At 39.2% G+C, this 144,179-nt stretch overlaps 2 long non-coding RNA genes across 8 annotated transcripts in view; both read left to right on the top strand.

Annotated features, from left to right (window-relative positions):
* The first annotated feature begins 14,859 nt into the window (after positions 1–14,859).
* Positions 14,860–69,013, top strand: LOC133273048 (uncharacterized). 6 transcript variants are annotated; one of them, XR_009744636.1, is made up of 4 exons: positions 14,860–15,022; positions 31,962–32,118; positions 66,003–66,219; positions 68,795–69,013. It is a non-coding gene; the product is annotated as an uncharacterized LOC133273048 (long non-coding RNA). The 6 variants fall into 6 exon arrangements; XR_009744640.1 differs by lacking the exons at positions 66,003–66,219; positions 68,795–69,013 and adding exons at positions 33,334–33,401; positions 39,562–39,743; XR_009744639.1 differs by lacking the exons at positions 66,003–66,219; positions 68,795–69,013 and adding exons at positions 33,334–33,401; positions 39,608–39,743.
* A 26,822-nt stretch (positions 69,014–95,835) lies between these two features.
* LOC133273467 (uncharacterized) overlaps positions 95,836–144,179 on the top strand; it is a 66,766-nt gene continuing 18,422 nt past the window's right edge. The window contains exons 1-3 of one of the 2 annotated variants that reach the window (XR_009744825.1): positions 95,836–96,025; positions 96,735–96,845; positions 97,785–98,001. This is a non-coding gene — a long non-coding RNA (uncharacterized LOC133273467). Of the gene's footprint in view, positions 96,026–96,734; positions 96,846–97,784; positions 98,002–144,179 lie in introns of those variants that run through there. The other variant, XR_009744824.1, reaches the window with a different exon arrangement.

The raw sequence follows: 144,179 nt of genomic DNA on the forward strand, positions 1-144,179 counted from the left end.
GAGAACTTGTGGGTCCATCCATTCTTCCACATCTGCACAGTGATGGCAACTTAAAACCCCCTACTAAAACATTTCTGCTTTCCTCTTCTACTGGGTTTACATGGTAAGGTGTTTATGTCTTGCATTTATATTTGGGGTGGATTTTCTCATACAAGACCCAATCCCATAGGAACTTTGGCTGCTCTGTAGGAACACAGAGAGCAAAATCTTCAGCAGTGATCCAGAATTTCCACCACACACCAGTATCCATGGGATCTCTAGTATTTTGTTCCTCTAAAAGCCTGTAAACTGAAAGACCTAGATTACTACACAGAACAGTATCAGTCACTTACAGGGTAGGTTGAAAACAAAACTCCTAATCTACCAAACAACAGTTATGTTAGCCTTCACTGAAAACTCAGAACACAGGGAACATCTTGAAAATTTTATCTCTTTTCCTATTTCCCTACAGTAGAAAAATAAGGAGTTTCTAAAACAAGCCAATATTGTTAAAATGAAAGCAAAAATGATGGATATGAATATGGATATGTGCTTTATTTTAAACCCTTTATTGTTGAAGAAAGGAACACAGTAAACCATAATGGTTCAGCATTGATTATTTGTTTTCCTATTTTGTTAATGGATGGATAATTTAATCATTATTAAAATAATTTGACAATGTGTTACCAAGAATGAAAAATTAAATAATGTATTTGGGGACTGCAACCTGTTGTTGTAGAAGTAGAAATGAAACATTTTCTTCACTAAAAATTCCTAAGGAGTTTGAGTCCTTCTATAGATTACTGACAAGAGATAAAAATAAATGGTCCATGATTTATCATTTGCCAGAGGAGGTTTGCAACTATCTCTTCAGAGGCATGGTACCAGACCCTGTGTGTATGACCTAACCCTGCAGGCAGCATCTGTACCCATTTCCCAGGGTCTTGATTAACCTCGTTAGTGAAATCTAGGCCTGTGACGTGCTCTATCATAACAATCTCAGAAGGCAGGGAATGTGACAGTAACTGTAGCACTGACTCTCCTTTAGTAGCTCTGATATAACTTCAAATAAACCTTGCTCTAGCCTGATCCAGTCATCATCTTGGATGATACCTTGTAGAACAGATGCTTCCTGACTCAGACAAGGTTCCTGCTGGAGTCATCTCTGAGCTTCACTGCCCCCTGTACTCAGATTGCCCTGACTGTGAAAGGAGGAACAGTAAGGACAAACTGTGACCAGTTCCTTCCTCCAAATCCTCATTTTCCTCAGGTGCTGCTGTGCTCCTGCATGGAGCTGTTGTGGTGCAACTTGTTCATAAATATTTAGAGTAAATGAGAAATAGCTGTGATACACAAAACCTCACATTACAAAAGTATCCATCATAGTCAATCTGGAGCTGATAAGAGTTGTGGAGGAAGTTGGTAACACTAGGTGACTGGATGAAAAAAAACTACTAAAATTCAGTATTAGTAAGTACTACAAGACTGGGACTGGTCTTGTTCAATATCTTTGTTGATGACATGGACAGTGGGATTGAGTGTGCCCTCTTCAAGTTTGCCAATGACACCAAGCTGTGTGGTTCGGTTGATACGCTGGAGGCAAGGAATGCCATTCAGAGGGACCTTGACATGCTTGTGAGGTGGGCAGATGCCAACCTTATGAAGTTTAACGATGCCAAGTGCAAGGTCCTACACGTGGGTAGGAGCAATCCCAGGCACAACTACAGGTTGGGCAGAGAAGAGATTCAGAGCAGCCCTGCGGAGAAGGACTTGGGGGTGTTGGTCAATGAGAAACTTAACATGAGCCAACAGTATGCACTCACAGCCCAGAAAGCCAACCGTATCCTGGGTTGCATCAAAGGGAGTGTGACCAGCAGGTCGAAGGAGGTGATCCTGCCCCTCTACTCTGCTCTTGTGAGACCTCACCTGGAGTATTGTGTGCAGTTCTGGTGTCCTCAACATAAAAAGGACATGGAACTGTTGGAACAAGTCCAGAGGAAGTCCACGAGGATGATTAGGGGCTGGAGCACCTCCTGTGTGAAGATAGGCTGAGAAAGTTGGGGCTGTTCAGCCTGGAGAAGAGAAGGCTGCATGGAGACCTCATAGCAACCTTTAAGTATCTGAAGGGGGGCCTATAGGGATGCTGGGGAGGGACTCTTCATTAGGGACTGTAGTGATAGGACAGGGGGTAACGGGTTCAAACTTAAACAGGGGAAGTTTAGATTGGATCTAAGGAAGAAGTTCTTTACTGTAAGGGTGATGAGGCACTGGAATAGGTTGCCCAGGGAAGCTGTGAATACTCCATCCCTGGCAGTGTTCAAGGCCAGGTTGGATGGAGTCTTGGGTGACATGGTTTAGTGTGAGGTGTCCCTGCCCATGGCAGGAGGGTTGGAACTTGATGATCTTAAGGTCTTTTCCAACCCTAACTATTCTATGATTCTATAACAAAGACTCATTGTACAAACATCATCCAAAATAAAGGCCAAGCAGAGTACCACGGATAGTCGATAATGAAACAGCAAACAAAAAAAAAAGTTATGCTAATATATAAACTCAAAGTGCCTTCAAATTTTGACTAGTATCCTCAGTTTCAGAGACCTGAAAAAGGTTTTGCTTCTGTCACTAACCCAGTTTTTTGTTTCCCGCTACCCCACAGCTCACCAGCTACCCCAGCAGCAAAATGCTGCCGTTTTTCTTAGCAAGAGGCAAGTGGCAACATGATGCAGACTAAGTGTGAGCTCACTACAGATGAGGCAACCTCATCATATAACACACCACAGGAAGGAGACTTCATCCCTCTTTCCTCCATCATACCATGGCTGTGTACAGATTATAGTTTTGACCCTCCTTTCAAAGGAGGATCTGACAGTCTTTACCATTCCCAGTCAGGAATATTCTTTAGTGTGCCCTAAAATGGCTGATTAAAACATTATTTCTGCCTACTATTTCTTAGGTGGACTAAATAAACAGACTGAAGTATAAGATGCGAAGTGGGAGGACAAAGATCCTAGTCTGGGGTTTTGATGTCAAAAGTGATAAGTATTAATTATTTCTAATTAAGTTAAAAGGCAAAAAAAAGTTTTGGCTTGTATGACCACTGGGAAATAGGCAATTATTATCTATCCATTTACACAACACCAGACTGTTTTTTATCTCTGGCCTTTGGGCACAATTATAACATTTAAATACAGTTTATACAATTTTACTATTAGTTATGAAAGCCTGATATCTGACACACACTGATGTTCCATACTTCACGCTAAAGAATTGCTTTATGGGGCAATTATAACAAAAGAAAACAATAGGTTTAAAACTAGTCAATAGACAGCAAAAATGAACTAGCTCCACTCCATAAACTTCAAAAGTGAATTAGCCCCAAGGAAGAGTAGGAGATGGATATGATAGGCATTTGAGTAAATTAAGTCAGAGGAAATTCAGATACACAAATGAGGGGAAGCAAAATAGTATCCACTAGTCTGTGGAAAGTTTCCCCAAAAGGAGGTCTTGAAACATATGAAAACTCAGTGTAACAGTAGAATGGGGAATTCTCTTAGGGGAAATATGCTTATAATAGAAAATGAATGGCTAGATGGCATAAAGTAAGATGGAAAAGCAGAAGCTCCCTGCTTTTAGAGAAGCTAAAAAGGGACCTATTAGAGTACATTCAAAAGGTATCTCTTGGAGCACTTGCTGTTACTTGAAAAAAAGCCAGCAGCTGTGAAGAAATCTTCAGTAGGGCTGAAAAACAATGCTGAAGTGAGGAAGAATAGGCCCTACTCAGTTTTGGACTTTGAAGAAAGAAATATGCTTTTTACTCATGCAATTACTCCAAAATTATTCTAGTTCTGCAAACCACCATGGGTCAGCATTTACTTTGAAATGCCTTGAAGTTTTTCAGATGGAAAAAATGGAAATTTCCAGATCTGCTGAGTAAGAGTAGACCACTGTATTTTTCCAGCAGAAAAGTACATGAAGTTGCTCAGGAGTACCTGTTTCACTTTAAATTCACAGCCCACCTTTGCTTGAATTAACTTGCAACTGCAGACAAGTCTTAAGAGAAACATTTATAAAATGTCAAAGTAATAGAAATATCCTGTAGTCAATTGGCTCATTCAGGTCTTTAGATGCAGATTATTATTTTTTTTTCTTTATTGCTTTGTGGCACATGTGCAGTAGTGTCAAATAAGATCAGATATTACAATATATCCTGATTTAATTCACTGACACGATGCATAAACACTATTTTGTTCTTTGACAGTGATGGCATGTCAGTTTACAAGAAGCTTCTGAAAGGGTTCAGGTGCTAGAGGTAAGACTTTGGCTAAAGATGGAAGGATGGACTGAAGTGGAGCCAAGATACTCTGATGCACACTAAAAACCAGCATGTACTTTAGGGAAAGGGAAGAATATGCTAGTCAAGGATGGTTTTGGTGAAAATCAAGGTTCAAAGATTTGGGGGAGTGTGTTAAAACAGAAGGGAAAAACCCTATTACCAGTATTATGTGTAACATTACCTCTTGGGAAAGGATGGAAAACCACAGTCTGAGATACTGCAGCTTCAGGCAGGCTGAAATGGGATTGTAAGTAAACGTCCAGTAAGAAAAGAAATACAGAGGTATCCCAAGAGAGTTCCTGTGTAGTGTCTCAGGGTTATATTTTAGAAAATCATCTAGTCCTACTAAGAAATTGCCATCCCAGCTCCAGTTAGATTTTTCAACCAAAAAATATTCCTGCATTTTGTTCTTCCTAAATTTGCAACATATTTTTAAGAGCAATAATAATTAACTGCTGGAATAGCAACACAAGAGTTTCTTGCTTATGTACTTGAGAATCAGATTAATTTACTTAACCAGTCTGCAGTGGATTGATTAACCACAGATTAGCTACTGATTAACCTTGTAGCCTTTTCAAAGATGGTGTGTTCCAAGGTAATCTTCAAACTCATATGACCAACATTCTTTTCAAGGAAAGGTTTATAGTAAAAGATTTTTTTTTTCTTAAACTGGATGATATAGATGGAGAAGTGAAGACACACTCAACCAAGAAGACAGTCCACATTTTCAACTGCGTTCTTTGGCCTACTAACAGATATTACTTCTTCCTTCTTATTTCTCTACAGCTTTCAACCATTAAACATACAAAAATAGTATTACTGTATACTCTTTCTTCTTAGTGGTAGGACTTCACAGTTGGTCTTAGATATGATTTGTGTTCAGCTCATCAAACACTCACAGTCTAACTGGTAAAGTGAACTATGCTCCTCACTAGTAAATTTTACTTTGATCATCAATGATAACCTTATACTTTTTCCCACATGCTAAAAAAGTGTTAAAATACATGTGTCCGAGAAAAAAAATTTTGAAAAATTCTGCCATAGAATGACAGTGCATTTACAATTTTATCATCCATCAGTAAGAAAAGGTTACAACCCATTTAATGTGCCATGTGCATTTTATGTCTTTCTAGTATCCTAATGAAAGTGTTATGCACTACCAAGTCAAATAACTTGCAGAATGTAGTACATCAATACTATTACTTTAAAAACTAGCTTGTAATCTGAAAAAAAAAGATATCACGTTAGTTTGACAGGATCTATTTTCCATAAACTTGTGTTGATTGGCATTAATTCCATCCTTCAGCTCTTTAGTACCTGAGCCCTGTATCAGATGTTCCCTTGTTTCACCAAAGATCAATATCAGCCTGACAGGCCTATAATTACTTGGGTTGTCCCATATACCATTTTTAAATATTGCCACAATATTAGTTTTCTACTGGTCTTAATTAAATGTCTTTACTTCTGCATATGTGCATCTATCTAGCTCAGTATCTGGCTTCCATCACAATGATCTGACATTCTAGCAGATAATGCAAAAGCAGAAATTCACATTGAAAATGACAGCACAAGATCAAAAGAAAGAGATGTCTTAAATAAAAGTGACTCATCTCTTCCTAACCAACTTCATCCTCTCTCCCAATGCTCTTTCCTTCCTACAAATAGAAAAGGCTAAGAGAAGCGATGCTTCTTGTAAGGTGGCCTTACAAGGTAGCCTCTGAGGAGAAGCTGGCTAAACCAACAAAAATGCCAGAGACAGCTCTGAGTCATATTGATTAATGCACTACTGGAAGGCACCCAGTGAGAAAGAAGGCACACAAACCCAGCTAGAATAGAAAAATCTGGCTCTGGCTGATTTATATGACAGGAGACAAAGTGCTTGGTATTTAGAAGAAAGGTAGAAAATTGCAGCTGTGCATGACAGAGTCAAAAGCTTAGTTTCAGGTGGCCTACATTTCAACCAAGCCCTGGCCCCTGCTGTTTTCTATTGACTGTGTGCCTCTGAAGGTCTACAGCCAGACAATAGGAAGTACTGTGAATGGGGACAGAGATAGAATTTAGGCCACATCAATTTTCATCTAACAACTGTGATGTGTGTGTGTGTGTGAGAGAGGGATAGGCCAAAGAGTGAATATTATCAATTTTATATTTTTTAATTCCAAAGAGAGAGTGGTCAGTCACTGACATAAGTGCCCAGGTGTCTGTGGGATCTGCATCCTTGGATGTGTTCAGACTTTGGCTGGATTCAGACCTGAGAAACTGGATATAACTTTGAAGTGAGCTATGTTTTGAGCAGAAGGTTGGTTTAGATGACTTCCTGAAGACATTTTCAACCTAAATTACTCTACAGCTATAATTTTAGAGACTGTATTAGATATGTAGCAGAGTGCAGAAGTGTGAACAACACTCAGTAAGATAAAGCAAGGTTATTAACACTGAGCTACAAAATTATGAGTAGACATAACTACTATTTTACTGTCTGATTATTATTCTTTTCTAAAGAAATCTGTGGAAAGAGCCAGCAACAACAGCATTGACTTTGAAGCAACAAATCCATCAGATCTGTGCCAAGTAGTTATAGATGCAACACAACAGGAAATGTCCAGACAGGCAGAAGAAAATGATCTTCAGTTGCACTTTATATAGCTTTGATAGTTAAGCAGTTGAAGACATTTATAAGGATTTCTTGCTTTTGAAATATTTACAAGATTTCCAAAATCTTAATGCTTTAGTGCAAAAGTTAAATTCTAACTAGGTAGGCTAAATACAATTAAAAAAATCATAGAAAATATCTATAATTTTGTAGCAGAAAATTCCTTTAGCACCTCTTTTAAGAAGCTGATATAGTCCACAGAAACAGTATACTAAACAGCTTTAATCACATATGCCAGTCTTTGTAATCCTAAATACCCAGTCTCAGAGAATTGCTGGTTACTAAACAGCATTTAAATAGTGCTTAGAAAATAAAAATAGCTATATAAGACATATTATAACATTATTTTAGGGTCCTCATAATTTTTTTTCATTTGCTATCACAAACTGCAAGTCCAACATGCAATGCAAATCCTCCTCAGTTGTAGTCAACACTCTTTTAAGGAACTACCTGTCTTAAAGATTGTATTGCAAGATTCCAAAGATGGAATTTACATCTGATGCAAAAACATTTATGAGCACAAGACTTAAATTTTTAAAAGTCTTTTTCATTAATTCTACCATTTTCCACCTTTTAATTGAAATGGAGATACTTAGCTTGCTTAAGAACTTGATCATAGAATCATAGAACCGTTTAGGTTGGGAGAGAACTTTAAGATCATCAAGTTTAGCAGGTAACCTAGCACTGCCAAGTCCACCACTAAACCACATCTAAGCACCACATCTTCAAAACTATACTTCAGAAAATATTTACCAGGCTCTGGCCAGTTCAGGTTTGAATTCTCTAAGGATTTTTCAAGATTTACATTACTTGATGCAAAATGGACTGAATCAATTCATGGTGAATATCTAAGGTTTAAAAGGAAAAAAAAAAGAAATCACACAGAAGGCTGCAATCAAGCAGAATGTGTGTATGAAAGTTTGAACATTTGTTCTGAAATAACAGGTTGCTCAAAGAAGAAACGCAAGGAGTGATTTCTTTTTTATTCACTCATGGTTTTGGATTCTGAAGTTAATTGCAATCAGAAGGCAAATCAGAAGGTATTGAATACCCCACAGCATACAATAATTTAACAGAAACAACATGCAACCTTACAGAATCCACCATGAGCCCAAGGAAAACGTCATCTAAGTCTAGCACTTTCTGAATGCAAATACTGCTTACCATGCAAAGAATGAGAAGCAGAATCACCACTGCCATCATTTTAAAAGAAAAAAAGTATTATCATGCACAAGAGTACCAATGTCATCCAAGCACACAGATGCTGGAAAACTTTTCAGGTTCTGGAAAGGTTTCATACCCTTGTAAATGGAGGAAGAAATGAAGAATTTAAATTCGACTCTTCTCTGTTCCAGTTCCCGTGGCTGCAAACAAGATGCCTCACTTTTTTATTCACTCTATGAACCTAACTGAGCAATGTAATTTCCATTCACACAACTGAAAATCTAAATTTTAGATATCTTAGTATTCTGTGTCACAATGCTTAAGTGTCTTCCTATATTCTGCCCTCACAGGATACTTAGTAGTTTGTTTACAGATTGTTAATTAATAGTGTTTTAAAAGCGATGATAACGATGCCAATCTAGCTTAATAACATCCAAGCTACAGATATATAATAACGTCCTGATAAATGAAACAACAGAAGCATTCATTTTGTCCCAATTGTGAAGTTTCCTAGCTACTTATTGCTCATTTGTTTTCCTGTTTTGTTTAAGAGTTTAACTAAAAACTACCTATTGGTTCTACCTTCTGTTAGTACATTATTTTTCCTTAGCTACATCTGAATAGGCAAAATAATGGAAAAGAGATGTCTTCCAGAGCAATCCTGAATGAAAAAGTCCATGCTGTGAACTGACTCAGGAAAAGTCTTCTAAGAAATCTTGAAATCTTGAAAGCATGTTTTCTGCAGACAGGCAGACAGAGAGAAAGAGAGAAGGAAAAGAAAGATGTGTCAGTGTGAGTGAACTTAGGAACCCAAAAACCATTAACAGCTTACTGCATAGGGATATCAGGCTCATGGAGCAGCAGTCAAAAGAAATGAAAATGTTGTCAGACAAGAGATCAGAATCCATCCATTTAGTGTTCTCATTTTCCATCTGGAGTTCCTTCTTGTTTCTTTATTTTTTTTCTTTTCTCCTTTTCCATTTTTTTTCTTTTGTTTTCCCCTTGTTAAGCAAATCATATGTAGGTTAAACCAGAATGGATCCAAGTCTCTAAAGGAAAGGCTGAAGAACTTCATCTGGTTTTGTGCTTCAGTGAGAACTTTCAGAACACCTTCACAGATGATATTCAAGACTTGCTAAGCAAAGAATAACAGCATGTGAGTGGAAAGTGGAATTGAAAGTCTTAAACTCAGAAAATTAAGAATACATAAAACCCACACCAGCATTAAATTGCCCCAAATTCCACATTAATATTCTCAGTTTTCATAACTGTATAAATATCAGCTATCATGTTGACATCATCTATGATAATCTACATGCATTTTAATTTTCAGTCAAATTTAAATTTATTGTGAGAATGAGACTAGCATAAATACATATACTTTTTATCCACATACAAATACTCATGACAACCCTTCTTTGAAATGCTTATCATCCTTTGGAGTGGAGAAAAAAATTTAAACGAGACAGGACTGTCTGTCATGTCTGACAGTCTTCTTGCCATTTCTGTGAAAACCTGCGAGAATTTGTCCAAAGTAGATGTCAAAACCAAATAAATATATATCTTTTTAAATAACTCAGTCTTTACATCATCATAAAGGACTTCTGCAATTAGAACAGCAACAGGCTGTATTCCCTCTTTCATGACCACTTCCACCCTTTTCCAATTTTCCACACCATCCTGTTGTCATTAAATGGCTAAGTAAGCTCAAATCTCCAGGAAATTCTGAATGTTTTCTCTCTGAAGTTTGCATAAAGCTGAATAAGAGTGAAAACTGGAACATAAAACATGACTACCTAAGCCCCTTTCTACTGGCACCCAAGCAAGTGCTCTGTGAATGCTCAAGGATCTATTTTCAAACCAGGAAGGAGAAGCTGGAAGGTAGAGGGAAAGAGATGACTGTGATTTGGGGACAGGAGTCATGGAAGGAGGCTTAAATAAAGAGGACAGAAGACAACTGCTAGACAAGAGTGAACATGCAAGGAGACCAGCAGTGAACATCAGTGTGGAAAAAAGACAAGCCAATACTTGGTGAAGGAAAAGTGGGCTTCGATCAACTTGGTTAGATGAATTAGAGTCCATTGGACTAGGAGCTGGTGTGAGAAGCAGAGAGGTTGAAGACTAAGACTTCTAAGAGAAGAGTCCTTGCTTAGGGAGCAATGTTGAAAGCTACATAAGGGCAGTAAGAAAAAGAATAAATGCAAACCAGAAAGAAGAACAAGACTTCCCAGCAAAGTGTTGGGAAGTCAGCCAGGTACACTAACCTACACTTAGTATGTACTTACTGTTGTGCACCGGGTAGTCACGATCCCAGTTGTTCACATCAGGAGCCTGGCTTGAATGTGCTACATCCCTGTTGCCTGGTATTTCCTTCCTATGAAACATATAATTTACACACACATATGCTGTTCATGTTCAGGCCCCTTGGGGTAGTAGGTCATACTTTTTCTTCACATTCAGAGAGCTGGAACCACCCCATAATACCTCCTCCTACTAAAATCCAGGACTTTGTGGAAAACCTCTGTTCTCTCCCCACCTAGGCTGCATGAGTTTTTTAGTACCCTTAACCAGAGCAAGCTGAGGACTTCACACTGGATCTCAGGAGTATCCCACTGCCCACTGACAGCTTCCATTGCCAAAGGGTAAAAAAAAATAATCCCCCAATGCAATTCAGAGCTTGTCTTTCAGCTAACCAATAGGTACTGTACACAACTGAGGGTCCAGGACTGGGGGGATTAGCTTGGGAGGAAAAATGATAAAAAGCTGGTTATAGGTTCCACTTACAAAGCAGAGAAAAAATGCAGGGTAAAGCTACAGGGTTCAGCCCTACTGTAGAATAGAAGTGTCCCAGCATGATGCCTGACTGCTTCATTTCTGCTTGCACACAGGTCCACATACAGACCTTCTAACATGGAACCTTGACTTTGCTTGAGGCAGAGAATGGATGGTGCCCAAATCATACCAGTTTTACCTCTGGTTCTTGCCCAGTGCATAGCCCATAGCAATTACTTTTGGATGCTTGACTTCACAAACAAAGCAGCTGTCTTTCAAAATAGTTCAGGGTATTCGCTTGTAATATTAAAAAAGATACCAAGATACACCATTAAAGCTCAAATTTATCATTTTTACCCTTCTACAAAAACAGTGTTGAAAAAATAAATAAGGGCAAGAAAGATTCACTGAAAACTACATAAAATACTCATTGCAGATACAGTAAGATCAGTCTAAAAGGTTTTAATCTGCCTTGCAGATCAATATAATTTGTCCAATACAAAATCCAACAACAGCAATTTGTGACTGAGATGGGTCGGGTACTAGGGATTTTGCATCTTTAGCTCACCAAAAGGTAAAAACTAAAAGTAAGCACATATAAATGTTTGCAGTATGCAACCATTATGCACCTTTTGCACTTGAAAGTGAGTTTCATGAAACACGGGAGTCGTTATTTTTGAGTCTCGTGGTGATTTGGGTGGTAGTTTAGATGCCAAGGAAACCTGATGAACTGCAGTGAATTGGGACCTTACTGCTTATGTGTGCGTCATTCAACATTGATCTTGATACCCCTCAACTAGAACCTAGAGGGAAGGGAAGAAATGTAGTATGTGCTGGAGAAGGTCCAGAGAAGGGCCACAGAAATGATCACATGGATGGAGCACCTCTCCTGTAAGGAAAAGCTGAGAAAAGTTAGGGTTGTTCAGCTCAGAAAAAAGATTAGAAGGAGACCTTATTGCTGCCTTTCAGTTCTTAAAAGGTGTCTATAAGATGGGGAGAGACATTTTAGCAGGGCCTGTTGCGATAGAATGAGGGGCGATGTTTTTTAACTAAAAAAGAGGAGATTCAGGCTGGATGTGAGGAAGAAATTTTTTTACAAGAGTGGCAAAATCCTGGCACAGGTTGCCCAGACAGGTGGTGCATGCACCACCATCCCTGGAGATGTTTAAGACCAGCTTGGATGTCGTTCTGGGCAACCTGATCTAGATGAAGATGTCCCTACTCATTGCAGGGGAGTTGGACTAGATGACCTTTGAAGTCCTTTCCAACCCAAATTATTCTATGAGGGTGGTGAGGCACTGGAACAGGTTGCCCAGAGAAGTGGTAAATGCTCCATTCCTGGCAGTGTTCAAGGCCAGGTTGGACAGAGCCTTGGGCAACATGGTCTAGGGTGTGTGGTCCCTGTCGTTGGCAGGGGGGTTGGAACTAGATGATCTTAAGCTCCTTTCCAACCCTAACTAGTCTATGATTCTATTATCATAGACACAAATTACCCTTATCTATCTGCTGTTCATACAAGTTCTGTGAACTTCTCAGGAAAGACATAGAAGTAATAAGTAGAACTGCTTTAGATAGACTTTTTAACTTATAGAAACATCTGAGTCTTTTGATACTGTGAAGAATCTCTTACATGGTGTTGAATGTACATTATGCATTCCTAATAATTTAGTAAGTAGAACTGTAATAAACAGCAAACAATTAAAAAAACAAAGTTCTTCTCAGAGCCTTCTCTTTTCCAGGCTGAACAACTTCAGCTCTCTCAGCCTGTCTTCAAAGGAGACATGCTCCAGCTCTCTGATCATCTTTGTGACCTCCTTTGCACTCACTCTGCTTGCAGGTGACGTCTGACAAGAGTAGAATAGAGGATCAAAATTACCTCCCTGGACCTCCTGGGCACACTTCTTTTGATGCAGCCAAGCATATGGTTGGCTTTCCACACTGCAAGTGCACATTGCTGGGTCATGTTGAGCTTTTCATCAACCAGCACCCTCAAGCCCTTGTCGTCAGGGCTGCTCTCAATCTGTCCTCCTCCCAGCCTGTATTTGTGCTTGGAATTTTCCTGACCCAGGTATAGGACCCTAAACTTGGCCTTGTTGAACTTCATGGGGCTTATACAGGCCCACTTCTCCAGCCTGTCAAGGACCCTCTGGATGTTATCCCTTCACTCCAGTGTATCAACCACACCACACAGCTTGGTGGTGTTGGCAAACTTGCTGAGGGTGCACTCAATCCCACTGTCTATGCCACCAACAAATATGTGAAAATCACTGGTCCCCAGACCAACCCCTGAGGAAAGTCACACTTTAACACATTCATATTTGTATTTATAATAAATCAGTTTATATACCCCTAGTTAATATTTGCTTAGGGCTTATGTTGATTTCACAATACATGCAATTTTCTGACTCCATCTTTATCTTCAGGGATTAGATGAAATTGAGCAGCCATGTAGTAATTTAGTTTTATCTCGTGCCTTACAGTTTTATGTTCTTGTAATAGCACTTTCTTTCTCTATTTTATTTAATTAAATATATCTTATTCCACAACGGCAACAATTTTTTAATTTATTTCCTAAACAGCTGCCATTGTGGTAAGTTTTTTGTGGGGAGAGAATACCTATTTTAAAGACATTTAGAACAGAAACTATCAAGTGCAGAGGGGAGGAAAGGATTAGGATTTGAATTTGGCATAAGTATGCTTTCAGATTGAATCTGAAATGCTTCTCTGGCTGGAATCTGGCTGAAATGCTTCTCTGGCTGGAATCTGGAGCTAAATAGCTATATCTTCAGATGACCTTTCTTCTGTGATTTGCTTGTTCTTTTGTCTTGGGGGGGGGGAAGTTGTTTCTTTCTTTTTATAAAGGAAGTGCTTTTTTTGGAAAAAAAAAAAGAGTAGCTTAATCTTTGCCAAGTTATGTTGCAAGATTTGTGATGATGATTTTTGCCTTTGGCTTGACTTACAGTAAAATAGCAGGTAAATACTAATTTTTTTTTTTTTTTAATTTCCATCATTTTAGCACGATGTAGTTAATTTTGATGCTGATGAGGGCAAGGCTAATTGACAGCATATCCATAATAAAAAGCAATGAGTCTGAACACAAGGACTTAGAGTTTCCTCACCTTCTTCAGTTTAAATGGACAAACTGTTTTGAAAAAAACAGCAGGTACATTGAGTCCTGGTGCAGATGATGTTAAACTGGTTTAATCCCAGGTTGACTAGAATGTGCAAAGTGAATGTATTTACTGACAGCACTGGCAGCTTCTTTGGTAAATAGTCTGACACAGAACAGAGTAAGCATGTCTAGCTTCAAGTCTTTTTTTTGATCTGCAGCTGTGTGTGCTTATCTTCATTCTGAAAAGAAACCGCCAAATAAAATGGATATTATATTTCTAAAAGAGTAGTTTAGGATTGTCTCATCACTTTTTCTTTATGAAGTGCCTTTACTTCTTGGGTAGATTCTTCTGAAATAATGATAAACAGGGAGCCTCTGTTAAAAAAAAAAAAAAAGCTTTCTATAGCTGGGAAACCCCTTTTGCTAACTAACTGCACCTGTTTGACCTCTTGACCACATATTTTACTCTTGCTTTCCTCATGGGCCAGGCACCCTCTATCCATCCTCAAATTGCTGCCGATGGCTTTCATGGATAATACCTTTTCCTTCTGATCTCATCACCGAGCATCCATACCTGTGTAATCTTATCAATTCCCTCAGATATGCCACCAGTGTAAATTAAACTCACAGATCCTAGGATTGACCTGACTTTCCCAGGTTTTGCAAATTGCCTGTGATTGTGGTCAGAAGTAGGTTAACTCAGCTTTTTTGTGTTATTTGATTGGTGCAAAGTAGCTGTAATCCCTGACTTCACAGCACCATCTCCACTCAGACACCACTACCCAGGTAGTATAAAAGCCTACAGCAGCTCAGCACAGCTTTCATGCAGTTAAGGAGCCTGACCGCTCAATACATACCTCTGTTCTAATAGAGATCAGTTATACTTAAACCCATCCCTGCCTGAAAGACCTCTGATTTAATAAAAAATTCTTTTTACCCAGAAATATTACCGCAAGATTGTGGAGATGTATTTGCAGAGGTGTAAAAATACTTGAATAACATGGAAAAGGTAAGAACAAACCAGCATTTTACTATGTATTAGTATTTTTACTTGGCATAAACCAAGGAAAGTTAACTGAGACTCAGAGGCTTCAGGTTTAAAATAAATACACAAATAAATAAATATCATTTTTCTTCATTAAATATCTAGTTAAATTGTAAAACTTTCTGCCATAGCAGGACAATGCTTTCCCACAGAGTTTTCACGAAAAAACCTTTTCTACTAGGTCTGACTATAAGAAATAGATAAGTAATTTTGAAAGTTACAAGCAAATGGGTGCTGGGTAATAATACCTTATTCCGATCTCCCTCCTACCATATGAGGAAGGAATAATGGTGCAAATCAGAATGCATGATGCAGGCGGAACTCTTTTTTCATACAGGAGGCAATGCAGATACTGTGAGGATGTGTATAATGTGTTTCCTTACATATTGTGTATCCTGAAGAGAATGATTAAAGTGCTGGGATAGGAATAGTGGAAAAGATACAAGACAGAATGCAGAATATGTGCTTTTCATAGTTTCCTACTTAGAAGTATACTAGGTTGACTCTATAATGCTGTCAAAGATTTATAATGCTGGCTGCCTGTTTTTTAAACACTCAGTATTTTTTCACTGTAGCTGAATGGGAAGCTTACTTGGCTCATGATTTGGCCTTGTTTTTAGGAATAAAATATTTGTGAGCAGAATATGTTTTCTTTTGAGTTCCCATTCTTTCAAAGCAATGTCCAGCAGCAGTACAATCACAATATTAAGTCTAACAATAATCATATGCAGTCATTTCCAATCACAGCGGCTACACGTAGAAGCAGCTACAGACAGTTGGAAATGTGGGGAAATGTCAAACCATATTAAGCTGTCTAGAAAGAAAAAGGAAGAGGTTCACAGCTTGATGAGGAAAATTAAAACCCTGCTGAACCATGCTGAACACCTGAAAATATCAAAGAACAAAACATAAATGGAAGAAAGCCTGAAAAAATTATGAAATGTAAAAAGAAATAAGGTTCAGTAGAGTAATAAATTATATGAAATAGCAAAGAAAGATAAACAATCTGTAACTACTAAAAAGCTCATGGATTACACCAAGCTGCCAATATGACTCTGATAATTGGGAATCTACAATATTGTATTCACTTCTGATACTTGAAGCTGAGCTAGACAAAGGCCAAATGAATTTGGAGGTACAGTCCAGTTCCTACAATAGATTTCTGGACCAGTTGCAGCATATAAATTCAAGACTTAGACAGCAGATTATTCAGCAGCGGTTTGCTGTGAAATCAGTGAAGAGCTGATACGTAGGTCACAAACTATGTGGTAGTTATGGCAGTTATTACACTTGGTGAACTCTATGCAAGCAGCCTGTGCCTTAGCTACTGAGAAGTGTGAGCCAGTCACCCCGTTCTGTGCCCTCTCTCCAAGATTTTTTAAATCATTTACACTGGACATTTAAGATTTGGCTGGGCTAGATCTGGACCATCTAGTCTACGTCATGCTTTGCCTAGACAAATTGGACCATATGATCCTTGAAGTCCCTTCCAACTTGGTATTCTGATTCAATTTTTATATCATTATCAGTATGAGAAATTCAGTCTCCAGAAAGCTAGTGTGAAAATAGGGCCAAAATGTCTTCCCAAAAGAGAATGGTCATCTGTACCTATCTGAAAAGCTTAAAAACATGAAACAAAAGATGAACAGAGAAAAAATAAAAATACAAATAAAGTGATGCAAGACCATTTAATTTAGACAAGATTCTTAATGTTAAGAAAGGGAAAACAGCTAACTATCAGGAGGAAACTTACTGCTTGTGAGAAACTTTAAAGTGACTCTAAAGGAAACATTTGGGACCTTAAAAACTGATTGAACAAGGAAGAAATACACTGCATAGAACAATCCTCCATTTGTACTGCAATGAACTGGATTACCTAATGGCTCTTTTCCATTCCTTACATCTATGATTCTATGCTTCTAAATATATATTTGGAATTCAACATGAGGCAGTGAAAGAGTAGAGGCATTAAAGAACATAAATGGAAAGTTAATGACAGATGAGGTTGATTTTGCTCTAAATGAATTCCTCACCTCATTATTCATTGTGGGGCAGGAGGGAAGTGGAGGGGAAAGAAAAAAAAAAGAAGGTAGCATCTCCAGGACTGAGAGACATTTTCCTGGAGGGAAAGTTAAATGTTAAAAAGCTTTGCTATTGCACTGGAGAAGATAATAAGGCAATTAGGACTGTTATATTTGACAAAGTACCAGGCTCAGATGAATTGTACCCCAGAATCCTGAAGGAAGTAACAAAGGAAATAAGAAAGCCTTCAGCAAAGGTTTTTGACAAGCCACTAAGGCGTGTAATCATACCCAAGGACTTAAGGGGTCCTAAAGCTATTCCCAGATTCAAGAAAAGGGAAGATTCAGGGGACAACCCTGCTAAGTCTCATTTCAGTTGAGAGAAATATATTGGAAATATTGCTAAGGGACCATGTCGAAGTAATTTTAGTGTATAATTTAATGCAGGTAAAAGAGAAAATCATCAAAAATCTGCACAACACTTTAACGTGTTATGGGAGTAGTAGACCATAGGGCAAAAATTTATCTCATTTATATAGTTGTCAAGGTGGAATAAAAAGGAAGAGAAACCCCTTGTATAAACTGTATATGTATAAATTCATACCCCTGGTACAAATTGGTGGGAGAAATATTTTCAATTCAGCTGGACATTGCCTTAAAGGTTGCCAAAACAGAGTTATTTTTGAAGTGCAACATTACAGAAAAAATATGAAAACTAAAAGGGAGAGAGGCAGTAATACAGCCTAGTGGTTAAAAGCAGTTAAAAGCAGTGGTTAAAAGAGTTTGGCTACTGTAGCTACATTTACATTACAATCTTATATAGATATATCAAACCATAATAGCTCTAAACTAGTTAAACTAAGTACTATTACCAAGGCAGTCAGACAGCACCAAGCTCAACCCAAGCTGCAAAGCCTGAGTGACATCTGGGTAAATACTTCAGCATGATCCTGCCCACAGTCAACTGTTATCACAACTGCATTATCCCAACCAGGATTAACTAGTGTAAAGCTAGCTGAGGTGAGCCTGTAGACATGTTCTTAGACTACTGGTCCTCAGTCTTCTCAATTTGGTGAATCCTTCTTTGAAGCTTAAAACAAAACAAACTCCAGAAAAAAACCAAACAACCAAACAACCCTATTTAAATCCTTTTATGTCTGCAGATGTAAATTCTTAAATCATGAGAACTGTATTCCCAAAAACATAAATAAGGCATTAAGGCATTCTGAATCCTGAGTCTACCAACTCTAGTCTTTCATAATCTGTAGTTTGTGACTGTATTCACACTTCTTCAGGAAACTGTCTTCTCTTTGTCTTCATCCTTTAACACCATTATTTGTCTCTCACCCCTTTCCTTCTCCTTACCCACTTCCAGTTTTCCCTTCAGTAATCGCTTGAAAAACCTAGACTTAATCCCTGATTGCATCTGTAACCAGCTCTGTAAAGAGCTCTGTAACTATTGATGAATTATAAAAATTCAGACCCCTGGGCATCCAAATCTCTTATTCCTTTGTTACAGGGTGTTATAACCCTCTGTACATATAACATATTATTTCTTGTCTTGCTAGGGTTTTGTGCCATCAAGTAACATGTCGTCTTTTAACAACTGTCAAGAATGGTAAAGAGAATAGTCTCTAACTTAGCCTAAAAAGCTCGGGGGGGGGTGGAAGAGAAAAAGAGGAGAGTGTCAAGCTTGACCTATTGCAGGAAAAATTAGCAGATAATGGTAAGATGTTAGGTCAGGTGAAAGTGGACAAAGATGATTTCTTCTGATGTCACTCTTTATTCTAACCAACTTTGACCACGCAACAAATTTTTATCTGCCCAAAATAGTGATATCCCACTTCTGTGGCTTTAAAAGAATAAGATTTTTTCTGTGGGATGATTTCACATTGTCAATTGTAAGTCTTGCCATGAGGTGAAAACTTGTGGGAAAATTATAAATGACGTTGTTATTAACAAGAATTTTCTCATTAGCCTGAGCAATATTTTTCCCCCCTTTGCATCTTTGAAGGGCTTTTTAGTTCATCTCTCAGCCCTGCTCCCTTCCCTCACCCCTCTGCTCCCCCCCAGTTTTTCTGTTGGTTGTCAGGTCTTTGTTTGCTTGCTTTTCAAATAGATGCCAGACATTTTAGTAGCAGGCTGACTCTAGGTCTGCAAAAAGCAATTTTATTTTGTTTATATGACTGTAAACACCTGTTCCAGATGGACAATTTAGGGGATTTTTGGGGATTTGGCTTTTGTGGCACTTTGCACTGAACAGAGCAGAATATTTTTAAGAACTGTCTGAGCTGTGCCTTTTCACCTAGCACACACAAAAGGCTACCTCCTGAAGGTAAAACTGAAGTCAACAGAGTCCCACTGGTGTGACTAAAAACATCATTTGGCCCACAGCTTTCTTCATATTCACAGGGACAGATTCTGCCTGTGGATGCATATTTGCTACTTTCCGCAAGGCCTGCTGAAGTTGTGCAGAAAAGAAGAAAAGGGGCGGGGGGGGGGGAAGAGACAGAGACATTCCCTAGTGCTCTTGTGAGCTTTCAGCTTTATAGTACAACCTGTGCCTTAGGATTTAATGGAAGTAATACATAGCGTGCAGAGGGATGACTAGGGGGCATGAAACAATCTGCAAATGTTTGAAAGATGTTTGTGCTCCCCTTAGGTGTGAAAGAAATTACTTCCTATGTTACCAGAGAATTTTCCTAGAAATAGTGGGTCAAAGCTAAAAAAGGGAAACAAAATAAATTTCAGGGAAATGCTTCTGACTGTGAGATTGGATGTCTAATTTTTAAAGAAAGAGAAAAATCATGGGCAGTAGGCAATGCAATACTTAAAACTTTTGTTGCTTAATCTCACTAGGGTAACCCAGACTTCTTATATTATTTGGAGAGTTAGAATCTCAGAAGAAGGGGTCTGAGGTTTAATTTTCATGGGAGTGATCCAATATGAAGTGAGCATTCTAGAAACACTGAACAGAGCTTGAAGTTTTTCCTTTAGTTGATGTCCTTCTAGCTCATGACTCTTGCATTCTTGACTGCTCAAAGTTTCAGGCAGTCATCAAAATTAGGAAAGTTCAGACACACTGGGAGTTCAATACTCAGGAGAGGTCAACTAAAGAAACTGTTTGACTGCATATTAATCACAAAAGTACAAGAAATGAATAGACAAGTAGCAAACAAGAGAAAGAAGAAAAGCCTACATCATGTAAAACTAAAACCTGCCACAAAACACTGGTATTTCCTCAAGTGGTCACACTGAAGGTTGTTTGTGTGGGTATCAGGCAAGCAATGAGTTGTGTGTGTTGATGGTAAAGACAGCTCACGGCTTGCAGGACGGTACTGAGAAATGTGCAGGTAGTAGAGGGAAGAAGGGTACAATACAAAAACTGAGATAAATTAACAAGATCAAAAGCAAAATAAGTTCACAAGACAAAATCATACTCCAGAGTCCATAGGACTCATTTTCCTGCTCAAATAAGAGGATTGCGAGAGCTGTAGCACTGACTGAAGACTGTTAGTTTGATAGCAGTGACCAATAGATTCCAAAAGAATTTGCAAAGATTTAAAAACAAACAAAAACGACAAGCCCACAAAACAACAAAAAAAGGCATGTAATTGGAAGTCTACATTTGCAGTAATCATAAATAGCTTTCTGAAGCCAGAAACCCAGGTGACAGTAACCATTCCCATGTGTTTTCGCGTATGTGTGCTTCAAAACAAGACTATACTAAAAATATTCAGTAATAAAAAAAAAAAAACAACAAAACCCACAAAAATATCTGTAACAGTCATATTTACTATTAGAGAGGACCTACAAAAAAAAGTGAAAAAGTTGAAAAACATCAGGGATACGTAACATCATAAACTGTTTGCAATTGGCACTCTAGGGTGTTTTAAAACAATGTACTAGAAGCTCAAGATAAATAACAAACAAAAATCCACCTCCAAAGAGATGGAATTAAAAAAAAACCCTAGCCTGGTTAAAAGATGAAGGAGCTTATTAGATGCAAAAATCCTTCAGAAAAATTGAATTTGTATCTACTTAAGAAAAACAGAAAAGTATAGAAGCTGAGGAAGCTGAATATAGAATTGTAAAAAGACAGGTAGAAAACATTTTGAAGAACAACTAGTTAATGGCATAAAAGCTAATTGTGAAACACATCAGAAGCCGGAAGTTTGCTAGTGTTCATCAGTGGGTGATCAATGTGCATAAACTACCATTCAGAAAGCACAATGTCAGATAGAAAATAACCCTGAAGAACCATCTCAAACTGACTGGACAAAGAAAGGGGTTTCAGAAAAAAAGAGTAAATTGAATATTAACAGTTTGCTAGGGTCTTCAATGTGAGATTGCTCAATTAATAAGAGAGTTGTATAATATCTCCTAACCATTTCCATAGCAGAGAAATAGGAGGTGCCAAACCTACTAGCAAGGGGCTTGGAGAGATCAAGTGAACAACTGGCCAGTAACTTGTATCATTTTTGCATGAATTAAGAAAAACAAAAATCATGATAGTCTTTCCATCAATTCTCCAGGATACAGGGGAGGACCTAAAAAAAGCTGGGAGGATTAGCACTGTTAATAAATGGGTAAAAGGGTGGTGTCATAGTCAGGGGTTTGGGTGCCTTGAACACGGGACCCAAGTTTGTAGGCCAGGTCTAGTGGGGGCTGGTGGAGCCGGTCTGATAAAGAAGGGAAAGAGCAGTTTTGGTAGGAGGCTTGCCAGACTGGTCAAGGATGCTTTAAACTAGATGTGTTGGGGGAGGGGGGCATCATTCCATCCCAACACACCCAGTCAGTTGCCAGAACCTATAATAAATGCTTGGAGCAATGTAGAGGTATCCCAGCTGCTCCAGCCAATGAGCCGGCTTCAGCTGGAGCTGGGCTCAGATGCCTCTATACAAACACCCGTAGCATGGGGAACAAACAAGAGGAATTAGAGATGTATGCACATCTACGGGGGTAGGATATAATAGGCATCACAGAAACGTGGTGGGATGGCTCCTATGACTGGAGTGTTGGAATGGAAGGTGAACAAGTCCAGAGGAGGGGCACGAGGATGATCAGGGGACTGGAGCACCTCCCATATGAAGACAGGCTGAGGAAGTTGGGGCTGTTCAGCCTGGAGAAGAGAAGGCTGCGTGGAGACCTCATAGCAGCCTTCCAGTATCTGAAGGGGGCCTACAGGGATGCTGGGGAGGGACTCTTCATTAGGGACTGTAGTGATAGGACAAGGGGTAACGGGTTCAAACTTAAACAGGGGAAGTTTAGATTGGCTATAAGGAAGAAGTTCTTTACTGTAAGGGTGATGAGGCACTGGAATAGGTTGCCCAGGGAAGTTGTGAATGCTCCATCCCTGGCAGTGTTCAAGACCAGGCTGGACGAGGCCTTGGGTGATACAGTTTAGTGAGAGGTGTCTCTGCCCATGGCAGGAGGGCTGGAACTAGATGATCTTAAGGTCCTTTCCAACCCTAACTATTCTATGATTCTATGATTCTATGACAGCAGTAAATATGTCATGGTTGGGAAATAGCAGTATAATTTCTGTGTATAGAAGCTGTTTCAGAAGGCGTTCTTTGTGGATGCCTAAAAGAATGTGGAAAACAGTGATCCAATCTGTGCAGCACTTTTCGATTTCCAAAAGCCACTAGCATGATCCTTCACAAAAGCCTCTTGGAGAAGCTGAGCTGTCTGGGTAAGAGGGAAGGTCCTCTTATGAATTAATACCCACCATAACTTAGGAAACAAAAGGTAGGAATAAATGGTTAGTCTTCACAGCAGAGAAAGATTACTAGAGAACCTTTGCTATGAAGCATATTCAAAAATGGTCTGGAAAAAGAGGTAAATAAAGAGGTAAAAAAGGCTGTGGATGATACAAAATTATGCAGGTTACTTAAATCTAAAGCTGATTGTGAGAAGTTGCATAAGGAGCTCATGGCATTGAGCGAATAGGAAATAAAATGGAAGATGATATTCAATGTTGATAAGTGCACATAGGAAAAAAATAACCCTAACTATACAAACACAGTGATGAGCTGTAAATAAGCTATTACCACTCAGGAAAGAGATCTTAAGAGTTACTGTGGATAGTTCTCTGAAAACATCAACTCAGTGCTCAGCAGCAGTCAAAAAGGCAATAGAATTGTAGGCATGGGGGGGGGGGAAGGGAGAGAGGAAGAGAACAAAGGACAAATCATTTTTATGCTACTATGTAAATGTAGGCTGTACTTGCATCACGAATGCTGTCCACAGTTTCAGCCACCCCAATTCAAAAAGATTATAGCAGGACTTGAAAAGATATAAAAAAAAGACAAAGAAGGCAATTAAAAATATGGCTTGTCTCTTCAATGAAAGCAGACTGAGCTGACTTCAGCATGGATAAGAAATGGGACAGTTATTGAGTGTGTGAACAAAATTACATACAAATGACAGAGGTATCAGTGAAATGATGAAACAAGTTTAAGTGAAAAGAGTTGTTTTCTCATACGTGGCATGTTAATAAACTTTGGCCTCTTTGCCACAAGATGAGGTTGAGAAACAATTAATATAATTTGGGTTTTAATAAATCTGTAAAATTAACAAGTTGGTGGTCTGAAAGCAAACTCCACTTCAGAAACCCCCTCACACATTTGCTGTATAGCCAGGTGATACATTAGAGAATGGACTGATTCATACAGGTGCTGAATTCCTGTGGTTATCCCTATAGCACTCATTACATAGTAATGTCAAAAAAATAAGAAAAATTACCTAAAGGACCATCGGTCTATGTCTGAAACACTCTTATATTAGAGGAGACAGAAAGCACCTTCCCCAAAGATGGTCTGCAATGTGGCAGTTAAGACAATGCTAGAAATTAGAAATTTTGGGTTGAAAATCCATCAAGGAGAGAAAGGCCCAGACTGCAGCTCCCCAGGTATAGGGCCAAACACATTCACCTCTGCCAACCAGGACATCAAAAGCACTGTTTGGCCTCCCTTGTGGAGAAGTGGAGATTAATGACCCTCTTAAATCTGGTCCACAACTAAACATAGATAGGAAAGTGATGCTTTTCCTCCACTGTCCATAAAGGATGTTTACAAGGAACCCACTGAGTCTTACACATGTAGAAATGCTGGAGAAAAGGCAGCCCTCATTGTTACCTGGAGTTTGAGTACTATCTATATCAGCGGGCTATCTGCATCTTCCCCTTCATTTTTGAGGACAGCACTGCAATCCATGGATAAATGAAACTCACAAGAACATACACCTCCTTTTATATATGTTGTTCTTCTGCTTAATACAGGCAGCAGAAATGGGCTGCTATCCTACTTGTAGCTCAGCTAATAGAACAACATGCATCTCCCTGCTGCATTTAATAACAGTGCAGAGGAGTGCTGGGATGCAGATTCTTCTGCTTTTCCAGGATCTGGATATAATTATGTTGCTCTCCCAGACCCCTCCTTACAACCTTTCTCTGCCCTTCCACTTCTTTCTCAGCCTCATCTGACCCCAGGCTTCCAACCTAAGCTTCTTCAAAGTACAGAAAATTGTCCCCTCCTACACAAGCTGAACCAACTCCAGATCCAAGAGGCTAAAAAAAACAATGAACTTGAAGAAAATGAAACAAAGAAAAAAAAAGAAAGCAAGCTAAACAGGCTACACCTTTTTCACAATGTTTGAGCATAAGGAAAATCAGCATTGAAATCACAGGAGGCCACATTAATAAGAACATCACATCTCTGACTCTTCTTTACATTTCAACAGATCAGAATTTTTCTTTGCACAAAACCCTGCCTCCTTCCCCAGCAGCAGTATGTTCAGAAAGATGTAGGTGTGAATTGCCTGAATCTTCCCTTTTAAGATTTTGTCTATTCTTAACCTGTTGGACCTGCTGCCAAAACTGTACATGAAGCTGCACCAAAGACAAAATACACATGCAGTTTCCCTGCAACACTGGCAGTCTCAGGATACAAATAGGTAGTGGTAAAACAAAAAAAAAAACAAACACCAACCAAACAAAAAATCACACAATAAACCCACAGAAAAACACAAGAAAATGGAGTGTGGGTTTGCCTTTGCATGCTCCTCCAAGACTGCATGCAGGCTCAGCTACTGTTTTGCAAGAATAGCTTTCATATATAATATAAGATCAGGGATCTCCGGGGATAAGTTACGCCTCATTACATTTTCAATACTATGATCCCTCTGAGACACTACCTTATAGTGTCTTGAATAGCCCTAGTGTTTAAGTTCAACAGTGTTGCCTGGTAAGCCACTTCACACATTTATGCTCTTTTGAATAGAAGAGGGTTTCCTCACATCTCCTCCAAATGCCTTATTTCCTTTATTATCTGTACATGGCTGGAAGTAATAACTTGGCTTGACATACTCTGTACCATTTAGATTTTAAACTTCCCCCTCACTCTCCCTAATTCTAGGCTACTGTAGATTTATGGTTTTTTTTAAGCCTACATTCATATCATAGTTCATTTCTCAGTAATAATAGAATTGGTTTCCTTATCCCTGTTTTGAAGTATTACAAAGTTTTTATGCTGCAGTGGCCAAAATCACAAAACAATAGTTCAGCAGCAAGCACACTAGAATCATAGTATTTCACCCAAGTTTTTTATTTCCTATACTGTTCGTCACCCTTCATGAAGCTGGAAATAAGCCTCTTTCCTATCGATGTAATTTAAAAACAAAACTTTTATGTTTGGAAATATAATTTTGCACAGATACAAAAAAAAAAAAATCCAACATCTGGGAATGTGCATTTACATTGTGATTTTATAATCACATCCTACACCTGTGTGGTGCCGTAAGAAAGAAATTATTTACACTGAAGCTGGCAAAGCACTGGATAGGTTGTCCAGGGAGGTTGTGGAGTCCCCCTGTATAGAGACATTCAAAACCTGCCTGGACATATTCCTGTGTAACTTGCTTTAGGTGACCCTGCCTTGGCAGGGGGGTTGGACTAGACAGTCTCCAGAGGTCCCATCTAACACTGATGATTCTTATGCAATTAAAAGTGCATAAGAGTTTATTTTCGATTCTGTTAAAGACCCTGGAGAAATGCATGGAGCTCCCCATCCTCTCAGCAGCCCTGTGAACTGCCTGGGAGCACCCTGGGCAGCCCCAATGCCTGTAGCACCCACAGCCGGTGGGACTCATAGCCCTGGAAAGCGGTCTCTTCTCTCTTCATCCCTGCAGTGGGAGAGATGACAAACCTGGCTTAGTCAGACCCAGAGAACGTGGACGTTTTAGTCCTAGCCCTGTCTTTGAGCAGAACTATGGGACATCTATAGGGTAGTTGTGCTGAGGTCTTTAAATATCTTCTCTGCTGGGATATGTTCTGACATGTGAAAAAAACTTCCTGTGCTTTAATCACTGTTTATTACACTAATATTAATCACATTTTGTTTCCTTCTTCTCCCTTATCTGTCTGTTCTATCAACTATTCCTCAACTCCCAGATAAAATCATAATGTCTTCTGATGAAGATGTCACCTTTCACATGCACATTGCCTAGAATTAGAGCACAAAATCCTTGATTTGGATTATTGGTGAGTAAGGTTATGTGAATGGGGCAAGTAATCAATAGAACTGGATAGATTTAAGCTTGAAAGAATGGGCAGTAGTTTGGATGGCTTAATCACAAAAGAAAAAAAAGCAGGTTTGGACTAGGATGAAACTAAACATTAATTTAGCAAATAGTCCCAACTCAGCTATAAACAGACACTGCTTTTCTGAAAATGTCAATATGATTTATTTTAATATTCCCTAAATGTTTTGCTTTTTCAGGCCAGATTAGCCATAGGCTTTACATGGCTTTCACAAGGCCAGTAAGGGCTGAATAAAAAGTCTTTATATGCTCTATTATACAATTAAGACACTCATTTAAACTGTCTGCCAGCCTGAATCAATGGTCTTTCCTGTTTACCACCTTCATGATTAAATGCAAGTCAAAACTGAGATTGGGATTTTCCCAATTTCTTTGATTCTTTTTACTGTAAAGTATTTATTCAATGAAGCAAGGTATGTCGTGACTCTTCCTTTTTCCCACAGCTTCAATTAATTGAAAATTTATTTTTACCTTCACATCAATGCAAACATTAAAATGTTATTGTTTTGGTTTATTTTAAGAACTTAACAAAAATACAGCTCTCACTTCTCTGCAGAATACTAGCTGTGCTTTAAAGGAGTAATTTATCGCCCTCAAAATTAGAGCCATATCCTGAAAGGGACTGAGTCTCTGTTGAGATCATAGAAAATTAAGTTCCAGCAAGTTCCAAACTTGCTAAATCCTTTTGCTTCACTATCAATCAGCTTGAAGACATTCCCTTAGAAAACAAGGAAAAAAAATTAAAACATATCTCAAGGCCATGCCTGTAATGCGCTTCATTATTTGCTGCATAACATGACAGTTGCATGTTTCAATGAAATGGCAGTTACACAATATGTCTCAACCCTTCTCCAAAATCCCTGTAAACGCAATACATATCAGAAATGGTTTGCTTCTATAGGGTCAGAGTCAGAAAGATGACTCTGTCAATGGAGTAAGTGTGAGGCTGCTTTTGACCTTACTCTGAGGGCAGTAAAATGCATTTTCATTCTTCTTTTTAAAGTGGTACATGTGAAAAAAAAAAATTGGGAAAAAAAGGGGAAAAAGTTAGGTATGGTTTGCAAGGAGGGGATTGTTGTGATTTAAACCCAGTCAGCTGCACAGTTTCTACTCCCCCCCCCGCTCCCGGAGGTATGGGGAGGAGAATCAAAAGAATGTAACTCCCACTGGTTGAGATAAGAACAGTCCAGTAACTAAGGTATAACACAAACCTGCTGCTGCTGCCACCAATAATAATAATGATAAGGAAAATAACAAGGGAAGAGAATACGATACCACCCTCCGAAGTGAGCCTGACCGAGCAGAGAATGCCCTTCCAGTTACCTCCCCAGGCATGACGTGCTGTGGTATGGAATACCTCTTTGGCTAGTTTGAGTCAGGTGTCCTGTCTCTGCTTCCTCTCAGCTTCCCCTCCTCCCTGGAAGAGCATGAGACTCACAACGTTCTTGGACAGAGTAAACATCAGTGTTATCAGCTCTGTTCCCACGCTGAAAGTCAAAACACAGCACTGCGCCAGCTACCAAGGAGAAAAAAGGATTGCTACTGCTACACCCAGGACAGGGGTTTTTGTTTGCATTTTAAATTTATCAACTAACTGCAGAAGTTTGAGGGGAAAAAAAAGCCAAGTTTTGAAGCATGTTTAGCTTTCCCAGTTTTGAACCACCTTTCCAGGTAAACACAGGTAGAGAACAACTGCTTTGAATTCAATTTGATTTTATTAATTGGTTAAAACAATTGAGAGAAAAAACAGTTGGTACCTGTGGAGCCAGAAAAGGAGGCATAATATCTACTGAACATTTTATTTAACAGAAAGTTAAATTCAGAACAGCGGCTCCTGGACCTGTACTTATCTTGAAGGTTCCTGCTAATAAACAGTATTATCTTTCTTACAAAACTTTACTTGGTTATCATGCCTATAATGACACTTATTTTTTAACTCAGTAAAAAAAGTAAGGTCCATATATCTGCATGAGAGGAAGCTTCCCCAAGCATCTGTCTGTGCAATGAAGGAGGCATTTCACAAGTAAGGTGATTTAACATTTCCAGACTCCAGCCAAGCCCTTATGGAAAACCCTAGAAATTTAAGGAAGAACTTTAGGTATATTGTAAAACATATATTTTCAGTTATATCCTTCCTATAGAATTCTTGACAGAGCTGTAATAATATATATTTGTGTCCTGGGTTCAGCAGTAGCAGTCATGTTTCTCCTCCTTGGTAGCTGGTGCAGTGCAGTGTTTTGACTTTCGGCTCGGGAACAGAGCTGATAGAGATGTTTTGGTTTGGCCAAGGACTTTGTGAGCCTCATGCTCTGCCAGGGAGGAGGGGAAGCTGGGAGGAAGCAGAGACAGGACACCTGACCCAAACTGACCAAAGAGCTATTCCATACCACAGCACGTCATGCCCAGGATGTAACTGGGAGTTAGCCGGAAGGGCTGGGAGACTGCAGGGTTGGAGGAGGTATCGGTCGGAGCTTGGTCGGGCTTGGGGGGCGAGTTATCGGTCAGCGGGTGGTGAGGTGTTGTATTCTCTTCCCTTGTTATTTCCTTTATCATTATTATCATTGGTGGTAGCAGTAGTGATCTGTGTTATACCTTAGTTACTAAACTGCTCTTATCTCAACCCGTGGGAGTTGCATTCTTTTGATTCTCCTCTCCGTCCCTCCGAGAGCAGGGGGAGGGCAAGAAAGGGGGGGGGAGGTGAGTGAACGAATTACCTGACTGGGTTTAAACCACGACAGTTCTTTTTGGCGCCCAACGTGGGGCACGAAGGGTTGAGATAACGACAGATCTGACTGGATTAATAGTCATTCGTCACAATGCTGATTTATTGGGTATCAGAGTTGTTCTTCTTGATCTCACAGCTTCAGAATGTTGTAACTTACTTAGAGCCGGTATTTGTTTATCAAGTGTGGGGCCTGGGCTAAGGTTCTTGTCTCACTGTGCTTTATGGCAATGGCTTGTAATACGGGTGGGCTCCAGCAGCAGGGCGGGACGGACGTGGCCGTGGACTTGTACCTGGCCGTCCGGCTGCTCTTCACCGTCCTGGCCCTCGCCCTACTCTCCATCTTCGTGAGGCTGCGGGGAACTGAGGGGGAGCGGTCCCGGGAGCCGGCGGCTGCTGAAGCGGCCCGGGAGAGCGGCCCCGGGGACCAAGCGGCGGCGGGAGCGGGGCCGGAGGCCGCCAGGGGACGGCTGCCGGTGGAGGAGGCCGGGGCGGTCGAGGAGAGGAAGGACGTGGCTGCCGAGCAGCGGGAGAAGGCGGCGGAGGAGCCGAGCCCCGCGGAGGAGCCCAGCCCTGCGACGGCCGAGAGCATTCCCCGGAAGCCGCCCGCCGAGCCCCAGGAGGATGCCGGAGACCACGCAGCATTTACCGGCAAGGCAGAGGAGGAAGAGCTGGACTCAGGAAAAGAGAAGCTGGCGGTGGGAGAGCCGGCAAGCACAGCAGCTACACCAGCCCCAGTGACAAGCACAGCAGCATCGTTTGAGAGTTCTGAAGGCTCTGAATGGCCTTTGGGTATCCTTGGGACCTGCCTGCTGATTGTGATGGGGATCAGCATGTTGGCACACATACAGAGTGTGTTCTACCCACAACTATTTTGTCTGATCTCAAAAGTTAAGCAGAGTCAGGTTTGGGTCTTGTCTGGGGTTAGACAACAATATAGGGGGACCAAGAGATTTTCCCCAAGGCTGGAGAGTCATGAGTGGCAGGGTGTGTGGGACAGTATGGGCAAGTATCTAGTCCACTGGGCCCCTCCAGTGCTTTGGAAGCATCGGAGATGGAAGGCAGCTGTATGGAGTTCCCAGCAACAAGCTGCAGAAACTGCTTAAGGGGACAGTGAATTATTTTAAGCCTGGTGGGCCCATGGCACTTCAGGCCATCAGAGCAGAGATGCAACACAGAGATGGACTCATGATCAAGGGGTGGACTTAGCAATGGACACTATTGCCCTAGTTATTCATGAGTGTGAACACTGCACACAGTCTCTCCTGCTCTGGAAGACTGTTACAAGAGATGGAGCCTGACATGGACCAGATGGACGCAGCAGCTTTATAGGGACTGGTCCATGCACTTAGATAAGAGTGATGGTATATTGAAAATGTGGGATCTGAGCATGACGTGAATGGTATGGAATAAGGGGTGGATAATGTCCTGGGTTCAGCAGTAGCAGTCATGTTTCTCCTCCTTGGTAGCTGGTGCCGTGCAGTGTTTTGACTTTCGGCTCGGGAACAGAGCTGATAGAGATGTTTTGGTTTGGCCAAGGACTTTGTGAGCCTCATGCTCTGCCAGGGAGGAGGGGAAGCTGGGAGGAAGCAGAGACAGGACACCTGACCCAAACTGACCAAAGAGCTATTCCATACCACAGCACGTCATGCCCAGGATGTAACTGGGAGTTAGCCGGAAGGGCTGGGAGACTGCAGGGTTGGAGGAGGTATCGGTCGGAGCTTGGTCGGGCTTGGGGGGCGAGTTATCGGTCAGCGGGTGGTGAGGTGTTGTATTCTCTTCCCTTGTTATTTCCTTTATCATTATTATCATTGGTGGTAGCAGTAGTGATTTGTGTTATACCTTAGTTACTAAACTGCTCTTATCTCAACCCGTGGGAGTTGCATTCTTTTGATTCTCCTCTCCGTCCCTCCGAGAGCAGGGGGAGGGCAAGAAAGGGGGGGGGGAGTGAGTGAACGAATTACCTGACTGGGTTTAAACCACGACAATTTGTCATTGCAACCCATAAAAGCCTCCTGATTTTCCCTCTTAAGATATTGGAGTTTGACCTTTTCAATAAGATTGCACTTGGGATTGAAAGCACCTATGATGGTGCTTGTGATTCTAGTTCTCAGGGGCTTCTGTATTCATGTTGTATACCATAATGGCCAGGATGCAGAGTAGTCTCTCAGACCCATCTCTTGAAACTGTTTTACCTGGTATGGGAGAATTTGGGGTACCCTGGACCAACATCAAGTCTCTGTGTCCCAATGTGGGAATCAATTTCTGTGAGAGATGCATAGTTTCCCATCTCTTCTTTAATAACATATAAAAATATACAACCAGAGCACATCCTAGAAAAATAAGGTCCACTCTGCAGACAGAATTAGAAAACTGGAGTCTGGCAATCCTTGATAGTAGGTGGTCTCTCTGCATTGTGAATTGTTTTCCTGGCACAAAAAACCTAAATCTCCAGTATTAGCATGTAGATGGAGATACCTGTGTACTGAACTGTTGGATTTATGCCACCATCTCATTTTACATAAGCCACTGAACTGTTCTCTCATTTTAATGTGTTCAGTTGCAGCTGACAACCTCTAGGGAAAACTCTTCAAACCCGTTAGCTATCCAGATCCCAGTGGAAGCCACTATCTTTGAAGAAAACACTTCATCATACCTCAGCTGTGCAACTCCAACAACATCTGCAGATCCCGCTAGTAGCTTGTGACAAAAACCTAGTGAATAGCATTAAGGGCTAGTTTTAATACTATGACTGATATCAATGATTTTCCAAACAAAAAAATGCTTAGTCTCCTGCCGAAGATAACTCACTTGTTCTTCCTCTGTTCCTCATTTTCCCCATCCCAATTAAAAAGCCAACCTGGTGCAAAAACCAATTTTGATTATTATTTTTTTCCACTGAGTAAATGAAAATGGGCTTAATTAGAGCATCCAGTACATGCCATACACAGGACAGGCACATCTGAGACAGCTGCAGCAATAGCTCCATATATTAACATTTCAGAAATGTCTAAAAGTGGGCAAATACACTGCCTTTCACTACAACAATTATATAATAGCTTACTTCATCAAGTGTCCTGTAATGGTCAAATGGAAAAATCATATTGTAATGTGAGGGATTAGTGTTTGTCAGTCACAAAAATAGACTTAAATCTCACAATTCAGCTGAAGAAACAATTCACATGGCCCTGTTTCAGAGTTTGAAAGGAAGCCATTAAAGGAATTGCAATATTACCTTGAATCTACATCTCAGCACAAATCTCAGCACGTTTTGCAAGTAACATTACCTCTACTTTTAATAGGGGAAAACAGTGCTTATAACAAATCACAGAAAGCAGTGCAGAGCTTCTCAAACTGCTGCCAACTCAAGCCAGAAAATATTCATGACCAGGTCAACTTATTGAGAAAAACACCATGCAATGAAGTTATGCAGATTGCAGATGCAAGCAGGCTCTAGCACAGACAGCCTGAGCTTTTCTGTACCATTTTTAGCACTAGCAGTCTATGGTTAGCTCATGCAGAACCAGTTCATGTAGATGAGGCCACACCTACCAGGTAACCATGCCAGCCACACCAGACCGTAACCTCCAGGGAGACATCAGACTTGAACTCAAAACTTCTGAATCCCAAGAAATTGCTGAATACTTCTGAATCCTGAACAAAAATCTTGGTGGCTTCTAGATTTAGATTAAATTCTGCAGGTTCTGAAAGTTCAATATCTTTCCATGACATAGCTATGAAAATGTGGTGCTGTTTGGCTCCAGCTGCCTCCAAGGATGAATGGGGATGATTAACATGAAGGAGAGGGCATTCGTGAAACAGGCAACAGCTGCAGAGAGAGAGACAGGAGCCCAGTGTGGAGCAGGCATGGGAGAGGAAATGTATTTAAACCAAACTGCTGAATCTTTGGAGAGCTGTTTCTTCTTTTCTAGAAACTGCCACCACTGCTGAGCAAATTCATCAGCTGAGTGACTAATGGGAGACACCCTGAGAGGCAGAGGTACAACTGAGCCAAAACTGCTTTCCATAAAGCCCTGTTCAGTGCCTGTTTGTCTCACTTATTACTACATATAAAATCTGCCATGTGAAAGTGACTGACAATTGCACTTTCTCCATATATCTTTACATTTTGCATTCTCATGACAAAAGTAGGTAACCTCTGCCTTCAACCCACTTCCTTCAAAACCACCTCCTTTCTGTTTTCAAATACTTAATGAAAGAAAACTCCGTTCTCCTGAATTTTTGATATCCCTGTTTCTAAAGGATCCTCTTAATTTTCCATGGCTCCATACTAGCTACTCTGCAAGAAATTAACTCTATCCCATCCAAAACCAGCACACATCAGAAGTAATGTCAGCCTCAACTGGAGTGTAAATTCACAGCCAGAAAATTCAGTTTCCCAGAAAAATGGGAGAAGCAGGAGGAGCAGATGAGAGGCTGAAGTGCCTTTTATTGCCATAGGAATCAGGTAATGAGTGATCTTAGCCCCTGATTCTGCTCCAGGAGCAGGGAGTCAGTTTCCAAGCCTGTGAAGGGAGGACTTGGCCAGTCTGCCATGATGTGACCAGTGAAATTGGCTTTATGGTGCCTTCTGTTACCTGAGGTTTTAAACCTCTGAGAGCACAGCCAGGAGACAGGTATTTTGTTCTCAGAACAGGAAACGCACACGCTATTTGCTGTCTTACAATAAGTTTCCTTTTTCTTTCTGTTGTTGCTTGTGACCTTCTGTATTTCCACAGTGCTCCCTGTTTTGAACTTAGGTATCTAGTGGCTTTTGCCTGTCTCTGATCTCCTCGTTTTAGCGTCTCTCTTATCTACAGCACTTGATTCTGTACGTTTATTTTGCTTTCTGTTGAGAACATAAGGTAAAATGATGTACTAGACAAGTCACTGCACTGAGGTTTAGAAAAATTGCATTAAATCTGGCTCAGGCCCTGAACAGTGAGTTATTTCAACTCCCTGAGGTCTCCTTGTCTGTTGAACTGGGACTGTAAACTGCCTCAAGCAAGGACATACATCCACTGCCTATGTCCATAACATCATTAAGAAAAAGGTCTCAATTACACTTGCTGTCTGTCAGCACCATGCAATCAAATTTGACATACCATTATATGACATCCAAACAGGGAGGGCTTTTCCCTACATCATAGGCACTGATTTCTTCAGAAATTGCACACTTTTTGAACTGCAAAGTAGTATTACACTTTCTGTAAGACTGCAACATGTCTTCTAAAAAACCTCTCCCCCATTTGCTTTTTGCTTCTGGCCATGACTGCATCTCACCAGAAACCTAAGTTTGTGACCATAAAGAAAGGTAGGCATGAAATTTAATAGATTGTGACTGCGACTGCAAACTTCAAAATATAAGATCAAATATTCGTATTAAGCTTTAGTAAACAACTCCTCATTGCAAATACTTACAAGCAGTGCTAGGTGCTTTTTTTAGGATGTGATATTTTGCAGGTGGCCTCTGACAGGGAGCTGATAGCAACTACTGAAGCCATGATTGTGATTAGCCTGGCACCACACACAAGCTAGCAGCACTTAATGCACCCAGCTACTCAGAAAACTTATTAGCTAGGACCTGACCCAACACTTTATTCACATAAATTCCGGTCAGTTTTGACTGCAAGAGCTGGTTTGTTTCCTCCTGCAAAATACAGTATAAATAAATTTCCAGTCACTTGGTACTACAAAAAGAGTTCATGGGTGAGTTAATATGGGAGTACATTAGTTTCAAACAATAAAATGGTAGAAACCTTGAAATATACCAGAAAAAAAAAAAAAAGAAGAAAAAGGGTAAAAGGAAGTTTCTAATTAAATTATGCAAATGTAAAAGGAAGTTAAATATTTAGATTTTTAAGGTTATCTTCAAAATATCTCCCCTGAGGATAGTAGAATCTGTACTAAAGGGCCTAGCAAATGTATTAATTTTACAGAAAATTCCTTGGATTGAATGCAGTCCACATTTAAATGGGCTGTGACAAGTAATTCAGGAGTTTCAGTGTACCATATGACATTTTATTTTTTTATTACCACTGACTTGTCAACAGATTTGATGGAAACAGTTTTTTACTAAGCACAGCTGCTATCAATTTGGATAATGATAGTCCATCACCATTTTTTGTGTGTACAAACAAAGGGAGTGAATGTTCGTGCAAAACAGGGAGTCTTTATAATTCCCATTCATAAACCTTTTGCAGAATGTACAGGGTCAAGGAAAAAATATTATTTGAGCTGCTGGCCTCAGCAGTACAGATGCAGAAATAGAATACTTTTCTGGTCTTGCTAAATTTAATTTCTATGAACTCTGTCCTCATGATATCGTATACAAATAATAAATAGGCACCCTCAGAGCTCGTATCACAGTAACAGCACATCCTGCCAGCATAGCCATTCACTGAATATTTCTACTGCTCTACTTTTTATATTGGTCTATTTCTGACTTTTCAGTCTGTCTGCCCAAGATCAATGAGGTTCCTGCAACAATTGTTGCTAGTGGCTGCTCACTAAAGATGTACCCGGGTGAGCTAAGTTTCTTTCTTTCCTTCTTGATTGCTCTGCAGTGAAGGTTTAAGTGTAAGATTCTTCATCCATCTCCATACCTGTAGGCAGCAAATTTTAAGGCTAATGCTAAGAAAATGTGAATATTTATGATAGTTCCTCATTAGCACAAAACTTGGATTGGATTTCCCATAGCTCAATTGAATTACTTATGCCTTATTTTAAAAGCCTATTGTTTATTTATGCAATTGCTTTTTGGAACTTCTGGCTAGTTGGAACTCTCATAGATTAAAACATTTGCAAGAAATGCTGATTTTCTCTTTCTCCCTTTCACATGCAGAAAACTTGCAACAGTTAATTTACGTGAGAGTAAAGGCTTGGTTTTCTTAAGCTTCATTGCAAACAATTATTTTTTATCTGTATTTTAAATAACATCTATAAAATTGGATGAAAAATCAAACATTTTTAGCAGAATAAATTCCTAATCTTCCAGCAGCAAGAGTAAGTTTCCTTCACTTTCCTGCCATACATTCCAATAGGAGATTGTAGGTGGAGGAAAATAGCTTCCCTTTCAAACTCTGGGTTCAAAATTTAGCTCAAAATCTATTATACTGAACATGTTAAAAAAAAAAAAAGGAATTGAGTATAAGAGGAGAAATTCAACTTAATCCACTCCACTATGTAACCCACACCTCTGGGTATTTTTGTTATTTTCTAAACCAAAATGTTTCTACCCAATTACTTTTTTCCTTAGAGTACCTGTTTCCACAAAAGTCGCAGGTAACCTATCTGAAAAACACCTATATTTAACCATGCTGAACATAGTGTGTTCGTCAAAAAAAACCCAAAGTCTCTAGTGTATCTTTCCTGCATGGGAGTAGTCTACAACATTTAGAATATTTCCACTTCTTCTAATGAAGCATAACCCACCCTAAAAGCATCTAGGGACAATACACAGAAGTGCAAGGGATCTCTAAAGTCTTGAAGCATCTTCCTGTTCAGGTGACCATGTCATATAACCTCATTAAAAATGTAATAAATTCCATTATGAAATTATTTCACATTTTTATTCTTATTGATCCTATGGGAAGTCTACTTGAGAACTTCATGTCTCTGGTGGTTTAAATATTTCTGCTATTATCTAGATTGAATTTATCTAGGCCCCATGAGAAATTATTTGTCTTCTAAGCAACTTTGGGCATCAGTTTTAGTTTCTTTTGAGTGTGAATCTAACCTTTGTTATGTTCAACTATAGAACTGAATATAATTCCAGATGGAGCTTCATATGGTAGTTTCCAATGTCAATATACTTCTCTGCAATATTTGGAAGTGTTTCTACTGATCCAGAAAAAGAATACATTTAACTTTTTCATGGATTCATCATACATTCATGGTCATTCAGTCATTCTAAAATAGTCTTGTAATCCCAGAATCTTCCTTTCCTTTGCTAATTCTTGCTGATGGGCCTCTGGTTGTCACAAAAAACCTCTTGCTACAGGTAGACTTACAATGTGTATTTCCATTGTACACTTATAGTCAGACCATTTCTGTTACACAAAAGGTCTCAAGGTCAGCTAGTTCTGAGAGATTTTTATCTTCCTATGTATTACAACACCTATTTTTTGTCATCTTCCCATTTTTAGCAACCTCTAAATTTTTTCACAGACATTAGTTAAAATAATAAATAAGGTGAATCTGAAAAACAGTCCACAAGAAACATCAACAGCAGTTTCTCTTGAGACCATTACATTCTCCTTCAGCACAACCAAATGCCCTTTTCTTTGAATACCTCAGAAATTGCTCTAATCTCTCTTTTTCAGTTTAACTAATAATTTTTAAGCAGTGCTTTTATAAAAAAATAAATAAATAAATAAATAAATAAATAAATAACTGCCTGCAGGTTCCTTCTGCTTCCTCTATGGGTACAATGACAACAGATAGAAGCTAGACAATTACCTCTGAATAGATAGCTAATTTCTGTATGGATGAAGTTAAGTGAGATGAAGGCAAACCTATTATCTGAAATTGTGTTATCCCATTCAGACAGAGCATTCAGATTATATCCTTGTTGTATTTATATCATAGAATCATAGAATAGTTTGGGTTAGAAGGGACCTTCAAAGGTCATCTAGTTCAACCCCCCCTGCAATGAGCAGGAACATCTTCAACTAGATCAGGTTGCCCAGAACCACATCCAGCATGGTTTTAAATGTTCTTTTAGGTGTTCTCTTCATCCATACTATAAGACCTCTTTATGAAAGCGATTTTCCTGTGGAATGAGAAATAGAAACTAAATTATTCATTACCATGTAAAATACCAACCATTAGTAGCTCAACAAAGGAAATATTCACAATATTATACTGAGTAACAAAAATTTAGGGAACTAGATTTTTTTTATTAAAATAACTTCAAATTTACTCTTTTTTCCCCATTGAATAGATTACAATAATGTCATTATTTTCCTTTAAAAAAAAGTTAGGGAATATTGACTTTGTTTGAAGCCGCTACCCAAAATCATTTTTATACACAAATACATTATTGTGTATTTTGTTTATTATTTGGGTAACAATCAGAATAGGTCAAAAGTGACAGAAAAATTAATCTAATATACTTTCTTCTAAGCCGAACAACTAAAATCTTTTGTGAGATTTTTGTCATTAAATTCATTGCTTTGTAAACATTTCTGATTTAGCAAGGAGAAGGGGCCTTCATACCTTTCAAAAGAGAACCTAGAGGAAAACATGCAATGTATTGTTCAAAGAAACATAAAAATTGCATGTAAGCAAAAATATTTGACATATTATGGACATTTGAAAGTTTAAACAATCAAATTACTATGACAATCAAGTTATTATGCACTGTCTATGCCACAAGAACTATCAATATGCATGCTCTTAGTCAGTGGTAATTTTTTTTTTTTCACTTTGCATAGCCCGAAAGTGCAAGAAAGCAGCAGGGAGCCTTTTTCCTTCAAAAGACCCATACCATATCTATTCTATATACTTCATATCTAATGAAGCCAGTTATATTGTCTAACTTGGAAATATCAGCTGTGATCCCAGAGCTTTTTTACCCTTTTTTCCCTGTATTCTGGTTTCTGAATAAATGTTTTCTTTAATGTCTGAAAGAAATAATTGAAGAGTAGCTGTCGAATATGAGACAGAAAAAGAAAATTAAGAACTAATCATCACTTCTTAAATTCACTTTATTCAAATAAAGGGATCACCTGTGTTGGTTTGGTTTTTTTTTTCATTTTAAGATAGAGTTCAATTAGTTTACAGTGACCTTAAGATTTGTCTAAACTCAATGGTACAGATTCAAGTTTTGATTAGTTAAGCAGATAAACTTGGATTTTGAGTTTCAAAATGCTGGTCTAAATTCAAGGTCATTATCGAAAAAAGTATCCCAAAGGTATTTATCCCAAAAGAGCAGAATAATTTCCACTGCTATACCTAATATTAAAATGGATTCTATTACTGTTTTTCCTGCTATTAGAAATAATTGAAGGCAAAAAAACAGGGTCTACGCTTAAACACTAGTAATTGATTGTCCAGAGCATTAAACTCTCATCATGCTTTTGTGAGCTAGCATTCTTTCAAGTAGAGCACAGGCATCAATCAGAAGCTAACACATGATAGAGATTTTTTTTTTACAGGCAATAAGAACTAAACTGCACCAAGTTTGGCTCCTTTTTCTTTCAGGGTTTGCTACATGTCTCCTGCAGACTTTGCATCCTCAGATATTTCCACATGACTTCATGCTACAAACCAGGACATGCAGTACTTCTTTTCCTGGTATGAAAACATCACTCTCATGATTTGAAACACAGCTTTTATATTAATTTCAGACACTTTCAAGCAGTAGTGACTTTTATGTTTTCTGTTTGTATCTCAATGGAAAATATTGCAGTGAACTTGGCAGGGAAGGAGGGATAAAAAACACAAGGGGGGGTTAAGAGAAAAAGTAACATGCATAAAAAACAGTATATGTGATTCATTACTTCTTCAACATAATACTAACAAGATAAGACTTTTTAGTTGTTATTGGAAACTGAAAAGTTGTCCATTAGCTTCAAGGTGCTTCATAAGGTTTCACCAGCGTACCTACCACATTTCACCCTCAGCCTGGGTTGTCATGTACTTGTCTCTGCAAGTTCAGGGATAGCCTGCAAAATCTGCAAGAGCTACACAAATGCCCAAGAACTCTGCAGCACATATACTGAACATTTTTTTATTATTATTATTAAATAATAATTAAAATAAAAAAAAATAAATCTGCTTCACCCAATGTCATCATAAAAAGTAGGGCTGAAGTACACACTTGCATAATGAGATCTCACCATTCACATCTTGAACATCTCACAATATGGGCTGTTGGGCTTCCTAACATTCTGCTAAAGAGCTCAAGTTGCCCCATATCCATTTCTTCAAGATGATAGGGAATAACCAAGGAAATGCCTTCTGAAAGCTGCTATATAAGTACTGCGTGTCTGCTGTATGGCGTATACCTCTTATACTCCTTGGTGCTGCTATGCTTACCATCCACACTTAGTAAAAGAGGCAAGTGAGCCTTGGAAAAATGTTACTAAAGACTATATAATTCTGGTAGACATGGACCCCACTGAATCACAGGAGGCGTCTCTGGGCTCCTCTATGACTCCATTAATTTAAACTTTGTTGTATTTTTGTAAATAGATGCCAACATTTCTAAGTGACCCTGAAGAATGTTCTTTTTTTCACAAAGCAGAAGCTCACGTGATGAATTCTTAGGCTGTATCTAAAACACAGAACAAAATATGTCCAGGGACTCTTCTCTGAAGTACATTGGCACTGATTTACTCCAACTACGCTGCTGCAGAATTGGCCCTTGTTGCCTTCTGGCCCCTTTATGGTGCCCCAGTAGCTGTAGGGTGTAAATAGAGGGCAAGATAACTAACTGAGGAGTACATAAAACACCCTCTTAACACTTAGTTCTGCAAGTGATATTAACAGGCTCCCTTCCCCCATTCCCCCTAGAACTGGAGTCACCCTGAATTTGACCTCATTCAAAAAACTAAACGGAATATGCCATTGGCTACCTGGGCAGAAACTGCAAGTAAACTGGAAAATGATTGGTTAAACAAATGGTGAAAAGATCATAAGAAGAGGCCACAAGGGTGCAGTAGGAGATTTTACCTGTATAGATACAGAGCACAATAGAACCTATAAAATGCGAAAAATAAAACTGAGGCATAAGGAGTCTGACTTAGAAAGGCTGATAGATTTGCTCCAGACACAGGTCACTCACAGCTGGTTTTGAGTGGGTTGTGTCCCTTCTCATCTGGTGGAACCAGAAGCAGATCCTTTACCACTCTGCATGGCCCACAGGAGAAACCCCAGGCCCTCCATAGACTGAAAAACAAGACAACAATTAATTTTATCATAAACTTCCCTAAATTCTGTCAGGAGGAACAAAAGTCTTGGCAAATTCTTCTTATTATAAAAGATCCAAAGTAGAAGGAGAAACAAAAGAAAGAAAACAGAAAAATAGGCTCACCACCCCATGGATCCAGTCCACATTTTGGTCAGCGATTGGAAGCCCTTTCATCTGCAGTCCTTGTAATCAGAGAATCCATTTTTGTCCAAGATGCACACGACACAGCTGAAGGACGATTTTACTTTTTTCTAGGGCCAGGCTCTCCCAAAAAGTTCCCCCAGGTGAGGCTCATCCATAGGGGTTCTGATGAGCCCCAGACCCAGCTTATATTGTGCCCTTGCAGGCGCCGCAGTTTCTGAGCCACTGGCTTCGGGCAGTTCGTTGCCGGCCAGTTGATCTTCGGGACCTCAGAGCAGACGACACAGGGAAGCATCACTTCCACGTTGGAGGAGCCAATCCCTGCTCTGCTCCCCGTGCCGTCTGCCCGAGAGATAACGAGCTGTCAGTTCCTTTTGAGTTATTTTGGGACAAACACAAGGGTCTCTTCCCCGCTGCAGGTTGCAAGCCCTCTCTAAGTTGGTTAGGCTGCGCCACTCAGGTTGATGCACACACCCGCACTTGCACATTTTTTATCTGTTGCTTTTTGGTAGCGTAGAGAAGACCAGCAAAACCCAGGTTTTGCTGAAGATCTCCACAGCTTGAAATTCTTTTTCATTAAGTTAACTTTTTTCTTTTTATAAATTTTTTATAGTGGAAGACCTAGGGCAGAGACTCAGGTTGTGCTGATGTGACTATACTGGATACAATGGCTGACCTCAGCACACCTCCTTCTGTGATATTTATTCCTGCGGAGCTCCCAGAAGAAAGCAATGAATCTACTGCAATCAGCAGCAGCAAAGTGTTGTTTCCATGGCACATTTTTAAACAAGGGAGACATGGAGTAGAGACCAGGTAGCCTTTACTGGTTGAAAGCTCAGCTGGCTTCATCATCACCACTAAACATCTCCAGTAAAACATGAGATGTGTCTTTCTGAAACCCTGCATAACCAGTTAGTCTTTAAAATAATATTTTCTGTTTATTGAGAAGGTCTACAACTGAGACTGAGGCTTTCTTTTTAAAATGTAATGAGAACGGAACACAAATGAACACCAGCAACCTAGCCCAGACTCCGTCCTTAGAAGTTACAAGGTGAAACAGTTGAAACTATGACTATGGTTTGGAGGTGTATCCTATGCTTACTTTCCACAGATGTTCATTCTCCTGGAACATCTGTATTAGATGCTTTTTAATGGTCACCACATGTTGATATCTACAAGTTCATTTGAAGGCTGTTTCTAACATGTTGTCATGGTTTAACCCCAGCTGGCAACTAAAGCCCACAGAGCCTCTCGCTCCCCCCCACCAGTGGGACTGGGGAGAGGATTTGAAGAGTAAAAGAGAAAATTCATGGGTTGAGATAAAAACAGTTTAATAGGTAAAACAAAAGCTGCAAACACAAGCAAAGCAAAGCAAGGAATTCATTCACCACTTCCCATCAGCAGGCAGGTGTTCAGTTATCCTCAGGAAAGCAGGGTTCCATCACACACAACTGTTATTTGGGAAAATAAATGCCTTCACTGACACTGTCCCCCTCGTCATTCTTCTTCCTCAGCTTTATATGTCGAGCATGATACCATATGCTATGAGATACCCCTTGAGTCAGTTAGAGTCAGCTCCCTCCCAACTCCTTGTGCACCTTCAGCCTGCCCACTGGTGGGGTGGGGTGAGGAGCAGAAAAGGCTTTGACTCTGTAGGCACTGCTCAGCAGCAACTAAAATGTCCCTGTATTATCAACCTTGTTTCCAGCACAAATCCAAAACATTGCCTCACACTAACTACTATGAAGAAATTTATCCCAGTCAAAGCAGGACACACCTATAGACCATTTTCTCAAACATATGTGTGTCTTTAAAAATGTCTTTAAAAGGACATCTACTGTTAATAGTGACTATTAAATATAGGGAACTAAGACTCAGTTCTGCAGACACTGACATGTACTAGGACAAACAAAAGGAACATAGAAAACAGTAGAATCACTGATTATGTATTTAGCCTTAGGAAGGTCAGCAGCATAAAAGCAAAGCAACTTTCATTTCAGAAAATGTACCCAACTTTATTGGCTTTGGATCACATAGCTATAGGGGGGGTTTCTATTGATTTTTGTCTCAGCTTTGACTGTGGACTAGGAGTCAGATGGCTATCCTGCTAGGAAAAGCTATAACTGCACTATGCATAGTCCCATTCAGGATCTTTTCCTAGACTTAAAGGCTATTGACTATAGATCTTATTCTCTACTCCCCTGTGTTATAGGGCTGCTGCTGACTACCACAGAGCTCTGGGATGGTAGTTTGTCAGCTATTTCTTGGGACGAGTTCCAAATTTCCATTTCTTTTATTAACCATTTCAATATTTCTTCTTTCCATCTGGCTCTAATGCTTATACCCTGATGTGCTCTTTATGGTCTTTGCAGCACCTAGGGCAATGCAGTTTTCATTTTTGGCAGCTACTGAGAGCCATGGACTCTTATGCCTGCCTTTATTTCTGCATGTCATATTAGTATAAGCTAGTGTAATTGACTGTAGCTGGCATATGTTGCCAGTGTTGTTCAGTTGGCACAGTGAAGGGACTTCCTGAAGAAAAGCGAATTTTTCCATAGTGTTTTCAAGTCTGCCCATGTAAACTTACAATTGCCTGGAACCTGAATGTTGGAGCAAGGCTCTGACCAACAGGCAAGCAGATCTCACGCTGTTCTAACAGATGTAGATGAGCAGAGACTGCCAAGTGACTGTATTTGCATCAGTTGTGTTAACTGAAAGCATAATTTTCAGCTGAAAAGGCTACTTACAGTTTAGAAAGCTTTAGGCTTAGAACTGGTTTACTGCCATTTAGCAGATTTTTTCTTTAAAACTCAGGACCTCTGTAAACTTAGAGCTAGGTGACGTCTTGGAGTGGAACAGGGCATTATCATAGAAAAGAGCATGGTCCCATTTAAACATGCCTTCCCTCTCTTCTCTCTTTCAATTCACCGCCTGAAACTAACCAAGACAATCATCTGCATTCCTATCGAGTTTCATCTTACGAGGTCAGCAGTCTTGTTCTCTGCATTTTTTTCTGCACAACAGGGGTACTCACAATATAGTGCAACCCCCTGGTAAGGGTGATACTACATGGATTCTTGAAAAGAAAAGCATGTGTGCCAATTTGGCTTGAATTCTTTGAACACATTGCTGGATTGTTAATGCAGGGGAAAAAGGATGGTCATATAATCTGTCTGCATTTTACAATTGCTCCTGGTGCCACATGACACTACAGAGAGACTTTTTTACTAAGTCAGAGAGCATGTTACAAAGAGTAAATGCACTGAATTGGATTAAAAGCTGGCTTGTAAAGAGGAAATGGTTCGTGCTGGAAAGGAACGGACAATTCAAGATGACGAACAGTAATGACAGGGTTGTTGCAGCAAAGCTCATTATTAATAACATTGGCAATGATGCATATTAATATTTTGCACTTCTATAGCATTTTGGTTTTTGTTGGGTTTTCTTTGAAGTACTTTACAAACATCTAATTAATCATTATCTAATTAAGAATGACTCTGAAATGAGCTGGGGGGGGGCATGTATGACAATATTTAAAATATGCCTTTGTTTGATAATGGCACAAAATAGGAGGAGGGCAGCAGCCACAAAGGCACAGAGCATACACATTCAAAATGTTTTGGATAGCTGAGGTTTATGGTCTGATAATTGGCTTATGCAGTTCAGCATAGAGAAATATAAAGTAATAAGAGTAGGGAGGATCAAAACTATCCGCAGAGACTATAGCCTAAAATGAAGCACAATACAAACCAAGAATAGACTTGGACGTGATAATGGATAATGCAGTAAATCCCTCTCTACAGTGTTTGGCAGAAGCAGAAAAGGCCTTAGGATTTACATTGTATATATAATCGGTGTCTTTTTCTATTAAATAGGGCAGTAATGAGACTACATTAGGAATATTGTGCACTTCTGGTCTCCTTAAGCCAAATTCCCTACTAATTTACCTGTCACACAGCTCTTTTAAAGCCATCAGATTTACAGAGGCCATAATTTGACATCATATTTTTAGTTTTGATCATACTGTTAATGAAATTCAAGAGCAAATCAAGATATAATTTAGTTACAGATCAAGTCCATGGGCAGAGAAATAAGCCAGCATATTCAGAAGCTGACGTCAGTGCCCCATCTGTCTCCTAACATGGTGAACTGGGATCTGTTTGAAGGGGCTGAAGGGGCTCACATTACCGTATCTTAGGCAAATGCAGAATTTTCTCCCCTCTCTAACATTATGTTGAGGAGAAAGTGTTAGAAAGGGGCATGAAGTCAGCACAGTGTACAACCAGGCACAACAGCCAATTCACAACTACCTAAACTGATATTCAAAGTCATTGAAAACCAGATGACACTTAAGTTTGGAAGATTAGATGGCTGCCTCTCTCACTTTCATCTCCCATAGCACATTCACTGAAATTCCTCCGAATATTGCAGGAACATTTGGTATTTGGAGGAGACAGCATATCTAATGAGTATCAGCTGAATCAACTCTACTTATTATAGGAAGGACATTGCTGATAATGAAAAGGCACAGCAAAGGCCACGCAATATGATTAAGGGTCTGAGTGCATGAGTTATGAAGGAAGATTGGCTTATAGTAGAGAAAAAAAAGCTATCTATCTTAGAAGTATATATGAGTCCAAAGGGATCAGATAGACACCAGCAAACTGATTAGAATAGTAATTAATTTCTTTAAAATACTAAAGTTTATGTTAAACTCGTGCAGGAGAAGTAGCTTTCACAAGAAGAAATGCAGGCAATATTTCTTCACAGAAACGTTGATGCAAAAGAAACTGGTAGAAAAAACAGCAATTAAACAAGGACAATTTCTTCAACATACTCAGAAGAGCAGTCACACATGAGTATGGTAGTTTGGTTTGCTGGAGGAAAAGGATCAAGTTTCTGAGAAAAAAAAAATGTAATGTGTGCAATTTTTCCTATTATACTCTCCAACTATCTCACATTTACGTAGGTTAATTCCTACTTCTAGTCATGTACGCAATTGAAGGATATAAACCCTGGAGAAACAGTGGTGTCAGGCAGCTCTACCCAGAGCTGAAGTATTGTGTAGATGTAATTGCAGCTAACAAGGGAAGCTCATATATCTTAAACTCAGTTTTCCCTCACTGGGTTACTATTAGTCTTATCTTAGCTATTTGTACTTCTGCAGGGCATTGGTAAGAATGGAGTCTTAATGTAATCAGGTTACATGCAATGAATGGTTCTAGGCTCACTGATTGCTTTCACTACTTAACAGCCCTCTTCTTAATCACTGACCTGATTCCTATCTCTGCACTTTTTGTTTGACCTCAGCAACTGGTTGTTTTTTTCCCAGAGGAATACAGGGATCACACTGGCTGCATTGGTGGTCCATTCTCTCTACTGTTGCTGTCATGACAGAAAGCAAAATCTGTATCCACAAATGAATATCCATTCATGTCTGCTATAAAACATGTTACAAAGCATCCTAAGTCAGATTCAAAACCTTGAGAACAAAAGACCATAAGCCTGGAGAACTGCCAAACCCACAGGGGGAGAACAGGAGAGATGAAGTGCATTGTCCAAATCCTTAAGGCAAAGTGGTTCCTGAAAGTTCAAGGTCACGAAACACTAGAAAAGAAAGCTAAAAAAAAAATATTATTGTTTTCAGCCTTATGTGGGACAAAATTCTTTCTTAAAAGATGTCTAGTAATCAGCTTGACCCTGAGAATGTGAACCTCCACCAAGAAGACCATGCATCCCAGTTTATGAGTTAAGACAGCTTCATAGGGAAAGCAAAGGGTGTGCTTGCAAGCAAAGCAAAACAAGGAATTCATTCACCACCTCCCATTAGCAGGCAAGTGTCCATCCATCTCCAGGAAAGCAGGGCTTCATCACACAGAATGGTTACCTGGGGAGAAAAATGCCATAACTCTGAACATGTGCTTGCGTGTGTGTGCCCTACCTTCTCCTATTTCCCCATCTTCTATTCCTGAGCATGATGCTGTATGCTATGGAATACCGCTTTGGTCATTTGGGATCAGCTGTCCTGACTGTGTCCCCTCCCAACTTCTTGTGCATCCCTAGCTTATTTAGAGCAGGGCAGCACAAGAAATACAAGAGGCTTTCATGTTGTGTAAGCGCTGTTCAGCAGAAGCTAAAACATCGGTATGTTACTAGCATGGGTTTGGTCACCAATCCAAAATACAGCAACTTAAGAGCTACTGTGAACAAAATTAATATCCCACTCCAAACGCCTACATTCCGTAACTTCTATTACTCACAATTCTTTTAGCTCATCTTCCCCATTTTCTTTGCAAGGATTTGTAAAGGGTTTGTCAACATGATTTCCCCAAAACCAAGGTAAATTTATTCCTTTATTAAAACTTTGATTATTTTATTAAAAAAAAAACAGCAATATCTTACAATATAGCATGATTCTATAAATCTGCTTGAATTTATATATTTAATCTTTAGGAGTATCCAAAACTAAAAAAAAAAATCTCCAAATCCAACTGTTAATACAGACCTAAAAAACTTTTTGCAAAATCTCTAGTAAGAAGTCAGAAATGGGGGAAAAAAAATAAATCAGTTAGTTAGTTCAAATTCTTTACATTCTTCTTTCATAGCAAATGGGTAGATTAAAGGAAAAAATCATGCAAGCTTTTTAGAGAAAAAAGCAACCTCTAATGTCAAGTAAATGAATTTCGGTCTGTCAAAGAAAATTTGATAACATGGTTTCTAGGTGATTCATTTGTTAATGTGCAGAGTATGAATAGAGTCTCTAACCCAAGTGTGTGTCCACAGATTTGACATGCACCTGGCATCAAAGGACATCCTGACAGAACAACTTAAAGGTTCTCATCTAGAAGAATAAAATTAAATTAAATTAAGAAATACATAGCAATTACCACACTGAGAAATTCAGAAGGAGAAAAAAAAAATACATTAACTTTTCCATTAGACAAGATCTTAGAAAAATATGACAACTCATATTGTCTACTATGCAGGCAATGTCATTTATCAAGTCCAGGTAAAATGATAGTGAAGCCAAGAATTCAGACCTGCCTTTAACTCTGAGTTATTTTATTAGACTCCATCCATTTTGCATTGTTATTGGACCATATCAAAACCAAATTTAACAGTAAAATTGCTTTTTGCATAATACAAAAAAGAAAAAAGAAAAAGAAAGGGTTTGAACTGAACAGTTCAGGTGTGGAGTCTAATATCACAAAATCTGAACTTCCAGAGAATGTTATTTTAATGCACTTAATTGTAAAAAATTCTTTCTTGCTATGGCAGCCATACAGTGACACAAGCATTACATACCGTACTAGCATATTATGGCTGCTGTGCTTCAAGGCCAGGATATCGGGAATAGGATTTTAGCTTTTTGAACGCATAATGACCTGAAACAAGCAAACTGTCAGCCTAAAATTAGTTCCCCAAATGCCTTTATTGAGTTACATTTAAATACAAACCAACCTGTGTCTGTGAAAGGTTATAGATACAATGTATCTGTCTGCTTAGCCACACATACATATAAATTACTTTCACCTACCTAGAAAAATACTTTTTTGTGTGTGTCTTTATCCTCCCTTTTCTCCCTAGTTTAAGTAAAATAAGTCAAGTTCCAGACAATAAACAGCTTAGTTAAAAAAAAATATGTAGGCCATTAATCTTAAGATTCAGCTAAACCTCTGTGGGTCTTCTTAAATTTCCCAGGGGATTTTTAAAACCTCATATTTTTAAGACCTCAAGTTCTAACCCTGTTAATTTAAGCCAGTCTGAGAAGAAAAGAGATACATAGTTCACACCTCCATATCCCTTCCCACCTCTCCCACTTAGCTGTCCCAATAAAACCAGGGAAGGAGGATACAGGTAGTGTTAGCAGGAAGAAACAGTGGTATTTTTAAAAGCAATACAGAAGGGAGAACACAATGATGACCTTCATATCCAGAAGAAAAGGAAAAAAGAATGGTCGTCCAGCAAGTGAGGTTAAGGATAAGCCTGCGGACTAGGTAAAAGCCTTAAACAGTGAAGAAATGGACTAAATGCGACAGTTAGGAAAGAGGGAGTTGTGGTCTACTGATATCAGGAGAGATTTTGTGCCTCATCAGTTTCAAGACAGCTTTGTGCATCGTTATTGTAATGCATATGCAGAAACAATTATTCAGATGCCTGACCACTACTTACTGGGTGATAAAAAAAAATGGTCAAACTGCAACATTTGCCATCAATTTTAAACAGTGAGTAGAAAAAAGAAATTAGATGTAGCAGTTCATGATCTATTAAGAGGAGCATGGTTCAAATGTGGGCTAATAAGCTGCTGCTAGTTTTAAGCTGTGTTAAATAAACACAAAAAACAATTTTCTGTCTCTGTCCATTTATATGCTAGCATGTGGTCTCTTCATTTGTCTTCTGTCATTTTCTGTATATCATTCTTCTTTTAAAGTGGAATAAAATCCCTAATTTAAGAACCTAACCTTGTACTGAAGTCTTGCAGCCCAGAATCCAGTTCTTGAAGAAGCTCTAGATTTATGCATCTGGCATATTCTAAGGGGATTTTGTTTTACGTCCATCATGTGATTCTTTTTCACTCTTCACATATACATACTACATCCCTAAGTAGCTGCATAGAGGTGAAGAATAAGATCTTGGCTTGAGGGAGAAAATAAATATTTCCAGTATATATTTGATATCTGTGAAAGTGGCAGATTCTGAGGTTGTCATGGATGCCAGCAGCTTCAAGGAACATTTTCACATTAGCAGTGTCCAGAATTTACAAGAGAAGCTCCCAATTACCTTTTAGATTTTCTAGAATCAACATTTGTTTTCATGATGTCCACTGAAATAGGTGATTGATCTGAAATTAAGAAGCTCTTTCTGCAGTTTGATTCTTCTAACTGTGTTGCATGGTTTTATTAATGTCCCTCTGGCTTCCTACTAAATCCAAACAACTTAGTTCCTTTGTTTATAAAATGCTACATGTGCCAAAAGATGCACTGTTTTGTTCTAATGCAACCAATAGCAAATGATAGTACCCTGGGGAATTCCAAAGAAAAGGAAAACAAGCACAAAATGCTAATGTGCTTCTCCATTGCCTTTCGAGATTAGAGCATCCTCCACCAATATTTTGACTGTTCAATGGAATTATACACTCATAGAATAACTTGAGTTGGAAAGGATGTCTAGGGATCTTCTGATCCAATCCCCAGTATAAAGCAAGACAAAATTAGAGTAGGTAAAAGAGCACTTTGACCTTCTGAGGACTGAAGGACAGAGATTTCACAGCATCTCTGGGCATCCTGCTCCAATATTTGCCTGCCCTTGTGTAAATGTTATTCTCCATAAATCAAAATATCTGTTGTTGCATCTTCCATTCTTTGCTGCTTCTCCTGTAACTGCTCTTCTCTGAAAGGAACCTGACACCATCTTCTCTGTAAGTTGTATAGGACAGCAATTAGATTCCCACCGTCCCCTTTAGTTTACTCTTCTCCAGGTTAAGCAAACCCACTTCTTCAGCCTCATTTCACCTGTCATATTCCGCAGCCTCCTAAACATCTTAATGACCTTTTCACTTAATACTTTCCAGTTTGTCAATATCTCTTTCACTGGGGACCCAAAAGCAATCACAGTCTTCTTTCTCATGTTTCACATGGCAAGACAACAGAAAGGGAAGAAATATCTTCCCAATAATGGTGCTTATACCGGGCACTTTGACATCTGTCTCAAGAAAAGATCTTTACAGAAGTAGTGCTCCTGATTCAAGAAAAAGCTAAAGCTAAAATCACATTCAAATAAGCTCTTGTTATTGAGGTAGGAGAGAGCAGCTCTCCAAACTTGTAGATTTAGCTGTTCATATCGAAGACATGAATGCTGAAAATTTCTGCAATTTTGTGTATACTAGGAGAGTATAACAGCAGAGTAACTTCAGTTTTAACAACTAAATTTAGTATACCAATTACATATTGCCTAAACTGGACCATTTAGATAGCTGACCATAGGTGGCATGGACAGAACAAAAGTTGAAGCAATGCAGGGATATGCAGTTTTGCAGTCCAGCATAGGAGGCACAGAACTGTGCTGCATTGCGAAGTGTTCTACACATCTCCTGTTTTTAATAGATAGTCCTATACTACAGATTTACTGTACTACACAGAGACCTAAATGGGGTAAACAAAATACCAAATGATGCCAGCACTTTATCAGAAGTCACCCTGCTGATGAAACTTTCCAGAAGATGGAGGCTTTGTTTCATTTGAGTGTCAGTAACTTGTTCAGTAAATTCTCATCACAAAAATGTGAGATGTCAGTACCCACCAATGCTAAAGGGAAAATCTTAAAGAAAATACCACTAGTTTTCAACTTATATCAGTAGCCTTCTAGTATACTAGTAAACTACGTTGTGCTTATTTTAGCCCTGCTGACTAGTCTGTAGCTTCCAACCACTAGCAGCCAAGCACACTCTCAAGCTTCTATGCACCGGCTTCTCCCCAGTACTGTATTCCTGTGGCTTACTATGTGTGTGCATGTGTGTGCAGAGGGGAGGGCAGATAGTGAATATTGGAGAGTTTTAGCACACTTTTAGAGCATCCAAGCCTGAAGTCAGGGTGTTTAATGCTTGGAATGGGATGGTCGAGCAAAATGATATCACTTTTATCTGGAATCTGGGAATAAAGCCAACTCAGATAAAACAGAAATAAACAAACCCCAAAACAACTGACTAATCTGACAGCTGTGGCAAAGCAGGCCAAGAACTCAACTACTTTACTGCAAATGGAGTATGCTTATACTGTACGTTGGTAGTGTATAGAGGCAGCTGGATGAGGGTGACATATAAACAAGTGGTAGGTGCACACCTTCAAGAACCTCACATTCTCTCAAGGATGCCTGCAAGTATATTACTTCATTTCCAGTTTTGATTTGCAAATATTTTTTGACATCTACATTTGAAAGAAGTGCTCAGTCTCCTCAATGTGGACAACAAAATTTGAAGGATATGCCTGAAAATCTAGAGGCAGCGTTTCAGATTTCTAGATCAACAGCTCTCCCGCTGCTGTTGTGCAAGACAGAGTGGCATGGTTGGGGTGATATTGCAGAAAAGACTTTGTACTTAGAAGAAGTCCTCTGACATAGAGGCTCCTGTATACACTGAAACAACTTCAAAGCTGATGAAAGATAAACAGATAGTCTTGCTGTATTCTCTTGCAATGTTACGAGATAAAGACACTGCCAAAAAGACAGTCAACACCAGCCCCAGTGGAGAAGAGAGCCTTGTGACACTCACTGAAGCAGTAAAGAAAATCTTCAATGGAGATTTGGGGAAGAAAGCCTGGGATTTAGATGCTCTGGTAATGTATGGAATGAACAAATATGACAGAATAAATGAAATGGGTAAGGCAGCTTCAGAGTTCATCCTGTGGTAACTCTAGTGTTTTGCTTAACACAGCAGTCTGAGGGCTCATAATGAGAGAAAGTCTCTTCAGCAGGAATAAACTGCATATTTGGTTTTCTAAGTGTGAAATCCCAAAAGGGACTCAAATAGGCTTTATATTATTACTTGGATGAAGAACATGATATGGATGTCCTTGGTTTACCTGTAATAGCTTTTAGATATGCTTTTACTCCATTGCACTTAATATATCATTTTATTATTTGATTTATATTCATGTTTCATACGGTAAGTATGCCAGAAAAAGGAAACAGAAAAAATGGGATGAACCTGTGTTTGGAATTTCCCTAGGTTTCTTCTTCATTAAGGGTTTCATAATGCTATTTTTTTTTTTAATTCTAATCCAGCCAGCACCTTGTTGGGACCAAAACCTGGCAACTTGGAGGTTCCTTTAACTGAGAGGGGGTATGTAAGCTTGAACATGAAATCAATTAATCCAACCTTGTCATTTGCCTATTTCAGATTAATTACCACTTTGTTCTACTATCTTGCATAGGAACGCCTATGTCTCCCTGTAGGGAACTCTTCCATCTTTTCATAGTTTTCTTTGTCACGTAGACTTTCCTGCCACCCAGCCTAATTTGTTTTTCCTTGATTTTGAGTTTTACATTGTATCCCCCAAAAGGACTCACAGCTGTGTCTCTGTTTGAATCTACTTTTGTAATTTCTTGCTACATTATGTTCTTTCAATATTTCTTTGTAGCTTGTTCTGCATCCTTCATGACACTGGCACTATCAGCTCTGACTGATCTATCATCCTAAAGCTCAAAATCATCCCTTCTACCTTCCAACTGAATATATGATTCCATTTATAGTTATTTAATGGGCCTTCTGCCAATATTCAGAGAATCATAAAATGGTCTAGGTTGGAAGGGACCTTAAAGATCATCTGGTTCCGATCCCCCTGCCTTGGGCAGGAACACCTTACACTAGACCAGGTTTCTCAAAGCCCCATTCAACTTGGCCTTGAACACTGCTAAGGATGTGGCAGCCACAGCTTCTCTGGGCAACCTGTGCCAGTGTCTTACGTCTCTCATAGTGAGAATTTCTTCCTAATATTTAATTTAAATCTACCTTCTTTCAGCTTAAAGCCATTCCCCCTTGTCCTGTCACTACATGCTTTTGTAAAAAGTCCTTCTCCAGCTTTCTCATAGGCCGCTTTAGATCCTAGAAGGCTTTTCAAAGGTCTTCCCAGGCCTTCTCCAGAATGAACAACCCCCTTGCGCTTGGCCTGTCTTCATAGGAGAGGTGCTTCAGCCCTCTGATCATCTACATGGCCTCCTCTAGAATCATTCCAACAGGTCCACGTTCTTCTTATATTGGAGGCCCCAGAGCTGGACACAGTACTCTGGGTGGGGTTTCATGAGAGTGGAGTAGATGGGGAAAATCACCTCCATCGATCCACTTGTCATGCTTCTTTTGATGCAGCCTAAGATATAGTTGGCTTTCTAGACTGCAGATGGCAGAAAATATATGAATTGCATATGATTGCCCATATTACATGAGCAGGTATTAGGAAGCTCTCCTTTGGCCAGCAGTGGGTCTGTACTGGAGCTGGCTGGAACTGGCTTTGTCCAGCACAGGGCCAGCCGTTAGTCTTTCCTCACAGAGCCCACACCTGCAGCCTCCCCTCTACCAAAACCTTGCTGCAGAAGCCCAACACAAGTTCTCATTACAGTGTTGACAACATTTTGACTGTAAATAAAACACACAGGGAACTAGGAGGATTTAGTAGGGTAATCCTAGTACTCCAGACCTTCAAGAAGTAATCTTCCTAATTCAGGCTGTAAAAAAAAGTCAGAACCCATTTTTTCAAGGAGTTATAAAATATTGTGATTTGTTGGGTTCCCTTTTCTGCACATATGTTTTCCCTGGAAAATCATAATAAATATGACGATGGCATTTGTTTTCATTTGCTTATTTTCAGCAGACAGTATGGGGCATGGCTAAAAGTCTGCGTCTGTGCTGCAGAGAGAGGCTGCCATGTGCCCCAATGTAGTGAGGAATGATGAGGAACACTTCCAAGAGAAAATACGTTGAAACTGGAAATGCCTGAGGGCTAACAGAAAATTCAAGGGAGGACAGGGACAACAAAAGTAACTAAGACCCACAAAGGTGAAGGACTTATTTAATGTTTTGTTGTGCTGCATTTATCCTTCAAGTTTACGATGAGTAGCCTTAGTGAGAAAAGGTTGGGGCTGCCCCATCCTGTATGGTTTAATCCAGCCACCTCAACTACAGACCCACTGCAGAACAAAGCTAAGCCCATTGTGAAGTCTGTGGCACCTCTGTGGAAACACACTTAAGGAAAAATATCAAATGCTGGGGGAGAGAAAGCCTCGATACTTTATAAGCACTGAGGATGGGGAGTAAGTCAGCAGCTGGATAGATGCAGATCTGTAACACCTGAGAATAGGTAGCATACCTTAACAATTTCTTAGTCTTTTCAGGGTGCTTGCTCTTGGCAAATTCATCTTAGTGCCTAAGGTCTTATCATTGCTAAATAATGTGAACCACTCCTGACTGCACTTGCACTTCCTGACAAAGCCAAAGTTTACTCCGTGAAGTAAGAAACCCTTCTTTTGTGGATGGTTTGGACAGATTATATAAAGCAAAATAAAGGACACAGTTTTAAATTACCATGCCTACTTTTTCATTCAAATACTTGCAATTCACCTCACTATTACATGTCTTATTTATTTTTCACCCTTAGAGGTAATGCTTCCTGACAGACTTATGTTCTGAGCCTGACTTTTCTCACTTTGATTGTTGACTTCAATTGCCTGTACATGGACATTTAAGATAATTTGAAATTTTCTAGGGTATCCTGCCCGGCCTCCAGCTGAGAGAACAGTAGTGTTTATCTAGGCCTTGCATCTAATTGATGATATGCAGATACCTTATTCAATCTAAGACATTGCAAATGACACTAGGCACCCATATTTGGGAAAGAAGTTTAGCTTTGAGTCTCTTTTTAGGATAGTTTCTTAACTGATGTGAGTTCACTGATAAAAGTAGAAACAAAATAAATTGCAACAATGCAACAATGCAGTAGTTCCCAAACCCCATTGCATGTCTTGCTATGTGTAATTGCATAATACTCTGGGTTTCGGGTCTTCATCTACAAGTTCAACAACTAGATACAATCCATGTGACCCAAGGTAGATAATTGCAACACAGGGGGTTAGTCTTGAACCAGTGAGCACAGGATGCCTTTATTATCAAAGAAGAAGTACAGATACTCATTATCTTAAAATATTACTTTTAGCCTTCCTAAAATATCATAAAAAATTAATCCCATTGAACCACACATTAAATGAGTCTTACAGCCACTGCTGAAAACAACTGTTGCATAGTCAACAGATTGACTACAAAGGGAGCCTAGGATGGCAATTCACTCTCAGTGTTTAAAGCTAGGTAGGCTGAATGTCTTATCTGAAGTCTTTGCAAAATATTAGCTCACCATCTGAAGAATTTATACAGACCCAAAATCCTAAGGCTGATTCGTTCTTACAGGAAGGGTGATGTTCAGTGACCATGGTATTTTGACATCATTTGCTCTGTAATTTTCCAAAATGAGATGCAAAATGAGAAAACCAGATCTTGTCTAACATGATCAAATTTAAAATGTTCAGGGAAGGAATTTAGATAAATATAGAGAAACCAACAGCTCAGTTGAGTTTCCAAGATAAGATTGAAACAGAAATTTGAATCCTTGATATTAAGCTCTGAAAGATGCCAAACCTACTTCTGACAGCAAACACCAAGGGATAAGAAGTTATTCAAGATTTTATATTGAAGTTTTAAGAGATGTCATTTCACTAACATTGGAGAATTTTTTGTTTAGAAGTTAGTTTGTGAGAAAAGCATTGGCTCCTTTTCTTTTTTTTTTTTTTTGACTCTGTACTGCCTATGAACATGTTACATTGGTCTTTAGGAAGCATAAAATGATATGCTTGGGACGTTCTGTGCAGGATTTTACTCAGACCTACTCTAACAGAGTTCAAAAGTCTACCAATTCCAACCATATTAAATTGGTGCAAAACAATGGGACAAATATGTTAGAAAGTTTTAGCAGAAGACATTTTTTTGTATCTGTAAAATATTAAAGAAAATATCTGAATATTCTGTTTGTCTTCAGGCTGATCAGGCTTCAAGTTCATTAAAGAAATAGAAAAATGCCATATCCAAGGTTAGGAGTTCTGAATGCAGAAAGCATTTTCTTCTGTGCTTAAGAGGTAAACTGTGGAAAACACAGTTTGATTTGATAAAGAAACTTTCCATAGCTCATTCCACCCTTAGGACAATTTCAGTTTTTTAACTGCAGTCATTGGCACCTAAAAGTTTTTATTAAATCATTTACAACTTGCAGATTTTTCATCAGACTTCAACAAAATAAACCTAATTCTTTCTCATATTAGCTTTACTGTCTGTCTACATTTGAATGCAAAGGCTTATATCTGCCCCAGAATTTTTCTACCTAAAAGTGTGTAAGCCTGGGTAAGCACTTGGGAATGAGGGATGCACTGTTTTAAGCAATTTTATATTCAAGAATTTTACTTACCACTCAAGTGACATATGCCAATAGATGTAATTCATTGGATTGCTTAATATAGAAATAATTGTGTTATACAGTATTTTGACTGTAACTGATTATCTATCATGCAGATTGCTGACTTAAATCTTACAACCTGCTTCTTCCCACAATGTGATTCATTTAATCATAAACCTAGTATGATTTTCTGAATCTAGACCAAATTCAGCAAAATGCATAAGAATAGATCTAACTGTAAGTATGCAAATGTTTCCACAGGCTCCAAGTTAAGCATATATTTAAGCAGTCTGATGTCTCAAAGCCTAAGTAAATCTTGATTCTTGATCTAAAATTTGCTTTTCATAAACATCTGTGAGCTTCATTTTATACAATTGTTAAAGAATAAAAAGTTTAGCTACAGAAGTTACCAACAAAAGGAAATTCTGTTTGAAATCCACCAATATGTTTGCTAATCATTTTTTCAGTATTTGCCCATTTGTCTGTTCAAATGTCTGGGTCCTTTATTTCAGGAACATTTTAAGCAAGCTATGCAAAAATCTTCCTTTGTGCTAGTTTGGCATATCGCAGGAAGGTTGAAGTTTTTTCTTCCTTCTTTTTTTTTTTTTTTTTTTATGCCTTCATGTACCCTGTGGAAAGCTTAAAACATTTAAACTTTCTTCTAGGACTGACTGTTTTTCAAGTTCATTCAGATGTAGCTTATATTTCTGGTATGTTGTGAGGAAAGATGCCTGTATTCATATAAATGGTACTACTTAAGACCTGAGAAATCTTAGCTGTTTATATCTCTTTTAACATGAGTAGCTAGAGGCTTTCCATCCCAACATTATTTAATGAGCTGCTCTGTGTCTTTGCCTTACTAAAATACAAGCACCTTAAACATTAACTGGGATAGAAGTGGCATGTGTATAGAAGCTTGCATGAAAATCACAAAGCTTAATTCTTTTGTGCTTTTGAAATAGCTACTCAGCCCTGGCTCAAGATCAAAATACTAGCATTAAATGATCGCGGTCTTCAAAGGTTGTATAATTTAGTCTAAATATTCTACCACACATAATGTAACTACTGCAAAGACTCACTGGTGATTGGCCAACCTTTCCATTTCCAGGGTTATATCTGAGAATAGATAAAATTACCTCTTACCTGAAAAATAAACAAAATGTTGCAGAAAACCAGATCAGCAAATATGAAACATTTGCTACTGAACAGGAAAAGCCTTCCCCTTTAAAATGTACAAATTGGCGTACATGACATCTAATTTTCTTTGTGTTTGATTGGAGAACTAATAGACAACAGAGATCAGCACAAAGCATTTCAAGCTCGTATACAAATAGGTTAATATCAGTACCGCCTACTCCTAACAACTAACCTGAGATGTGATTATTTAACTGCACTGCTTTTTTTTTTCTCTTGATTTACAATGCAGTTTTACAATTCAAGCATACTGTTAATAAAATAAAGACAGAGTACATCAGAAATCTATCACAAGGCTTGTCAGCTACAGAAAAAACAGTGAGCCTTTAGAAAATGACTGTCCTAGTTCTGTTATGCAAAAAGGGCAAGGAAGAGGAACGTCTTTATTTTTCTTAAGCAGTTCATTGATTTATATACTTCTTTCATGACTTTTTTCACTCTTGTTTTCTCCAGATTAAATAAAAAAAACCTTCATCTTTTCAGCTTTTGCCCCACCAAAGTCTTTGTTACCTTCTAATTATATTGTCACAGGCCTTCATTTATATCTGCTGTTTTGTTTTTTGGTTTATTTTCACTTATATGACCAGGAGAACAAAATATCAAGAGTACGTGAGGGCAAACATGATGTACACAACGTCGTAACATTATCTTCAGGATTGGTTTGTATCCTAATCCTTACCGTAGCACAACATGGTATTTTGGTTTGGCTGCTCCTCCACTCAACAGAAGATCTCCCCACACCATCTGCAGAATACTGGAGCTTGCTAGCATAGTTTTCCCTTCCTGCTCTCACTTCAGCAGTTTAAGCCAATTGCAGCTCTTATATCTCCCTTACCTATTTGTCTTCACCAGTGAACAATGAGAGAAGAACAACCAAGGAGTAAAAGACCAGTGTCAGCTGTCCCACCACCTCTTGCCTCCTTGTACTTGGCACTTGCCCAGCCTACTCACCTCTCCCTAGGCTTGCCCCACTGCTCTCTGGAGTAACTTAGCTTTAGTGACCAGAAGAGGTGCAAGGCAACAATGATATGTTGAGCAGGAAAAGAAGGAGTAAAAAAGTATCTGGCTTTGAAGTAGGAGGTGTAGAGAAGTGGAGAGGGAGAAAGTAGAGGTGATGATTAACCCACAATTTCTTCAAATTATTCTTTTGTTTCAATTGGAATTGAAATTTAATTTACATTTGTTATACCTTAACAAACACTTCTGAACATTTAATTCTTCAGTCGTCTCCGCAGAAACAATTGCATCACATTCGTTATCATCTTACACAGTTTATCTCTTCTCCAGCTCATTAATATCTGATAAATCAAATGCAGAACATGGTGCTTTTCATCAGGTACCTCTATGATGAATAGTAAGGATGAAGTTTACCTCATTAAATGTTTTTGCTGTCTAAAAGTAGAATATGTAGTCCAAACTAGTCACCAAAGCTACCTTGAGAAAGCCAGACACCATGAAGCACTTCCACAAGGTGAGCCATCTCATCTAAGATGGGATGATTTGCCCCTTGTTTTCTGTCTCTTTAGCGGTTTCTGGTATGTAAGTGCAATTCACTTCTAATGTATTACAGCTACTTAATTTCCTTGAAAGCCTCCTTCAAGGGTTTCATAAAAGGCTTGTTGAAATTCCAAATTAGTTACAATAACTGCCTTCTTCTACCTACAATTCAGTTCAAATACTCTGAAGTTAGAGAAGTGTGATTTTATTTTATGGCAGCTGTTTTTTTCAGCTTTACCATTTGACACCAATCAAGATGTTCTATAAACAAGAGACCTTCATTTATAATTCAGATCTTTTCTTCATACTGAAGCAAATCTGAAATCTAAAATTTCTAACATTTTTTAAAGGAGATTATACTTTCTGCCATCAAACTCCCCAGGTGGGGTTGATTAATTTAATGAGGTATTACATCTATTTTGACAGCATTTTCCTTAAAATCCTTCAGTGTGTCATCCAGTCTTGTTACCTTGTCACCACCTAGCACCTCTCCCGAACTTTAAAAACTGCTACCGCTTCCTTGTATTGACTCCAAAAGTTATTTTAGGATACATATTTTTCCATCATGCTTACTGAAAAAGACAGTCTGAAAGAAATGTAATTATTTCTTGACACCACTACCATATTTAAACACATTAATTTACAGTAGTGGGTATTATTGCAGGTTGTCGAGGAGGAAAGGAATCAGGAATCCAGTTCCACTACTCTTGAGTATTTGAAGATCATAGAATCATAGAATGACTATATACTGGAACAGTAAAAGCATGTTTACAGTTAGAAGACAACAGAACCAGAAACTTGAAATCAGCAAATACCAACCTCCTCCACATACTTGACTGTGGGACAAAAATGGTACTCAGTGATTCAAAAGTATAACAATTTTGTGGTTGTTTAGGATTTGTTTGTTTTCACTTTAAAATGCTTGTCATTACCACAGGTCATCAATTCAAAACTATGTAAGGAGAATCTTCCATGTTATCATTTATTGTTATTTTTCCCACTGTATTTCTAATTCACATTTCTACTATTCCCTTGTTATTGTTCATATTTTTCTTACTCATTTTATTAGTAGAACAACCTTGGATTTCAAAAAGGGGAGGAGCTCTGTTTTGAAATAGAAATTATCAGTTAAATGTAATGGATCTAATTCAGGATATATGCATTTACTATTTTCATAGAGAAAAGCAAAATACTGCAAAGCAACTTCCATCACATTTTTCTAACACCTGCTCAACTAGCCTCATTTGTTTAGAGTTGAATGCCCAAAGGAAAAATCTCTCATTTTATGCAAGAGTTAAACTGTCAGACTAAAATATAATCTCTGCACAGTCAGACTAAATTAAAAGATACTACAGCAATCCCAGGAAGTTAAGCAGATTTGAAGAGAAAACAGTACAGAATAAGTTAAGTTTTATAAAGCTTCATCAGCTCTCATTTTTTTTTTAATTTCTCCCCCTTCTTTTTTAATCCTTACAATAAAAAAGATCCTATAACTATAGAGATTGATCACAGATGACAAAACTATGAAAGGCAATCATAATTTCTGAGACTTCATTCCAATTCCTTCTTCTTACTCCTAGCTTAAAATTTCCAGACAAGTTTTGTAATGACCTACCAGGTGTTGGTTGTGCAGCTCCAGGTAGTGTCACAGTTCAGAGCCATAATGTACTAATAGATTCCCACCAAGAGTTATAACAGTACTTAGGTGACTTTCTGTGATTTGCAGTCTGCCATTGCTGTGTGTTTTTACGATAATGCTTCATAAATACATTGCTGCCTCAGCATCTGATAACTGAATCATTCCCCATAGATGCCTTATGGAAAATATTTCACATTTAGATTATTGTGAATGTCCTGGGTTCAGCAGTAGCAGTCATGTTTCTCCTTCTTGGTAGCTGGTGCAGTGCTGTGTTTTGCCTTTCAGCTGGGGAACAGAGCTGATAACAAGGATGTTTTGGTTTGGCCAAGGACTTTGTGAGCTTCATGCTCTGCCAGGGAGGAAGGGAAGCCAGGAGGAAGCAGACAGGACACCTGTGGGTTTAAACCACGACAGTGAAATACTGTCCCTTCTTATCTCCCAGATACATTATCCCCACAAATATTGTAAATGCTGTAGCAAAAGGTTTATCTGTTCTAATTAGCACGCATGGAGGAATGAAAACATTCATAATAGCATTTTGTTCCTCCTGAGCATTTAATGCACCATGTGTCCACTGGAAAAAAAAATAAAATAATACCTTTAGCTTGAAAAATATCAGAATGTCATCAATTCACTTTTTAAAATATTAGAGTGAGAAGAGTTGATTAGCCAAGGCGAAGTTTAGTAGGATACAAAACCTTGTATCCGTAGTTTGTGGCTTCAAACCCAGTTTCTTTCAGTGGAATCTGAAAGGTTTATCAGAATCACAGCTTTCAAGGCCAAAATAAATACCTTTTGATCAAATATCCTGACTTTACATTAAAATTACCTAGTTATCCCTGCACTACGAATGCTATTTGTTTAATCAAATTTTATGCTTCAGCAACATATGTGAAAACATTCAATGGATCAGAGCTCCAGAAAACCCAGACTTGCCAAAATTATTTTTTATTTATTTTTCTAGAACCTTTTGGCCTGTAATATCAAGCATTCTCTTTGCATTTCTGGATTTGGACAATACAGGCCACTTCAAAAACTAGACCAGCTGCTTTTTCACCTCATTTTTCTGGTTTTATTCTATATTGTTTTAGCTTTTCAAAATTATCTTAAAACCTGAAACATGTCTGCTGCACATAGTTTTCCAATATAAACCTTTCCAGGTCAAGTTCCCCTCCCTACTCCCAACCATTGTTTCACTATTTATGCTCGAAGTGTTATACTGCTCCTTTTTACAAGAGAATGTTAGGTGCTTGTGTTGATTTGTTTGCTCCCTAGTTTTCTTTTCAGTGTTCTTTTTTTAGGACACAATGGTTAGCTATGGTCAATACTCCAAGAATGAGGCCTAAGTTATCTAAAACTCCTCCAAGAGCATGACACCTACCAAGTATAACTCATTTCCTGAACTTTCTAACCCATAGGTGATGAAATTCACCAGAACAATCCCTTACTGGTTTGGCAGGCCCCTGAGTAATTAATTATTTTGGCCCACACATGTTCAGAAGTGCTTGTTCAGATGAACATGGCACCTGCCTGTCTCACAACTAGTTTAGGTACATGGTGAAAGTGTTACCTCAAGTTTAGAAATAGAGATAGATATGCATTCATTTTTACAATACAGCATTTTCACAGCAGATTGTCACTATTCAATTATTTTTCCTGTAGTGTTTTTCCTAAACAGTCGTTCTCCAGGTCATATTTTTGCATTTAATTGTCCTCCTGCACCTTACAAGCATAGTAAAAATGGAGGTTTACAATAAACCATATTTTTACAGTACTGCTGATTGATATGGCCTATATTTATCACTTGCATTACGTTAATGCATAGCCTTAGGGCTAGGAATAGGAGCCCTTCTGTGCTGGATGCCTGCCACATATTCAATAAATAAAATAATTCCCTGCCCCAGAGAGACTACTTTCTAAACATAGAGTTGGATAGAACAGGTGGAAAAAAACAGAAGTAGACAAGACAATAGTGAAACAATCATTTTTCATCTTGCAAAATTGTAACTGTTATACTACACAGCAACTTAAATCTGTTTTCCCATGTACCAAAGGCAAACTATTTTCTGTTTTCAATAGCTATCTCTTTTCCCATCAGTTAAAAATATTTATATCAATCTTATTTCATTTGACTTAATAATTTTTAAATCACTTTCACTGAAGTATAAAAAGCTGTTGAGCTCCTTTATTTAAATATGAAACATAGCAATAATCACTCTTTGGTATTTAATTGTCTTTGGTATTATTCTAATTAGCTAGATCTCCTCATGGAGGATAACAAATGCATACTAACTCAGGACAATTAGAGAGATGCTAATAAATGTGACACCATGGTTCCTCACAGAATGCAAAAGCAGAGCCAATATGTAACCAAGCAGCTTTCAAAGAAAATTACACATTTCAGGAGCTAGAACTTAAAGCTTTCATTGGGATGATTTCAAGAGACAGGGACTCATTACGCTTATCAGTCAGTATTCACCCTGTTACATTTTGGTCCCTTCAGTTGGTGCTAGACTGCAGAGAAAATTAAAGTTATCAGTATTAAAAAAAATTGACAACGCTGCTGAATCAGTAAATTTCAAAGTGCTGGGACTAACTCATAGATAGCAAAACCAGCAAAACTCCTTGAACTTCCATGGAATTCCATATCCTCTCTTGTCAATATTTTTTATGTATCTGACAGAGTATACTGTGATAAGGTAATAAAAAGTCTGGAAATTAGGAAGAAAAACACAGTTGATGAGAAGGTAGACTGTTTCATTTTGTTAATTTGCTTTTTCCCAAGACCAGATTTGTTTCAAAGTGTAATGCTGAGGATGTCTCAAGGAGAACACTGTAGACATCCTGCCCCTCATAGAAGTTTAGTTGTCTCTTCTTGTGACTACTTTGAGACACTGTACACAACTCAGAGGTAGCTCCTGAAAGGTTTATCTTATCCTCTAAAATCTGGTACATACCCGCTACACAGCTCACAGATTTCAGTAGAAATCATTCTGCAGGCTTCAGCACTCATTGTATCAGACCACAAAAGATAATCCAACTAAAGCTATATTTTAAAGTATGAGAATTTAAATTATTCTATTCATGTGTAATTCCAAAGAAGCCCTATCTCACCAAAAGATACCTGCTAAATTCAGCATGAATCTCTCTTTCAATAGTCATATCCAAAGGGCAAGGACAATTCCACTGGATTTCAAAATTAAGCCTTTGGGACCAAACATTGCTGTCTTTCTCTATGAGAGGTCCCCATGACTTTCAGTCCAACATCATGTCCAATACCCAAGATAAGCAATTAAGAGTTTGAAAAAGTTTGAAACTAAGGCACAAGTTATAAAACTGCAGTATACCTTTGAGAGCCAAAAAATATTTGCTACTGTAACTTTCCAATCTTGCCAAAATATTTGTTATCTCAGAGTCAAAATTTTTCAGATCCACACTCAATGGCATCTATAAGGTAGTCCCACTGGTATCGAGCTGGCACCACAACGACAAGTACAATAATAGTCTGGGAATCCAGAATAGGACTATAATAAACGTAGTCCCAGAACATTACAAAACCAAGAAGAGCTCCAGGTGGTGCTAAGAAATATGTATTTATGTTACAAATATAAGGCTTGATCCCATCGTCTTCATTCAGGTTTAAAAAAAAAAGCAAAACCACTGAGATTTTTCATGTAATACAAAACATTTCCTAACCACAGAGGTATTTTTATTTACAAAAGTGATTTAATCCTTATTTTTCATTACTATCGTATAAATAATAGAATTCTTGATGTAGCAATCCTTTCTTACATAAGGAGTTGCCTGCCAAAATAGTCCCTGTAATTTCAGTAAGTGCTTATGGATATATGGACTAGTTAATTTAAAGCTTTTAGAATTGGGGTCCATTTTAGATAGAATTGATAAAGGAGAAAATTCCTTCCAACTTGATAATGAAACCTGATAATGAAAAGACAAGTCTGAATCATAGAGAGGGTGCTTTAGAACAGGAGGTGAGGCATTCCTGATTCTGCATGCAGCATAGCATATGGGGAATCCAAAGCAATTTCTGCTATTTTGTGTCTAAAAACAAAAGAAAAAACTCTGCTTTTGGAATTGGCACATGCAAATTTAAGGAAGTGACTTACCTGTTTATTTGCATTACTGGCTAAAGAGCAGTTTTCCCCACAGGCTATAAAACCATACATTTGCATCTTGCCTAAGATCCCATCACTTTCTACCCATTGACAGACCAGCACAGAAGAAAGTGTCCTTGAGTGTCAGAGCAAAGTGGTCTCATCTGTGAGGAAGGGAAGAGATACATGCAGAAATTAAAGATACTACGGAAATTTCCAAAGAAAAAGTGTCCTGGAGTGGCCTCTGCTGTGCTTCTTCTCCCTCATTTTGTACCAGCACCGATCAATGGAATCATTGCCTACTGTAATTCCCTGAAGTCATTACTTTACAGGTGAGTAATTTATGGCTTTGTAAAGGGCTCTGGGATGTTTGATTATGTCAAAGGTGTTATTGAAGTGCAGACTGTAGTTGCATCCCAAACAGGATGAAATTACCACTGGGATTTATATCATTATGTTCACTAATTATTTACAGAATGGTGCTAGTCACATTGTAGGTGTACTTGCAGCAAAAGAAGAGATGATTCTGTGTAGGTGAACGCAAACCCTATTAGGTAGTAAGATATCCAAAGGAGTGCATGGCATTGACCTCCAGTGGTAGAAGCAATAATAGGCAGGACAAGGAAATCCAGTGTCAAAGACATTAAGCAGACTTCTCAACCAGAAGGATTAATATTCACTGTGTGTATTTCTTAGTCCTCATCTGACCTAAGTTGCCTATCTTGTGACATTGTGGTGTAAGGAATGGTTCAGACTATACCAGAGCCACAGCATCAAAGCGTGACTAGAGAACAACTTAAGAACTACTGTGTAAACATCTGCCTATGGAGACAAGTACAGCAACCATGGGCAGAAATTTCATTTCCTCCCTGCTAAAATGGCAAGAAAAAGGAAAATGAGACATGATTAGTCCCCACAGAACTCAAATTCTTATCCCTGCAGAGCATTCAGTCAGAGTAGGAAAGCTCATACCACATGGTAATAGTTATCCAATGTGTCTATAAGTGGGCTGGGTCCCTGAGGACTACAGGTGTGACAGCATCCTTAGATGCAGCCCCAATGACAGAGACATGGGAGAGCAGTAAAATTTTGTTTTTAGTGCCAAGTACTACAATGATGTAAGGACTCCTTTCCCTCAGAGGGCTCACATCATTAACATTTTCTCTTAGTCTTAGAGTAAATCATGCCATTTAGTCACAGTCTATAACAAAGCAAAAACATGCTCTTTCTGAGCTCTCACACCCTCACCTGTATGATGGGAGCATCCCAGCTTGAAATAAGCCCCAAAATCCAAGTCACTCTTTTCAGTGGGTCTTCAGTCTTCTACTAGACACACACAACTCCATTTTCAGGAAGCTTCTATTTCTACTTCAATGGAGAGGCATAGTACAAATAAGTATTCAGAGAGACCTTCAACAATAGTGCCATCACTGGGGACAGATTCACAAAGTGAATTAAGCATTATGAAACCAACACTGCGTTATTTAATTAGGGACTGTGCTCCTAGACTCACCAGAGCTTAAGAAATGTCTTAATCTTTCCTTTCATTATTTAGCAAATAATCATTTGATATTTGGTAGCTTGTGATTTGCGGAAAACAAATCCCTCCAGTATGTGTGTGGAGGGGGCAGAGGCGGAATTCTACTGTGTTTATTCTGAATGTTGCCTAGAGTCAACTTTCAATTGTGAGAACACGTTTCGAGGGATTAGTTACTGGATTTGGAAGAATTATGGTTTCAGCTTTCTGACTGAAGAAAAGGAAAATCTTCTAGCCTACTAAAAATTAGAGAGTAATGTTGAATGCATAAGACAGGACTTCTGTGGCAATATGTAACTGCAGACGGCATTGGATATTGCAGTCTCTCTGAAGAATCAGAAGCAAAGAATTGGAATGAAACACATTGGACTTTTGATAATATTTTCCAGTTATAAAATTTCCTTACATTCCTAACAGTATATGTCCTCCTGCACATTGAGCAGAAGACCTTAATTTCTGCCCTGTAATTAAGGAACTATACTTGGGAAGACTGTTTCAGGCAGGAATGGTCTTTGGATGTCTAGTGTTGTAGTTTAAACTCAGCTGCTGAGTACCACACAGGCGCTTGCTCACCCTCCCCTTCCCCTGGATGGGATGAGAAGAGGACAATTGGAATCATGTAAAACCTGAGGGTTGAGATAAGAACAGTTTAATAAACAAACTAAAGTAAAATGCAGTGATAATAGAAAAAAAAACAATAAAAACCATACTGATAATAATAGTAAGGAACAACAAATTTTTCTAATAACTCTGTTTAATAGGTGCTGCTTTCCTACTATTTGGAGCACCTACTGTGGAGCACCTCCAATATGAAGTTAGGCTGAGAAACTTGGGGCTGTTCAGCCTGGAGAAGAGAAGGCTGCATGGAGACCTCATAGCAGCCTTCCAGTATCTGAAGGGGGCCTATAAGAATGCTGGGGAGGGACTCTTCATTAGGGACTGTAGTGATAGGACAAGGGGTAACAGGTTAAAACTTAAACAGAGGAAGTTTAGATTGGATATAAGGAAGAAGTTCTTTACTGTAAGGGTGGTGAGGCACTGGAACAGGTTGCCCAGGGAGGTTGTGAATGCTTCATCCCTGGCAGTGTTCAAGGCTGGACAGAGCCTTGGGTGACAGGGTTTAGTGTGAGGTGCCCCTGCCCATGGCATGGGAGTTGGAAATAGATGATCTTAAGGTCCTTTCCAACCCTAACTATTCTATGATTCTAAAGTCAGAAAACGCAAGTGATGCACAGTACAATTGCTCACCACCCACTGACAGGTAGTCCAGCCAGAGCAGCAATCTCTCCTTTCAAGGTGACTCCCCCTAGTTTATATAGCAGGCATGATGTGCTGTGGTACAGAATACCCCTTTGGTTAGCTTGGGTCAGGTGTACTATTTCTGCTTCCTCACAGCTTCTTGTGCAAAGTTCTTGTGAAAAGTAAGCACTACTGAGAAGGAACTAAAACATCAGCATGTTATCAGCATTATTCTCAGGCTAAAGCCAAGACACAGGACTACACCAGCTACTAGGAAGAAAACTAACCCTGTTCCAGCTGAAACCAGGACAGTTGGGAACCCCCAAATAAAAAAAGAAAACTAAATCTGACATGTGTGATGAATGTGTTTTTAAGACATACTACAGGTCAGCATCAAAGAAATGCAGAGGCAGAGAAAAGCATTCTGTTGTTTTTCAGGAAAGACAACACATTGAACACTTACGTTTGTCTTGGATGTCAGATCTGAATACTGATTATTATCTGACTAATGAAACCCAGCTTATTTGGGAATGAATATGTTCATTGCTAGAAGTTACAGCTGGATTCACTAATGAACCAGAAGCCTGATACTCCTTCCAGAGTTTATCTAAGGGCAAACCATAGGCAAAATAAAGTGAAAAAGAAAAACAGAGATCAGGGAGCCATCATGATGTAGAAAATGGCAAAGGAGCAGAAACGTATTTTCCAAGGGAACAAATCTTCAGGAAAAAGAACTGATAATACATGTAAAAGAACAAAGCCTTGCAGGAGGGCTGGCTGCAGAGACAACACAGGAAAGAAAACCCAGGGAAGTTAGAAGTGCACTGGGAGATAAGCATTGCAGTCTGTGAACTATCACCACTGAAGCTGTGTAGAATCATGGAATCACAGAATTGTTTCAGTTGGAAGGGACCTTCAAAGGTCATCCAGTTCAACCCCCCACCCTGCAATGAGCAGGAACATCTTCAACTAGATCAGGTTGTCTAGTTATGCTAGACGTAACTAGTATAGAGGTGGCAGTATTCTGGGTTAACTTCAAAATTAAACCCTTGTTAGATACATGCGTTCTTCCCCCTTTCCCATAGTCATGTCTATTGCTGCATTTACTGAAACTTACATACTTTTTGTTCTTAAAGTGATTTATCATAGAAAAGCTGAATTAAAAAAAAATGAAAAGAATATGAAAACAAATAATCCAAAAATTCAGTAACTAAATTCTAGACTTGGCCAAAGGTGTATTGCCGTTTCCCAAATATGGGTGGCAGCAATTTGTGCTCCTTTTGAACAGAAAAAACAGCAAATTACCAGGATCTATGAGAGAATCAAATATCAAAAATTCATTGTTTCCTTCATTAGCCAGACGTGGGGTATGTCTACACAGCATTTTCCTTGCAGAAGCCATCTCATTCTACCCACCTCCAGAGCCAGCTTCAATCTGGGAGCCAGTATGCATGTTTGTCACCCAGCCGAGCCTGAGACAATTTACCCTGCTTCCCTGCAGGCCTTTCCAGCTTGAACACATCCCACCTCAACCATGCTGCACTGCTGCATCACTGCATCCAGCTACCTCCAAGCACAAGCAGAGCCCATGCTTGTCCTCCTGCAAAATTTTCATGGATGCATCTACTGAGACCCATGTGCAGAAAGATAGCAAGCAGTAGGTACCTTAGAGCATCATTGCCAAAGGAAAAAGTCTGGCCAGCTGGCATAGCACTAGGATCTATAAATGCTTTCTAGCTGGTCATTGCTTGTACAAATCTGACAGAGAGGCAGGGAGGAATGATAGGGGAACAAAAAAAGCAAGACTGCAATTTTTATACCATTGCATATAAGATAGTTCCATGACTGGAAACTCACAGATCTGAAAATAACAGGTTGGAAGGATCTACAGCTCTACGGGTTCTTCTCAGCATCATTTGCTGCTCTGCTTAAACCAGGAGGACCATACAAAGAGGTTGTAAGAGGGCAAACATGATAAAAATGCTGATGTATTCCAGCTGGTCTCATAGAGCTATGCTTATAAAGGACCAATATTTCATAGTAAAAAATCTGTTTCCGTGCCAGTTTTGGAAGGCTCAGTGACAGCTAAGGAAGAGATGGAGGTCATTGTCAATCATTGTTCTAGTGGAAGGTGTTCCTGCCCATAGCAGGGGGTTTGGAACTGGATGATCTCTAATGTCCCCTCTAACTTAAACCATTCTATGATTCTATGATTATGGATTAACAAAGAAAAATTACTGATGGGCATGCATTTGCACCCAGCCTCCCTAAACTCCTCTCATAAGGATGTAGAAAGAAAGCCTGCTTTGTGATGGGTGACTTTAAGCACTATTTGCTGGACAAGTGGCTCAGTTTGTTACTAAAAACATAAAGGTGGAAATTTAACACCATAACACAGATGTCTAAAACTCCGTAGCAGTACCTCCCCGGGGTGCCTCAGGGGAAAAATAAACAGTACCAGTGGACAGTTCATACCATCCTAAAATAAATGTCTAAGATAAATCAATTGAATCATACCCTAGAAGTTGCTTATTTCTCTCTGCAAAATATGTCAGAGTGGTTAGCTGAAATTTAGTTGTCTAATTCCAAGAAATCTAAAAGAAGTAGAGATGAACCCCACTCATGGTTCTGTAAAATTATTTCTCAGGTCAAAAAAGTTTCTTTCTTACTACAAGAAGGCCTATGTTTTATAATTAGATTTGAATTAATGATAAATCATATGTAACTTGGGTAAATGGAAAACGAATGGTGTACAATTTAAAATATAGGTCACTTCTGATTTAAATTAGTTAAATTAGTTGAATCAATTTATTATTAGGTATAGGTAGGGTTTCGGGAAATTGGAATTAATGTTCATATGTATTAGGAAGAAGGGTCATCTTAGGTCAGCTGTAAGTCTTGCTTCAGGAGATGTAGATGGAATAATTCTAAACAGTGATATAGAAAAGAGAAATATTTTCTATTAATGCATTTGATATCTGAAACAAAGAAGGTTTTTTTATACACCTTTTCCATCTAAACTCCATCTCTATCAAAAGGATTGCATGAGATAATATCTGCTAAAAATAGAAACTTTCAGATTAACTCACATCTTAGAGCCAAACATTATTTTGAAGGGGTTAAAAATGGTTTTAATCACTTTTTAATTTTAAACAGATCTTAGAAATCTGGGATATTGAAATGACTTGGAAAGCTGCCAAAGTAATTCCTATGTTTATTAAGGGTGAAAAATATAACCTAGGAACCATCAGAAAAATTACATCTATTTGTATTCCAGAAAAAAAAATGGAACAGTTAGATCAGGATTCTATCAACAAAGAGTGGCTAAGCATACAATTAATGCCAGTAAACACAGTTTTGTAGAAAATAAATCTTGTCAAACAAACCTTTTTTTTTTTTTTTTTGACAGGGTCACAGGTCATATTGATAAAGGTGTCCATGCTGACACGGCAGTCTTCATTTTTAACAAATCATTTGACTTAATGCCACAAAACACTTTGGTTTAAAAACAAACTTGAATTGAGCAGAATTAACAGAGTGTACATTAGATACAATAACAAATACCAAAGCATTCGGAAACCAGTAATTAGGAAACCAGTGAGCACAGCTGCTTCTACAAGGTTCCCCCAAATAGTCATTGCTCCGTATATGAAAGAGCATATGTACAAAGCATAGCAGGATAGTAAATAGCAAAGATGAGGCTCTGCTGCAGAAATATCTGAAAAGTCTGCGAAAACAGTTAAATTCCAACAAAATAAGTTTAAGGATGACTAAATGCAGAACATAATGTCTGGGGACCAGGAATGCAAATTATAGGTACAGAAAGTGAGACTCTTGGAAAGTAGTAGCTCAGAAAAGGACTTGAGAGTCAGTGTAGATAATCACCTCAAAATAAGCTCTCAAAGTAGTGCTTTGGCTAAATGGCTAATATGATCCTTGGCTACATAAGAAGTGATTATAAAACAGAAGTAAGGAAATGCTACTGCTGTTCCACTTTGCTTTAATAAAACTCCTGCTACAATAAGACACCTAGTCTGGAGTCAGTTCTTCCAGAAGAACATGGAAATCAGAAGAAATTAAAGACAAACAAACAAACAAACAAAACCAACACAGGCTAAAGACTGGAAAACAAATCTAAAGCTGTGGGGCTTAGAGCTCAACTAATTTATCAGAGAAGGTTGAAAGCTGACTGACTCATGCATATAGGTATTCCACACAGAAACCGAATCCAGTAGGATTGCTTTCAAACCTGCTGGCAAAGACATAATTAGACATAATGACTAGAAGCTGGAGTTAGAAAATTTGACCTTGAAATAAGATACAACACAGAAAATGAAATTTCATGAGGTGAGGTGGCAATTTATCATTAGTCTGTTTTGTTAAGGTGGGTTTAGATAGCTGTTTGAAATAGATGGTATAATTCAGCTTTTCAGAGAAATTACACCTCCAGTGTAAGGAAGGCTTTAGATAAGATAGCCATAGGCCACCAGTCTGGCCTTGAAATTGGTCACACCATAAATACCATCTTCTCTAACCTCAATATTTATGTGCCATAAGATAACCAGAATTACCTACGTTACTCAGCATAATCATTACATGGGTAAGATATCACAGTATCACAGTATGCTAGAGATTGGAAGGGACCTCAAAAGATCATCTAGTCCAATCCCCCTGCTGGAGCAGGAACACCTAGATAATATTACACAGGAATGTGTCCAGGCGGGTTTTGAATGTCTCCAGGGAAGGAGACTCCACAACCTCCCTGGGCAGCCTGTTCCAGTGTTCCGTCACCCTCACTGAGAAGAAGTTTCTTCTCAAGTTCAAGTGGAACCTCTTGTGTTCCATATGTGCACATAGACAATGACTGTACTCAAAAGCCATACCTAAGGGTTTCAGCTAGCTGTCCAATGGGATCCAGAAACATTTATTTAAGTAATGCTACACTGTTCAGGTATAATCTGTTTGCCCTGGGTGGAAGGGGAAGTTTGAATTTGCATCTGTGTGTTTAACAGCAAAAGTGTTACCTTTCTTTGTACATCTTGATAGACTGCAGGTCAATCATTTTCTTTACTCTTCAGTGTATGTTCTAAGGCACTCAGTTTCTCCTGAAAGTCATACTGCTCTCCAGTCATTAGGTAAATGTGTATGTGTTTAAGTTTCCTTTGTTTTTTACAAGTATAACTATGCCAAAGTGTCCTTCTCTCACTTGTAGCATAATAATCTGCCTTTCATACCCAAGAACAGGGAAAACATAGATGTTGCATTGTAACACCCATAGTTTAGTCCATCTCCAAGGAGATATAAAAATATAGTTAGTTCATTCTTCTGAAATTGTGGAAATGAATATTGACTGTCAGGTCTCAGAAGAGATTTTATTTTTGTATCCATCACCACCACAGAAGACAACCTGGCTGAACTGGACTCCAGCAGGCATCTCCACTGTTTGCACACTGTGCCTACACAGATGCCTGCACAGAACCATTGTTTTCCATGTGCTAGCACAGGTGCCTTGTGGTTGGAATACCATTTGCAGTAGCAGAAAAGATATTCTGCATGTCATCTCTCAGTTGGCTCTGCAAAACTAATAGGCAATGCAACTTCTTTTTAAACACTCTAGTAAGCAGACATGACTCTAAATACACACAGCAGGCAGAGACATTGGGTAGGAAGGTGCCATTTTCAGCCATTCTTCAGTGAAACACCATCTGTTACAACATATGCAAGTGCAGTTACACATTCAGTTATAGGAGGTGAGAAGGGTGATTTTCTACCTGAGAAGTATGGTTCCTGTCTGATCATTTCCTTTCACCAAACCTGAGCCATTAGCACCAGAGACAGTCTACTGAAAAATGAAGAAATTTCACTATTTTTCTGTCTCCCCCTAATAGAAAAGGAGACTCAAATCCCTTGCTCTGTACTGGAACGATGGCACAGGTGGTTTCTATATGTAGACGAGAAAGGTTCATTTCAAAGGTCCCTAATAACGGAAAGAATTTGAGAGTAGGAGAAATTAAAAATGAGACTAGAAACAGCAAAAGGAAAGTTAATATATAGAATTTAAACATAAAAAAATTAATAATCCTGAGCTTCCGGCTTCATTTATTTGAATATTTTGGCAGATACATTATTAATGTTAACCTTATTTTCCTTGCTGAAAAATTAACATAAACAGAAACATAAAAATTATGATGTGCCAATGGAAAAACAAACAAACAAACAAACAAACAAAAAGAAGAGATATGGCTTGGAGACCTTTTCTTTGCATGGAAACACTAGATTCTAATTTAATTCAAAAAAACCCTCTAGTTTTCTGCAGCCTGACAAATCTCCTCCAAAAAATTATTTCCTCACTGATTACAGACGCAGACAATTGGTGCCCAAACAATCAAAGAAGGTTGTATTGTCAGCATGTTAATCATAGTGTTTCTTAGCAACCATATTTTATTTACAAGTAACAATACTTCTTCAGAGGCCTGTCACATTTAATGACAAGTAGCTTTGGGGGAAGGGCTGGAAAACGCATGCACAGCTCACGCCTTTGATGATAAACAGTTCGTGAAGAGGATAGAACAATGCTTTTGCTGATAACCTGGCACTGATATATACAAAGAAGTGAAGTGTGGGGCAAGGGCTTACACAAAACCGGGGCTTGCCTTGCTAGTCTTCACCCACAGAGGTTAGTGGTTTCACCCATGTGAGTCTGTAGGTGCCTCTCCTTTAGTCTCCTTAAAGCTGTGAATTTTCAAAAAATTCACAAGATAGCTAAGAGTTTGGGGATGAAAAACTTCTTGTTTCTTTGCCCATGGATGTCCCAAAAGACCTAGCTCTTTTCCCAGTACTTTCTTCTCAGCACCAGTGAGGGCAACAGCTCTATGTCTTCCGTGATCTTACATGACTGCCAGTGGCAATCATCAGTGCTCACGTATCTCCACCCTGCTAAACATAAAAGACATTGTCTGAAAAATTCTATTTTACTCTGAATCAGTTTTCTTCTGCACTTGTTGAGCAGTGCCTACTTGTCATCCTCATATTAAATACCGATAGTTTAGGGTGCTTTCAGATAGAAGAAGAAAGCATCTAGATGCAGTGGTCAGAGAGAGAGAGAAAGAAATACAAAACATTTTGTTGCTCAGTGTGGAAATAGCTTGCAGCAAAATTGTACACTGGATGGGACAGTAGAAGTACAAACAGCTCCCCTCAACTCAGCTCCCCAAACAGCTCCCCTCAACTTCCTCTGTCCACGATCAGCCATAGTGATAGGAAGGACTGCATCATTCAGTAACAGTCACTTCATCCCACTTTGATCTATTACAATGTCTTGTCTTTATTTATGACCATCACAAGATGCTTCAGAGAAAGCTTTAAGAAAAGATAAAAATAATCCCTTTCCATAAAGATCTCATCCTAATCTTTTGGAGTTAAGAGTTATCCTTAAATCCTTCAGTATGAGTTCTTATTTTACTTCAAGAAATATTGGTAGTATAAGCTTGTATTCTAGATAACCTTGTTATCTGATAAATTGCCCAACCCTTTTAAAATTCCAGGATTTCCACACTCAAATGTTGGGTTGCTTGGCCCTTCCCTTCTATTACCCATTTTGAAATAATCACCTTTACATTTCAACAAATACAGACTTATTCCTGAGGTATGGGGAACAATAAGCAGGTTGAAGAATCATGATAGTATACCAGTAGTAACACATCTGGACTGAGATACTTATGTATGATAGACATGGCAGAAGGGCAGCCTGGGCATCACCACAGTTTAAGTGGAATCTTAATAGCTCTTCTGATTATAGAAGCCTTTGAAAACCTTCAGAGACATACAACATCTAATAAAAAAGGAGTTTGGAAGAAGGGAAGAGCAGACTAATTTTCCTGTGATATTTTGTTGCCTGAACTTGCCATTTATTTTAGATATTCTGTCTTCTTGTGATAGTATATAAGTAGGAAGAAAATTTAGGGAATGGGTCCAAATCAAAATAATAGATTATAACTCTGGGAACTCTAGCTCCTCCTTAAAATAATTTCCCAAAATTACAAACTGCTAGTTCAAACCCACATCAAATCTTTGTGTTTTATACCTGCCCTAATAAACACACTACACATACTTTTAAGCTTTTGGCCACAGCTAGAAAAGTAAAGCTATTCCATGTAAAGCATAAGAGCTTGTAAAGGGGTCTGTGACTTAGTATTAATAACAAAAAAAGTGTAGTAGGTAAAACAGTTCTGAGAATTCATTCTTGCAAACAAACATATGGGAGCCAAGGCTAGATATGGAAAGACTTAAGAATTATGTTAGATGATCTCTTCCATTACAGAGAAAGCTATGACATCAACAGCGAAGGAAAGGGCAGAAGATTTCTGAGAAACCTGAGACCTTCTTTAGCCTAAGTCCTATCATGGAGCCTCTTATCTTTTCACTCATTCCCCAGGCAATGCTGGGAGCTCCTTGTGGCTCCACACAGTAAAGACATCTACGTTCACTGTAATCCACAATCTACTAGGGGAAATAATGCCAGATCGTAGCTGCAGATTACACTTATTTGTAAAGAATGCAGCTGGGCAGCAATTTGTATATTACTATCTACAAAGAACTCAGCTATATCTGGCCCTCATACACACCATCAAAGATAAATAAGCCCTTTTCACCACCTTCTTTACAGTTCTAAATAGGGACTGATTTGGAACAGAGTTTATTATCCAGCTGGAACCACTCACCTTTGGAGGATCCTTCTGGCTACCAGTGCTCCTGCACTGGACCTACAGTATTTATTTTAGAACAATAACAACACCTGGCAGGGATAGTGTTTTCTCTAACAGTTTATTTGGATGTCTTAATGGTACTGCTATGGTGAAGTAACCAAATGTTAAAACAAAACAAAACATTTCAAAGCACTGATGGTGAGTGCTATTGCCAATGAAATTCAAAAAAACATATTGAACAAACCTGACTGCAGAATGTTTTAATAAAATTGAAAGCATCAGGAAGCTTTGAACTATTCTAAGCATACAGCAAAATCTGTTATTTACTATTGCAGCATCAAAAGAAAGATCCACCAATACACTGTATAAACCTCAGGAGGAAAGACTGTCATGGTCTTTGTTTGCAGTTTGCTTGTTTGTCTTAAAATCGGTCCTAAAGGAAGATTCATGACTTTTTATGATATAGCACAGCCCTCATGTTTATTCCTAATACTTTTGCTTTGAAGATCACTTGGGAACAGGAGTTCTTACATTGACTGCAGTCACAGGTGAGGTTAATATCTTCCTGTTTTTACAAAAAAAGGAAGGGCAACATGATCGCAAATGAAAAGAAGCCTAATAAATATTTTTCTGGCATTTCATTGTACATTGACTTTTTAAAATATCAGCTCTGATTTGAACATAAGCAACGGCTTTAATAAAAATAAATTTTCCTTTTAAAGACCATTAAATGTTTCAGGAGAAGAAACTAATCTACGGAAGTCCCGAGTGTTTGAAGTTCACAGTAATTTCAGTAGAACAAACAGTCATTCAACCTTTGGGAGAGTCAGAACATTTGTATAGGTGTCTGAATAAATGTTTTGCTTCATTAACTGTTGACCAACAACAAATACAGAATAATAGAAACATTTAGGTTGGAAAAGATCTTTAAGATCATTGAGCCTACCCGTTAATCTAGCATTGCCAAGTCCATTAAACCATGTAATTTCGTGCCACATCTACATGTTTTCTAAATACCTCCAGGGATGGTGACTCAACCGCTTCACTGGGCGGCCTGTTCCAGGGCTTGACAATGATTTCAGTGAAGACATTTTTCTTAATATCCAATGTAAACCTTCCCTGGTGCAACTTGAGGCCACTTCCTCTTGTCCTATCACTTGTTACTTGGGATAAGAGACCGATCCCGATCTCACTTACAACCTCCATTCAGGTAACTATAGACAGCAATAAGGTCCCCCCAAGCCTTCTTTTCTCCAGACCAAACAATCCCAGTTCCCTCAGCCATTCCTCATCACACTTGTGCTCCAGACCCTTTATCAGCTTTGTTGCCCTTCTCTGGCTCCCCTCTAGCACCTCAATGTCTTTTTTGTAGTGAGGGGTCCAGAACTGAACACAGGATTCAACGTGCTGCCTCACCAGTGCTGAGTACAGGGGGATGATCACCGCCCTGGCTCTGCTGGCCACACTGTTGCTGACACAGGGTAGAATGCCGTTGGCCTTCTTGGCTGATTGGGCACACGCTGGCTTATGTCCAGCTCCCCATTATACCTTCTTTCCCTGTACTGGGCCTAGAAAGACCACAAAACTTTACAAACATAAAAGGGTTAGAAGGGACTTGAAGGAATCATCTAATTCATTCTTTTTGCTGTAGCAACGAAATAATATAGTTGCCATATTCCCAAACTACCTTATCACTGTTTCCTTAACCTGTTCTTCAATATCTCTAACGATAAGCATTGTGTAACATTCTTAGGCAACCCTAATGCCTACCAATTCCTACTATTACAAAACCATTCCTAACACTTAAAGTAAATATCTCTTTCTGCACCTTGAGCTATTATTTCTTCCCTTAACATTCATGGCCATAGAAAAACATTCTCTTCGCAGCTGTTCTACATAATCGGGTGCTGTTATAACCTCTCCTCTCTATCTTATGTCTTCTACAGTGACCAAAAATGCCATCCTTTGTAGATCCCCAGACTTTCCTCATTAACCTTCCTCTGTACTCCCTCCAGCTGGTTCATATCTCAAACCCATAACAATGTTGTGATGAAGAATTAAATTACAAATTTTATGGGCTATGCTGCTGTTTATAAATCCCAGTGCAGTGTTTGACCTCTGTGAAACAGTGTGATGGGTTGACCCTGGATGGACATCAGGTGTCTGCCAAAACTGCTCTGTTACTCCCCTCCTCAGCTGGACAGGGGACAGAAAATGTAACAGAAGGCTTGTGGGTTGAGGTAAGGACAGGGTCACTCAGCAGTTGCCATGACACGCAAAATGGACTTGACTTAGGGAAATTAGTTTCATTTATTGCCAGTCAAATCAGAGTAGGGCAATGAAAAATAGCATAAAATCTTAAAAGCGTTCCTCTTTCATCCCCTTTCTTCCCGATCTTAACATCACTTCTCACTTTTTCTACCTCCTCCATAGCAGTACTAAAGGGGAATGAGGAATGTGGGTTGTGGTCAGTTCATCACACGTTTTTGCTGCTCTTTCCTCCTCAGAGGAGGATTCCTCACAGCCCTTCCACCCCCCCCCCCCTTAAATACGTTGTCACAGACATGTTACCAACATCACTGATGGGTTTGTCCTTGACCAGCAGTAGATCTGTCTTGGAGTCAGTTGAGATTGACTCCATTGGACATGGGGAAAGCTGCTAGCAGCCTCTCACAAAAGCCACCCCTGTGGTCTCCCTGCTACTGAAACCTTGCCACACAAAGGTAATATAAACAGCATAATACTCTCAACCCACATTCAGTTCATGACCCACTGTAACCTCCAAATACTTCTTTGCAAGACTGTATTACCTACCTTATCTCAACTTTTCTCATTGTATTTTCTCAGCTGTTTATCCTTGCCTAAGTGCAGAACCATGCATTTGTTCTAATTAAATTCTATGCTGTTTTCAAGACAATTTCTCTAAATTGTTGTGATCATTTTGAATTAATTCTTATCTTTCAATCTGTTTGCCGCCTCTTTCAGATTCATTTCATTTGCAGACTTAATAAGCATATTCTAACAACCTAGTTTTGGATTATAGTGAAAACATTGAACATACTAAACCTAGGATAGATCCTCATGGAGCCCTCCTAATTCATCTTAGCAGTTTGACAGTGAAGAGCCAGCAACTGCTCTGTATGTAACATCCCCAGACACTTTTGTCCCTGTTTTACAATAATCCCGATTTGCTCGTGTAATGTGAGACAATGTAGGAAGTCTGAACAAAGCCTAGCTATATGATGTCTATACCCTTAAGGCATGTTACTTCGCATAAAAAGATTTTGGATTGATATGGTACAATTTAATCCTGACAAATGAGTTAACTCACTGCATTTGCTGCCTACTCATTTACTACTTACTCATCTGGTGTCCCCTACAAAAAGACTGCGTGATTTTTTTATCTAGTATGTTCCCACAAAAAGAACCATCGTTCCACAACATACTCTTTTGCCTTTTTTTAAAAAAAAATTAAGTCTCATGTTTGCTCTTTTCCAGTCTTGCAGAACTTGATCCACCTTCACACTGCCTCACACTGAGAGAGTGCTGAGATTGCTTCAGTCAGGACTTTCACAGACTTGAGAAGGATTTCATGAAAGCTGGAAAATCAGAAATATGTAAGTATACTCAAAGCAGGTCTTTTTTTTTTTCCTTCCTCTTCATCATTTATGTTCAATGGGGTAGCAGTTTGCATACAATTGACTATGTATATAACACGCAGTACAGTAGATCTGTGATATAGTCCCTGAGCCCTGTCCTGAGCTCCTCACAAAGCTTCTAAAGTCAGCACATACAAACTCTGCCTCAGCTCTTTCAATTTCCAGGGCACCAAGATAGACCCAAACCAGACTCCAAAAAAAATCTTCAACTCACCAAAGATATATCCAGAACTGGAATCATATTTTCTCTGCACTCTTCCTCCTGCTCCAAATGTGAAATAACAAATGCACTTAGCTAACTTGTTAGCTCTTGTAGAAAAATTAGGCCGTGCTGAAGGCTTATGGCTCAAAAAGGCTGTTCAGTTTCCATGTAACAATATTTTTCTATCTTTGAAAACATAAAAAAAAAAACAAAAAAAACCACAAACCCACAACCCATAAAATGTGATCAATTTAAAGCTAAAATGCATTTAAAAAAATCAAAATGCTCCAAACTGGAACCATTAGATTTGTGATTTTCCATGTAATTTTTGTTTATGCACAAGGATGATTATTTTTAGCATGCAATCATTTTTCAGAAGACCTCAGCCTTATTCTTCGTAGAAGAGACAAATGATAAACAATACCTCCAAAAGTCACACTTAATCTTGTAGCACTTAACTATTTCCATCTAAATATTTCGTAACATATATTTGAAAATACAATGACTATATCCTGATCCCACCTACATGGAAGACTTGCATGCTGTTTGCATTCAAGTCTGACAGATACCTTCCACTGGCATGTTGCCAAAATTCCCATTATCTTTAATAAGGGTAAAGTGCAAATGTTTTCAAAGACAAGGCAATCTCATCTGTTGCCATAATGGCAGCAGGTGGGAAGACAGAAAAGTGTTCTTCAGCTACATCCAGCTTAAAACTTCCATACTGTTATGAAAAGACAGCAAGTTGAGTGGGTTTAAATCCTTTACATCACTATGGATTGAGACAAAGAACTTGATAACACCACTTGGTAAGCCAACCTAAAAAGTCAGCTTGCAATTCTACAACTACAAACAAATTCTTTTGAAATGCAGCCAAATAAACTGTGGGTTCTATGAAGAATAGTCTGAGACGGATCTGAAAAATAAAGTAAAAATCTAACTGAACACGTAATTTTTAGGGTTTAGTGTACATGGATTCATCAGCAATTAAATGATGATGTTGAAAGAACTTAAACTATATTAATTACATTGCTTAGGTTCCTACATTCAGGAAAACAATGAGAAAACTTCATAAATTCATAACTTGATCAGTTACCTAAAGCATTTAGAAAAAAATTTTTTTTTGTTAGTGCTGTGGCTGGGCGGGTATTTTGCAGCTATTGTAGCAGGAGTTTAGAATTACCTGCCAGTTAACATATTTGCCCAAGAAATGGGAGAGTTGGGATCATTCCCGTCTCTGCTCCCACCATACGCAGAAGGCTCTAACCAGAGATGACAGGGTGTTCCGAACAGGTGCACAATCTCACCCTGCTACCACAGGCAAATTTCTCTGTAGCTTTGTGCAGGCAAAACGGGTGGTGGTAGAGGAAGAGCAAGTTTCATGGCAACCCAGCATGAGAGAACTTAGTTAAGAAAAGGTAGATCTGATATTCAGGTGTCTTCTTCCTGAATTACAGCTGTATTTTTCTGACTGTATACCGTGAAGCATACTCATTCTTGACACTGATCTCCCTTTTCTGGATTTCATTATTTGTCTTAGGTGTCCCAGTGCTCCCTATTTTAGTTTCCTAGCATTTTCCCATTTAATCCATATGAGGCAATATTTGCCTTACAGGAGTAAAATAAAGGAGAAGGATAAAAAAAACCAACAGTGTTAGGGCACAGGTTCAAGCACAGTCTAGTGTCCATCCAGGTATCTCAAATGTCAATGCTGTCCCTGGTATGGCCTTTGCCAGCTCATTTTGCCCTTGACAATGCCTGGACATCTTTCAGGAGATATCTCATCCCAAGGGTGGTTCCAGTAAGAAGTTTGAAAGTAGAAATTTTGTTCTATGGACTAGAAAGGAACGTGTTTAACTGAGTGTTAAACTGGGTTTATCTGAACAAAATAATCTGTTCCATGGCATCATGGAAAGAGGACGAACCCTACCCTGGTCCCTAGTATAGCCTAAGGGGACATTGCCACTCTGAGTGTCACTCTGAGTGACCCTTCATACCAGCCCTAAACATTTGGCCAGATTTTTATGAAGCAATTGCTTCACAGGAAATGTGTAAATCTAGCAAAAGAAGGATGTGGGAGGAACTTGCTTTGTTGCTGTCTCATTTTTTTGTTTCAATAGAGTCAATCAGATTTTATAACGGTGAAATTTTTTTTCTCCTTTCTGTTACAGAAGTTTATGATGTAGAATGATGAGGAGGTTTCTTTACACTCTAAAGCTGAAATTACAGGAAAAGATCATTCCATGTATAGTAATACATCAGAAAGACATGCTAGTGTCTGACAAAAATCTGAAAAGCACATAGGCGGGTATCTTTTGTGGAATATGCACAGGCATTCACTTTGGCAGCAGATATACTCTTGTGTACCTTGTGTTTCCACATCTGATCTTGATCCCTTCTACTGAGCAGAATCAGCAGCTCAGGAATGATATTTCTAAAGTTCCAGAGCAGAGTAAGTATCTATTCAATGCCATCAAAGGAACTGACAAAAAATCTGCAACTTCAGGATGTTTTAAAATATGGGTTTAATTGCATTTTGCTTATCTGTTTGGGTTTTTTTCCTAATTAATATTTTATTGAGTTTTCTGCAATGGAAGACTATATCAATCAGCAAAAGTATTATTATTATATGAATTCTACTTTCATAATTTACTTGAGCCAATTTATTTATTTTTCTAGCAGACCAAGTAACTGTAACTTCAGGTCTAGTCTATTACATCTTTGGGAACATTAAAAAGAGAAAGCAAGAAATAAGAAGCACCAGAATTAACTAGAAAAAAATCCTAAACAAATACTGAAAGGAAAGCCAAAACCAGTTTGCCAGCAAAATCTGATGTGCTATATACATGACAATTTGAAACATTAGAATTCATGAGTCAGCCATTCAAGGAATCATATCAAAAATTTAATGAGTTTGTTCTCACATGAGACCCCAGGAAAAATAAATTGGTCTGTGAAAGCAATTCCAGAAAGCCAAACACACTTTAAACTACTTCCAACCAACCCATCAGCTCTTCCCGAGAGGAATTAGGAATGTCTGTTCCAGGGTAAAGGCTGATTGGCATACTGGTCATGTAGCCCCGTGCCTCCCCATCACCTACCCCTATGGAGAACACCCACAACCTGTGGTCACTTCACCACTGCAATAGCTTCCCTGCCACACCTGCCAAAAACCACTACACAGAGGTCCACCCCAACACTGCAAAGGCTGGGCCATCTTGGGTTAACGTATTTCTGTAGGTTCAGTGGAATGAATTAATTCAAATGAATGCATCCTCCCATTCACAGCTGTTGTCACTGCAACTGAGTTTTTGTACACAAAGGCATATGAAAGGGGATGTTAAATCCCATTTTTTAGAATGAGGCATTTCTCTCTGAGAAAGAAGATGTCACAAGAAACTAGGAATGAAATGGCACTCTGCCCAGGCCCAACAGAGGAACTGGGAGATGTTGCTTTCTTTATGTCCAGATACACAAAATAAATCAGTCATCATAGTAGAGAAGGCTCGGGGGGACCTTATTGCTCTCTACAGCTACCTGAAAAGAGGATGGAGCAAGGAGGTGGCTGGTCTTTTCCCTCAAGTAGCAAGGGATAGGACAAGAGGCAACAGCTTAAAGCTGCATCAGGGCAGGTTTAAACTGGATATTAGGAAAAATTTCTTCACTGAAAAGCTGCTTAGAGAAGTAGTGGAATCACCGTCCCTGGATGTTTTCAAAAACCGTACTAAACAGAGGCCCTTAGGGACATGGTTTAGTAATGGACTTGGCAGTGTTAGATTAATGGTTGGACTAAACAATCTTAAAGGTCTTTACCAACCTAAGAATTCCATGATTCTATGATCTTAGTCCAGGTCCCAGTGTGTCTGAGTAGGAATTATCTGACCAAATGTGCAGGCTCACCCTTTTCTTATCAGGGAATAGGATGCAGTTCAGCAGCCCTATTTTAGATGTCTGATTTCATATGAGATTAATTACACCTTTGAGAGTGCTTATTTCTTTCCACCAACTATAAGGAGACTGTCGTGGTTTAAACCCAGTCAGGTAACTCATTCACTCACTCCCCCCCTTCTTTCCCTCCCCCTACTCTCAGAGGGATGGAGAGGAGAATCGAAAAGAATGCAACTGAGATAAGAACAGTTTAGTAACTAAGGTATAACACAAATCACTGCTGCTACCACCAATAATAATAATGATAAAGGAAATAACAAGGAAGAGAATACATCACCTCACCACTAGCCGACCAATAACTCGCCCCCCCCAGCCCAACCAAGCCCCGACCTATACCTCCTCCAACCCCACAGTCTACCAGTCCTTCCGGCTAACTCCCAGTTACATCCTGGGCATGACGTGCTGTGGTATGGAATAGCTCTTTGGCTAGTTTGGGTCAGGTGTCCTGTCTCTGCTTCCTCACAGCTTCTCCTCCTCCCTGGCAGAGCATGAGGCTCACAAAGCCCTTGGCCAAACCAAAACATTGCTATCAGCTCTGTTTCCAGGCCAAAAGTCAAAACACAGCACTGCACCAGCTACCAAGAAGGAGAAAAATGACTGCTACTGCTGAACCCAGGACAGAGACCTTAAGATAACTAATTCAGATGTACATATCAACACCAAACACTTAAAGATAGCTGAGAGGAATCCATGCTGTATGTACACAACACCAAAAAGAGCACTGCAATTAATGACAGCTAGAGAGAGGGAGTTTTGCCAGTCCTGACAAGGAGCCACTCTTAATTATTCTCTTCTTCCTTAGGAAAAAAGAGAGTTCTGTGAAGAAATTTACAACGGTGATCATCCAGCACCAGGCCATACTGGCAGGTTTCTTGTATAGAGTTTTTAATTTAACATCTTTCACAAGAAATATTGTATGTGTTCATGTATAAAAAATTTACACATTACACATGTGTGCATGCATAAAAAATTTAATACAAAAAAATAACAATAATGAAATATAAATTAAGCTATTCCTTGATCTAAATTTTAGCAACCTACATTAGGGGAATATTTATTACATTTTGGAATATGTAAAAATTTAGGTTTGACTGAAGATGAACAATAACAGAGTAAAATAAAGGTTTTAATTAATCACAGAGTCCTTGTCATTTTGACAACTAAAGAATCAAGAAGTTGCAAAGAACCAAAGTGAAACAACATCAATCATCCAGCTACAATGAATAATTAAATAAAAAAAATCACTGAGTAACTACAAGGTCTAAGGAGGTAAAATAAAAAAGAAAAGGAAAACAGGAGCATCAAACAGACTATGTACTGCTGACCCTACTTATATTATTTTTACATAACACTGGCGATCACCACATCCTTTGCCATGCAAAATAAAACACTGTATTCATTCACATAGGAGACAAACATCACAGCTTTATAAAAAGCAGAATAGGACAGGTTTGAAGTGAAATTAATATATTCTTTTATCATGTTTTGTATGAAGTTAATTACTTTCATCAGCAAACAGAGGAAAAAACCTGAAGAATTTAGTTGTCATCATGGAGCATCACAGGCAAGTCCAGCACCCTGCTTGGTGCATGCCTCAAAGAACCTAAAATCAACCAAAACCAGCAATGGGGAGTGCAGACAAAATTAAGACTTTACAAATGCCAAGCAATGAACACACTGAGGAACAACTCTACATCATCAGCAGTGCCTCACACTGGATAGTTTTCTGAAAACTTCAGCTCGATGTTCAGCAGTGGTCAGAATGATAAACAGAGCACTAAATGCTGGCATCATAAGGCAGAGGATAAAATGGAAACCAACATTATGCTGTTGTAGAAATCCACAGTGTGAAGAATAAAACTTTCCATAGGCAGCCATAATAGGGTATCGCTAGGTAGCGCTGAGGCAGCTGAGCCTCCAGTCTGACACAGTGGAGCAATTTTGGTGTTTTTGCATTCTATAGGATTTATTTAGATAAAACATGGGTTTAAAGCGAGAGTAAACACTATATATTTTATTCAATATCTAAGGGCATATGGGGCATAATTATGCCATGATGGAAGGAAGCTTGAATGAAAAAGCCAGAATATATTCCTTTTACACTGTTGGACTAAAAAAATATTCTCCCCCCCTCCCCCCTCCCCCCGAGATGCCCGCACAATATAATTTCTTCTTTCTTCTTGTTATGGAGCAGAGGGACTCAAACGTAACCATGCAGAGAAAAAGTCCCATCACTTTTCCAAAACACTCCAGGACAAGGACACTGCCAACAGCACTGCAGCACAAGACTCCAGCAAGGCAGTGGACTGGCAGGACAAACTCACAAGTGGTTGCACAATGTACTTAGAAGATCCTGATACATCTGGGGTTTTCCTCCATGAGAATATTTCACAGTAAAACTCTGAAATCTTCCAAAAGCACGGTGTGCTGCAATCCTGCAGTCAGCTAGTGGCCTTCTCCACAAGAACTCTTCTCTAGGAGTTCAAATGCTCAGCTACCACCAGGCTTTCTGCAGGCTGCAACATCTGCTGCTCTTAATTTTCTGCTTCAAGTCTGCAGGTGAATTGGCATCTGGTCTGGCATGGTAGGTAGGAGGGGATGGCTGTGAAGGAAGAGTTCTTCTATCCCAGCTGGTTTCTCTAAGGGTAGTCTCAGCAGAGCCCCAATACCTGCAGAGAACTTTCTGAAACAAATATTATGAACACCTTCATAAATTGACATCTTCTCCATATAATCCATCCTATTTTCCTTATTGAGGATGTTTTTCCCCTTTAGCCTATGGTCCCATTTTGTTTTAACATGGTATCTGATGCAATATGCCTTCCAGCTTTTCACAAAGCTTCCAGGAGGTGGACCATAATGGCTCTCTAGCAAGTCAGGAGTTGCAGAGCCAGAGTGGGGAGGACAGCCCATACCCTGAACCATGGCAAGGGACAGCATAGATCAGGAGGGAGGGAAGGAGTCACTGGTGCCAGTGCTGCAGCTGCATGGTGCAGAGAGAGCCAAAGGCTCCAGTGTGGTGCTGTGGAGGAATGGGACTAGGAGCGGATGTCATTGCTGCTGGCAGGGATTACAGGTGGGCACAATAATTGGGTTAAAAGACTTTCTAGTGTAGTTGTCATTTTGTTTCTGACAATTACAATTCCTCACATTGCAGGGTGCAGCTCCCCTACCTGCCACCCCAGCAGGTCTCAGGCATCCCTTGCATTGCTCCACACTGAGAATACTGTACAGATTCATTCGTCTGGCTGGCTGCTCGGACACCAACCCTGAGGTCCATTAATCATTGTAACCACTCTTCACTCTGCAAAATAACATAATAGACTCCTAAAACTGAGTGACAAAAAAGGCCAACAAAACTATCCAATCCCTCCCCCTGCCAGTGCAGGACTCTTCCCAAGAAATATTTCCCCTGTATATTTTTCTTGCCTATATTTTGATGTCTTTTTTAAATTCTGCAACAATTCTGCCAGTTATTCCTCTTTGTTAATGATGGGATGACAGATAATAGATTTTGTTTCTAAAACCTCTCCACTTTATTCAGGAGGACTTTTTGTGGTAATCCCATCAGGTTTTCATTCAAGTTTATTTTCAAGGGTTGGCATTGGTGAACAGTAAATTCTCGCATTTGTATTCTCATTCCATGTTAAACACGCAATGTTTCAGCAGTTTAGTTTCTCCACATGAGCTTTCAGCTGCCCTCTGTGCTGCATGGGAAGAACTAAGCCTCAGGATAAAAAGTTATTTCTTTTCCTCACCATACTAACCCTGGTTTCTTCCAAAGTCGAGAGGCTGTTGTCACTGGTGCCCAAATATGACAAATTATGTATAGATAATTTTCTGATATACCCATCTATCTCCCTAAGTGCGGTAAGACCACCAAAGTAAGTAATATGTGATGGACCTGAAAGATACCGAAAGTTATGCCTACTTTTTGCATATAGCTCTATGAAACAGATTATCTTAAAAGTTGGTAAGACAAAACTATGACCTCTCTTCCCCACCCCTTTTGTGTGTATTTATTGACTGGTTAATAAAATTATCATAAAATTCACATGTCCATGAGCACATTTATGTACACAGAAGATTATTGAAAGGACATGTTTCTTCTGCTCTGCCACATGCAAAATTCAGTAGCTCCTTAATAGTCTTTCCTGTTCCAGGAAAACCTTGGATTTAGAAGAAATGCTTCTCTACAGTAAAATGTGTGGTAAACAGTGTGCAATCTTTAAAACTGGCATTTTCACATTAGTTTAGTGGGTTCAGGTATCTTATCCCTCTTGAGTCTCAGGAAGAGTTGTATGTAACTCCTGTAGTTACCCAAAACCAGCAACAGGTCATGCACTGTATGGCAAAAGCGCACACTTCAGCTTTCTCAGAGCATGGTACATAGCAGTTCCCAGCTCCTTCACTAGATTCTCCTCTCATTGTTGTGCTGATATACCCTAGTTTTATTCTTTTCATTTTATGAATGGGATAACCAAGATGAAGCTGTGCAAATGGAAAGCAGAGCCGTAGCAGTTTCATGTTCCATATGTAGGAGTGGTCTTCCCCAAAATCTCAAGAAATGAGTCTATGTTCAGCATTTACCATGAATACCTATACCCTTCCATGTTCAAGTTTTTTACTGAAAATGCAACAGAAATTACAAATTTTTTGAGCATCTGTGGATCTACAGCTCCACAGCCTACCAGTATGGCTCACAAACTAGTCCAGGATTTGCTGTTCAAGACCAATAACAATGTTTTACTAAATTAAGTCTAGGAAATCCTAGATTTAATTGATTTCAGTTTGGCCCATTCTGAGTTCCCTCTGTCTCATCATTTACTGTAATTACAAGAAGTTTGAGCCCAAGAAAAAAATTTGCTTTTCATAGCTTTTAATTTTACCATATTTCAGGGGATCTATGTGGGTTGTATTGGGTTAGATTTTTGATTTTTTTTTAGATATTTGAATAAATTGTATATAGTTATATTGTAACATTTAATTATTAATTATATCATGTACATTATATTATAAGTATTATACAACTGCGGTATTATGAAGGTTAAAATTAAGCATATGTCCTTAAAAATATTGGTCTAAATATTTTCCAGGAAAGGCTTTCAATACACTATTACCTGCTAGTCTAAGTTCATTTTAACATTTAGAGACCCCTTCAAAACTCAGATAACCAAGGAAACTGCATTTGAGATAAACAGCCACTCTTTTCTTTCCTGCCTGCTATAAATCTTAATAACCCAGAAATGTCTATCATTAGAAAAGTATAAACAATAAACAGCCACAAAAATGTAAGTAAGACAAAAGAGTCAAACTTGGATGCCTTAAGTTTAATATCAGCATCCACGTTTAAGTAAGTGGACCATAATACTTGGAGATACTGAATGACAGCAGCTCCTACTGTCTGCTATCAGCAGAGGGAAGTAAGGACAGGAATCAAAAGGAAGAAAGAAAAGACAGGTATATGAGGTTGACAAAGAGAGGTTAGATTTATGAACACAGTTATTGCGGTATGGTAAATAAAGCCCTACTGTATGATTCTGTGTCTGTACAATCTAGTCCTATTTTGAAATGTGCTAAATATAGAGGAAACGTACCAGCAAAGAGAAAATGAATTGATAGGCAAATAAGCACAGCAGTAGCTTGCAAGGAATGTGAAAAATAGAACTCTTTAAGAGCTCTTGAAAACATACTGCTATTTTTTTCTCACTCTGAAGCCTGGCTGGGAGCCACTTGCCCAGCTCAACCAGGGGTCAGAAGGGAAGAGGAGTAAAGGGGATTGTGAAATTTGTGTCAGCCCAGGATCAGCACGAGCATTTCCTGAATTGCAACCAAACAGAAGTCTGACTTCAGCCCAGTCTCACGCTTGTGTTCAGCCAGCTTCAAGCCGGACTTGCCAACTGTAACCCCAGGCGCACAGATGGCTTTTTACCACGTTATGGTGTGAAGTGACCTGAGTACAAACAAGACAAATCAGTAGGCAAAGGGCTCCTGCAGCTCTGCAGGAGGGCTGGGCCAGCAGTGGCAAGGTGCTGACTTACCATACATTTTTTTTTATTTATCTTATCACATTTACTGTGCTCACCTATGAAAAGGGATGCAGCTTTTATCAGTCAAACAGCCTTTCCTTGCAAAAAGGTCTTGCATGGAGTGCCCATGTCACCGACTCATAGTTAGCTCCAGTTGTTGGGTCAGCCGGCAGGATTTCAGTCAGGTGCCTAGCAGGAAAAGAAGTTCAAGTGTCAAGCCACTCAGCCTTGCCAAAGTCTGGGAGGTCTTTGGACTGAAGTAGTGGTGAAATTTAAGACAGATGGCAAAAGCTATACACTGCCTGTAAAACCTTATTATTCTGCTCAATTCTCAGGAGCTGCATTGCCTTCCAGCAGTTGTGTAACTTATCCATTGCATCACTTACAAAATAAAACAGGAATACCTGAGTGCTCAGATGCTGCTGGCAAGAAAACAGAGCACTTATCTGAAAATCTTTGAAAATCCCAGATGAAAAATTTGTTCCATCTCATCCACAAAAAAAGTTCTTTTCAAACTGCAGATAGTATGTAATAAAAATTCACATTTGCACCTCAATTTTTAACTTCCTCCAAATCTGGACTCAGGCTTTTCAGACCAAATACAGCTCAGTGCTAGGGATAATTGTCCACATTATACCAGTATTAATTGACTGTGATAACTAACATCAGCCTTCCTCTAGGGAATATGTTTCCTAGGACACTATAGGGTAGCCTTAATTTCCACCACTTGAGTTAGACAGCTCCGAAGTTCCACAATTTCCAGAGCTTCCAGAAATTTTTCGCAGCCCAGAAAACCAACCATATCCTGGGCTGCATCAAAAGGATCATGACCAGCTGGTCGAAGGAGGTGATCCTGCCCCTCTACTCTGCTCTTGTGAGATCTAACTTGGAGTATTGTGTGCAGTTCTGGTGTCCTCAACATAAAAAGGACATGGAACTGCTGGAACAAGTCCAAAGGAGGGCCACGGGGATGATCAGGGGGCTGGAGCACCTCCCATATGAAGATAGGCTGAGAAAGTTGGGGCTGTTCATCCTGGAGAAGAGAAGGCTGCTTGGAGACCTCATAGCAGCCTTCCAGTATCTGAAGGGGGCCTATAGGGATGCTGGGGAGGGACTCTTCATTAGGGACTGTAGTGACAGGACAAGGGGTAATGGGTTCAAACTTAAACAGGGGAAGTTTAGACTGGATATAAGGAGGAAGTTCTTTACTGTAAGGGTGGTGAGGCACTAAAGTGGGTTGCCCAGGGAAGCTGTAAATGCTCCATCCCTGGCAGTGTTCAAGGCCAGGTTGCACAGTCTTGGGTGACATGGTTTAGTGTGAGGTGCCCCTGCGCATGGCATGGGGGTTGGAACTAGATGACCTTAAGGTCCTTTCCAACCCTAACTATTCTATGATTCTATGATTTTATAAATCTGGAGACAGATGAGCTCCTTTTCTGCTTTCATTAATAAAATGAAGATGCATTTCTTTTCTTATTCATTCAGTGATTCCTTGCGACCCATATCAGCCATTAGTACAAATGACAATAGCAACATGTCACCGCAATTTAAAAAGGTAGAGATCACAGTTCTCCTGGGATGAAATTCACTGCAATGAAAGTCCTTCAGACATCAATAGCAGAGAAAGAAAACAGTGAGTTTCTGTAATTATACTCAGAAAATCAAAGAGCAGCCCCTTTTACAAATGAATGTCACATAACCCATCAAGAGTTGTGTGCATGTAATCCTGTTCTTCCCAAGCCCACAGACATCCAAGGCAAATATATCAGTGTAGACTGATATCTTCTGCAGTACATCTAACACTTATGATCCTCAAAGTGTATCTATCTATGAAAATAAATTCCATTATCATAAGGTACACAAAATGTAATTGCACCAGCCAATTATAACATCACGCAACACCACAACATTTCATTTTTATCCCTCTTATTAGAGCTCTTTCCAAAAGACTTCCTCTCACCTTCAGTCCTCCAGCCCAGTTCCTATTATTGCTATTTATGAATTGTACTGCTGTAGCAGAGATACAGGACAATGTTCAAACTGTTCCTGCTTTTTAATTATGAATGTGTGTCACTTTTACCAATAAGAAAGGCATTTGTGTAACTAGCTTCTGGAGCCAAGAACTGCCATTCAGGCTTATAATGAATTTATTGCTATAAGGCATCAAGAGAGATGCAGCGCAACAGCTCTTTGAAGCAACCCAGGTATACACAGTATGTGCAGGTCACAAGATACACGAGAAAGGTCAATGAAAGTAGGGCACCTTGTTCTCAGATTGATGGGCCTTCAAGGAGCTGTGGACAATTATGAGGATCACTGTGCTGTCGGTAAGCTGCACACAGAGGTTCAAAGTAGAGGCAGTTATGGACCTCCCTGCTGATTTTTTATTCCTTATACTTTTCTGAGTCCTTGGTGAATGACAAACAAGACCACTACTGCACTTTCAACATACACATGGAGAAGCCCCAGTGCCTGAAGCATTTCTATAATAATGCAATCAATGTTGAGAACAAGAAGGTGTACATGGGTATTACAGGTCAGCACTCTGGTGAGATCACTGGCAATTCCTACAGAGGGCAAACAGGATGATAAGGATATATTAGGTCTTCAGAACTTCAATACCAGGGCCCTCAAATTTCCACTTGAATATCAGGTGATGATAGTATGATAGTATGACCTAAGACCACACTTTTAGCAAACAATGCAGTAAACATAAAACTCCCCTTAACTGATACCTTAAAAAGGCTTTATTTTTATGAGGCTTGGACAAACAGACAAATAACCTTATTGTTGTACTTGGATGTACAACAAAGATTTGCAAAACTACAAGTGCAGCAAAGGAAATTCTGATTATACTTTTTTTTTTTTTTTTACCATGACAGAGTCAAACACCAGAACATGTATCCCAGAAAAGCTGCAAATCCTTATCTTTGTAGACAGTCAGAACTGAGCTGGACACAGCCCTGAGCAACCTGACCTAAGCTGGCCCTGCTTTGCAATGGAGCAAGAGACATGGGATTTACAGTGGTCACTTCCAACTTAAACCATGCTACAATCCTAAATATCACTTGTAAAATTTTAGCATGGAAACGTTTTCCTGCATCTCCCTGACCCACCACTGTGAGCCCCTTTCAAAAAGGTCAGGTGCACGTGTACAGCCACAGAAGGTGACTCATGTCTTTGATTTCCAGGAAGGTCCTAGTCCAGCCAACAGGGCTAACACCATTGCTTTTAAGCAGTTCAACATATTGAAGATCAGCTATTTGCAGGTGTCTGAGCTACTCTTACAATCTGTGGCCAAAAGGGGAGCAGCCCACAACAGGGAGTGATGCTTTAGTAGGAAAAATAATCAAAAACAGACAAATAATGCAAACTGTATGAAGGCCACCATTCTTAATCTTATTTTCCATGTGGGTTGCCTAAATTACAAGCAGCAGATGACAGCTTTGTCATCTGTGTTTTGAACAACGACGAGACAGGGGGTGGATAAGCTCAGACATTGCTTACAAGCTAGTGTCTGCTTTAGGTTAGCTGTAAGGGGTAACTTATCTTCCATACACTTTGGCATGGCACTTCAAAGTCTTATCTATATCTTATGTGCAGATGGGTGCCAGGGACCTAACTCATCCAGGCAGCTAGATCCTTAGGCAGCACAACACTTGCTTTGAGGGCAACTTCACAGGCACTCTGAATCCCAAAATGCTTGTAAGATGAATAATAACAAAGCCGTTATTCTGCATGTTCAAAGGAAACAAAATAATAGATAAATAAATAAAGGCTTGAGTATATAGATATAAGTAGGAGCAACATCAAGAAATTAAACGAAGGGAAAATTAGGCTGAATATCACTGAAAATTCAATAGTGAGTGTGGCATGTTAACCCATAGGGATGACCTACTGCTTCCAATACTTAAAGTTAGATTGGACAAAGTAACACAGAGAACTAAAAATAAAACAGTTTGCTTTGTCTGACATGTCTTTTCCATGTCTAATTTTGGTGACTATAGGTTAGTATTGTGTATGACTCAGGATCCCTTTCAAGTTGAAAAATGTATGCCACCAGCTCTTGGTCCACTCATTCATTCATTCATTCATACTTCTGTTCACCTAGAGCTTTCTGAAAACATTAACTACCCAAACCAAGCATGCAGTTTATGTTTACCGGTCTGACATATCAGTAGCCATCTAATATTATTTATTTAACTAACTGCTTCTTTACATTTGATTATAATTAAGACTAATTCTTCTAAAAACACTTAAGATATATATTTTAGTGTTGCACCATGTATCAAAAAACAGGGAAAGAGAAAATTACCTTCATAGGCAGGTAATTTTCACTGGTTACTTGCCTGGAATTCACATGCTACATTTGGTAATGTTCATTTTAAAGTCACAGTAAACTGCACACCTTTTTCTGACAAAATTGAGTTTAAATACAAGAGGTGATAAGAGGTATTCAATTTTATTATGACATTAAAAGCTAAGTGCAATGATGTTCAGAAAAAATAAACAGCCATGAAAATTTGAGTGGCAGAATATTTTAGTGTATTATTTTGTAAGTTATGTAATATTTTAATGTTTCTTTCTCTTTTTTGCCCATTTCCTCTCTTCTGCCTCAATATTAGTTAAAGACTCTTCCTTGTTCTGTAAGAATGGCATGCTGAAGAGGAATAGATTTTCTTGATAATCACAGCTCCACAAAGAAGGCTTTCACAAGTAACTTTAAAAAGTGGGAATCTTTCCACTCAGGGAAACAGAAACACCTTTTCATAGCTCCCTGAGCTTGCTTTGGTTTGCATCAGCACCACCCCTGAGCCAGGTACGCAGCACTATCCACCCTGTCCTTATCCTGCTGGATGAACGTTATTACAAAGGCAGTTTGAAGAAGGCTGCACCAATGCAAACTCGCAAGGCATTTCCTGCAGGAGCTGGATGCCTGCAAAGCAGATCAGACCAGGATATTCCTGAACCTCCCTGCAGCTGATTCCTGCTGCCAAAATGACCCCATGGAGCTGCTGCTCATAAGGCAGAGCAAACCTTAAGATCCTATAAGCTCCAGAGATCAAAGCAGATCCTGGCAGCTCCTGAACAAAAAATTAGTGAAGAGAGGGTAAACAAACTGCTTTTCCTGCTCTTTTGATGACTAAATCCACTCTGGTATAAAGGATGAGTTTAGCTGTAAATATTCCTATTTCAAGGACAGGAATAGAAGAAAATTTGTTCTGCTAACCTGGAAACATGTAATGCTGTTCTGTCTCACTTAGAGCTTCTGTCTCTCCTTCCAGCTCTTTCTTTTTTTCTGTTCAACTGCCAGGCAGAGACAGAAAGATCACTAATGAACCACAGCTTCTGTTCAGGTCATTAGCTGTACCAGAGAGAAAGTTAATGAACCCTACTATATAAAGACAAAATCAGGTTTTCTTTAATAGTTTCCATAGCAAGAGCATCATTTTCTGTTAGTGTAATCCCTGCATGATTTAGTTTGAGTTCCTTTTTTTTTTTCAGATTTTTTTTTTTTCTCTCTTCAGCTTAGTTTTGGAGGAACAGCGTGACAGAGAACATCTGGTCATTGAGTGTATGCGGAGGATGTTCAGATGCTGTGGAGGAAATGCCAGAGGTAGCCAGAGAGGGTGGGGATGGTAAGCTACCTTGTACAAGAACATCTTTGGGAAATCAGAAATAAAAATTGGCACTTGCTGCAGCATTGTTCTACAGACTGATTTCAACAGCAACAACAAAAAATAAGCACCTGCAGAGCCCCTGCCTTTCACTGACCATCTTGTTTCCCTCTCTGGTCTTCTCCCACTTGCAGACATTCAGAAATCAAAGACTTGTGTATCCTTATGCTTTATCTGAGTAACTTAAAGACTTTCATGTACTTACCTGTCACAGTGGTCCATGGGTATAAGAAAATGTTATTCCCACTCTATGGGGATACTCAGGGTTTTCCAAACAAATCATGGTCAGGCAGGATGTTTTTTTCTCCTAGCTCTCCAGCATCCTAAGCACAGGAAGAGCCTGTCAGATTCACAGCTGCAACAGGGCCAAAAGAATATGCTGCATCCCAGAAGAACTTTCCCTCTCCTAGATATGTTTTGCTTTCAATATAAATGTGCTTGAGAAGTTACACAAATCAAAGTTGTGGTGATAAGACAATGAAAGAGAAGCAAAAAACACCTATGAATATCCTATGAAAGCATGCATACATCAAAATCAAAGCCTAGCAGCATGGGCCAGAAAGGTCCTCCCAGGTTCAGTAAGTCTGAAGTCACTGTACCGATGAATCTCTTTTGGTAAGTTTTATCTGACAGCAGCCTTGTAGCCAGCAGCCTTACTGGGACACTGTCTGGACTGTTACCCACTTACAAACATAAGGTCTGTAACCCACTTCCTGGTGACAAGCCCTATGTTATTTTTTAGATTTATTCGTGGACGAGTTTCCATAACTTACATTCCACACTACAACCAGAGTGTGCAAGAAAATGAGGTGACATATAATGTGAGAAATGTGGATTGATACCATCTGATATATTCTGCTTCCACTGAAATTTTCCTGTTCTTCTGTATTCTATTCCCAGGGAGCTCCTTCCTGCAGCCCAGTTTTGAGGTGCATAGAAGGCAACAGCAAGGTTCACATCCAAGTGAAGCTTTTCCAATCTTTTTAATAGGTGCTGATCACAAAACAGGTTACTCCACAACAACCCTTTCCAGAAACAGCTGTTTGTCCTTCTCGGTGGATATTAAGAACGCTGCCCACAAATCCTAATCTCCTGTTAATGTGTGTTGCATTAACATCTACCAACACTGAGCACTGGGGCGGTTTTACCCAATTTTGTATCAAAGACGGACCCAGATTCACTATTCCAGCCTTCATCTTTAAGCAAGAAATTGATGCAGCCCAGGAAGGAGAAATTCTTCATCCCTCCCCACATTTTCCCTCTTTAGTGAGTAGTTCTGAACTATGGCAGAAGAATTAGTGTATTTCCCAATCTGTTCCAGCCCTGAAACACTTCAGTCTCACTCATGGGCCAATGGGCATTGAGAAAAACAAATCTGGTTTCATTTTTATCTCCGTTTCCCGATCATTTGCTCCTCAGTTACTTTTGATAATAATAAGCAAAAAGATCAGAAAATACTTGGAAAAACCTAACTGATGTTGTTTGTACGCAAGCATTCTTCCACTAGCATTAGTTTTTCATCAGTATTTCTCTAGAATAGCTAAGCATGGTATTTTTACCCAAAGACAATTTACTGGTACAGAAAAAGTACAGCAGACAATGCATTCTTACTTTATTATGCATAAACACCAGGTATGTACTCACCTTTCTATCTTATTTATCACACTGTCATTAAATCTGTGTCACTATTACTGTTCTCTTAATACACGTCACAATAATGTGTTCTTATCAGGTCTCCTTTCTCATCTACTGATCTAATAATATACTATCTCAACATTTTAATGCAAACAAACAAAAAAACATTCAGGCACAATATACTCAGGAAAGCAATGTTCATGTTTCAGCATAAACAAAAGCCTTTCTTTTTTTTGAAGTCAGCTTAATGGTTCAGCACTGCTGACGGAATCATTCAATGATGCCCAAGGAAGGAAGATGCAAGCTAATTAAAACGTGGTTACAGAAGCCTGGTTGGCAAATATTGTTAATATTTGTGGATTTTGAGCAAGAACTGCTGCACTGAATCACATGAAAATTTGCTCTGACTTACAAGAAAGAAGGTTATATTTAAAGTAGCTCTCTAAGAGCAGTACTCCAAGGTTTTGTCTGGCCTGATACTCTGAAAGTACCAGGGACTCCCCAGGGATACCAAAACCCAACTGACCAAATGATGAAATTGCCAGGTTGGTCGACTGGGGTGCTTTTGGCTCAGGCCAACAAACAACCTCTCCAACTGAGTCTGTCAGAAACAGGAGGAACCACTTCTGATATGCAGTCCAGATGCAAACCCTCCTGTTTTGGAGAGAGTTTTACAGTGCGTCCACCCATTTGGCCTCTGCACTCAAGAACAGTCCCAGGCATGTTTAATTTATTAGTATAAACAATGCTTGGTAGTCTTCAGCTTTGCTTTTGTCAGATAAGATGGTGGCTGTCAGACTAGCCTGAATTTGTTTCAAAGCATTACCTTGTGTCAGGACTGCACAACACCCAAAATTGTACCAGGCATCTGAAGACAAAAGGGGCACGGGGTTCTGGTCATGTGTTTAAATAGGGGTTACTATGCTGTTTTATCATTTTATCATGTCAGTGCAGAAGAGGAAGCATGTGAAAAATCATTAGGATGAATAAATTAAATAAATTAGCATCAACAAGGCAGCTCATAATCCAATTAGAGAAGGTGATAATGTATCTTACCCAGCTAAAGAGAAAACACAGGCAGGAAGGACCCACTGTGGAAACACAAACTCCTCTGCTTAAAAGAAGATTGGGGGCAGAAAAATGAATTCAGAACAGCATTTTATTAGCAGAATTTGCCTCAACTTAACTCTAATAGATTGAGTCAGTGCAGGAGGTGTGGACAGGCACCATGTTGTTATTTTACAGGATGGCAAAGGCATTATAAAACAGGAGAGTGATTGCAATATTTTTCACCTTGTTAAGCCCCTTAAAAAGCTAGCTGATTATACACTGTTTCTTTAAAAAGCAGAAGGCAGGGAGACAGTCTAGTAGTGAAAAAATAGCTAGTGGAGATTGTATTAACTTTAGAGATGCTTGCAAGTATGTGCTAAAAGAGCCAACTCTGCTTTTCATATGTGACCTGTGATTTTCGTTACAGAAACGACACTGTTAAACTTCTGAGGCACCAGATGAATCGAATCTCTAGAGCAATATATTATAACAAGAAAAATGTGAATTTCAGTTCAGAATCTGACTTTGCACACCTGTCCAGTTGTGCCAGGTGGTTTCCTGCTTGACCTCCATTTTTGCCTGAAGTTGTATTTATTTTAGCATTTCAATATTACTTGAAGAGTCTTGATCCATTCATCAGCATAGATGATGTTGGAATCTTGTGATTATTGAAACTATTATTGAAACTATTATTGAAACTATTAATTCATATAATCACCCAGACTGTCTTCCCCAGCAAATTCTTCATATGCACCATGGGAACTTTGTTCCCCTCTACAACATGTAAAAGTTCTGACTGGGCTGGGCCAGCCCTGTTGGCAGATCCTCTGGTGTTGACCAACCAGGTGGCCTTTGGTAAGTGTGTATCCCAGCGCTTGAAAGTTCCCCCACCCATTGCTCTCAGTGCAGTTTTTAACAGCCCATTGTACCGTTCGATTTTCCCAGAGGCTGGTGCAGGGTAGGGCATGTGATATACCCACTCAATGCCATGCTCTTTGGCCCAAATATCTATAAGGTTATTCCCGAAATGAGTCCCATTGTCTGACTCAATTCTCTCTGGGGCGCTGTGTCACCACAAAATGTTTCTCAAGGCCCAGGATAGCGTTCCAGGCAGTGGCATGGGGCACAGTGTATGTTTCCAGCCATCGGTGGTTGCTTCCACCATGGTAAGCACATGGCACTTGCCTTGGCGGGTTGTCGGCAGTGTGATACAGTCAATCTGCCAGGCCTCCCCATATTTGTACTTCAACCATCGTCCTCCATACCAAAGAGGCTTTAACCGTTTGGCTTGCTTAATTGCAGCACATGTTTCACACTCATGAATAACCTGGGCAATAGTGTCCATTGTTAAGTCCACCCCTCGATCACGAGCCCATCTGTATGTTGCATCTCTGTCCTGATGGCCTGAAGTGTCATGGGCCCACCGGGCCAAAAATAATTCATCTTTATGTTGACAATCTAAGTCCATCTGAGCCACTTCAATCTTAGCCGCTTTATCCACTTGTTGGTTCTTCTGGTGTTCCTCAGTGGCCCGACTCTTGGGTACATGGGCATCTACATGACGTACCTTCACCACCAGGTTCTGCACCCTGGCAGCAATATCTTTCCACAGTGCAGCAGCCCAGATGGTTTTACCTCTAGGTTGCCAGTTGTTCTGCTTCCATTGCTGCAACCACCCCCACAGGGCATTTGCCACCATCCATGAGTCAGTATAGAGGTAAAGTACTGGCCACTTTTCTCGTTCAGCAATGTCCAGGGCCAGCTGGATGGCTTTCACCTCAGCAAACTGACTTGATTCACCCTCTCCTTCAGCAGTTTCTGCAACTTGTCGTCCAGGACTCCATACAGCTGCCTTCCATCTCCGATGCTTTCCCACAATATGGCAGGACCCATCAGTAAACAAGGCATACTGCTTTTCACTGTCTGACAGTTTATTATATGGTGGGGCCTCTTCAGCATGCATCACCTGCTCCTCTGGTGACATTCCAAAATCTTTGCCCTCTGGCCAGTCCATGATGACTTCTAGAATGCTTGGATGACTGAGATTTCCTATTCGAGTTCGTTGTGTAATTAGTGCAGCCCATTTACTCCATGTAGCATCAGTTGCATGATGTGTAGAGGAGACCCTGCCTTTGAACATCCAGCCCAGCATGGGCAACCGGGGTGCCAGGAGGAGCTGTGCTTCAGTGCCAATCACTTCCGAAGCAGCTCGAACCCCTTCATAGGCTGCCAGTATCTCTTTCTCAGCTGGGGTGTAGCTGGCTTCAGATCCTTTGTATTCCTGACTCCAAAAGCTGAGGGGTCGACCTGGAGTCTCCCCTGGAGCTTTCTGCCAGAGGCTCCAGGTAGGACCGATCTCCCCAGCTGCAGTGCACAGTACACTTTTTACATCTGGCCCGGTCCGGACTGGTCCAAGGGCTACTGCATGAACTATCTCACGTTTAATTTGCTCAAAGGCTTATTGTTGCTCAGGGCCCCATTTGAAATCATTCTTCTTCCGGGTCACATGATAGAGAGGGCTTACAATCAAACTGTAATTTGGGATGTGCATTCTCCAGAACCCCACTGCACCCAAGAAAACTTGCGTTTCTTTCTTATTAGTTGCTGGAGACATTGCTGTTATCTTGTTGATCACATCTGTGGCGATCTGTCTACGTCCATCTTGCCATTTTATTCCCCAAAATTGAATCTCCTGTGCAGGTCCCTTGACCTGACTCCATTTTATGGCAAAACTGGCTTTCAGCAGGATTTGGATTATTTTCCTCCCTTTCTCAAAGACTTCTTCCGCTGTATCGCCCCACACAATAATGTCATCAATGTATTGCAGGTGTTCTGGAGCTTGCCCCTGTTCCAGTGCAGCCTGGATCAGTCCATGGCAAATGGTAGGGCTGTGTTTCCACCCCTGGGGCAGTCGGTTCCAAGTGAAATGGACACCTCTCCAAGTAAAAGCAAACTGTGGCCTGCACTCTGCTGCCAAAGGAATGAAGAAAAATGCATTGGCAATATCAATCGTGGCATACCACTTGGCTGCCTTTGACTCTAGTTCATACTGAAGTTCTAGCATGTTCGATACGGCAGCACTCAATGGTGGTGTGACTTCATTCAGGCCATGATAGTGTACGGTTAGTCTCCACTCTCCATTAGACTTTCGCACTGGCCATATGGGGCTATTAAAGGTTGAGTGGGTCCTGCTGATCACTTCTTGGCTCTCCAGTCTACGGATCAGCTGATGGATGGGAATCAGGGAGTCTCGATTGGTGTGATATTGCCACCGGTGCACTGTTGTGGTCGCAACTGGCGCTTGTTGTTCTTCGACTTTCAGCAACCCCACAACAGAAGGATCCTCTGAGAGACCAGGCAAGGTGGACAGCTGCTCAATTTTCTCAGTCTCCAAAGCATCAATATCAAAAGCCCACCGCTTCCCTTTTGGGTCTTTGAAGTACCCTCTCTTGAGGTAGTCTATGACGAGGATGCATGGAGCCTCTGGACCAGTCACAATAGGGTGCTTTTGCCATTCCCTCCCAGTCAGGCTGATTTCAGCCTCCAGCACAGTCAACTCTTGGGATCCTCCTGTCACTCCAGAAATATAAACGGGTTCTGCCCCTTGGCAGCTTGATGGCCTCAGGGTACACTGTGCACCGATATCTACTAGAGCCTTATACTTCTGCGGGACTGATGTGCCAGGCCATGTGATCCACACAGTCCAGTAAATCCGATTGTCCCCTACCTGGCTGGAGGCAGGGCCCCTCTAATAGTCATCATAGCGTTGGACACTTAAGTTGTGGTGGAAGGGATTATTCTTCATTATCACAGGAGCTGGAGTAAAATCAGCTCTTCCACTCCATCTGGGAAACTGCTCACCAGAGACTGAAGCCATAGCTCTCATGGGATGATCAGTCTTGGCCCTTGCTCCCCTCTTCAATTCACTCGCCCGTTCCTCCAAAGCTGAAGTAGGTTTTCCATCCCATTTTATCATGTCTTCTCTGTGATCCCACAGGTAAAACCATAGGGTACTCCGTGGCGTATACCTGCTGTATCTCCTCTCTCGAACAATAGGACGTCTTTTGTTAATAACTGAGACGTGTGTTGGTACACGTGAGGAGCTGGATAAATCAGTCCCTCAATTGTCTGAGATCCTGGGACAGCTTTTCCCACAGCTGAGATGATGGAAGGGCTGAGATTGTCTTCGAACTCTCGGAGTTTATGAACCATTTCATCTACTGTTAGTGGTACTGTGTCATTCCAGGTTATTGTTGCCAATGAATGGGCATATGATGACGGTGCATTCCGCGTAAGTTTTCACCACATGGGTCGTGTACATTCAACTTCATCTGGATCTATAGGTGTATCCCCGTTATTCGGCTTGATGTGATAGAGCATCTCTACAATGGCCGATTCCCTCAGAGACTGGATGCCTTTGTCTACAGTAGTCCACTTGGCTGAACGACTCGTAACATCGTCCTTGTACGGAAACCTTTCTTTCACAGATGCCAAAAGCCACCTCCAAAGACTGAGGGACTTTTTCTCTCTTGCAATTGCTTTGTCAGTTCCTCCTTCTCTAGCAAGTGATCCCAGCTGCTCGGCTTCTGTACCTTCTAGTTCGTGACCATCGGCCCCATTGTCCCAGCTTTGGAGCAGCCAGGTGATGATGTGCTCCCCTGGTTGATGGGTAAAATCTTTTCGCATATTCCGTAGCTCGGTTGAGGTCCGAGGTCGAGAAGTTACTTCTTCTTTTTCTTCTTCTTCTTCGTCATGTGATGATGACTCCTGATCAGATTCTGGACCAGGTGGTGAATACATTGTTTCTTCATCTTGCTTCACCCTTCTTGCCACTTTTTTGCTTTTTCACTTGTGCAGGGGCAACTGATATTGGTACAAATTGGTCCTCAGGTTTGGCTGCAGTGATTATCACTGTGGTTTGAGTAGCAACTGTACTTGTTGCTGGGGTGGTGTAGCTGCTGTGCTTGGAGCTGGGGTAGCTGCGATGTCTGTTGCAGTTGAAGTTTGAGCAGCTGCTGTACTTGCCACTGGGGTAGCTGCTCTGTTCATCGCAGCCAAAGTTTGAGTAGTGACTGTACTTGTCGCTGGGGGTGGTGAAGCTGCTGTGCTTGGAGCTGGAGTAGCTGCGCTGACTGTTCCTTTGCCCTCAGATCCACCGATATTCTTTTCCTTTTGAAGGTGCTGGATAGTGTTGAACAAGGCCCTGTAAGCATAGGCCAAGCCCCAGCACATTGCCATGATTTGTCCATCTCTGGTATGGCCAGAATGACCACACACCTCATTTAAGTGTTTTACTAATTCTTCTGGATTTTGCAGTTGTTTGGTGGTGAAATTCCAAAGTACTGGAGGGGCCCACTGACCTAGATACTTGCCCATGCTATCCCACACACCCTGCCACTCATGACTGTCCAGCCTCAGGGAAAATCTCTTGGTCCTCCTATATTGTCGTTTGACCCCAGACAAGACCCAAACCTGACTCCGCTTAACTCTTGAAATCAGTCATGGGCAAAATACACTCTGTATGCGTGCCAACATGGTGCTCCCCATCACGATCAGCAAACAAGTCTCAACAGCATTAAAAGACCATCTAAAAACTTCAAAACTCTCAAATGATGCTGTAAGTGGTCTGGGGGGAGGACTGGGAGGGTAAAAGGATGTCTCCTTCAGAGGTTGACCACCCGAGAAGGAGAAAAAAGATGTGTAATTGCTAAGCACTTCTATTATATACCTCCCAAAGTATAAAGGTGGTGACCACACTGGGAACATAAGCCAGATCAGTTTCATGATCAATGATTCTATTGTATTACAAGTCATTATCATAAAGTACTGTCCTGGGTTCAGCAGTAGCAGTCATTTTTCTCCTTCTTGGTAGCTGGTGTAGTGCAGTGTTTTGACTTTCAGCTCGGGAACAGAGCTGATAACGATGTTTTGGTTTGGCCAAGGACTTTGTGAGCCTCATGCTCTGCCAGGGGGGAGGGGAAGCCAGGAGGAAGCAGAGACAGGACACCTGACCCAAACTGACCAAAGAGGTATTCCATACCACAGCACGTCATGCCGAGGATGTAACTGGGAGTTAGCCGGAAGGACTGGGAGACGGCAGGGTTGGAGGAGGTAACTGTTCTTATCTCAACCCGTGGGAGTTGCATTCTTTTCGATTCTCCTCTCTGTCCCTCCGGGAGCAGGGGGAAGGCAAGAAAGGGGGGAAGTGAGCGAACGAATTACCTGACTGGGTTTAAACCACGACAGTTCTTTCTGGCGCCCAATGTGGGGCACGAAGGGTTGAGATAACGACAGATCTGACCAGATTAATAGTCACTCATCACAATGACGATTTATTGGCTCTCAGAGTTGTTTCTCTTGATCTCACAGCTTCAGAATGTTGTAACTTACGTAGAGCCGGTATTTGCTGTGTTAGTGTTTATCAAGTCTGGGGCCTGGGCTAAGGTTCTTGTCTCACTGTCCTTTATGGCAATGGCTTGTAATACGGGCGGGCTTCAGCAGCAGGGCGGGACGGACGTGGCCGTGGACTTGTACGTGGCCGTCCGGCTGCTCTTCACCGTCCTGGCCCTCACCCTACTCTCCATCTTCGTGAGGCTGCGGGGAGCTGAGGGGGAGCGGCCCCGGGAGCCGGCGGCAGCCGAACCGGCCCGGGAGAGCGGCCCCGGGCACCGAGCGGCGGCGGGAGCGGGGCCGGAGGCCGCGAGGGGACGGCTGCCGGTGGAGGAGGTCGGGGCGGCCGAGGAGAGGAAGGAGGCGGCTGCCGAGCAGAGGGAGAAGGGGGCGGAGGAGCCGAGCCCCGCGGAGGAGCCCAGCCCCGCGGCCGAGCTGAGCCCCGCGGAGGAGCTGAGCCCCGCGGAGGAGCCCAGCCCCGCGACGGCCGAGAGCATTCCCCGGAAGCCGCCCGCCGAGCCCCAGGAGGATGCAGGAGACCACGCAGCATTTCCCAGCAAGGCACAGGAGGAAGAGCTGGACTCAGAGAAGCTGGCGGTGGGAGAGCCGGCAAGCACAGCAGCTACACCAGCCCCAGTGACAAGTACAGCAGCATCGTGTGAGAGTTCTGAAGGTTTTGAATGGCCTTTGGGTACCCTTGGGACCTGCCTGCTGATTGTGATGGGGATCAGCATGTTGGCACACACACAGACTGTGTTTTACCCACAACCATTTTGTCTGATCTCAAAAGTTAAGCAGAGTCAGGTTTGGGTCTTGTCTGGGATTAGACAACAATATAGGGGGACCAAGAGGTTTTCCCCAAGGCTGGAGAGTCATGAGTGGCAGGGTGTGTGGGACAGTATGGGCAAGTATCTAGTCCACTGGGCCCCTCCAGTGCTTTGGAAGCATCGGAGATGGAAGGCAGCTGTATGGAGTCCCCAGCAACAAGCTGCAGAAACTGCTGAAGGGGACAGTGAATTATTTTGAGCCTGGTGGGCCCATGGCACTTCAGGCCATCAGAGCAGAGATGCAACATAGAGATGGACTCATGATCGAGGGGTGGACTTAGCAATGGACACTATTGCCCAGGTTATTCACAAGTGTGAACACTGCACACAGTCTCTCCTGCTCTGGAAGACTGTTACAAGAGGTGGAGCCTGACATCATGGACCAGATGGACTCAGCAGCTTTATAGTAAAATATGAATGTGAAGTGTGTCAAATGAGTAATCATCATAGAAAAATAAGGTGGTTCAATTTCAGTCAGGCATCCTACTCAGTAATGGCTTTTTAAAACTCCTGAATCATGAGAAGGTCCATATTTTCTATCAGAAACTGGAGCCAAATTCTCAAGCGGATTGCAGCTTCTGTTAGATTTAGCAGGAAGTGTATTTGACTGCTGGGAAAAGATTTGGATTTATATATTAAAGATATAATAATATTTAGCTGAAAATGTTTCATAAATCTTGAAATGTTTCCAACCATAAGCTTTCTAAAATCATGAGTCAAGCCATGAAAATCATGAAATTGACTTTAAAATTATGTTCTGTTTTCTTTCAACTTAGTAAACAGCTCTCTTTTTAAATGATTCTCTTTGTAAATAGTTCTCTTTTCTCTCACTCAAGTTCCTTTACAAGGGGCAGGGTTATAAACATATTGTATTTTAAAATTAAATCTGAGTCTGTCGTACCACCTCCTGATTCTTGTGTCTATAAGAAAAAGCATCAGTAAAATTTCTCTTTATCCCAAAATGCAAAGCCATCATGTTCAATTACCTGTCAGAATTAGCCTTGGTCTGTGTTGTGTGCTACATTGTTCACAGATATCTTTTGGGAGTGTATATTTGAAGCAGTATCCACTGCCATGACAGATTGGGCATAGCCAAACTAGATATTTCTGTGAAAATTTTTCTCAGTGTGAACATGAATTAGACCAAGCCAGTAGGTCTGAGAGCCACAATTTCCGATGTGTTTTCTTTAGCCGTGCAGCTGCAGTCATTGAGACACATAAACTGTTCAGCATAACAGTCTAATTCTAAAGGAAAAAACATAGACATTGTGAATATTGACATTATTATGCACCCAAGTGCTGGAGTACTAAGCAAAACACTTAAATATCAATAAAGATTCTTCTTTTGGCATCTTTACAGCAGTTAGTACAAAAATCATCTGCTTCCAATTTATTTCAACATTTTAATGAATGAATTTCTGTGAATATGCAAGCCTCACACCGGAGAGGAGGTCTGCCTAAACACCTGCAGTTGTCTGCTTCTTAATTCCTCATTTCTTCAACTGTCAAGAAAAAACTTGAGTCTGAAAATGAGAATCTCTCATCCTGATTCCTCCATTGGTGTGGATAATCCACTGTCTTCCTTGAAGAAAAGACACATCGTTCTAAGGACTGTTGGTGCCATTCAGATTCATTATTTCTTATTCTACCTACTGCGGACACACAGAACTGTTTATTTCATTTAATTTCATTTTTGCAGCTACATTTTATGTATTGGAAAGTTGTTTTCAGATCATCTCTTTAACCCCTATCAGACTTCTCAAGATAAGGCAAACCCATTTTTCCAAGCTTGCAGGTTTATTTTAAAATTTTCATTTCTTTCGTCTAGATATTCTTTAAGAGATCCACATCTTGGCTGAAGAGTGGTGTCCTGTTGAAAGCTTATCAGCCGGGAGGAGAAGATTACAGCTTGGACACAACATTCTCATTTAAAGAGCTCAAAGTAACAGTTGCTTTACTGTATGTAGCAAGTTCAACTTTCCCTACTGAATTATTTTACATGATCTTTTTATTTTCAATGTACATATTTGGAGAATGTGCGTGGTTATTTTCCTCTGCCTGACTCTAAACTTTCTGATTTTTTTTACTACATGCATTGTGCTTTTGCATTTGTTCCTAATTACTGAGGTTGTTTTTTCTTCTGTATGATGCCCACTAAATGGCCATGTTTTGAAAGACATCATGATTTTGCTAAGTCACTATCGCTACCCTTCAGTGATGTAGTTCATGACAAGATAATGATTTCATTAAAATACTTCCAGACCACTTTCTAGTATGTTTGCTTCCCTGCAGGTCATTCTGAACCGTCGATTGAAGACTTTTTTCCTGAAAACCTTATTTTATCACTCTCCATCCTTGTTACTCCTGTAAATCAAGAGCTTAGTATTTAGTGCTTTTGGTCACCCACGTGGCCTTTCACTTTTCTTTTCCGACTAGTTTTTTTTTTTGCATTAATCAGGATCCAGTCTACAAGAGTAGACTTCCTCCCTCTGCGTTTTTTATTAGTATCACTTGTTCTCACCAACAAATTTGAATAAGGTTTCTCCTTTTATGTTTCTATATTGACTGATGCATGGGTAATTTAAGTACCCCATCAATACTAATTACTCTTCATAGGACAAGTCTATGAGTTAAAAGCTCAATCTCCGGGTTTTGCTCTGTTGCACAGCTTGCTTCCAGAAACATCAGAGCCCAATGGCAGCTGAGTACTGCTAGATATCCCAGAAGAGCCACTAAGTACTCTCTTTGTTTTCTCTGGGAAAAAGTGAACTTCCAAGACTTTGAGGCATCACACATTCTTCTTCATTTGTATGAGTTCCCTTGTTGAAGGTAAAAGCACAACTGGGAACAGAGTATGATGTGCTGATATATTCATTGGAAGTACCTCAGCTGGAGGCTTACTGGGGTGTTTCAGGATGAGGAGAGTACAAAGGAGTGAAAGGTATAAAAGGACAGAAACAGAGGTAATGGAAAAGGAAGAGAAAACAGAAGACAGAAAAAAAAAAAAATGAAAAAAGGAAGGACTGAGATCAAAAGATGAAAATGGAGGTAGATGAACTTTTTCTTCATAATAATATTCACATAAAAAGAATTGTTTAAATGTACAAATGTAGAATCCTTGATTCAGTCCCAAATGACCCATGAGATGCAGGTTTTCCCTCCACTTTTTGTCCTTTTTGTATGGACACACCACTGAAATCTCCGTCACTCAGCTTTCAAAGAGTTTGTACCAAGCATCTTTTGAGATTCCTAGAAATACGTCACTTCTCCATTTGTTTTCCACAGCCCTCAGATAAATGAGATTCTGTTAATATTTTAAAATAGTTTGGCATTCATAGACATTGGAGTCTGAATCTTCACTTACTAGTTTGCTGCAGTCTTGATAGTCTGGCATATGGCTGGACAGGAGTCCTTAACAAAGAGGCTAAAACTTGTCTAAACATGATTTTATTGCAGAATACTGTGCACATTGTGTGTGGAGCTGAAGAAACAAGCCAACAAGCAGGTCATTCATATCAAATTATCTGTGTAGGCTTACACAAATTTACCCAAAACTATGCAGAAACATAAGAAATACTGTCTAATAGGCCACTGTACATATTTCTGTGCAGAATTTTTACAGGAGTCTGGTTGCTAATATGTAACTGCAAGTTGTTCCAATACATATGGTAAGAATGACCAGGATCATATGGTTTGTTTCTCATGTACTTAGAATGCAATTATTTTAATTAATTACAGCATTGTAATTTCTCCAGAGGTATACAAACAATGTGGAAGAAATAAGCAGAGTATACTTTTCATTTTCCAAATAGAAAACAATGTTATAGAAGAAAAATTAAAAATGCACAGTAGTGAAATTTAAGCACACAAAACCAGAGAGTAGAAATAATAGAGCTGGCAATGAACAAGGAAAGCAGTAAAGAAAGATAGAATATTTTTGGTTAGAATAGCTCTGTCTTCCTAGTGTCAGCATCTCACATCTGCTGTCATACACTAATGAGAGCTGAGGCCACTATAATACTGACCCAGCCATAGGTAGATGATTCATAACTAAATTGTATATGCATATGGAAAGGTGCCATAGCTATTCAGCTAAATATTCAAGGTAAAACAATTTAGGATCCTGCACCTCAAGAAATGAGGACCTCCACCCTGAAATAAGAAATTTTTTATTAACTGTAAGACTGACTAAAATGGAACAGAAAAATATATTTTAAACCCCATCCATGCCACCACCAGAAGTTCCATAGTTTCCTGTTTCTTAGAAGCTGGAGCTCTACTGTCCCAGAATAAGCTCTATGTAAGGAACATTTAACTCCCATCCAAAATAAGGGGATGGAGTAGAATCCACCACATTCCCTGGTAGTGGGTGTTTTTTTTTTTTCCTCTATGGCTTGCTAAGCTCATTCTTGTCCATATTGTAAATCTTGGTGGATTTTACCAAACATAACCAGTAATAAGTTCTTCAAACTGTTTTTTTTAATTTACACTTGTCGCTCTTAGGAGCACAGAAAAATCTAGGGGACTGGTGTAGAGACTAGAGTATTTTCTCCAAGGTGTAACCTCCAGACAGAGTGCAAGTGCCCTGTATAGGGACACCTGCAATAGAACTGCATTAATTAGATGAGATGTGGGAAACACTTTGGACGTGTTAGCTAAACCCAACCCAAAACACCTCAACAAGGCAGTGGGCTAACTCAGCCTTAGCACACCCAGTCCCCATGGTTGTTCATGCAGACCGTTCCTAAGCAGCTCACTGCTCAGGATTATTGTTTCAGCTCTGTTAAGTAACTAAACATAAATGCTCCAGTTACAGCTAGCTCATACTGTACCTACAAAACTTAAACTATTCCTCCATCTTTTCAAGAATGCTGGCAAAGGAGCCAATATAGCCCACATGAGTATTCCAGGTATATCTAAGTTTCATCGTTACTTATAACAATTGGAAAATGCCAAATTCTAGCTCAAAGATCATAGATTATTCACTTTTTAAAATGCTAACATAAAATTATGGCACGATGTGGTGTCTGTAGCATTTTAAATTCCAGGCCTTTAACAGCAAAGAATTCCTTCATTGTTCTAGAGAAAAAATAGTATTTAACTAAATCTACACTTCTAAATTGATCAGTGGCAGGAAGCTTTCCTGGAATTTAATCATACAGACTGTTAAACTGCTAGAACAGTCCCTGGGACAGTCATGGCTTGCACGAACTAGCCAAAGCCTAACAAATTCACAGATGTGGTCTGGCAGTTAGCTGAGTTTGGGGATCAGTTCCAACAGATAAGGTGAATGTCACCACCCTGTTTTGGAGGCTAAGAGGATGTAATGACACAAACATTGCTGAAGCAAGCCAGCTGGCTATCCAGTGAGAGAACAGTCCTACATGCTCTTGCTGGAATAGAAGCAGCTTTGGCTAGATTTTCCTGTTGATCTAGCTGCTAAAGCAGGAGGCAACTCAAAACCTTCTAATGCATAGGATGATGCTTGAAACTTACTCTTTTTTATATACTTGCTTAAAAAAACCATAAGGCATCCAGCCAATGAGCAGGAAAATCTTTGTCTTCATAGCACAAAAATAGTGAATAAAAAACCAATGAAGAGTTGATGAGTTTGTCAATAGTCCACTACATGGGAAAATTTTGTCTAACTGATTCAGCGAATACTTACTCTAAATTTTCTGTGTATCTTTCTCCTCTGTTCTCAAGTTTCTTTCCAGTTTTATCTCCTTTCCTAATTTCTAGACCATTTTGTACCGCCCTTCCTCAGCTCCTTCTAATCCTCTCCCTAGAGGATGCAAGAGAAAAAGTGATATTGGGGTATGATGGGAGTCAGAGGAAGGGTCAGCAAGACCTGGACCAGAAGGAGGGAGATTTGGAAGGAAAGCAGAAGGGGAAAATCCCATCTTTTGACCAGTTTTAATTTTAAGGAGACAACTGAAGGTAAGCAATGAGGGGATTTTGCAGATGTGGTCAGGAGCTCTTGATCTTATACATAGGGACAAGGAACAGAGAGGAAATTGAATGAATGGAAGACAAAAGGGTAGTGGACAAGAGTAAGACCCCTGGCAAAAGTTTTATATGTTCAATCAGAAGGATTCATATGAGCCTTGTAGATTTTCTTGAGATCTAGCAAAAGATTTTACAGACCTGAGAGGTTACATTTAAATTACTTGCTATCCAGTGATGTAGTATCTCTACAGTTTCCTCCAACTGGGAAGTAAATACTGCAATGGAAAATATTAGTCTGAATGAAGTAACCACTGCTGGTCTTTTTCCTACTCCTAAAGTTAAATAGTACATCCCAATGCCTTGATACAATCCAGCAAAATGAAAGCAACATGACAAGGGGAAATAAGTCTATAATACCTGCTGTGAGTTACTGAAGTGGAAAGAAAACCCTCTTCATCTGCTTTCTTCCTGAAATGTGTGCATCTTCTCATTCATGTAACAGATGACTCTGAACTGTGCTCTCACCTCACCAGAAGCACAGGCTGCTTCTGGCAGCAGGAAATGATTTTTGCAGCCCTCACTAAGCATTGGCAGATTCTTTGTCAAACACCACAGGAAAAAAATGCCATTACTATAAAGGACGCACATACAACAGTCACCTTTAAAATAGCAATTTCCCTCTCTTTTTTCTTTTTCTTTTTTTTTTAATTCCTAAATTGAAAATCACAGACATATCAGGGAGATCCTGGTTCAGTTTTTATGACCACTTTTGTGCATATCACAGGATGAAATGAAGAAGTGGAAATACACAAAATGAAGAACATTTCCCTCATTAGAAAACACCAAGTTCTATCTCCCCTCAAAGATGCTTTCCTGCAGAAAAGGGAAGCCCAGAGCATTGACACCTTCGTTAAATAAGTAATTGGTAAGCAGCCAAAATTAAAGTAACATATTCTGCAGAAGCTCAGTATTTGAAAGTAGAAGCACAAGAAATATTCAATAGACAAGCGCACTTTTGTGAAGGAGTATCAGCAAGTCTGTATGCTACTTCTGACTTCATTATTCGGGAGAAAATGTTATTTCTAAAACTAGGTCGATAAGTAACAGAATAAAGTTTGGAGATTTTTTTTTTTTTTTTCACTGAAAGTACCTCATTTGCAAAAAAATGAAAAATAAGACCTTGATGTAACTGGCCTCTGGATAAATTATAATCTGAGTTAAATTGTCAAATGCTCTTAAAAGAGTCAGGTATCTATTTGTTATTGACCCTAAAATAGCATTTGTTGTTGACCCTAAAATAGCATTTAAGTTTATTTTGAGAGCTTTATCCAGGATAATTGACAAATATAACAACTGAAACCAGTTGCCTGCCCAATGTTAGGACTACTGTGAAACTCATTAGGCAAATAGGGATTTTTCAGACTTCTAATACACCCTCTGGCAATACAGGCAATATATTCATTGAGAAAGTGGTAGGGGAGGACAGCCAGTGTGTATCATGAATAATAAGTGACTGTTGTTCTTAATACATAAAGTTTTGTTTATTCTTCAAGCTACAAAAATAAATATCTACTTTTCAGGATATTTTTTTGACTTACCTATCTCTCCCCAGGTGTGCAAGGGGCTTTACAAACAAATGTTTCCATCCCATTTCAAGCACTGTCTGTCATGTGGAGATATTCATGCGAGCTGTGAACAAAACAGCAGCAGTTTTGTTGTTTTAGTGCAGAGTTAGTTAATGCATGCAGAGAACTGTGCAAATGCAATTAATGTCTTTTTACAGCTCCAGTGCTCAAAGTAGCATATTCAGATCTAACTTGGATTCTCCACACAAAACTACTCCTTCGGCACATGTCCTGCCCAAAGAAAGCAATCAAACTTAACGGGGTAAACCAGTGGTATCAGACATAAGACATGTTATGTGCTGCTTCTATTATGTTCTCTTGCCATAGACAAAGTCTGCAATCCTGCACCGAGCTTCAGGGAGAAGGTCTATAGGAGAGAAAAAAAAATGAAAGAGGCTGTGAAGCAGGATTATTGAAGTGAGCCTGAAATTATTTTACTTCCTTAATACAAAGCAGAGACTGCTGAAGGTAGACATGGTAAGTTTTAGACTATGTAAACAGATGGTTTAAAAAAGAAACAAATAAGATTATTTCTATGCCCCCTAGAAACAGGGCAAGAATTAATTGACTTAAATAGGAGCAATGGGCATGAGATATTAGGAATAACTCTCTAGCTGAGACAATAGTTACATATTTAACAGATTAGAGAAGGTAACCCTCAATTCACATCACTGGAATGAAACAGATAAGCATCCATAAAGGCTGATTAAAGAGCAAATGGGTTGGTATTGGGCTGAAATAGCCTAACAAGACAATAAGCATACTTTGTTATACTAAACTGAATACTTTTTACTTTTGGAGAGGAGTGAAGCAGTGACTTCTCTGAATTAACAGAAAAATTGCTGACTCCAAACCCTGACCAATTTAACATAAATAATTTCAAAAAAGGTTTTGTCTAGCATTTTCTGTAGTTGTCACAGGCAGCGAAATGCCACTTCTATTTACTGGTAAAGCTGCTTTTCAAGCATTTATGTAAGCTTTTTTTTTTCTGTGAAACAGTCGGAAAACCTCACTGAGCTTTTGATGAGATGTTTATTCCATAGGTCTTGGATACTAGACACCAGTGATGATCTGTGCTGGGCATTTATAAAAGGAAGAGAGGTTGCAAGTAAGGTAGGGGGGAGCAGTTGTGAAAAGAAGCAAACAGCTGAGTTTTAACACTTCAACAGCAATCTTTTTGTTTTCTTATTAGCTAGCATTATTTTCTTTCATATCACAAGCACATTTATGATCCAATCAATCACTGTCTTGCATATAGCAGAAATTTTGAAAGAGTATACATGTTTAAGCCTCCAAATATGCTGTCTAGATTTGGACATGCATGTGTATAAGAAGGCTTTTGGGGTTGCATATATTGACAGTTTAGTATACTGCTGGTGGCTTCTTTTTTACTCATTTGGCCATTTTTATATGCAGCAATATATACTATGATTTTATGAATAATGCTGTGACTTAAAGACCTCAGGAGAATTAAGAGTGCCTCCATGATCATCATTATCAGGAGAATAAGGACTTAATGTAGCAGAATAACTTGTCAGAAGCATTTTTCATTCCATCCAAACATAGATAAAAAATAATCAAAGATTAAATTCTCTCTTTTAGACATGTATACTAAGAACAATCTAATGATATCTTCAGAGGTAGTGACATCTCCTTTAAGTATCTGGTTAGCAAAACTGTTGAAAGTACTACTTTGAGAATACAGTTATCCCAAATGATCACTGAAATAGGCTGCGTTAATAAAAGAGTAATATCAGTGTATAAATGCTTTCTTACCCAAACAGGCCATAGCATAAGCAAGATATTGAGCATTTTCCATTAAGTCTTAAACTTCATGTTAACAAAATCTGACTTTTCAGCACTTGAATCTGAATTCTGATATTTAATGATACACCACTTTTAATTTCATTCTGTAAGTACATTTCCAAGAAGCAAGTTGTTGAAACTATGATGAAAGGACATTTTCATGCAGATTTAACATATAAATACCTGAGCAGAAATCAGCTCAGCCAGAAGTAAAAATTAGATCTTAACATTTGGACATAAGACCCGACAAGCTTACCTCTTGGCATTAATTTTCCTTCTTTGTTTCTTAGTTTTAAAAGGTGTTCCTATTTACTTTCCTACATTGACACAGCCTGTCTCACTTTCTCCTCCCATTCTCTCATTTTCTCCCATTTTCTTTTCCTCTATGTTTTGTTTTCATTCCCTTATTTCTCCTTCATTACCTTAGCCCTTCTCATTTCAAAAGCGTGCTCCATTTTAAACTTATACCATTATGTAAACCAGCACAATAAGCAGAAGACCAGGCTAGAAATACAACATGGAAATCCCTGATAAGGCTGGCTAGAATGAACATTTGTATTACATTAATGTCTTTTGTATTATAATAAGAAAAATATCTTACTGAGTACATGTATATATGTTACTGAGTACAATGCACAATATTTTGTTAATATACTACACTGGTCACTAATCCGATGTGAATATCATATACACTTCATCTATTAGATTTTACTATTGCTTTCTGTATTATATTGATAACTTGGCTTCTGAACCAACCTTTTACTTTCTTATTCAGTTTATATTGCAATTGAGGACTTTTTAGAAAAAGGGAAAGAAAAAAAAAAAGAAAGAAAGAAAAAAGAAAGACAAATTAATGCCAATGAGACTCTTTTATTCTCCTGTGTCTCTGCAGTCTGATTTATTGCAAGGTATTTGCCATTCTACATCCTATTGTTTCTTCAGGTATTGAAATTTGCTGTGCCATTTTTCAAGAGTTTTAAAATTGCATTTGCAAATTAAAAAAAAAAAAAAAGCAGCAGCAATAACAATGATTTTCAGCTGTACAGCTGTCAAAGAGACACTGTATATTCCAGGACAGTCAAGAATAATAGCACTCTGGAAATGCATGATCATCTTTAATTTGGAAAGCTGTCTGAAATTAAATACATTAAAGACAGATATCTGACCTAGTTTTATGATTCAATGTCCACTGCTTTCCTTTATAATATCAACCTTTCTAGATATTTTTGACTATGAAAACCATTTTCATGCAAGAAAAATGTTGAGTTTAAGCAATGGTTAAGGAGCCTGACAGAAACAATAGCTTTTAGTGAAATTGTACTTTATTAACTATTTGTCCAACCCTGCCCAATGTTTGGTAGTAAAGAATGCCAGCTCTCCACAAAAAGCATACATCCCTGGCAGTGCTCAAGGCCAGGTTGGAGGAGGCCTTGGGTGATATGATTTAGTGTAAGGTGTCCCTGCCCACGGCAGGGGGGTTGGAACTAGATGATCTTAAGGTCCTTTCCAACCCTAACGATTCTATGATTCTATGATTGCTTCCAAAGGAAAAATATTGATGTACAATCATCATTACCAATGCTCTGAGAAATTAACTATTGCTGTTGTAGTATAGAAAACATTTTTCAAAGGTTTACTTTTGTCCTTTACTTCAGAAATGCTTTAGGTCTTATACTAATGATTCTTTCAAAGCCTTTGTTTTTACTTCAGTATCACTCAAGAGAGTGCTGAATTAATTGTGTTTTTTGTGTGATGAACTACTTTGGACCCACAAAATGTCTGAAAGCACTGTGATATGACACCTAAGTCTGTAATACATTTAATTCATGTTTAGAGAACAGGGTATCTAACTTAACCTTAAAGCCATGCAAGCATGTAATACGTATTTTCAAAGCTAGCATAATAAAGTTGAAAAAACAAGATAATACATAATCTGTGTACAACAAAAACCCAGCCAGCCTAGGTCACTTATGTTGCTTTGTCTAGGTAACCTAAACAAAGATGAGGCATTAGCTTACATCCGTTTGGAGTTCAGTAAAATACCGATGTCATAAATAAATGTGACAAATACAACAAATGTAGTGTCATATGAAGAAGCCTTAATGTTGGTTGTTGGGAAAATGGGGATAATACTGTGACTGTGAGTAAAGAAGTATTGAACAGGAAAAACCTAGTCTGACAAGAGGTAACCAATGGTTGGCCTTGGACCAATCTTATTATTTTTTTTGTGTAAATAGCCTTGGATTAAAAAAAAAAAAGGAAGTATTCTTAAGACAAAAAAGCTAAAAGACATTGTCAATACTGTAGAGAATTAGGGTATTTCACAAAAAGAACTACATGGCCCTGAGGGTGGGAGTAAGCATAATTAAATGAAATGAAATTTATAATAAAAAGAGGAAGGTCACTGGGGACTATGAATGAGCACTCCTGCTACTGACTAGGAACCTGTCAGCTAGAAGTGATTAGGAAGAGAGAGACACAGGTGTACAAGCTGATCACAGGGTGACTATAAGCTAGCGAGGGATGGCAAGTATGGAAAAAGTCAAATGCCATCCAACAATACATTGGTCAGGGTGTTTCCATTTGAGATAGAAAAGCATTAATCCCACTATACTGAGCCTTAATGAGACTTAATTTGTAATAGTGTGTACAGTTCAGGTCATCTATTTTCAAGGAAGATATGAAATTGGAATAGGCATAGCAAAGGATCGCTATGATAATGAGGGGAAATGAGAGCTTATCAGACAAGAGAATAATTCCTCTTGTAATCCAAACACATGTGATTGGTGACTATACATAAACTAGTGCACAGACATGAGAGAGAAAATTGTTATTTAAATTCAAGGAGGGTGTTTACACAGTAATGAAGCATTATAAACTGCTGCTAATCTGTAACATATGAAACAAGGGAAATTCTGAAACCATCTTCCAGGTAGAGCACTAGGGATAAGAAGTCTAATTACTATATGTATACTATTAAAAAAAAATTATGTAAGTATATGACACCATGTCCATAATGTCAGGGGGTTGCATGGGAAGATTAAGAAACCATTTCCAATTCTACATTTCCAGGATTCCAAGAATTTCAAGAATTAAGGTGTTGAATATGATTTGTTAAACTCACAAATGTAAGAGAAGATAAAGAATGTGTATGAAAAGTGCAGATTGCCTTCTAAACAATGCTTAGGCTGCCTAAATCATTCAACTTTCCTAAACTGAACAGTCAGTATAGACAATGGTCTATGAGGATTTATAACAGTGTGAGGTTCCCTGTCTTGCAGGATCATGGCAGCTACACTCCTCCAGACCTGGCTGTGATCTGCAAAGTCCTTCAGATTTCAGAAAGCTTTGAATCAGGCTCTACATGTACCTATCTATAAATATATTTATATAAGATTGGAAAAATTAATTCAGTCAAAGCTTAAGTTCATGAAAGAGACAAAGATCATAACTTTGTGCACTGTCTTAATTATATTTTAACTCAAGCAAATTAAAGCCAAATATTCCAGCATGTCATTCATGGAGAAAGTCTTATTCACAGGGCTGCTCTATTCATGATGGAGTCTTGCACATGTTCAAATTCATCATAATTTTCTTAGTTTGAGTTTCTTATTTTCACAGAATAAATTCATAATTAACATTTTAAAAGAGGACCACCTGTTGGCACACTAGAAAAGTATTACAACTAAGCAGGATTAAGAATAAACGGAAATATTTTTAAGTGGAAGTAGCTCTTTATTCCTTCCAAAATAGCATTCACTCTATCACAAAGTTGCAGTGCATGGACATACTTTAGCTCCCAACACATACACACACACACATTAAAAAAAAAAGCCCTTTTGCTTAGAAAATAAATTATTATTACATTATTATATTATTCAGCTGAGTACATGTTTTAGACTAGAAATATGTTAGTCTCTCTCCTAGATAAATTTTAGTCACAGATCACTTATAAATATTACAGTGCAAAACACTGCCTGGATACTAGCTTATCACTGTTGGAAGCAGAAAGATTATTATAATCTTCTACCATACCATTGCCAGGAAGGTCAAGTAGCTAAACAGTTATCTTCCCTCACTGTTAGAGAAGGCTTGACCACAACAGGTACTATAAACTGTCAAAAGGAGTTTTCTAATAGTCTTCAATGTAAAAGTGAAGATAGACCATAATGCTAGAATGAGGACTTTACAATTAAAACAATATTGTCTTCCTCAACTTTTCCTAAAATTCAGTCACCTCCTCTTTGAAAGTGTTTTTAAGACAGTTGTAGAGATCATGGAAAAAAAAACCCAAATAAACAAAATCAAACAACCCACCACCTTAAAATGCCAGTTTAGAAAAGGGAGGGGAAACAAAGTTAAGCAAACCCATTTAGTTTCTGAAATAAGGAAACTTTCTTAAGTGCCTGAAATACCTGTAAATTGGAAACAAGCTCTAATCAGAATTTAAAAAAAACTTAAAACACTGCTCTTATATTACCTAGTGCTATTTAGAGACCCACCTATAATAACATAGTATGTTAGTATTCTTCTAAGTCTTTAAAACAGTGATTTGGCAAAATTAAGAAACCAGAAGATAGAAGACAAGGCTTAGAACTGCCATATTTATGACAGTGTTCTTACTGCTGGTAGATCACTTTTCTTTTTAAACTGCAGCACGCACCAAGTGGAGCTAAAGCATCCCTACCATAGACTCTGCCTGGGTGTTGCACAGATATTAGCAAATGACACTAATTTATCCTAGTCTCTGCTGAATCAGGGCTCTGGCATACTCTTAGACCTTCATATCATTGTTGCTCACCTGGTGAATTTTAAGGTCTAAATCTTAGTCGTTTAGGGTCTGCAGAGAAGTCATTGACATTCTTTAGCATCTAGGTCAACCTGCAACTGTGATAATTACACTATGAAGTCTACCTTGTTACTGGCTATTAGAATAATTTACCAAGTTTGTCAACTATCAGCCATTTCACGTTCAGTTCAGCATTTGTGTCTGTGCTTTTATTCTCTCAGTGAAAAATAGGACTTATCCTAACAAAAAGTATTCATTTATTTGCTGCATATGAAAGCATATAAATGCATTTATTTATTGTTTTTTTTAGATGGATTTAACTTAAGTGCTTACAGTGTTCACTATCATATTATTACAATGTCTCGCAGCACCTGGGCTCTTGCAGTTTTTTATTCACAGCTATGCAAATTTATACACAGAATCATAGAACGGTTTGGGTTGGAAGGGACCTTAAAGATCATCCAGTTCCAACTCCCTGCCACAGGCAGGGATCCCTGCCAGGTTGCTTAAATCCCCCCCATCCAACCTGGTCTTTTAACTCTTGTAACCTGACTCATTCTTGTAAATCTGCGAAAAACAGGCAGGCAAAGACTAGAATATAAAAATAAAACGATGCACTGGTTGCAAATTCAGCAGTCTAACTTTCAATTCTGATATGCTGTAAGGGAATATCCTGCATAAGCACACAACAATGTACAATGAAACCTGTCCTGAACGTGTGTGAGCCTATTTATTTGCATCAGCAGAGTGATGCAGGGCTTCTTATATATTGCATATTGTATATTGCAAACCCAATGCACATCTCAATGATAGCTTTTGCCTCTATCTGAAATATAGATTCAGGAGCACTTCTGAACACCCAAATCTGCGCATATAACCTGACAGCATCACTGTAAGGGTGAAACCTAGTAAAAAAGCAGAAGTCATAGATGGGAGGGAAGCTTTAGTGCATCCAATAGACAGCAACTTTCATGTGCTCCGGTCTGGTGTTAATTTGAACAACCAGTGTGAATCTGCCTCTCAATTCAGAGTCAGTCCATAAATCTGTCTCCCTCCCTAACAGCAGTGCCTGGTTTTCCCTTCTTTATGTCTGAAAGGCACTGACATAATTTACAGTTGTAGCCATGCACATATCCAGTTAGAGAGGTGGTAGTAAATGAATACTGGACATCGCAGTTATCTTTTAAAAACAAATATAATTACACTCTGTCTACTGATGCATAGAAGCAGAAGTCTCTTGAAACTCAGTTGAGGCAGGCATATTTTAAAGGAAACAGCAAATAACTTATCGGAGGCTCTTCCTCTCTAGAGCAGTCCTTAGTGAGATTCAAAAATTGAATAAATGAGATCTTGCTCACCAGGTGGGTTTTTGCAGGCTGTGATGTTGGTTCTTATAGTTCTAAAAAGGAAGTGATAAGCTTTCAGTATTGAATGTGAGTGCTCTACAGACAGGAAGATAGACAACTGAAAAGAGAAATCCCCACAGTGAGGGATTTGTGAGATTTGGCAGAAAATCTGCATCACAATACTGCACTATTTCCCACAAGGAAGGAGCCCAGAGAATTTCTCAAGAGAAAGGCACTATTCCACCATAGCTGCTTTACAAGTGACAGACAGAAGACAAATCTGGTACCAACACAGACAGGTAGCTTCTTTATTCTTTTCCTTGACACAGGGAAATCTGAAAGGTCCAAGACACCAGTTACAGCCCCATTACACTTAAGGTTTATATGCAGAATAAAACTGCAAGTTGGTGGTATCTTGGAAAAATCCATAGGGCGAACAGAGCTCACATAATTTCAGAGCTTGCTAGACTTGCAAGTTTAGCACAAATCTGCAGAAGCAAAAGGGAAAAAAAAAAGGCCATCAAAAAAGTCTATATTTTGGGACTTACAAATGGAAGACGAGATATTTTAACTACTCAATTAACTGGTACTGTAGGATTTGCTTTGTGAGCATTTTATTTCTTAATCTACAATGCCCTTCTCTCACCTCTGAATAACTTTTTACTCTCCTTTTTATCTGTCACTGACTTAAAAAAGGCAGCAAAAGACTGTGAGTTGCAGGACCACCTCTGTTACCACTGAAAGCTGTTACGTGTAGTAAGAGCATTAGAGATTCAGGAGTAAATTGCAAAGTTGGTTCAGAGCACAGTAAAGCATTTAGTTGCAACTCAGTTGGGTGGAAAAAAGAAGTCACACTCCAAAAGAGACAGAGAGCTTTCTCTGCTTGAAATTATTGAATAATTTATCCAAAACACAAATCAGACTATTAAAATGAAGGTGATGGTCTTTAGACAGAGGTCATGCAGAAAGTACAGGGCCAATAACTGCCTTTTTTCCTCTTTCATTGGCTATCAAAATACTTGGTTCTTTTAAAAGAGAAGCTAGTGACAATCCATCATTTTTATATCACCTTCATTGTAGATTATTTCTACTCAGCGTAACTGGATTTGAAAAGTACTATCACATAGAAGCTACAAGTCATGCAAAACGTCTCTTAAATAATGAAGCCAAAATGAAGATGTATCACATAAGTCCATTGAAAACTCAATTTCCTTCAAATATCTTGCAAGACGCAAGTTTTTATAGTACACATTCTGCTTTACTACACAAAAAGCTGCCTGGCAGAGCCCAGAGCAATGCAGCCACTGTGCAGCAGGTAACACACAGCTATAAGGTAAATGATTAGCTTTCAAACACTCAGCGCAGATCATTTTCAAAGGTAGTTTATGTAGGCACCCATTAACCCCCAAACAGGAGCTAAACACATGGTACAGCCAAGCACTCATGAAGGGAAACAGCTCTCCCAATTCTTTGGCAAAGCAATGCTCTCAGGCTGTGCCTCTCTTCCTCCTGCTCCTCTTATGCTCATCATGCTCTGCTCTACTACTTTAACCAGTGGATTTCTTCTTCATCCTGAGCAACCACTCTGTACACAGACCAAACCTCACTTACAATGTGGAAGAAAATAATTCAAATTCCTTTCATGTCTGTGTGCTTTCTTCATCACTGTTTTTGATATCTACCCAAACAGCTACAGATTGCAGAATTACCAAGCCAGATTCCTTGGCACTAGCCTATAGAGGCTTAAAACGCTTAATCTGCTACTTGTCTGTGGTAAGCCTTAGTTATTAGCATTAGGAAGAATCCTTATCAGTCAGCAATCTGATTTAGCTCTCATTCCCAACTTGTTTGGGTGTTATTTACCTTGTTGGAAACAACTGGTTGAAGTTGTTAAGCTTCTTTTATGCAGGGCTAATAAGCGTTTGGATGTCTAGTTGTCCTTTTTGAAAAATCTGTTGTGGAGCAACATGATCCTGGCCAAGGCCTCTTTGTCAGAGAAAAATTCATACGTCTTGAGCCATTTTTTTTTTTTATTTTTTTGTTCATAGAACAAAGATAAAATTTTGCATCTTCTTTTTGTTTTTGCTTGGTGAACAGCATAATTTTCTCACTAGTTTCCAGACACTAAAGCTCCAAAAATTTGAAATACAAATATAACAGAATGTAGACATTACATATGCAGAGATACATAAATTCTGTTTTATTCTCTGTAGCCTGGCATTTGAGATTAACTCTTTGTAGTATCACAAGCCAGACTTTCATATATTCAGGAATTTTCAAAGCATTATAAGGGATTAGTTCATGCAAATTTCTGATAAGGACATGTTAATATTCTGAGAAAAGAACATATTAGCTACAGTAAAACAGATATATAAGGCATCCCTAAAACCTTGTAAGGAGTCTGAAATGCAGTAAACAGTATCTGTATATTAAAAAACCACTATCAAACCGTAAATCTGCTATCTATGACAGGCTTCCACATCTCACTGATATTATGTATATTCAAATGAAAGCCTTCTAAACAGCACATATGCTGTGATTCAGTCGAAATACACACATATTCCCTTCTGAGCCAAAGTAATGTGCAGCAATGTTTTCCTTGTCCCCTCTAAAGTTAGAGAAGAACTGTAATATTTCTGATCCTATCCTAACTGCAAACAAGCGATATGGAACAGGTCTGCGGTTAACAGGTCATCAGTCCTTACTTTTAGTGAAGCATTTCCAAGCACTGTCCCTCTCGGCAGGCACATCTCAGCCTGTGTCAGGGAGAGATTCAAGTCACACAGTTGCCTTATCATTCTTCATTTGCAAGTTTGCACCCTGACTGATTCAGCTGATCAAGGATGACTAGATGTGGACTGCCAGGAAGATACCTCCCAAGAAAACCTTATCAATAAAAGCTATTGAGCATGTGTGAGAGCTGAAACATTTTCTGGTGTTTCAGAATGTTCCTAGTTGAGTTGCACTGACTTGCTCTTTGCACAGGTGGCAATATCTATAGTATTCCTAATAATACCTATCTTCTCTTTGCTTCTTCTGCCTCTGTTCTGAGAGTAGAGTAGCTCAAGAAACCAAAGTTTGTGAGCTGAGAATATCTTTTTCTAAAGGTTTACTATGTGGATATTGACAGAACACACAGTCACAAAGTTTTACAGCTGAAAGTGATGCAACTTCCTTTGAAGAGGTCTGCATTTTGTTTCATGTTGCTAGTTCTCAGAAAGCAATTTGATTTCCTTGCAGAAATAGCCAGTCTAAAGATTTCTTGCTCTTTGATACTATTATGAACTTATTAATTAGTCTACTCTTGAGTCAATTTTCAGCAGTTGTAAACTGGATCAAGACCTGTGGGATTAAACAACTAGATAAATATTGAGCCAGAGGGGCCAGATTTTAATGCCTGTATTTGCGCTTCTTCCAAAAGAAACCTTCTTATGCTTCAGTAGTGGTTTTGTGGGTTAAGGTGCTACTCAGTGAAACTAAGATGATCAATACTGCAGTAGATTTACCATCAGCTAATACTTTATGAGACCAGAATTATTTATCTATATCCTAAACATTACTAAGTTTGTACATAGGTAGCTGTTGCTGAAACACATAGGAATTTCCAGAGTGGATTGAAGCCAAACGCCTTCTAGCTCAATGTTTACACTTCACTGATAAACAACACCTGAAGTTTCAGAAATCTGCAAAAACTCACATGGGCAGTACCAGAAGAAATCACAAGAGATCATTTCACTCAAACCTTTCTGTTTGGAAAATACAGATGGGAGATTCTTTCTTTCCCAAGGTAAACCTAATTTTCATTGTTGACAGAGATAAGTTTAAAACTTCAAATGAGATTTAATATCCCCTGCAGATATTTGCGCACTTCTGTTATAACAGGATGCTCTGGACTCCTTGATTCTCTAACTTTGGTTAGGTTTCCTTTGAAGACCTCCTCTTTATACTTCCTTCTTAAAATATCCGTTGAATATTTCAACTGGTCTTGGATATAATGGAGATAACTGTGATAGCTTTGTTCTTTCTCCGTTTAGCATGTTCATTAATCAACATTTGTTATTTAAAATAAAATATACTTTATCCTGAAACTTTATGGTTAATGGTCCCCCAGCAACAGAATTTCCTCTCAAGAAGCTACTTGTCTTTCAAAGGGTCCATGCATGGAACATATTTGACAGCACTTTTCCAAAGAAAAATTAATCAACTGATTTCTTAATACAAGTTAAATAATTTTTCACAGAGTTGGCAACAGTATCAAGTGTTTCAATTTTAAATCATCATAAAAAACAGATCACAAAAAGTAAGTTCACTGTCCATAAAAATAGCAGCTAATTATTATTAACACTTATTATGAGCATTGCTGTCACACACCAGGACATCTCTGGGCAAAGTGCTGTAAAACAGGAAAAATAATGTACTTGCCTCATGCAGCTTACAGATTTTCCTGATTTCTTTCAATATTTCTGATGTGTAAGGGACAACAAGCAGATTCTGATTTCAGTAAAGTAAGTTTACTTGTTTACCAGGTCTCTGATCCGCACAAATAATTCTGATTCATTTATTATTAATTAAATTTAATTTATTGAACTCAAAATCACTTTGAATATTCATGCTAAATGCAAATACCAGACTTAAAAATGTGAAACCACACTGTCCTGCAGTCAAAGCCATAGTGTGCTACCCTCCAACTCATTTCCACTAATGTTTTCTGATTATAATTGAATGACTTGTAAAATCAATCCAGTTGTAAAGTGATCATTTGCTATAATTCCCTATGATAGCAAAGTACACAGCTTAGAGATAAGAGATCACTTCCAGTTCTGTGCACCTGTATATCCCAAACATGTCAAAACAGCAATCCTGAGAGAAGTTACCTGCAAAAGAGCAGTTGTAGAAACATTTTGTTTGTAGGGATCCAGATCTGTAGGAGGTCCAAAGATCAAAGAGAGTGAACCATGATGTGGTTGTTATAGGCGGTGATTTTAGTTACAGTGGAGCAACTAATCCTGAAGGATGGGATGGAGGTAGGTGAGTGAGGCAGAGGAAAGAGGCCAGTGGTCAGAAACCACTGGGGTGAGGAATCAGAGAAGGAGGACTTGAAATCCTGTGTCAACAAGAATCATAGAATCACAGAATCAGCTAGGTTGGAGCTTTTAGATCACCAAATCCAACCTTCACTCCAGGACTGCCAAGACCACCACTAAACCATATCACTGAAGGCCTCATCTACATGGTTTTTGAATGCTTCCAGGCACGTTGATTCCACCACTGCTCTGGGCAGCCTGTTCCAATACCTGATCACCCTCTCTGTGAAGAAATTTTTCTAATATCCAATCTAAATATATCCTGGCACAGCTTGAGGCTGTTACCTCTTGTCCTATCACTTGTTAATTGGGAGAGGAGACTGACCGTCCCTGAGCCTGCTTTTCTCTGACTAAACAACCCCAGTTCCCTCAGATGCTCAACTTTTCACCAGCTTTGTTGCCCTTTTCTGGACCCACTCCAACACCTCAATGTCTTTCTTGTAGTGAGAGGTCCAGAACTAGATTTGAGATACAGCTTCACCAGTGCCAAGTACAGGGGGACAATGACTTCCCTAGCTCTGCTGGCTACACTATTGGTGATATAGGCCAAAATACTGTTGGCTTTCTTGGCCACATGGGCAAATGCTAGTTCATGTTCAGAGGCCATCAATCAGCATACCCTGGTCCTTTTCCAACAGGCAGCTTTCCAGCCACTCTTCCCCAGGACTGTGGTATTGCATGTAGTTCTTGTGACCCAAGTGCAGGACCTGACATTTTGTCTTATTAAGGTTCATACCACTTTCCACAGCTCAGCAATCCAGCCTGTCCAGATTCCTTTGCAGAGCTTTCCTATCCTTCAGCATATCAACACTCCCAGCCAATTTGGTATCATCTGCAAATTTGCTGAGGGTGCATTCAATCCCCTCATCCAGATCATCACTGAAAATACTAAACAACACTGGCCCTAACACCAACACCTGAGGGACACCACTAGTGACCAGTTGCTAACTACATTTGATATCATTTACCAAAACTCTTTGGGCTCTGCCATCCAGCTGGTTTCCAGCCCAGCAAAGAATACTCCTATTCAGGACATCAGCAGCCAATTTATCCAGGAGAACACTGTGGGAGACAGTGTCAAATGTTTTACTTAAGTCCAAATAGACAATGTCCACAGCCTTTCCCTCACTAACCATGTGGGTCACCTTATCATAGAAAGATATCAAGTTGGTCAAGCAGGACCTCATGCTGACTGGGCCTGATGTCTCTGTTTTCCCACGCATGCTTTATGATCTGACTTAGGACAGTACCAAATAATTCTCAAGTGATCTGTTCACTGCATTGGCCTGGATATCAAGAGTCTTTCCAAAATGAGCAGAATGATAGGAAGCGAGTCCCACAAGCTACTGCTGGTGCTATTTCAAGCAGCAGTCCCCAAAGTTTGGGGGCTTTCTTCCGTACTGACCTCCTTCAATCTGCCAGAAAAGCTGTTGAGAAGCTGACAACTTTAGTCCTTCCCCATGGAATAGTTCTGAAATCTCTGTAATCCATTTCCAGTACTTCCTGAGAACCAGCAGAATTCAACTGATTCCCTGAGGAATTTCTACTGAGTGGAGTGGCTGCTAAATGCTTGATAGATGAATGATCATTGCTCAGGTGATTTTCTGTCAGACTTATATAAGAAGCAATTTTGACCTTCAATTCTTCATGCTTTTGCTTTTCATGTAAATCCTCATCATGTTGACTCATCTGATCCATTATCACATCACCACCTGTTCAATCATCAGCCTATTTTGCAAAGATGAACCTTTGATGAGAAGTGGGTTGATATGTTTTGTCACAAATATATTTTTTTAATTTAATCTTTATCAATACTTGTTTAATGAATTGAAATAAGAAAAATCCATCATAACACTGAATATAGAAGCAAATCTTATTGGCAAAATTATTCTGGATAAGTTCTGCCTGATGGCAGACTTCTACAAAATGAAACTTGCAGAGTTAACCACTGTTACTTTTATAGCAAAGGGGGAAAAATATTTCTAGACCATGATTACTGTTACTAAGTGGATATCTAAAGTATGTTAGATAAAGAAGACCCTCTTATTGTCTATTTCTCACCAGTGACTGTTCAAGGATCACTGTGAGGCTACCTAGATGTGGACATTTAGACACACGGCATTCAAAACTATGGGGCTTTAATCTCATCTTCTGTGCTTTATTTTGGTAAATGATTGAAAATTTAATCTTTGTAGATCTCATGCTCTTTCTTTAATTTTTTTCAACAGTTTGTTGTTTACATGAAACTGCATAAAAATACTTCAGATGTTAATCTCTCATACAGACAATGCAATTGAAAAGACAATCAGGATCATCAAGTCGGTTGCTTGCTGTTCAAGGCAACAAACTGAGCAAGAGCTATCTTGAAACCTCTTAAAACTCTTCATCCACACTTCATATGGTAAAAAAGTGTTCTCTAATTTCCAATCTAAATATATTCATGGCCCATTTATAACTATTTGACTGTATGCCAACACTTCATTTTATCTTTAAAAACTTCTCTCCTCATATACAGAAAGAGAGACAGCTGATGTAACCACAAATCATGTAACCATAAAAAAATGTAACCTCTTGGAACAGCTGAGACGTGTTATCACCCCATCACCAGGTAGTTCCTTTCTCTCTTTCTACACTGTTTGATACTGACGGATCTCCCCTTCCAGCTGCCTAGAAGCTCTCTTCCATTCTGAAAAATCATTCTTCTGAAATGCCTGCCAGAAATCTGCTTATAGTGATACCAGGATTGAATAGCAGCTAGACAGTAGTTTATTTTTGTTATGTTTACATAACAAAGCCACCTCTATGAAAGGCTTGAGGGGTCTGAACAATTTATTAATCTTAAAATAACATAATGATCTTTATAAAAGACCATTAAATATTTATATTCAGGAAACACATTAACTGAGCCAACAACATTAAATAACAATGTGCTGGTGACAAATTACCAATCAATATATCAAAGTATTTTAAAAGCACTTTCATCATCTTTAGGAACATGCACTTATTAAAAAATACTTTCAATAAATTAAATATTCATTAATTAATTTTCTTTTAGTAGACTTTCAAGTGTTTCTGTGCCATCAGGAAATGCACTAATTCATCTGTATTACCTAACTACAATTAGTTTTTCACCCTGCTGCTTATTATATTGCTACATTTTGTCCAAAACAGGTTTAATGGGTACCATTTCCACACCAGAGTTACATCTTCTTGAAGGTCTGCTCACTGGCACAGTCCTCATTAAGGCCTTTGAACCTGTACATTACTACCACCTATAGAAATTAAGAATGATCCCAAGAAAACCAGGAAAAGTGAAGCTTATAGAGTTTTCTCATGTGCTTCTACCTGGGCAGAAGGATTGGGGGATTGAGGGGAAGCTAGAAGGAAGGAGGTTGTTTGCTTCTTTTCCTGAGGCATAGTTAAGAAGCAGGTTCTTTGGACCAAGAAACGGATTACTAGCCAATTCTTTGTCTTCAGTCCTGACTTAGAGTCCCTGGTGCAAATGGCCATCAACAGCATGGTATGCTGCTGATAATTATTATAATATAAACACCAATGTCTAAAGTGCAGTCTTGTGGAACTGGATCAGCAGTGCTGGCCAGTGTTGAAATCTCCCTCATTTCCACTGCCAGCTTGGGTTGGATTGCCCTTGGAAACATAAAGATAGAAGGCATGGTACTGCTTTACCTTATGCCAGTATCAAGTATTTGAGGGAAAAACTGGGGGATATGATAAGAAAAGGCAACATTGCTTAGATATTCCTGTGAAAATATTCTTGGACATGAGAGAAGTCAGTTCATTGTTCATATAAACTGCTATATTAAGAGTTACAGAAACTGGGCTTTCCTCATTCTTTCTAAAATGAGCAATGAAGCCAGCACTTGTGACACATCCTCCTGTCTGTTTCACCTTTGCTCTCAGTTTCCACTTTGTATGGAACTTCTATTGAATTGCCACCATCATATAGGTAGGTCTCTTACTCATTTCAGGCCTCTTCACTGATGACAGTTACAACTTGTGATAACACGTTACAGCCTCAACACCCATGTGCCAGAAAATGGTCTTGGTTTACTGCCCTGTTCAATGGTCACACAAATTTGAAGTATTTAATTGGCACATAAGTGTCTTTCACATGGAATTTCATACACTGTCCCAGATTCCAATCATCAGGTAGCGATTCACCACAACACAGGTCCAAGATAACTATCCTATGAACCAGGTAGCACTGAAAAATCTCAAAAACACTCACATGTGTTCCTTGATGGGAACACAGAAACATTTAATTGAGAGAAAATGCTGTTTGCTTGATTTTTTTTCTTAGTATTTTTGGTTGTGCAATTAAAGATTTCTCTTGCTTCAGCAGTTTTCCCTGCTGATTTGTGGTGGGCTCACAGAGACTTTGCCGCCTCAGCAACACCTGGGACCAGAGGTAAAGCTGTTTTAAACTACCTGGCCTATAGAAAAACAATTTGAGCATTGAAGCTGAAATTGCACTAAATTTTCTCAGCTGTCCATAACCACACAGATTTGCTGTTATATGAACTACACTGTGGGGGAAAAAAAAAAAAAAAAAGGCCAAAACCACAGAGAGTGCATTTTGACAGGTTTCTCACTAGAGAGGGCACGTGTTTGGTTTTAAAATGCTGTAAGAAGCTATGTATTATATAATCTCACGCTGAATGCTTTTGCTGCTATTTGTCTTTTCCCAGCTCCCACCATACCAGTTAATGCCAGTCTGATACCTTTTTGTCCAGCTGATTAGTATCTTCCTTCATGATTTTCTTTTATAATAATTTTTAATTATAATTACAATTACATTACAAGGCTGCTCAAGAACACTCATATTCTCCAGGATGAGTGAAGTAGTTCAAGCTGTCACTAAGACATTCAGAAGCAAAAGTAAAAAGGCAGGTGTCTTCCTGTGCAGCAGAATGAGAATGACCTGTTCAGATATATACTTACGTTACCCTTCATTTATTCTCTGCACAGAGAAGTAAAACTTTTTGTCCCTTGGACAGCCCACACAAAATTTCATCTCTTCTGAGCAAGTGAAGGGCCAGTTCCTTGACTCTGCTGTGAGCATTCAAGAGATGTTGCTAATCCATGAAACCGTGGGCATGTCCTCCTGGTGTTGGTTGTAGATCTATCTTTGGTTAAGGACAGTAGATTACAAGGCCTCTAACTCCAAGCCAGATATCTGCCATATTCCTCAACATTTCCATTAATTAATAGAAGGCTTTTATACTACTTATTCAACATTGGGAGCCACTCTTGCCTCCCAAAATATTCAGCTGAAATTATATACTTCGTAATGTAATATTTTAGAGCATATACTTTGGCTGTTTATGCAACACACCCTTGGAAAGGGAGCAAATCTCTTTCCATTGAACAAAGACTTAAAGACATTGGTCACTTAAATCAGGTTTTGTTCAATATGTCGTTGGGAAATATGGGATGCAGGAAAAAGATTAGATTAACAGTGTGGGCAGTGTAATACAGAAAAAAAAACAGAATCAGGGAGGTGGGCATTTATTAGTATACGAAGTTTCACTGAAGTTATATGTAGTACAAGTAAGTGCTTTATTTATTTGAGTGCAATTTGTAGATATGGCCCTAAATGAGGGTTTATGTAACAAAGTGGGAAGATTAAAGTTTCACTCCCTACAGTTGTTACAACATTTCTGCTTTGCCCAGACACCTTTAGCAGAGTATGGCATTACAGTATCACCCATCATATGCACAAAATACAAACTATTAAGTTTGTGCATGTACAGCTATAAAATATTCCATTTTGTAAAGACAAATTATTTACCAATTTTCAACTTACAATGTAGTTTTGAAGAATATGTTTATAAATAATGATTATAACAGGGAGGTTAGATTGGCACAGGCTGCCTATCTACCAGTAAGAAAGAGCCATTTGAAGAGCTGGGAATTATTCAATGAAACCAGCTGGAAACGTGCTCAAAGCCAGCAAATAGCTATTGTTATTCCCAAAGCAGGTGATACTACTGGAATTGCCCCAAAACTCTTAAGTTGTATGGATATGAGCTCAAGAGAAGGCTCCAGTAAGAGCTTCTAAATGGACAGATCATATCAGGCTCAAGAAATTCCATGAACTTCAATATCTAGAGGCTGGGTGAGCCATAAGGGGAAATAAATAGATTTGGCCTCTTCTTACCTTACTTTTCTGAGTGGAAAACCTTCTATGATAATTCTAAATGTATTTCTTGAGTAGTGAAGATTAAAATTGACCTTCTCTTTGCATAAATGTATTGTTTCTCTTTAACTTCCTCTCTAACAAGAGGATTTCAGCAAACATTTCCACTACTAGAATACCTAAATTCATTTGTATGCATAGCCCGAGAAAGCAAAAGAATGCTATCAAACCTTCTGCATACATTCTAAGCAAAGGAACCTCTGGCTTAGCACAGCATGCACATTTTTACCCCATAGCATAATTGTTTTCCAAGGTTGTAGCTGCTAATAAAATTGTATAAATTTTTAAAAAATATATACTCTTAAATACACCATCTATAAAAAAAATTTAATATATAATATATTTGGATAAGGAAAAAAAAAATGACACAGTGTGAACACACGTCACAGAAATATCCAAGCACAAGAAAAAAACAAAAGATAAAACTTTTTTAGTTTTTCTTTCCAGCAAGAAATTAACACAGTAAAAATCTTTCTTTACTCAATTACAAGGCACTGTGGTTCTTTAATCAGTATTGAAGATTTGAGGCCTGTTTGAGGCCTTTAAGAACTCAATGTCCAAAACTCAACGTAGTTCCACACACATTGCAGTATCAGGCTCAGCTCTTAGTCTCATAAATAGATCAGGTCCAGCAACACTTATCTTTCACAGCACATTAAATCAGGTCAAATAAAAGAAGTTCAGCCCCACCTTTGAAATCCATCCTCCACTGGTCTGCATTTAGAAATATTGGAAGACTTCTCTAAAGCTGTAGGAAACCTTCATGTAGGCAAGGCTTGGAGGGAATAGACGATTCTGCAGTCCTCTTCCAGAGGGAAATAGGAGGGAATTAAACCCTGTCCCTGAGTGTTTTATCATTATCACCTCTAATATGTCAAAGGATCATCCTTCTCACAAAACAGAATACACATTTCTACTTCACGACTACATGCACATCAGGTATGATGTTTTTAAACAAGACTGAGCTACCCAAGCATGAAATAGCTGAAACAATTTTCTTAACAGCTGAAAAACACTTGACTAACTCAAAAATAGCTGAACCAATTTTCTTCAAACTTTCCAGTGCAGTACACCTTTGAACTAACACTATACTTGCTAAACTTCTTCCCTTTGCATGTGTCTTTGCTTTTACCTAGTGACTAACAAGAACATAAAATAAGGATTAAAGATCCAGTCCTGCACATACACAAGTACATGATTAAAATTACTACTACAACATTGAGTTAATGTTGGCAGGGTCAAACCCTAAGAATGTTTGTACCGTTTCTACTTCATAACAGTCCTGTGTTGACACTATAGCTCATAAATATGGAATAGGGTAAAGTCCACTATATTTTATAAGGCTGTAACTTTTCATAGGGTTCTCATATTACTCTCAATAACACTCCAGGGCAAATCTAGTTGAGAGAGACTGCTTTCTAAATCTGTTCATGGCTGCTATTTCCCATCAGTTGTGCATGTAAATTGGAAATGTTTTTATAAGAACAAATCATGTGACAAGTCTGAATCAAAATGGGATGCATTTTTGCAAGCAATGATGCTCTGAAATGAACAAAAATGCTCACAAGTCAAACAATAGCATTCATCTATTTTAAAGCCAAGGGAAATTTTTAATCCACAGCCTGTCAGGTTTTTTCCAAATCAGCGCAGGTATCATTCCCAGTTTATGCTCTTACTTATGATAACTGAACTGTGTCCTCTTATACATTTTCCTCACTCTGAAAGTCAGTCATCTGCTCTGTGCAGAACCAGTAGTGCAAAATATATGTAGAACCTCACACTCTAATCAACCTCTGCTGGATTTTCGCATGTATTAGGCATTGATTTAAGTCAGAATATATGGATTATTATATAAGAATTTAATTTGAAAGCCATTAGTTTGTTTTCTTCATATTCCTCATCAGTTCCAGCCAGCTTCTAAGAACAACCTAAATCCATTTAGTAATCATGTCAGTAAAGCACATCTGTTTTTCTTAAAACACAGGGATAATCTCTAATCAGGTATATACATGCAAATTAATCTCGACTTCCAGTATTGCTCTTTCCTTGGCTTGGCCAAACACAGAATGTCCATCAACCTGGATTACATCTTCTACATAAGTAGATTATACAATAACCTGGTGCTTATCCATCTATAATAAAACTCCTGATTACACTGACTTCACCAGTGAATTTGTCTTCATAATCTGTATTAGCTCTCAGCTGTTGTTTTAAGATGTAAACCACTGTGGCATATTTTCTTCTGAATATCTGACCTTCCTTTGCAGTCATGCCTAGTCTTTGCCTAAACCAGAAGGCCAAATCTAGTGTAAAATCTATAGATTTACTTAGTATTCCCCTGTATAGGTAACTCAGGCTTTATGTTGAGATCTGTACTGCTGTGAAACCCATAACCACGTCAGCTCCTTTATATTTCACATTGTGAAACCTAAAGATTTAACAAGAGTTAAGAATTCCACTGATTCTTTTACAAAATACCATTGAAATAAATAAAAACAAACAAAAAAAAAACCAAAAACCAAAACCTGAAGTATTACAGTATGCTTTATATGACTGCTTTTTATAGTTCTCCTATAACTGATAAATGTCCTGGATAGGCACAAGTATAGTTCAGATTCTCCCCAAGCAAAGGTTTAAGCATAACGTGCAAAGGAAGCTGCTGAATTCCTAAACCAAAATAAATTCCATTTTAAACCCCTGTGTGTTTTGATTCAGAATGATATAATTTCACTTAGATGATACATTTGCTTGAAAATCAGCATTATGTTTCATGTCTTAAAAAATCCATAGTTAATTCAAATTACTTTAATATTCATTCTTTGGTACACTCCTAATTTTTTTAAGCCTATTCATATGGGAAAGTTACCAAGATTTATTAACTGAATTTACATACTTTTCTTTAAAATTCAGCAAACAGTCCTTTTAAGAGACTGAGATTTAATCTTCCCTGCAAGGTCAAGATGTAGTTTTTATGTGCCAAATAAGCTGAAATCCAATTTATGATCAGCTTCAAATGACTAAAATACACTACTTTCAGTCTGCAAAAATTTCACAGAAAGCGCTTCTCTATGTCATTTCATATAATTCTGTATCAACTACATTCTTTTATTGGCAGTTTCAATAAAATATCTATTAAGTCTCAAAAACCCCACAACATTTACTTCTCAGTCTAAAGCTCATTTTCTCTCAAGCACTGGGCCTATTACAGAGTGAAGTCACAGTTACTTAAAAAAGTTTGCTGAGTTTATAGGAATTTTCAACAGCAATCATTCCGTTTCAAAGGCATCATAAAATTTGGATTACTAATGTTCTATGTAAATTTGAGATCTGCTCAAATCTTAAATATGAGACCATAATCTTCATTTAGCGTTATAGAATGTTTTCCTTTTTATAAAACTGTATTTCTTAGATAGAAAACCTATTCCAAGAAATTTTCTTCTTAAACTCATTCAGTGTCATAGCTGTCATATTTTACTGTAAACAGAAAATTTCAAAGCTTCATTTAATGGAGTAAGATTGTTCTCAGTTTATTGTCTATAGCTGAACCTGAAGTCTTAGATTAATGGGACTAGAGGAAATTTGAATGGACCATGTAAACTCTCTCCATTTCCTAGACAGGATCAATTAGGACTGTGGCATTCCCAACTAATACATTTGTAAATTCTTCTATCCTAGAAATGCCACACAGTAATCTGTTTATTACTTCTCCTTACTACTGGGAAGCCCTATTTTCTAATTTCAATTGTCCTTCCTGAAATTTAAATCCATTTCCCTAGGCACTACATGTAGACTGTTAAGAATCTCTCTATGTATTTGAAGACTACTACTAGGGTCTTCTCTCTCTACACATCAACAGCTGGTTGACCCTGTTTGCCTGTCAGGTGCCCACCAAAAGCCACTCTACCCATTGGAGCACCCCCTCCTTCACCGACCTGGGTGTCTGCAGAGTTTCTCACGTATTCGCACCTCTCTCTCTGGCTGCAGTTGCTCCTGTGCAGTAACTTTTGACCCTTCTTAAATACGTTATCACAGGGGCACTGCCACCTTCACTGTTTGGCTTGGACTTGGCCAATAGTGGGTCCATCTTGGAGCTGGTTGGCATTGGCTCTATTGGACATGGGGGAAGCTTCTGGAAGCTTAGAATCATTGAATCACAGAGTGGTTTGGATTGGAAGGGACCTTAAAGATCATCAAGTTCCAAACCTCTGCAATGGGCAGGGACACCTTACACTAGACCAGTGTCCTCAAAGCCCTGTCCAACCTGGCCTTGAACACTGCCAGGGATGGACATCCACAACTTCTTTGGGCAACCTGTTCCAATGTCTCACCACTCTCATAGTGAGAATTTCTTCCTAGTATCTAACCTAAAGCTACCCTCTTTCAGCTTAAAGCGATTTCCCCTTTTCCTGTTACTACATGCCCTTGCAAATAGTCCTTTTCCAGAGTTCTCATAGACACCTGTAGGTACTGGAAGGCCGTTCTGTCTTCCTGGAGCCTTCTCCAGACTGAAAAACACCAATGCTCTTAGTCTGTCTTCTAAGAGAGGTGCTTCAGCCCTCTGATCGTCTACATGGCCTCCTCTAGAATCATTCCAACAGATCCATGTACTTACATTGGAGGTCCCACAGCTGGATGCAGTACTCCAGGTATGGACTCATGAGAGCAGAGTAGAGGGGGAGAATCCCCTTCCCTCAATCTGCTGGTCATGATGCTTTTGATGTAGCCCACACTACAGTTGGCTTTCTGGGCTGCAAGTGTACATTGATGGATCATGTTGAGCTTCTCATCAACAGCCCCAAGTCCTTCTCAGGGCTGCTCTCAATCCATTCTCCACCCAGCCTGTATTTGTACCTGGGATTGCCCTGACCCAAGTGTAGGACCTTACACTTAGCCTTTTAGAACTTCATCAGGTTTGCACTGTCCTACCTGTCAAACCTGTCAGTGTCCCTCTGGATGACAGCCTTTAACTCTAGCATGTTAACTATGTCACACAGCTTTGTGTCGTCACCAAACTGGCTGAGGGTGGTCCAAATACTGACCCCTGAGGAGCGCCACTCGTCACTGTTCTCCACCTGGATATTAAGCCACTGACCACAACATTTTGAGTGCAAACATTCAGCCAGTTCCTTATCCACTGAATGGTCCATCCATCAAATCCACGTCTCCCCAATTTAAAGACAAGGGTGTTGCGTGGGACAGTGTCAAATGCCTTGTACAAGTCCAGGTAGATGATGTCAGTCACTCTTCCCTTATACATCCTCACAGTGGCATCATCCTACAGGGCCACAAAATTGGTCAGGCACTATTTGCCTTTAGCAAAGCCATGTTAGCTGTCACCAATCACCTCCTTATTTTCCATGTGCTTTTGCACAGTTTCCAGGAGGATCTGCTCCATGGTTTTGCCAGGCACCAAGGTGAGACTGGCCAGCTTGTAGTTCCTTGGGTCTTCCTTTTTTTTCCCCTTTATTAAAATGGGCATTAATTTTCCAATCAGTGGGAATTTCACTGGACTGCCGCGGCTTCTCAAATACAATGGATAGTGGATTAACCACTTCATCTGCCAGTTTGCTCAGGACCCACAGATATATCTCCTCAAGGCCCATGCACCTGTGCACCTTCAGGTTCATTAGATGGTCTCAAACCTGATCTTCTGCAGTGTGCAGTGCGTTTTTTCATTCTCCCAGTCCTTGACGGTGGAGACAGTGTTCTCACAGGAGAATGGATATTTGGTACATGAGCTCTGAATAATCCTGAAAGACACAGCAAGGCCATGAGAGGCCCGAGGAAGCTTAAACAAGCAAGATAAGAAGAAGCTGGAATTCACGGAGTTATGAGAACTGTGGACTGTTGGCAAGCTTTCAAGGTCAAGTTCTCACACTTGTGCTTAACCAATTATATGTTAGTCGCTAAGGGTCTTCAAGACATATATGCCAAATCACTATAAGTGTTTGTAAGCAATAGTATATAAGGAGTTAAGGCTTTGCAATAAATGGCTTTTGCCTAATCATACCGATCTCTGACTGAGTCCATATATTTTCTGCGGCACTTGACTTTGTCTTCTGTGACTTCAGCAGTGTGGCTGGAGCAGCTGCTGGTGAAGACTGAGGAAAAAAAGTCATCGAGTACCTCAGCTTTCTCCTTAACCTGGGTAATGGGGTCTCCCATTTCCTTCTGAAGACAGCCCACATTCCTTTTATCACCAAGGTACCTACAGAAGCTTTTCTTATTGCCACTGACGTCGCTGGCCAGGTTTAACTCTATCAGGGCTTTTGCTTTTCTAACCTGATGCCTGGCTTCTTGGACAATTTCTCTGTATTCCTCCCAGGCTACCTGACCTGCTTCTCATGAAACAAAGGTTTAATAGTTTAAAAGAATCAAGAAGAAGTATAAGCTCACCACATGGTATGTAACTTTTTTTCCATTTTTCTCAGTATTCTGACAGCACAGAAACAAAACTAGATAAAGTATATCCCAAAGCAGATCTTGTATGATGGTGAGTAAGTCAGTGTTGTATTCATTATTGGACTGAAATTACTTGAAACAGAACGTGCTTTTGAAGAAAGCAAAAAGAATAAGAAAAGGAAATGAATGATTCAGTATATTATCTCCTCAGGCTGTAATATACAAAGCTGTCAGCTTCAGCTTTAAAAGCACTTTAATTTCAAGACAAAGGTCTCATTTCTATTATTATTTCACTCACTAAAATTTACATTTTAACCAAGAAAGACCCTCTGTGCCAACTGATGTCAGAAGTGACCAATTTATATCCATTAAAAAAAATGAGAAGTATTAAAAACAACAGTTGAAATTGTGGCCCAGTTCAAGTCAATGGCAGCTGTAGTCTCAATTCCAGCAGAGTGCACACAGAGGATTTGGTATTCTGTGTTACACAATTAGAGCAATTAAATTCTGCTCTTCTGCTAACAACAGCTAATCTTCTAGTGAATACATAGAGGTAGAGCTACAAAAAAAACTTATTCTGCTCCTCCATTAACGTGCAGCTTGTGATTATTTTAATACTTTTCCCAACAGCTGGGTTCTTATCGGAGTTCTCATATCAATAGCTTTTTCTCTAAGTATACGCAATGATTTAAATAGGACCTCTGGTGGCATAAGATGAATATGATAGGATATTCTGCACCAGTGACAATATATGAGAGCATATCTGAGTTTCACCCCTCAATTTCCCTGATAGCTGAGATTTCAAAAGTGACATTGCACAGAACAGCTCCCTGAAATATCATAATATGTACAAATATCTGCAGTTTTTCTGGGCAGCAAGATAATGTCCGGACTGTATATCATAAGTTAAAGTACCTATAAATTCGTTAGAGGGCGAAATCCTACTAATGAAGGGAAGATGGAAGAAATCGTAGGTTTCCAATCTAAAGTCCTTGTGAGGGAATCTCATCTTGCCAGGCATCAAAGTAGGAAGATGGCACAGAGCAATAGGAGTGTTGTGCACCTTCACATCAGAAATCAACAGCTACATGGTGCATATCACATCAAAAAAACCCAACTGCAGATTTAGTGATTATCATCTGAAAACTGATGAAGTTCTTACAGCTTTCCTTCATTTTAGGCACAAAATCTTCTCCAACTCATGCAAACCTGCTGTCACATCCTTCTGCATCAGTAATAGGGAGCCTTCCATTCCCATTCCAATCTCCAGCTTTAATTGTTTGACCAGTGTAGCATACTGTTTGCACATCTTAAAGCTCTTCTTAGGGTACCACTCTGAAGTACAGATCTTTAATTTATGTTTTACAGATGCAAATTGGGAACAAAGTCGAAGATTTTTGCCCAAAACCAAAATGTTTCCTTGCCCTTCGGAGCACACACTACATCTATGCCATGTAAAGCTTCCTACATCAGTGCTTTCCTTACATTACTCGCATAATATAAGTACATTCATTTGCATGCATCTGCAGTTCTTCACATCTTCATGAAAAGCCATCACCTTGAAGTAGGATTTAAATTTATAGATCTGCCTCCCATTCAGCTGAAGGTATACAGATGTGCAAGTACAAAACCTGGTATTTCAATTATGAGATATTCCAAAAATTAGTAGAGGACAGAAACAAGTCTGTAAAGCAAGCATAAGCATTTGGGATAGTACAGAACTGTGTCATGCTTAGGGGTGCTCAAGAAGGCAGGAATATTTCCTGAACTGAGTGAGAAGTAAGTGAAGCATCCTCTTCCTTTGTCCTGATTGTGCATTAGTGAACTTGGTATAGCCATATAACCCCTCCTGACTCCCATTGGCAGACCTGGAATGAGGGTATTACTTCTGCAGATGACAAAAATACAACCATATTCCACTAGTGTGGAGAAAGTCCTACACAAAACCAGGGCATTGGGTGTATATTATGGCCAATACCAAAAGCTGAGGTTTAAGAAATTAATATGAAGATGAAGCCAGCACTGAAATTACTCTAAATATTGGAGTCTTTCAAAATCCAGCTCCAGGTCTAACTAATATGGATCAAGCAATCCAGCCTAATAATTTGATGACTGAGAAGTTGTTTTGATGTAATTAATCAGTTGTTTCCTTCTGTGGTTCAAACACAGCACAGTATAATCATCATACAAACACTTGTCACTCTGGACATCCACTCATTTTCAGTCTTGCAGGCACCTAACAAGGATCATAGCAGGCTGGCTAAATCAACTTCAATAAAAGTATTGCATTAAAAAGCTAATAGAACATAAAATCCTCACTCTTCATCCTAATCACATTATAATACATCATATTTACATTTTATGCATTTGTGATAACTGGCCTGAACAGTGCACAAGGAAAATGAGCTTTCTATGTACAGTATATTCATATTGAAGAAGTCTGCATTATTTATAACAATGGGCCTATCAATACTCTGCATACAAATCTGTTTTGGTTCAGGTTTCTTTCTTAGGGAGACCTTTATATTGCTTTAAAACATATTCTCAGTAGCCCTACAGAAATAGTTAATGATTTCAATACACAAAATTACATTTGTAAACTTTATACATAAGTAACATGTTTTTAGACTTGCACAGGCAAAGCTATTGACATTATAAACTGCCTGGGGAGGGATCTATCCTTTCTGTGTTTATATGATACTAGAACAATGCAGAGTGTAATAAAAGCACTCTAATAGTAATATTTATAATAATAGGTCAAGAATTTCATTAACTCCTGTATGTGGCTAATCAGAGCTCAGTGTCTTTGAAAGATAAGTCCGCTTATATATCAGTGCAGACAAAAAAATCAGGTTGCTACATCTGAAAGCAATGCTCCCAGTTATACACAGCTTATGACTCAGTTATTGCCTGGATTTTCAAAAAAGCCTAAAAAGTCGTGCTTATTAAGCCCATCACATTTCAATAGATTTGGGTGCCTATATCCTGTGTGCAGAGAGGTAATACTATGCATTTTTGAAAAGTAGAGAAGTCTAGCTGTATTCACCATGATGCAAATATGCGAAAACTAATAAGTAGGTGAGGTGACACAATCTGAAAAGCTGCTTAGTTGCATATATGACTAAGCAGGCTACTCAGAAAAGGATATTGGGATCTGGCTTATATCAGCCAGAGAAAATGTGTTTCACAGAGAAAAAAGTATTAGCTGAGAAACATCCAAATGCAGAATCCAAAGTTATATGGCTGGTGCACAAGCCAAACCGAGAAAGTCAGCAATAATTAGCTTTGAGTGCTAAAGTCTTCTACATTTAAATGAAGTAATTAACTAATCACAGAATGCAGGATAGGCATATGATGGTTTGATAACTAAAGGAATACCATGTGATCAAATATATAAAACCTGTGGAAGGTGTAAATACAGCATCCTTCAGTCACTGGACTTGGCTTTCTGAATATCTGGACTTCACACAGGCAACATCTCACCTCTAGTTCATAGACCTATGCTTGCTACCTCCAGCTAAAAGTGTAGTCTGATACCTCATCTTAGTCTATCTTCTTAGGCTTGGAAAGCAGCCTCATTCTGCAAACTGCCTGCTCAGTCCTTTGAGGATACATGTATCCTATACTGATCCAAAACCTCTGTGGAAATAATGCACCTTGACCCTGCTTGACGTGTTTCACTGCTAGGCAGGCTTCACAGGGAAACAGGTGAAGATGTATGTATTTAGGTTTAAGGTAAATATCTGTGGGTTGCAGCAGTCAAAGTCAGAAATAAGATACTGCAAGTGCTAAAACGTGTATATAGATATATATAAAAGAAATTTTACCCTATTCTTAATGACAATTATCTGACTAATAGATCTAGAGTATCTCAGCTGAAATATAGAATCTCAGAATCCTGCATTTATAGCAACCCTTACTCCCACCGTAGATAAACTCCTCTCTTTTAATACGCTAGTCTAAGTAGTTGTCCTGGGTTCAGCAGTAGCAGTCATTTTTCTCCTTCTTGGTAGCTGGTGCAGTGCTGTGTTTTGACTTTCGGCCTGGGAACAGAGCTGATAACAAGGATGTTTTAGTTTGGCCAAGGACTTTGTGAGCCTCATGCTCTGCCAGGGAGGAGGGGAAGCCGGGAGGAAGCAGAGACAGGACACCTGACCCAAGCTAGCCAAAGA

Source organism: Pezoporus flaviventris, unplaced genomic scaffold (genome assembly GCF_033815535.1).
Source record: "Pezoporus flaviventris isolate CSIRO_AGI_PZ_B2104156 unplaced genomic scaffold, CSIRO_AGI_Pfla_v1 ptg000031l, whole genome shotgun sequence".
NCBI lineage: Eukaryota > Metazoa > Chordata > Aves > Psittaciformes > Psittacidae > Pezoporus > Pezoporus flaviventris.